This window comes from Lepisosteus platostomus, chromosome 10 (assembly GCF_059453375.1).
Source record: "Lepisosteus platostomus isolate fLepPlt1 chromosome 10, fLepPlt1.hap1, whole genome shotgun sequence".
NCBI classification, from domain to species: domain Eukaryota; kingdom Metazoa; phylum Chordata; class Actinopteri; order Semionotiformes; family Lepisosteidae; genus Lepisosteus; species Lepisosteus platostomus.
The window spans coordinates 40,958,242-41,102,420 of NC_142620.1; the positions used below are offsets into that span (position 1 = coordinate 40,958,242).

A 144,179-nucleotide genomic window follows, 5' to 3' on the forward strand; every position below is an offset into this window, starting at 1 on the left:
GACCACAGAGAGTCAGGACCTCAGTTTTATGTTTTATCTGAAGGATGGCGCCTTTTTACAGTATAGTGTCCCCGTCTCTATACTGGGGCATTAGGAACCACAAAGTCTCCTGCTGGCCCCACTAACACCACTTCCAGCAGTGACCTTAGTTTTTCAACAGGAGATCTCCCATCCAGGTACTGACAAGGCTCACACCTGCTTAGCTTCAGTGGGTTGCCAGTTGTGAATTGCAGGGTGATATGGCTGCTAGCATTAAAATATAAATATAACTATAAATATTCCCTAGGTTAAAAGGGGTTTATCCTTGTTAGTGTAGACATTTTTAGAATTGCTGTCAGAATTATTGGATCCCTTGTTTCTAGAACTTGGTGCAACCTCCTCTGACATGCCTTTCCCTATCGTGTTTAATAAGGTTGGAGAACACACTGGGAGGGATTTTGGACCATTTCTCTATGCAGAAAATTTCCAGATCACTGATGTCCTTATGGACTGCCCTCTTCAATTCAGACTACAGGTTTTCAATCGGGTTTAAGTCTGGAGACTCAGACGTAGATTTTGTTTTCAGTAAACCAGGTCTTTGTTGATTTTGAGCTGTGTTTATGGTCATTGTCATGCTGAAAGGTCCATCTGTGACCAAGTCGCAGCTTTCTGGCAGAGGCCACCAGGTTTTGTCGAGTCTATGATGCCACTGATCTTAACAAGGACCCCAGCGTCAGTGGCAGCAAAGCAGTCCCATAATATCTACGATCCACCACCACATATTTACAGTAGCTAGGAAATTATTTTCTTTGTATGCATCCCCCTCTGACGCCAAATGTCCTGATGGTGTAAGTGGCCAGTGAGTTCAGTTTTGGTCTCATCTTACCATAGCACCCTCTTCTAATCAAATCCCCTTGGCGTCCGGCAAACTCAAGCCGCTTCGATTTATTTCTTCTTGTCAGCAAGGGCTTTATTCTGGCAACCCTTCCAAATAGTCTCTTGGCATGGATGCAGCTTCTAATTGTTGATTTGGAGACTTGGTGACCCCAAGATGCAATCAGACGCTGCAGCTCTCCAACTGTGATCCATTGTTTCTTTTTTGTCTCCCCTTCAAACAGGATGTACATGTGCCCTTTTCCTGGTAAGTTAACCAATTTAAGTGGTTTTGAATTTCTTGATTACAGCCCTAATAGTGCTAAGTGGTATATTTAACCTTTTAACTTTAAACCATTTTTTGTATTTTTGTATTCATTACCTGATTTGTGATTTGTCTCTTTGTCGTCCCCCATGGTGATGGATGACAAAAGGTTTTCTCATACTAGCTGTTGAGATAGTATAGCTGAGTATAATACCTATACTATCTCAACAGCTGCTAATTGACTGCCACTCGACCCCCCCTATTATTCTAGTGTACTGTGCACACCGAGGCCCAGGAGGAACTATATTTCGTTCTCTCTGGTAATAATAATAATTGCTTAGACTTAATAATTGCTTTTCTGGACACTCCACTCAAAGCGCTTTACAGGTAATGGGGACTCCCCTCTACCACCACCAATGTCCAGCATCTACCTGGATGATGCGACGGCAGCCAGAGTGCGCCAGAACGCTCACCACACATCAACTATCAGCGGGGAGGAGAGCAGAGTAATGAAGCCAATTCATAGATGGGGATTATTAGGAGGCCATGATTGGGAAGGGCCAAGGGGAAATTTGGCCAGGATGCCAGGGTTACACCCCTACTCTTTTCGAGAAACGACCTTGGATTTTTAATGACCACAGAGAGTCAGGACCTCGGTTTTACATCTCATCCGAAGGACTGCACCTGTTTACAGTATAGTGTCCCTGTCACTATACTGGGGCATTAGGACCCACACAAACTGCAGGGTGAGCGCCCCCTGCTGGCCCCACTAACACCTCTTCCAGCATTAACCTTAGTTTTTCCCATTTCCCATTGCTTAGCTTCAGTGGGCTGCCAGTTGTGAGTTGCAGGGTGATTTGGCTGCTGGCTGGTGGTGCATTGTATAAGTGTAGAATGACAATAAAGTGAACCTTGAACCTTGAATTTCCATTACCCCCATTTGGAAGACTCCTCTGTGTCCACAGGTGTGAAAGTACCAGACTCAGAAAATCTTTAATACCCTCTTTAAATTCTCTCTGAGAAAATGTAAAGTAACTCTCTTAGCTCCTGTAACTCTATTTTACTGTCTGCTTTGTTGGTAATGTTTGTCTCTCTTGTTGTTATTGTTGAATTGTTTACTGTGTTGTAAAAGTTCCCCTCTAGGATAATAAAGCTATAATTGAATTGAAAACATTCCACAGAGGAGATTACAAGGACATTACTGAAATTTACAAGAAGACCCTGGTACTGCCTATTAGATCAAAGTTAGACAAATATCATACTTATGTGGTTTTAAGGGATACGATGGAAAAGTCAATTGGTAAAATGAAAAAATCGAGCTTGGATTACAATTAATATTTTAATTCACAATGTACCTATTTGTTATGTTCAAGATATTTTTACTGATTTCAGTTTTACACTTTTATTTTCTCGAAGCATTTTTTAAATCTTTCAAATAAGCTATTTTCTGTAGTGCAGCACCACTCATTTTGTAAGGAAAATTACTGCCCACTTGCATGTCGTCTTACGCTTCCCTAAATTCCCCGGTTTCTGACAGCTTCTGAATACTGTGCAATTCTATTTATGATTTTTCTGCTCCTATATTTTCTGACAATGTGACATTTGCTAATTATACCAAGTATATGTTATCAAAACAGGATGATAAATGAGTCAGTTTGAGGTTTATCAACTTATTAGTGGTGTTATTTGGATAATATCTGTTTTGTTTTACTTCAATGTTTATTTCATTATATTTTATTAATAATACCTTGCTTGTTTTAATAATTATACTCCCATAACATTTTACCCAGGGGATCCCAAATCACTTTCTGTAGAAAAGGGCACCCACTTCACCCACCAAGTACTAGTGAGGTATCACTACTTGTGATACACTGCAATCATTGTGCTCCAGCAGCCCCACTACACAGCAGATGAAGTGGAGAAGTGAGAACTGATATAACAAGTTGAATTAAGGCCTAAATTCAAGCAGGCCAGGTTGCGGAGATCCAAAGTCGAATTTAGCCAGGACACTGGGATGACTACCTTTACTCCTACAAAAAGTAATATGAGATCTGTAATGGCCATTTAGTCAGACTTCTGGAACAGAACCATATTTTAACATCTCACCTCAAAAAAGTCATTTACTGCTGCACAGTGCCCCTATGTAACTATGCTGGGCAATTGGTTTGAAGTTTCTGGTCTAGAAGTAAGAGTGCCAACGACTAACCGATTCGTACCAAGCACAGCAGCAACCTAATGTACACCTTTACCAAAAATCTTCTGGAAATCTAAACACTATATTATGAAACACCATTCAGGAGAAAAGTATTGGGTAATAAACAGCGATGTGAAAAAGAAAGTACTCCTCCTTATGATTCTATAGTTGTACATATTAAGACATACAGTACCTTACCTTTATCTAGTTCTCACCAAATCATAGTAAGTGCCCCTTGTGATTCACTTACATGTGGAACCTCCTTTAGCGGTAAGGAAATGTTTCCTGTAAGAGTTTATCAGTCTCACATTGCCTGGGAGGAAATATGGCCCACTCGTTACAAAACTGCTTCAGCTCGGTGATGTTTGAAAGCATTAGTTTCTGATTCTTTTCTTTTTCAGCCATTCAGTCATATGGCGTCGATGTGTTCTGGGTCATTGTCCTGTTGCATGAATAATTTTTGGCTTAGCTGTTGGACAGATGGTCTCATAACTTCCTCTAGAATTGTGAGGCGTCCAGGTCCTGCAGATAGAAAACAGGCCATAATCATCACCCTTCCACCATCATGCTTGATGGTTTGTACGAGGTTCTTGTGATGATGCACAGTATTTGGTTATTGCCAGACATGTCATTTTGCATTACAGCCAAACAACCTCACTTTGTCTTGTCTTCTCAGAGGATATTGTTCAAGAGGCCCTGTGGTTCATTCAGGTACTGTTTTGCAAACCATGTAGCAATGCTCCTTTCAAAGAGAAGGGATTTTCTCCTGGCTACCCTTCCACAAAAGCCATTCTTATCCAGTTTTTTCCTAATGGCTGAATCATGAACTCTAACATTTACCATTTTGATAGATGCCTCTAGATGTAGCTTTGGGGGTCTTTGCTATCTCTAGGAGCAACACATGATCTGATCTTGGTGGGAATTTCCTGGGATGCCCAATCCTAGGTATATTGACAGCCATCTGGAACTTAACTATCTTTCTCACTATGGAATGATAGACTTCATACTGTTTGTAAATGGCTTTATAAGCCTTCCTAGACTGATGAGCAGCAATGATTCTTTCTCTGAGACTGTCTCAGATATCTTTTGACCTAGGCATGATCTAGGTGCTCCAGGCCAAACTGACATAATTTCTGATTTTACATACAGATGGAAAAATTCCATACGATGGAAGCACTTCCTGAAGATCAACTAATCATGTGCAGCCATTAAGCAGTATCTGGTTCTAATCACTTTCTTAACCGATGTGGAAGCAGTAAGCGTGCACTTACTTTTTCACACAAGGCTTCTGAATGTTGGCTGATTGTTTTGTTAAATAAATAATGACAACGTAATTTTTTTTGTGTTACTTATCACATTAGGATAGATTCATCTACTGTTAGCATTTCTACCTCACAGCACTGGAAGAGGTGTTAGTGGGGCCAGAAGGGGGCGCTCACCCTGCAGTCCATGTGGGTCCTCATGCCCGTGTATAGTGATGGGAACACTATACTGTAAACAGGCGGCGTCCTTCGGATGAGACGTAAAACGGAGGTCCTGACTCTCTGTGGTCATTAAAAATCCCAGGGCGTTTCTCGAAAAGGGTAGGGGCATAACCCCGGCATCCCGGCCAAATTTCCCATTGGCCCTTACAAATCATGGCCTCCTAATAATCCCCATCTATGAATTGGCTTCATTACTCTGCTCTCCTCCCCACTGATAGCTGATGTGTGGTGAGCGTTGTGGCGCACTATGGCTGCCGTCGCATCATCCAGGTGGATGCTGCACATTGGTGGTGGTAGAGGGGAGTCCCCATTACTTGTAAAGCGCTTTGAGTGGAGTATCCAGAAAAGCGCTATATAAGTGTAAGCAATTATTAAATATTAATTACTAAGGAACCCGATACCCTGGTTTCTTTCAAGAAATGGCTGGATGAGATCCTTGGATCAATAAACGACCAACTACCAAATGGGTTAGATGGAAAACTTTCTTATTGTCTTGTGTTCAATGCTTCCGTGACTAGGGTAAGTTCTGGGTTACCATAACCCTACATAACTAGGAATTAGCAGTTTTCAGATAATGAACAGGTTTGATATCACTTAATATACCATTTCAGGGAAAGGGAATTAAAAAAAACTGCAGTTAGGTCGGCCAACGCATTGTTTTTTAAATTATTTTAACAACATAAAGCCAGCTTATCTTTATAATATGTAAAAAATTGTTAAAAGCACACATACTATGACTAGACTATTAACCGAATCAATATTAAGTGTGTCATATTATTTTAATGTAGCTACAAAACTTTATGAAGCAATTTACGATGGTGTTCAGTATACAAAAATAATAGCGGTCTATGCAAAACCTCACCCTCTCACACATACACAAAAAGTCTTCAGAGGGGAAATCACAGCCGCACTTCATTAAAACGTAAAATGAATGAAACAAAAATAAAGAGTTGGCCAATCAGGAGAAAAAACAATTCTCTATGCATAGTGTACCAATGATATTCAACAGTTTATACGAGAGCCGCGTCTACAAACCAATGCACAATGAGTTTTGCGTTTGCCCAGTCAAAAAAAACCCGCTGCTCTTTGCTAGTTTAGCCAATCCGGCAGCAGGTGAAATCTGAGCAGGGTGCGCCATTTTAGTGCGTCTCTAGCCATCCGGCAAGATGGCGGGCTTGCTTTGTCTACCTGGATCTGGTTAATTCAATATTCCTGTTTTTTTTTCAGTAGAAACCGGTGAGATTATCTGAGACATCAACTCCAATGAGAGGCGAAGCGCGCCCCTCGTGTCTTCGATCGGCGAGAGATGACCGCAGAGATCAGGAGGTACGAGTGAAACTAAAAATTGGCTTATTTATTATGTGGGCCTTTTTTCTGTGGAAACCCAGTATAGAATGTTTAGTGCGCACTAGCGTTATATGCATTAGCACCGGTGTTGCACTTATCGTGTATTTTGAAGTATATGCTGGGTTCTCCTTGTAAGAACGATTGCAGGGTGTAGTTTCGGATGGAGGGTTTCGTTTCAGACACCAGTAAACTGCATTATCTTCCGTTTTATATTTTTATAACCACTTACGGTTCTCACTAGCGATTGTGCATTTTTGTTCAAGCTGCATGGTGCTCGAAACTGACTTCATTTTATATGGGTACACTATCACTCCTGCACAGTTATATTGTGTAAAGTTTTTAAAATGATTTTGCAGTGATAGGATGCAACAACAATGCATGTGCAGTATGAAGCGAACAGTGATCTCATGAATGTATCCAGTTCAGTTCAAGTCTGTTGTTTACCTCTGTCCTAGATCGTTTCAAATGATTTCTTAGGTTTCGACATCTTCCAGGATCCTGTTGTCCTCAAAGTTATCATCAATAATGTGTCTATTTTGAAGGGCGCTCTGAAAGCGTGGTGATGCTATCAATACAAACAGTGTTTCCCCACTCCGCTTTTGCGCTTTGGGATTTGTGGGATTGCAGTAATGATCGAGCATAGATCTCCTCTAAGAATGGAAGAATAGAGAATATTTTGTGAGACGTTTCCAAGAGGTCTATATTCAGCGTTTTACGTGGGTACATAATGATTAACTAAAAGAAAATGAAGCCGTTTACTGTGGTTTTTGCGATGGTGTCGATTTATGTTTTACTTTTTTTTTAAATAACTTGGAGGCGAGAAAACCGTTAATTTTTGTGGTGTGCATTAAACTTCCGGTGCTCAGAAAAATCCGCAGCTATAACAAAAGTTGCTGTCAAAACTCCATTGCAGCGCTTGTTTGGATTTCCCTCCGAGTAAGAACCTGAGCAAGAAGATAACGCACCACGGGTTATAAATATTCATGCTCTTGTTTATAAATATTGACACCTCTGTCAATTCTTGCGTTTAGAAAGCTATTAGGATTTATGTTGAGAATATTCATTGTGCATTTGTTTTTAGAAATTTGTCATTTTTTTTTCTGACACAAAACGCTTGGCATTTCACAAGCACTGTTAGTTTTTAAAATGACCAATGGTTAGAGTTTAATACATTGCACTTTTAAAGATGTACATAATAGACTACAAAGCTGACACCCTGAATTCAGCTCTTGCGTTAAAAGTTTTTTGTTTGCCTAAATGTCTCTCTGTTGAGCATGACTGAATTATGACATAATCAAGGTGTTTGAAAATCTGAAACATTGTTTCATGACGTTTATGTTTATAGTTCAAATCTAGATATTTTGTGATATAATAACTCTGAATGTAAGTAAAAAAATAAAGCATTATGGACGAATTGAGCTTTCAGCCATGGTCATCCAAACAATACGTTTATTCTGGCAGCCTGACATGTATGTCCACTGCTATAAGACGGGTTGTTTAAACAGACACATTTCCGTACTTGGTGTGATCGTTTTGCAGTTGTGGTTTTGCTGTATTAATGGACATTAAGCAATGGTAAATGTTAAAATGAACTTAAAAGTTGAAAAGTTTTAATTATTTGCTGCCAAGTTCTTCTGTGAGAAATGTCAGTATTTAACCACATGGTTATGTTGTCTCTGAAAAGGAGAATCCATTCTTAAAGACTCCACAGATTTGGAGATCTACAGTGATTTCCCGCTGCTGTGTGGTGTACTTTTTTTGTCACTGTTTCTTCTTAATTTACTGGTCACACTGCTAATTATCCAGGGACTTTGTAGAAAGTATGCATTTCAAGTATCTCTGTATTGTACAGAAACATGAATTTAACATTCATCTTATTATTATCCATTTGTTTGGCTGATGCTTTTGTCCAAAACATCTTTCATTTGCACAGCAGAGTATTTTACGGGAATAATTCAGATGACCTTGGTCAAGGGTACAACACTTGTGTCTGACCTGGGATTCGAACCCAGAGCCCTTCAGTTTCAAGTCCCTTAACCACAGTTCCACAATGCTGCTCTCCATACTTATTCTTCTGTCTGTCGTGTTAGAAAATTATGTTACACATTTACGAGTCCATAAATAAAGTGAACGTGAACAATCTTCACAGTTGTCATCCTAGAACAACATTGTGGATTATAAATGAACGTTGATACAATCCCACTTCATCCCTGAGCATGCAGAACTGTCATGACTCAAGTTTCATTCCTCGATGAGCTTTCTCTGTTGGGTCAAAAAAAACCAAAAGGGCTGTGAACTTGTGGTCATTCTACAGTAGATCAAGCCATGCAGCTTGGAGTTGGACTTCGAACTGTTATCCCGTACCTACAGTCCACATCTTGCAGTCAGATTTTCAAATGTGAAAGAAACTCTCAGAGGATGGAGTTGAAGTAATGAAGCAGAAGTCAAAGTAGCAGGTGGCACTGCTAGCTTGCAGTTCCATCAACGACTCTGGTCTCAACCAACACTGGTACTGGGAGGGTATCTGTAGCCTTGGGAAAAGGTTTTAGAAGTGTCTGGATGTGTTAGGGAACTATGTTGAAAAGTCTTGCCCACCGCTGAATCATGTTTATGGAGGATTATTTAAAAATTCACTCTATTGGCTGTAGATGCCTTATACAAAACCATTGATTGATTCCCTGAGATGGGAATTCTTAGATTTTTGTTTTTCTAATAGGGTTTTGTTAGTTGAAGTTTGATATTGTGATTACTATGGTACAGGGCTCAGTATGTTTGGGGAAAATACAATCTACTTTAAGACAAGAAGTGCCAAGCTAGAAACAGCAAGGAAGCCTACAAAAGTATGAAGAGAATTTGCGTATATTTACTGTGCGTTAAACTGCGGATACAGATTCTTTGTGTTTTATGTTAAAAGAAAATTACAAAACAGCAACTGGTTAACTCTCATTAAAAAAGGGGGCTAGATCTAGATTTTCTCCATTTTGTGATGTTTTTTCTCCATTTTGCAAAAACACAACTTCGATGATCTTTTAGAGACATTTTTAATTTAATTTTAATCCCAATGGAGGCCTCTTGTCACACAAAAAGTAATCATTTAGTTCTGTGGGTGTGTAAGGGATAAATACCGGACAATCAGTTAGTTTTGATTGGTTGCCTTGAATACTTTGTATTTGCTGCATAGTTGATCATGAGTTATGATCAAGTTTCCTATCGATTTGAATAAAAGATAAATAAGAAGCCTGGACTTTTGGCACTCAAACTAAGTTAGAGTACTAGTAAGTGTGATGGTGGTAGAAAACATTAGTGGTGTCTCTGAATAACTTTCGATGGTCTTAACTCTAATTGTGTATGTGTCTAAGATGTCTTAAAACTTTTGCTCAGCAAAATTAATCAGACGAAATGTGGAGAAAGCTGTAATTTTAAATGTGTTTTTTACCAAGAGCAAAGCTTGATGCTGTCAGATGAAAATATTTAAGCAGGATAAACCCACTGTGGTTAAAAGGTTCCAGACCATGGACCCCATTCATCACTTGTTTAAGAGAGCTTTCACACCCAATTCATTTGGGATGGCTGGCTTCAGATTTTGTTTCTTTCAAACTCAGATATTCGAGCTTTTTTTTCCCCAACTGCTTTCATGACAGAAATTTTCAAATAAACTAAAGATGGAATTCTAAAGATTTCAAGTTTGGTTTGCCGGGATTTTTGCAGCTAGCTTTAGCGCAGTGATTTCTTTTCAAGCGAACCCGATTGTCTTAATCTGTGTAAATTAGTATTATTATTTCTGTTGCCTCTGTAAATTTTAGGCCTAGCAGAGTAAAAAATACAAAATGCAGAACTGCTTTTGAATAACAGTAGCAGTCCCTAACAGTCCACTTATCAGTCATACTTTTATTGAAATATTGCCATTTTGTAAAGATGTCTGAGAGGATGTTTGAGGGTGAAGGTGTGGGTCAACGTGCTTGAATTGCTTTTACAGCAGAGGAGCAAGCCAAAGCAATGATGTCATGTGTTAGGATGAAGTTGTGTGGTTGACTACATCCAAGGACTAGATAAAACAAGCATGAAAGTATTGTAATAACCATGTGAAGTGTGTTGGCTTCTGCTTATCTCTTGTAGCTGTGGTCTTTGAGACTCTTATTTTTGTTTCATTGTTTACCACTGTGTGGTTTTGCAAAGAATAACATTAACTGGCCTTCTGGCATCTTAACTGGCATCTTCTTTTTAAAGGGTTATAGCAGTCCCATTTTCTCAGATCATTTATTAAACCTTGGTAACAAAATACATTATTTGACGTTATAGAAGAATGTTACAAATTTGTATTGGATTAAAAGGGATGTGTTCACAAGCCTGCTTCTTTACAATGTAATAAGGCTGCATCATATCACTGGAAGTTTTGTTGCCTCTTTCTGAATTGCAGAACCTGGTGCTGTGCATACTTGTAAATTGGAAGTTTTACAAGTTACTGTGTACATTTTACATTGAAATGCACTCACCAGTGCTGATTCTTTCTAACCCCAAAATATAAAAATAGCATTTAGTTTCCCCTGTGTAGTATTTATATCATTGTTATGGCATTGTAATTGGTTAAAGGTTTAAACAAAATGTATACTCTTATAGAACAATTTCAATAAAGCCTTGGTTTGAGGCAATGGCTGGTTTGAGACCACTGTGATGGGATGATGTTGTTTAAAAGATAACTTTTTCTGGGCATCTGGACAATTGCACATCGGAGTTACTCAATAGAAATCAATTAACTTCAGCAGATCTCGTTTCAGTTTAGTACCATCTTCACGGAATGCTTTTGGAGACAGGTTATGAATTCACAATGAAGTGGAGAGAACTGTATTTTTACCAGATGTTCTCCTCTCTTGCACCTTAAATAACCTGTTCAACAGTTTGCCCCAAGTCATAAAATCATAGTTAAATGGAAGGGAACACAGTATATTACAGTATCTGTTATCTTTTAAAATTAATGTGCATATTTCTTTTTATTTCTTCACCCAGATTATTTTTGAACTACAGATATTTCATATCATTAAAACGTGATTTCAGCTTCATGTGGTTAGCTATTGCAAAAAAGTGTTTTGGTTTTCAATTTGTATAATGGCATTCCCGGCTACCATTAGGAATTTATCCTTTATTCTCTGTAGTGAATCAATTTCTTGCTTTTTCTAAAACTTTTGCTGTTTATGAGGTTGTAAAACCTCCTTACTCAGACATGCTGCTGGATGCATTGCCATGGTCTTTCTGTAGTTGTGGCTACAAGAAAAACGAATAACTCTGCCCATTGCCTAATGGACCTAAGCAGGTTTTGAATCTGTTGTCAGGCTGAAGTTTCTTGGCTTGGTTCTGTTTCAGCTTGGTTGTTTGCCCATGTTGGGCGCACGAGGTGTTACTGTAAAACCTTCCTGATGGGCCAGCTCTATGTAGCATGGCAGACAGCCACATCACCTTGTACAGTGTGCAATACAGACGGGCTCAGACCTTACAGCAAGAATCCAGGGAAACAGCCAGTGCATGGAGTCTGGAGCTTCGGAACATAAGGTTTTTAGGAGATTAATCAAAAGTGACACCATCGGTGGGTATTACTAGCATGAGCATATCAGATGTTAAGTTTCTCTTTTTATCTTGAATGAACATTTATACATGTTCTAGGAAAATTAAAAGTCCGCAGATATGCGTCAGTAGATGTATTGCAAAAGGAGAAACTGAGAAATTGTGAGGTATTCCTGAAATGGTTTTGAAACTGTCCTTGCCCAAGACTGTTCATCTCAAAGTAACTTTGTGATGGTGATAAATACTTAAATGGTATACTTTGGGCTTTGTCTTTGTTGTTTTCTTGCTCCTTTCTTCTTCTAATACAGAGCTTAGTGGAGGCTCTGGTGTCTTGTCTGAACATTGAATGCAGAAGACCAGTTGTTTTCCACCTACTGTATGTGATTCAGACTTGCACCACCATATTGTCTCCAGCTACTGCCCTCTTGAATACCCCCCTCAATAATTGAGGCCATCAACCAACTGATGATAGCCATTCCAAGGCCTCCCTCTCTTCATCCTCTTCCTCTTCCACACTCAAAGGAAAGTCAGTTTTGAGGCAAGACTTGAAAGCATCAGAAGATGTGCTGTAATATGGTCAGGACGAGTATCCCAAAGACAAGGTGTCACTGCTAGGAAAGCTCAGTGCCCTAATGTACCATGTGAAGTCCTTGAACATTGAGGAGTCTAGCCAGTGGAACAAAGTAAACAAACTGGGACATGAGTCGACAGTAACTCTTCAAGCCCGTGGTCAGGAGACAGACCATGCAGTGCCTGGTAGGTCAACTGGAATTTCAATCCTGTAAGAGACTGGTAGCCAGTGCAGGTTGTTCAGCATAGGAGAAATATGTTTAGATATTTTAGACTTGGTCTGTATCCACTCAGCACAGTCCTGGGCATACTGTAGTTTCTTGGATGACCCAGCAAGTGAGGCATTGCAGTATATAGTAAATATTACCAGGACCACGTTATCAAGTTTTGAGGAGATGCAAGCATGAACTAATTTCTCAGCATTGGTAAGAGAAAGAATTAGTTTTAAACTGGAAATGTTTCAGAATGCAAGAAGGATGTGCTCTAGACTTATTTGAAAGATAGGGTAGAGTCAGAAATCACCTTAAAGTTTTTAACAGAATGTGATGGAACATTTTTTGTATCACCCAAAGTCAGTTTTAGACAATTCTATTTTGAGACCTGAAGGGGAGAGCCAATTAAAATCATCTTGGTCTGATGCTTGTTTTTTAGTCTTGTTTAGTTAGCAACACTTTGGAGTCATTCACAACTGTATGTCTCCTAGACATTTGATTAGCATAGAACAAGTAGTTGGAGAATTCAGTGATGCATGCAGGTAGATTGGATTATCGTCAGCATTGGACACCATATTTTTTGTAACCTGGCCTAAAGTCCATATTGAAAAGATAAGGGTCAAAGGACTGAGCCCTGAGGGACTCCAGATCTAACAAGGGCAGGATTGCTTTTTAAAGTTGATATGGTTAACAAATTGTTGTTTGTCAGAAGGAAAGACTTACACCTGTCTAATGCTCCTGTCAATTAATTAAACTGCCATGCTTTACGGTGTCAATGGCCGCGGTAAGATCTAATATTAATAATTACTACTATTAGTAATAGTACTTTAACAACTAACTAACTCTTCTTTTCCTGGTTTGGGATAATCTGGCATTGTTAGTTATCTAGTCACCTTGACAAATTATACCAAATTAGGAGGCTACATAAATACTAGAAGCAATAGATTATTTGAAATCTTAAATGGGAAACGCTGAGCTAGAAGAGGCTGTGAAGAAGACTTGGGTGTAATACTGTATGCCAAAATAATCATTCCTCTAATCAATGTGGGTAAGCAATTAAAAAGGCAAAAAATGTTGGGCTATATAGTTAAATGTGTAGAATTTAAATCAAAGGATGTGATGTTAAAATTGTGAAATGCACTTCTAAGGCATCATTCAGATAATGTACAAATTTGGGCACCACATTCTAAGAAAAGATAATGCTGTTCTGGAATTGGTCCAGAGTGAGGCAACACGATACATTCCTGTGCTTAGGAGAGTCTGACACTGAAGGAAATGAACCACATTATGGTTTTGTAAATGCTGTCCAACCATTTCTCTCCCTTCTGCTGGTCAGGTGACTAAGGATGGCAGGTTATCGTCATTGCATTCTGGAGAATGTTGTTCAGATGAACCACCATCTTGTCTGAACATAACTGCCATTTTACAAAGGTGACCCAATGTCATTTGAAGAGTACAGGATTGTCAAAAATAAATACACTATTTCATGTAGTTAATAAGCCTGTTTAGTGAGACAAAATGTAAACTGTTGCAGCTAAGTTCAAGGCAATGCAAATGTCTTTTGACTGTTTATCTTTTTAGAAGAATGTGTTCCCTATAATTCTTGGGTTTTGTAAAATTTGAAGATCTGCCATCAAGCACTACAAAGATGTTTTTTCGTTATGCTAAAGCATGGTAATTTCAGAATTCTAAGTGTACAATGAGGAATATTTGGCAGTTGTATGACTTCATGACATAAGAAAGCATCCTGGCCTCATCTAGTTTTGGACCGTGCAATTTTTCTATCAGGTTGGCTCATAGAAAAAAAAACAGTGACAGAGTGAACATGGGGGCCATACCCAAAGATTGGAGCAAAACAAAAAAAGGGAACTTGCACTGTTCCTGTTCAGCACCTTCATGGAATTTGTCAGAAGGCCTTAGGTTGGGGAGATATTTGGCAAATGAAATGTAACATCGGCAGTGTAAAGTGATCCATGAAGGGAGCAAGGACATGTACGGCATAACCTATAGATGATTCTGAGCTATAAAACATTACTTATAATAAGGGATGTGTGTTTATGTAGGTCCCTTCTATGTGCGTGGAACAGCAATTAATATAGAGGGCTATAAAAATATATATTTTAAATCGGTGGCTGTTAGCTGTACATCCACGCTGTAGAAGCGTTAGGACATTGTTGCCTGATTTTGTCAAACCACAGTAACAGAATCCAGAATAGTTTCTGATCTCGGAAGCTAAACAGAGATGGGCTTGCTGAGTTCTGGGATGGTGGATCTCTAAGAAGAATGAGGTTGCTGCATAAGTGTTGTTGGTGGACCAGAATTTCTGAACCAATACACCAGTATGGTGACAAGACACTTCTTTCAGTACAGTGATGATTTCTTAAAATAAAAATTTTAAACCAAGATCCTCATTATGTTGTCAATAAAGATCCCATGACAATGTTAACTCCTGTTTCTTAGCTAAATTCCATTTTTGGCTTGCAGCACATAGCCTAACTAAATGAAAGCTAACCCACAGAACTTCTTGAAGTGTAACAATAAACATGAACTCAATTTTCAATTCAGTGTTTCAGTTACTAAGAACAGGCTGCCTTTCTTAAAATGAGTGGTGGGTGTCGGGAGCAAGTTTCTCAGCCATGTTGCTGAAGCTGAGTACCTGTTGGCCTTTAAGAAACAATCAGTATAATTCTTGAATTAATAATTTTACTAGCAACCAAGCAAGAAGGGCCAAATTGCCTCTCATCTCCCTGTTAATGTTTCAGAGGCAGCAGCTGGATTGTACCTTAACGTCAGCTTTACTTCTGTTACTCAAATCTTGGAAGGTTCTAGAAGTACAGAATTTAAATCTGATTCCAACCTTGATTCTTTCTTTTCAGTAAGAGCAAGTTAAATACGTTGGTGAAGAAACTGCATGAATATCTCGCCCATTCATCAGAGGAATCTGAAGAAACCAGTTCACCTCCAGCTCCTGACAGATCACTGGGTAAGAGGACTGAAACAGTAGGGGCAGTGAAGTGAGGGAGATGTGGTAACACTGGGGAGATTAAAGATTGATTACTATTTAAGTATACTGCAATGTATTGATTAGAGTGGTATAGAAATTGGTAAACTAGGATATATGTAAAGTACCCGACAATGTTTTTCACTCTACTGGGACCTTTTCAATCTGGAGTTGAAAGTTTTTAAATCAACTTAATGCTATATCCACACACTGTACGACACCTGCCTATTTGACCTGCAGATCTTTTGACATGCTGTGAACATTGACAGGAGAAGAATAGTCTCTCACTATGAATACATTAATCTCTTTCGTGATCCGAATTCGGTGACACTAAGGTTCAAGCGCATACACTCAATTCCAACGCTGTCCCATTATTTTTTGGAATTACCAATGATGCACCCACATTTTTAAACTGAATATTTTACTGAAAACTCAATTTGAATGATCATATGAGTGATCATTTATATAATTAAATGGACGTAATTTGCTGTTTCCCAAAATGTGAACGATTTAAAAATTAAGGTCAGGATTATGTCCCTGTGGTGTTAGATTAAGCCTTAATATGTTAAGAGTTTTTCAGCTCCATGTTTCTTCTCATAATTATAATTTGTTTTGGGCATGTTGATACCAACCAATAATTCTTATTTTTTTATCCTAAATGTCAGAAATATTTTTTTAAAAATCAAGAAAAAAGGACATTTTTGCCACTATGGGTTATAAATGAAACTGTGCCATATGTGCTCTCTGATGTCTCCAGTATGTCTAATGTATGCATTTCTTTATTTTCACAAGGTAGTGTTTAGTTTCAGAGCTTTTCCACCAAATAATTATTGCTGCTTTAATCTGCAAGTTTTTAAGACTGTGGATTGGGAACAGTGTAAATGACTGGGCAGTTATAAGTGTGCAATTTAGAAATGCAGTCTGTATTTTTATGGTTCAGCATATGTGACCAAGTTGTTTAAATGCTTGCACTTTACAAACAATATTATCAAACTACAGTAATGAAGGCTGAAATCTGTACTCCATAGATCTTTGGTGTAAAACGGGTAATGAAATATTTCAGTAGATATAGTAGCCATGTCCCATCAGCTGCTATCATTTGTTGAGATGAAATGGTCTTTTATGAGATATCAAAGAATGGACTGACTGGAGTGCATGCATTTCTTTGCATTAGTGTCTTAAGATATTGTGTGTGCACATTTTTATCAGGTGCAGGGTAGGACATCTAAGTACATTATGCTGCGATACATACAGTATGTGTTCGTGCTCAGTAAACTTTAAACTCCAGGCCTCCTGCTGCAACTAGAAATGAGTGTAACTAAAGTATGTTTTATGCTTCTTTTTGTAAATACATAAATATAACATTAATACTCGGCTCTTCAAGCAACTTCATGAGCTTAGCACTCAGGTAATAGGACCGTTCAGGTGGTGACTATCTTAATCAAGGTGAAAAATGTATGTCTAGTCGAATGCCTTGTCACAAACTTGTATTTATTTTTTTGTTGTGTACCAGTAGCAATTGTGTAATATTGCTGATTTTGGTTTATCTAGTATGGATGGTCGTTTAAACTAACAATAAGAAACGGCAACGTTCTGCACAAAGTAAGAATTAGTAGGTCTGGGATCAGAAAAAGGCAAATGCTGAGAACAGTAGTTTGGCAATATAAGAACAGTATCAGTTTGTGCATTCACTGGAGTGTTTGAAAATGGTAACTGAAACAGCAGTAGCAATTATAATATTTGAATGATTTTAAAATGCTTACTAAGAAATGTCTATATAATAATTAGAGGTGCCCACAGGCTAAACATTAGTATAACATGCAACAATATATATGCAGACTTGCGTAAGCAAGTAACTAGACAATTTCCAACAGGTGAAATATGTTGATCTGAACGATTTCTGAAAGTAAAGGCTATGACAGGCTATGAGATTTGGTGTTCTAGGTGATGGCCTGGATCATGGAAGTAGCTGAATGCTCTTATAATTTTTCTTCTCTTATAATTTGTGACCTGTGATAATTACAATATGACCTTATTTTGCAAAGCATTCACTCCTTTTTTTAAAATCACACAATGATTTCTACTATGTTTATGTAGGCTTTGATGTGGTGTGACAGCTTGTGATGAAATGCCTGATAACCAATGATAGTGTAGTACAGTATGCCAGTGTTCTATTGTATTAAGTAGCATTTCAGATTAATAGAAAGTTAGCAATTAGAATGTAGATTTTGCATGCTACACCCACCATTTGTTTTCATAATTTACAATACCATGTGTCCATGGTATCCAGTAACATTTTATACACCTGTTTTATGGAGTTGATCTCCATAAAACTGGTGTTTTATGTCTATATCTTATAGATGAACAATGGATATAGACCATTTTATTTAGGTCTATATCAATTGCTCCCTTTTCAAAGATGGTTGGAAATTGAGACCAAAAATGTTTAATTTCCACAGTTTTCTGTTACAGGAGCTGCCAGGTTATTGGATATTGAACTTATTCAGGTGCACTGAACTACTGTTTTTTATCCACAGGTAAAATTAACAAGAGTTTAATTAAATTGCACAGAAAGGACCAAGTCATGGAAGAGGTATGTTATCATGGTTTTCTCATGTTTTATATATAATTTAGATTTTTAAAAAGATCATTTTTATGTAAACTTTCCATCTGAAAGTGAAACAGTGGTTACTTACCAATTCTAATGAAAGCGATCTAAAGAATAGGCGCCAACACCCAGTCCTCAAATATGTCATAACTGTTGACAACCTGTCCAATGTGAAGCCTGCTTTTTATTAACCAAATTACTTTATTATATGTGTAGTTAAGGGTGAGTAGCAGAGTAATGTTGATAGCACCTGGGAAGTTTTCAAGTAGCTTAACTCATGAAGATCTTCAAGTTAAGGTTAGGTGAATCCCACTTTTATGATTTCCTAAGTTCAAATGGTGTGATTAAATGCTGCTGAGATAAAGGTGGTTCAGAACTGGCCAGGGTCTGTGTAGCATCCATGAATGTGTTGGTTTATAGTCCCACACTGCAACCTGAGTTACTTGTCCTGTGCCACCTTAAGTAATCATCTGGAAACCCTCCTGTTGTATTTTTCTATTTTTTTAAAATGAGATGAATGAACCTCAGGTAATGGGGTTTTTGCTAAAATGTCAGGATAACAGAAGTATTTGTTCTTCACAAGTTGCAAGTTAAAATTGTGACAAAAGTGTGATTTCTTACTATTATGCAGTATTGTATGATGTAATTCTTAAAGGTGAAGGTAATGTTCATGAGGCTGTAAGATAGACACTCTGAGGCATCATCTAGAAACCCTCCCACAGTATTTTTTTCTCATTTACAAAAGAAATGAACCATTTAAATAAGAAAATCAATGTGGGCTCATTCTCAACATGCAGCTATTGTACCAGGCCACCACCAGTGAAACCATCAGGCCTCAGCAAAATCAAAGGATTTTACAGCTGACAGGCAGCTAAGCAACTCATGACATAGACTTAGTACAGGAAGCAACCCAGTGGGTTTAGGTGAGGAGAACAACATCTCTGAGCCATACCAGCCAGTTTTCTGAACCCGGGTCTCCACAATTTACAACCTGTACTTCCAGGCTGGTAGTATATAGTAACAACCAGTGCTGACAGATTGTGCTGTTAGTGCAGAAAGGGGGAAGAGTTCAGTGGTCAGTGTTGCGCTGGCTTCTACTGAAACATGTACACAGATTCTGGAGTTGGCAACCAGCCTGGATGGCGATTCCTGGATGGGAGAAACTTAGAAAAGTCTGCTTGCCCCTATTTTTTAGCTATTATGCTGAATATCCGTTGGTATTCAGCAGTGTCGTCAAATGTCCAACTGAGCTATTTCAGTGATCGGGCTAAATTACAATTGGGAGATCATCACAAAACTTGTCACATTGCAGAGGTCTTGGACTGAATTCTGGTTTATGTAGTCCAGCACTTAAGTGGTGATCCATTCATTGTCAAGTAGTTTGGGTCCTGGAGAGCATTGTAGTATCCCTTGTGCAGCAGCTTTTATATTGCTTCACCATTGGTGATGACGGGTCATGACGTCATCAGATTTAGTGGGCGTTGACTCGTGGCATGTTCGTCACTGGTGATCCTCTCTGGGCCCGTCAGTGGATTTATGAGAGATGACCACCAGCTTGTGTCCGAGTCCAGATATGCCTCCCTCTTGGAGCTGCAGACTAAGAGGCGTCAATGTAGGCACTCTATCACGGGGAGGCGTCAAAATGAGTCCAATTTATGGTGGCCTGTTTTGTGTTAGAGTCCCATCTCAACAGCATTCCTAAGAAGCTGAGTCAAAGGATTTAAGCAGTTCCAGGGTCTTATTTTCAGTTCAAGGAAAAAGAAAGATTGTAATCTTTCTGAATGCATAATTCTTAGCATATTCACAACCTTGGAGCTGCAAACAAAATCTTTCTCAGCAATGTTCTTCTGTAATATATACCATGAATGTGTTTTCAATCCTTAAATACATTTGATTTGTTGTAGGTAGATGGTAAGGTAGGACATATATTACAGAATATGTAAACTTGCATGCACTGCATGTTCTATGGTTCTGTGCATTTAAGTACAGTTCTGTGCATAGTAAATTAAAAAGTAATGCACAATCAGTTAGGATATCCATTAAATTACTGTGGAAATACTTGTGCCAATCTAGAAATGCTATGTAGAATTCTTAAATTTGCTGTATGATTCATGCTGTGCCACTTAACATTATTTACAATCAATTCCAGCCATGTTATTTTTTTATTGAGAATTATAATCTGGTCTGTCAACTTGGTATAGAGAGAAATATCTGGTTTAAATTACTCTGAGGTTTTTCCACATACATCCTAAATTGTATTTTAGGATGTGGAGCTTCATCAGTGTGCAAGCTGAAACTAAATAACTAGAAGTTAAATCTTATATTTAAATCTTATATTACTGTATGTTCTAATACACCCCTAGATGTTTGGATGTTTTACATAGCTTGCTGTTCACTCCTGGCACAGAACCTATTAAAGTTGCTGAGGAATAAAAGAAAAGCATCACAAAAAGCTGTCCCTTAGTGACAGTTATGTTTTAAATTTTTATTATTGTGGTACCACAGAATCTCACCCTGCAGGTACAGAAAATGAACCCATAACAGAATGGAATTGACCGGTGTTTTCCTTGCAAAAATCAATTTAAAAATAAATAGAACTCCAAGAAATGTTTATTCTAGTGTGAAGGACACTAGGCAGACTCCTTCAATTAACCAATCCAAGCAAAATAATTGCACATCACTGAAAAGTGTTTACAGTATATGTGACTTAATTTATATTTTGAATAACTTGGTTTTCCATAATTACATATCTATTTTTATTATTTTAAAGTTTGAACATAAAGCTTATTTTTTGTCCAGGGTTTTGCTCTAGTTGCTTTGGAAATTTTGCATGAAACATTTATGGCTCTGGACAGCCCAAACATTTTTCGCCCAGTATTCAAAGGTTGTTTGCAAAAATTGTGGAATGTGCTCTTCTTAAGTCTTCCGATTCTGGTGCTCTTTCTGTTCTTACTCTCCTTGAACTCAGTGCTGCTTTTGACAGTGTTAACCATGACATCTTACTTTCTAGTCTGGAGGCTATGTTTGGAGTTTCCGACATTGCTGTTATAAATGGTTCAAGTCTTACCTTACTGGTTACCGAGACTTTGTCTCTCTTGGGGGGGTTTCAGTTCTAAAGTTGGGCTCTTTAAGTCTGGCGTTCCTCAGGGCTCGATACTGGGCACCCTGCACCTTCCCAGCTGTTCAGTAATTAAGATCACATGTCTAAATTATAATTTCTGTACTGATGATACTTGGATAATGATGATTTTTATTGTGGTTATTTCAGCCTTTAAATCTCAGTTCCTGAAGTTTAGTTTGAGCTTTTGCTTGATGTTTATAATGTGCCTCAAGGCCAGGTTTTCACATGCTGTGCCTTTCTGTTTCTACAGCCTGGCAGCTCCTTGGAGAGAGCCAAGTCTCCGTCATCGTCCCGGTCAAAGAGGTTAGTTCTGCTTTCCATCGATTTCATAAAAGACAGTTCTTATAAGTGTATCCACGGTAAATTTCTATGGTTGTACTTTAGATAGATACTTTACTGATCCCGTGAGGGAAATTGCAGTGCAACAGCAGCTTAACACAGACAACACAGCCACAGTGTAATGAATGATACAATAATAATAATACAATACATACAATACAATCAGTACAGTGAGAAGTGCACTAAGAAGTGTTACTCACAGTCCAGAACACACAAAGAACAAACCAAAACAGAACAGTACACAAAAAAGTCGTATTGCACAATATGACTATAAATATAAATGTATTGCACAGGTCCCTGGCATGTATTGCACAAAAACGGTTGTAAACGGGAAAAGAAAAAGAACAGATGTATCAGTTAACTGTTTAGTCCAAAAACAGGTAACTGTCAATGTTGCCTCTGCCTAGATGCGAGGTGGATGTGTTGTACAGTTTTATGGCAGAAGGCAAGAATGACCTCCTGTAGCGCTCCCTGTCGCACCGCGGATGAATCAGTCTATTGCTGAACGTGCTCTTCATTTCTACAAGCATGTCATAGAGGGGATGGGAGATGTTGTCCTTTAGTTTGGACACCATTCTCCTCTCAGCCACTACCTCCAGGGGGTCCAGGCAAGACCCAATGACAGAGCTTGCCCTCCTGATGAGCTTGTTCAGCCTGTTAGAATCCACTGCTCTAATCCCAGAGCCCCAGCATACCACCGCGTAGAAAATGGCGCTCGCCACCACTGACTGATAGAACATATGTAGCATCTTACTACATACATTGAAGGACCTGAGCCTCCTCAAGAAGTAAAGTCGGCTCTGACCCTTCTTGTTAATGGCCTCGATGTTCTTAGACCTTTCCAGTCTATCGTCGATGTGCACTCCCAGGTACTTATACGAGTCCACCATCTCCACACCACTCCCATGGATGAAGACAGGAGTAGGTTTGACCTTTTTCCTCCTGAAATTTACTACCAGTTCCTTCATCTTTGTTACATTCAATTGCAGGTGGTTCTCCCCACACCACTCCACAAGCCTGCTGACCAGTCCTTTGTAAGAAACCAATACAAAAAATAAAGTGATTAGATGGTGGTTCTGTGCTTTGTGGAAGATATTTTTACAGTGGAAGACTTTTTTTCTTGTTCTCCATATACAAATAAATTTCACTGTGGTGGAATGTACTCCACTGGAACACATGAAAACTTCCACCTACTCACTGTTCATTCCAGATTTCCTCTTGAGACTCCAGATATACCATTTGAAGGCTGCTTTCTCTTTGCCAGGGGTTTTGTGATTTTGGGTGTTGTTTGATGTTTGCAGGTAATAGGCAGGTGAAGGTTTTGGTACAGGTTCTGAATCCAAGAGTGAGTATATTTCTAAACGCTTAAACCTGTCAAAGATGTAATTGTTTGAAGTGCTTTAACTTCTTATCCATCTTGAGCCCACAAATCTGCCTATCCTGGGGAATACCCTTGTTGTGTAACCTTCAGGACTTTCAAGAGAAATAGTTTTTTTTTTATTTGAGCATTTTGTTTATTTAGAACAGGCCCAACTGCCTTATTGTGCTGTATCTGTTGCTGTTCATGGCTTTGGCTCTGACAGAATGATTACAAATGGCAGATATCTGCATGGAAGCATCCATACAATATCCCAAACATGTCTTTCATGAAAGCAAAAGATTGTTTTGCTCATCATGCAGTTTACCAGTGTGCCCATTTTGAATCCACATTTTTGACACTTAAGAGTAGTTCCCACCAGGTGTTCGACAATACCAGTAAATACTATTGATGCTAAAAGATCATATTCTCTCCCAAAACATTGTTAGAGACAATGGCACTTCATTAAGATAGCAAACCTCTTACTGTACAGCATGTTGTACCAGAATGAATTGGAGATTAAAGAATTTGCTCATTTTAAATGGACAACTTTTGATTAACATTTTATCTATATTAATCCCCACATTAAAGATGCCTTCAGGTGTTTAACTTATAGTGACAGAGGAAGTTTTCAGCTTTAGAAGCTGAAGGGGAAAAATGGTCTGCAAGTGATTCTGTAACTTTAAACAAGTTACAGAATCACAATATATACACATATAGAAATCCTTCTAATGGTATGACTCCTTTGGGTGTGCAACAGCCTCTTCCGTCTTGTTTTAAAATTGAGCTGGTTGTGGTCTCAACCAATACACCCCATCCTAGGGGAACCTGTTGAGGTACACCAAAGTCATGGTCTTTAGTGCACCGCTTTTTTTCCCATGACTCTTTGAAATAAGTTGAATTGAGGTGTCTCTTTTCTATCTTTTTTCCTCTCTTTATGCAATGCATCGAGTGTCATTTTAACAGGGAACGTATTTTCTAACTTGAAGGCTTGTTGAGGTTCGGAATGTGTATCTGCAATGAGACAAATTTCACAAAGTGGAAAATGGAAACCATAATCGTGTTGCGTTGCTACCAGTTCTGAACTATAATAATCGGACATGTTATAATGGAGTAGGACATATAAATAAGTGGCTTGACTTCTGTATTGCACTTTGCTTCTTCATATGAAATGTAAATGTAAGTTGTCAGTGTGTTACAGTATGATCTTCCTCAGGTCCTCTTTTGAGTACTGTATTTACATCTTTCATACAGTAATCATTCTGTCAGCATTTTTGAGATATTGCAGGATACGTTTTAAAAAAATCCAGTTCAATATTCCTGCCCCACACTTCCTGGCAGAAAGTTTCACTTTAGATTATTTAACGTGAAAGATAACATTCAATTTCAAAGCTGCTGATGTGGTTTAAATGCCTAGTGTGCACAAGGCCTTTGTTCTGTCCTCTCTAGATGTTAAAATTATTTTCAGAGATTATTTTTCATTCTAGCTATAGTAACCAAATCTGGAATCACCGTAAGTGTAATTCTTAAGCAGTCACCCCATGAAATAGAAATATCCATCGGAAGGTGAAAAAATAATGTAAAAGTGGAATATCACAGGGTCAATCCAGCAGTAGTTTTGTAAAAGTGAAAATTTGTAATTAAATTTGTGAGGACTCATGAGCAGTGAGTACGAGTATATTTAGTACTCACTGGGTTAAAGTCTACAGCTTTCCATTAAATATATTGATGATAGGTACCACTTGTCTTTTACAGGAAGCCTTCAGTGGTAACTAAATACACTGGAATAGATGATACAGATTCTTCAAATGAAAGTGGAAATGAAGATACAGTGCCCAATGACAGTGCTTCAGAGTGTAAACTGGATGTAAATAGATTGCCAAAAGGTAAGATTTATTCATCCTCAAAATTTAGCCTTAATCTGTACAATCCTAAATTTCACTTTGCAAAGAACAAATGAAAGCTTAAATGATTAGCTGTGTTCACTATCATTGGAAATTACATTTGAAAGACATCAGGAATTTTGAGTACTTTAAAGGGAACCTGTTGTTTTCAAAAGAACAGTTATGAACAGAATTCTGAAATTCAATCTGTCAGGATACCACATGCAAAAGGTTGATAGTTTACCAGCAGACCAATACTCCCTCATGTTAATGACTGCACATATGTGCGTTTACACTTGTAACAATGAAATTCTTTAGTCAGCAGACCCAGCAATATTTTGATATTGATAAGAACCCTTAGTTTGCATTCAATAAAAAGTTGGAAAATTCCAATGTCTACAAAATGTATACATTTAATTAGCTCTTAATTAATAATAACCTTAATTATTTACAGTTGATTTACAGTAAGCACTTTGCAATATTAAGATGTACCTAAACTAGTTGCAGTGCATCAAAAGTTCGGAGCTCTGAATTATGGTTAAATTAAATGGCTTTTTGCTCTGCTGTATTGGGAATATTTGAGTTTCCCATGTAAACACCATATTTAAATAACATTAAGCTTCTGTTGGAATACTGGGGGTGTGACATTCCGCAGAAGTTCTTTGAATACAGAGCTGTGTAAAAAGCACCTTACAGATATTGCGTATATCCCAGGGTTTTCAGAGGTGAAAACTAGAGATGGGAGGGGGGGGGGGGCAAATTGCAAAAAAGGCCCCACCAAGAAAGAAACACAGTTTGTAACTATTAAATTACATACAAAACCGTACTCCTTCATGTATGACCATGGTCATGTGGGAAGCTGCTTTGACAAAATATGCTTGTGTGTTATAATCCTCATGCTCAATGGACACAGGGTCACCAGTATAGATATTGATTATTTATTGTGCCTGGTCTATCATAAGCTTTACTCTGGCCAGTCTGGGTCCTACTCTGTCAGGTTCCCAGTCCTGATTGTACAGTATTCCACCATGGTGGACTCTTTGGTAAATATTTTATGGAGGGTACCTTGTCTCTGTTTTTTATTGATGATTAGAATGATCCCATTTTACACACAACTACACCTACATTATGAGCTATATCTACAAAAATTTTAAAGTATTGGCAGCATTAATAACCCTTTTTAGAGTTTCCAGGCATATACTTGTTTTCTGCTCACAAATAAGTTGCTTTAACTGTTGGGAACTTGTCAGGGGATTCTATTTAAAGGTTTGAGAGCCTCAATCAGATCCTCTCTTAGACTTCACATCAAGAGACTGAATATTTCTGCCTCTCTGCATAACCGTACTCCTCAAGCCCTGCGATGAGTCTTGTGGGTCTTCTCCACCCTAGACAATGAGAGTGAGGTGTGGAAAAGGAGGTAGCAGAAGATAATCACAAAATCTCTCTCTCTGAATTCCACTCAGGAACAGTGGTGGTTCAGCCAGAACCTGTGTCAAACGAAGTGAAAGATGATTTCAGAGGCCCCGAGTTTAGAAGCAGATCTGGCAAACCTAGACCAGAACTCTCCAAAAAACGAGGAGGTGAGTAGAGCTATGATAACTGAGTCTTTTTTTAAGGGAATACATACCCGTAAATGCAAGAGGGTATTGGTCTTCATTTTCTTTCTGGGGATTTTCTTTCTTTCTTTCTTTCTTTCTTATTTTTCAGGGATTCATAATCTCTTACAATACTTCTTATTTATGTGGTAAAGTATTGGTATTTATTGTATAATGAGCTCTGTAATAATTCCATTTGAAATACACAAACCAGCCATCCTCTAACTGGCCAATCTGTCCCTAAGGGCTGTATACTGAAACAATTCTAATCATCAGTCCTAATTTAGCCTAATTTGTTGCATGTGGTATGCTTTTGTATTTAATAATATTTTGTGTGTGGTGACATCCTGGCTGAGTTGCTGTCATCCCTGCACAGATGTTCCTGATTGGAGGAGCTTTGGAATTCAGATAGTTGATTAGAGAGATACCTACAGTTGATAGTTACACAGCTATTTGTAACATGCAGATGCATTTTAAAGGCTTTTCAGTAAAAATATTAGCTGTGCAGATGTTTAATGTATCCACTTTGAAGTTCAGTCCAGTGTGAAAATTTCAAGGTGCTTCACATGAATATAACTTCAATCCACAAGCAATGCACTATGCTGAAGGAATTTAAAAAGACAAACTTAGAAGATCATCAGGCTGCCCTTTTCTTTTCTCTCAGCTGTTTATAGTGCAATCATAAGAAATGTGCCTGTCCTAAACACAGATGATTTAAAAACATGCTCCTAAACGCTTTCTGATTCATAAAGCAAACCTTTCCTGGTAAAAGTCACATCTTTTCTGGTGTATCTCAGCCTCCACTTGACCACTATAAATATGATTCAAAGCATCTGGTCCAAAATGCCATCTTTGTTTAAGATGCCCACCTGCATTATTTTTATTTTTAACAGACGAACGTTTACATGGAATTGTCAGCTGCACCGCTTGTGGACAACAAGTCAACCATTTCCAAAAAGATTCCTTTTTTCAACATCCTGTGCTTAAAGTGCTTGTTTGCAAGGTAGGTTTATGAGTAGTTGGAATGATTGTGGCACACCTGCTGTCATCATAATGTGAATACCTAGAGGGCATCTTTCAGTTAAATGGGAACTAAAGGACAGTTTCTCAGACCTGTTATTAAATCTCAGTAACAAAGTCAATTCATTGGGGGTGTAGAACAAATTTACAAATTTATAATTCAGCACAAAGTCGTGAACTTTGTGAAAGTACTGTATGTCACAAACCCCTGGTCTCCCCACGGACAAGAGTTCCCACAAATTGATGTGAAGCAGCCCCATCCTGTTCCCTAGTCACTGTATTGACTGTTATGTTATGCGATGTTAGAGTAGATTAAGTACAGGTAGTGCAGCAGATATTTCACTAAAATAAATTTCCAACATGACCTGCATGCAGAGTTAACAAGTAAGTTCCATTTATTTGCATAACTGTCTTGAGGTCTAGAGCAATATTTCTATTGGGTTGAAAGAGATGTGTTCACAAGCCTGCTTGCTTACAGTGTAATAGGGCCGCTTCACACCATTAGAAGTTTTGTTGCCTTGTTCTGAATCGCAGAAAATGACGCTGTGCACACCTGGAAATTTCATCTATGATTTATGTAAATTAGTGGTTTTGCAAGTAACCGTACATTTTGCTTTGATTGCGATTGAAAATGTACTCATGGATTCTGATTCTGTCTAGCCTAGAAATATAAAAATAGCTTTGTTGTTCCCCTTTAATTTGCACAGTGGTCGAAACCTCATTACTTGCCCTTTAAACTGTTTTGTCACAATTTCTCATGCTTCTTCTTTATAATCGGAATATTGTAATGTGCTGATTGTTGGATGAGAACACATTTTAGATTAGATCTTTTAATTCAGTTTAATTAAACTAAAAACCCAGACCATAAATGAACCAGGATATAAATGATTAAATGTTTTAATATAGGTATCGAGTGTGAAAAGATTTCTGTAGGATTATTGTACATTGGCCTCTAAAAGAATCTTACATTTTTATTTTATAATACTACACAATATAAATTCCATTAATTGTAATTACTAATCAGGTTTACCTTATATTGTGGCAGCTATCACAAATGTATAAAGAATTCCCTAGGTAATTTGTTAACTATTGTAATTAATTTTTGTTTGTGGATTTAACATTAATGCTTCACATTACATTTTAAGTTTTGTCCATGTTAAGCTGTGGGGACAGAAATTCCCCAGATTTATATATCAGAATTTTATGTTGATGCTAAAAATATCTTTTGTATGTTTGTAGGCCTGCTTCAAGTATTACATGAGTGATGACATCAGTAAAGATGCCGATGGGATGGATGAGCAGTGCAGGTAGGATGTTACATATGTAAAATACAGTGCTAAAAGAAGTAGAGCACAAGGAGATTAGCATGCATTCATAAAATCATGTACAGTTGCATGTGGGGAAAATCCCAGCTGAGTGGAGGTTGTGTGAGTAATATTCTTTGAATGTGATCAACAGTTTTTCTGTAATTTTGTAGCAGCTTCACGTCTCAGATGCTTCACACAACACCTTTTCTAGCTCTGAGGCTGTAGAGCATTAAAATTTAACCTGTAAATTCCATTTGGAAACCTTGTATCTTGAGCTTGCCTGCTCAAACTGTGCAGTATGAGGGTGAATTATATGAAATGTGTTTTTTAAACTCTTTCTCAGTCCTGTTACTATAAGTATGAAGAAGACAAATTCTCATTTAAGATTTTAAACTGTATTTTACAGTTTAGTTGAGTTATTGTTACTGCAGTATGTCCAAAATTCAGCAGCCAGAATCCTGACCAGGTCTAGTGCAAGTGATCAAGTTACTCCTATCCTGGAGTCCTTGCACTGGCTTCCTGTCAAATTCCGTGTGGACTTTAAAATCCTCATGCTCACCTATAAGGCTCTGCATGGCTTGGCACCTCAGTACCTGTCTATTATCGCCTTACTCCCCACCTCGCAAACTTCACTCTTCTAATTCTGGTCTCCTAACTGACCCCCAAGCCTGTCTACATTGTATGGGTGACAGGGCCTTCTCCTATTATGCCTCAAACCTCTATACTCTCTGCCCACGGATATCAGAGAGTCACCTTCTCTAAACTCTTTCAAATCCAGACTCAAAACCTTCTTCTTTAGAAGAGTCTTTACTTAACTGGTTCCATTTTTCACCCCTCTGCTTTTCTTATTACCACCATCCATGGTCTCCTCTGTGTATTGTAATTGTGTTTTATCTTATGTATTCTTATTTATTGTTGTTTTCATTCTGTAAAGCGCTTTGAGAAGCCACCTTTAAAGGCATTATATAAAATAAAGTTTATTGTCATTATCTTCTGATGAATGCAAGGTTGTGCTTTTGATTATGAATTTATTTACATGTGAAATTGATCCTTTTTTTTTCAGGTGGTGCGCCGAGGGCGGTAACTTGATTTGCTGTGACTTTTGTCACAATGCCTTTTGCAAAAAATGTATTTTGCGTAATCTGGGAAGAAAGGAACTGTCTAGCATCATGGACATCGAAAGCAAGTGGTACTGTTATGTATGCAGCCCAGAACCTCTACTGGACCTGGTTACCGCTTGTGACAGTGTGCTTGAAAACTTGGAGCACTTATGGAGTCAAAGCAAAAAGAAAGCAAAAGCTGAGAATGACAAATCAAACCGGGATGAGAACTCACGCAAGCATGTGCAGAAAGATAAAGCTGCTTTAAATGGGAAGGAGAATGGTTCAGACAACCTAAGTTCAGGGACTATTACTTTTTCTTACAAAGCATTGAAGGTACCAAAAGAACTCATTAAAAAAACTAAAAAGCTAGTGGAAACCACAACTGGTTTGAATGCTACTTTTGTCAAATTCATACAGCAGGGCTTAGAAGAGCAAGGAACCAACTTGATTAGATTAAGACATTTGAAAGCATTTAAATCAGTATTAACAGATTTAAAGAAAGCCCATTCTGCGCTAGAGGAGGCCTTGGAGCAGGAATTCAAGGGCTTAGAGCTTTTAAACGGAGATGAGACTGTCTGTGAGGTCAATAATGGTAGCTTAAAGCCACAAAAGGAAGATACTGATGGTGAGTTGTTTGTTACTGACAGTACAGATGTTGGCTTTCAAAAAAAAGATGACCCTGAAGTAGAGGACACTGTAGATTTTTCTTCAGTGGATGCTTTGGAAGAAAATGAACATGGAAACACTGAGTGTGCTGTCCAAGATGATGCTGAAATGAGAGAAAGTCCCGCACCCTCCCCTGGAGAAACTGACGAGCTCATGGAAGCAGAAAGTGAACCCAAAGAAAAGAATTCCCGGGAATCTGAAAGGAGCTCTGACTGCGAGGAAGAGTCAGCTCCAGCCTGCGAGTCCTCCCTTGATAAGGAAATCGTCACGGTGCCTTCTTCTGTCCCTGACGAGCTTTTTGAAATGGCAGACTCCTCTGTCGACATTTCTGATATGGCAGAGGAGAATGTACGCAGTCCTTTGGAATCTCGTAAAACTTTGAAATTGTCCAGTATAAATTCGGTTAAGTCCTCAAATTTAGACACACCCGCCGCCATGGTAACTAAAGAGCTTGTGGTGAAGTTGACCCCTGTGCCACTGGATGGGTCACCAAGTTCCTCCTCCCAAAGAAAAGAGGACCAGGAAGATGAAGACTGTGAAGAGGAACCTGCCCATGAAGAAAATGAGGACTCGCTTGCACTTGAGGAGGGGCTAGAGAATAGACATTCTCCTCGAGTCAAGACTACGCCCTTGAGGAGACCCGCTGACAGCAACAGTGTGCAGACGCACACACCTGACAACAGCGAGAGCGACACAGACCATGACAGCCCTGGAACTAAGCTGCAGTCCAAGCGTGGGGAGAAGCCAGATGGGCCATCAACGAAGGGGAACAGAAAAACAGTAGCACGGCCTGCTCAGTCCAGCAAAAACACAGAAGACTCGGATTCTGAGGAAATTCCTGCCATCCTACTGCAGACAGCAGCAATGGCTCCCACCTCCCCTGAAGCAGAAAGTAACGAGGGCTCTCCTAAAAGCGTCAAGAGAAAATGCTTGTTCAGCTTAAGGAAAAGCACTGCGCCCTCTCAGGACAAGAAAGCAGCCAAGCGCAAGTTGAAAGGGTCATCCTCCGAGTCTGACCCTGATGTGAAGGGGGTGGCCAAGAAGGCTACAGCTGCAGCCAAAAAAAGAAGGCAGAAAGGTTCAGACTCCTCAAATTACGACTCTGACCTGGAGAAAGAAATGAAGAGCCTCAGCAAGCTGGAAGCTTCCAAGAAGGGAAGTCGGCGATCTAAAAAACAGAAAGAAAAGGATGATGAAAAGGTATCGACTTCCCTCTCTAGCGCATCGCCAGATGAATCTAAAGAAAAGTCAAAGACTGTCAAAGCAAGAAGCAAGGCACAGAAACCCAAGAAGACTGAAGAGTCCTCCTCCTCCCCGTCCTCTTCCAGTGAAGATGAGAAGGTGCCAGGGGAAGACAGGGGAGAGGGCAGCAGTGATGATCAGAAGATTAAACCCATTGTAGAACAAATCACTGGGCCCAAAGTTGAAGCATTTTGCCAGTCATCAGGTATGTTTTAGACGACGCTTGTGTTGACACCACTGCTTAATTCGTTCTCTGCCCAGCGACGGTGCTGTGAAGGTTAAAGCTCATAACTGATCCATTAAAACCAAAATATCATTAGTTCTGTTAATTCACTTGCTTGTGTAACTCATTGTTTTATGCATATACAGCAGGGTCTCGACAGTGGTGTCTGAGAATTTAACAGCTGAAGGTTGTTAACCGCAACTTTGAAATTAGCTGCACAGCAGATTAGGATCATGAGACGAAACTAGCCAGTGAGCGAGCCTCACCCTGACACTTTCCCAATTACCCATTACATCCACATCTCAACATCGTCCTGTTTTTATATTGTAATGAAGACTCCTGTTTCGTGTTGGCATGGGGAATGACAGGCTGGAGACGACTTTACAGGCTCACTGACCGTTTTATTGCCCGTTTTATTACAGTGGGGCGCGATAATCATGGAGGTGAAGACAGAAAGTGTCAGTTCATGTTTTAGCTGGTTGCTATAGGTTTGTAATTTCTGCTGTTTATTTTAGTTGATTAGTATTATTTTAAATGAACTTTTAGCCAATGCATTAGTTCTTTAATTGACCTATGTAACCCTTCCTTATATGCTTTTTTACCATGCATACTGTATACTGTAGTACATTATGAGATGATATGGGGATGGGCTTTGTTTATATGCGAATCCAGCTATTTGCACCAAACCCTCGAGACCATACTGTATTTGATTTTTATAAGGAACATCTAGCAGAATTAAGGTTAATCTGCACTAGTCATGTGTTTACCGTTTTTTAGGCACTTCTGCCTCCCTGATATGACCCTGTTGTGGTCAGTGATGTTATCTACAATGGCAGCACACGCCTGTGAGTGAGAGGCTCTGCGTATTGTTCAGTTTTTTAAGTCATCAAGTAAATGGAGTGTAAAACACTGCTATATAAAAATATGCTATGTAATGCTAGGTACGCGTTTCTTTTATTCAATACTAAACCAATATGGTGTCCCAATAGCCCGCTATCCCCCAGACATAATAGGATGGTTGTAGAGCTGCGGAGGGGCCCGTTAGTCCCTAGTTTCTGTGAACTGTCATTCAAAATTCTACGGTTGCAGTGCTTGACAAATCGATGGGTTGGACAACCAATTAGGTGTCGAACCACTTTTTAGATCCTGTTTGGAGTGAAGTTTATTTAGAGAATTGTTTCAAAGGTGAATTGCATAAAACTCACTGTGGAAGTGGAGCACTACAAGGTGCTTTCCAGGCTCCGGTGTTCATCGCATAGTGACAGTGACATAGCCTGGAATAATAATGGAATTCACATAGAATTAAATGAATTAAATAGAACGTTCTTTAATTATTGACCATATTCTTTGTCTATATGGTTTTGGCGGTATATTATCATTGAAAGATAAGGAAAAGAGAAGAGAATAATAATAATAATTGCTCACACTTATATAGCGCTTTTCTGGACACTCCATCAAAGCGTTTTACAGGTAATGGGGACTCCCCTCCAGCACCACCAATGTGCAGCATCCACCTGGATGATGTGATGGCAGCCATAGTGCGCCAGAACACTTGCCACACATCAGCTATCAGTGGGGAGAAGAGCAGAGTAATGAAGCCAATTTATTGATGGGGATTATTAGGAGTCCATGATTGGAAAGGGCCAATGGGAAATTTGGCCAGGAAACCGGGGTTTAACCCCTAATCTTTTCGGACGGCGCCTGTTTTACGGTATAGTGTCCCTGTAACTATACTGGGGCATTAGGACCCACATAGAAGAATGAGCGCCCCCTGCTGGCCCCACTAACACCTCTTCCAGCAGAAACTTTAGTTTTTCCAGGAGGTCTCCCATCCAGGTACTGACCAGGCTCACACCTGCTTAGCTTCAGTGGGTTGCCAGTTGTGAGTTGCAGGGTGATATGGCTGCTGGCTGAACTGGTGTAAAGCTTACTTTATTTGTACATTAGGCAGTGGTTCAGGACACAGATTAATAAAACGACTAGTATAGATTAGTATCTGTGGAAAGATGGGTGTGGGCTTAAACCACATGTCAGAAGCAGTGTAGATCTGCCTTTATGGCTCTTTTTAAATGCAAGAGGTCACTAAATATAAATATCGTTTACCTCTTCCCTCAATGTAATTAAACAGAACCATCAAAACAAACTTCATTTTTAGATTTAGGTATGCAAAGTCAAACGTTAGCTGCCATGTACATCCGTTAAAATTGATACTGTTTGTAATGCAGGCTGGGTTCCTGACACAACTTTATTTTATGGTCAGAATTCCCCACACTTTCATATTTTTAAGTCTACTCAAATATTCATGCAAACAAATCCAAGAACTAAAAAAAAATATTCACACATGAGCAGTGAACAAGTTCAGGTGTTAATGTTTTTAAAAATCAATACAGATGTAAAACACTAATACATTTTCACTTACAGTTGATTTGCTAGAAACACATTTGTGACTTGCTGGCCATGCAACATATGTGTATTGTATTCAGTATTGGAAATTTGACTTAGTAAGAACTCTGCTAATTTAATAACTTTTATGTATAAAATTAAATTATACCATGTGGCATGGAAGTGCACTGGTGGGCATTGTTTCCTCAGCGCTGGGAGAGGTGGACTGCAAATATTTCATATAGATAAGGGAACGTGCTGAGCAGTGTTAATCACTAAAGTCATTGTCACACCAAATGAAGCAAGTTATCCACAAGGAGTGCAATATAAAAAAACATTCTCCAACCATGATGAGAAGCATCTAAAAGTAAAAGATACGAGTATGTGTAATTAGTATTCATTTGCAGTTGCTCAATATGTTTAATGCATGCTAATATATGCAAACGATGAAGAAAGATATTACTGAGGGGATGCATGCGGTATTCAAAAGATCTTCCTAAAAAACATAAAGCGCACCTTAACTCTCTTGTTATCAGTGATAGAAAGCAGATGTAATTTAATAAAATCCTTAGCTTTGGAAATGCTGATATGCTTTCAAACCTGCAACCTGCAACCATGTTGTATCTCATGACTGTGGCACTCCTTGAAAAGTTACAAATATCATTTATTAGAGAGCAAGAAAGGTACAGAGCTGAAAGGACTGAGTTCACTGAAAAATACAACAATACAAACAGGGCAAAACAAACAAATGTGTATCAAAGGAAGAAATATTCAGACATGTTAAGCAGTCTCCTCTTTTACAGCACAACAGAATTTTGCTTGCGAAATTTGGGGTACAGTTTTTGGCCACAAATATTTGTACTGGTTTAATGATACATTTTTACACAGCAGACACATTTTTATAAGTGATATATTTCACTGTAAAGGTTTGCAGCTTAAAAAAAAATAATTGTTAAAAATGTTTTAATGATAAAATATTTACAATATTTTGTTATGCTCCGAAAAATGATTGTTCTCCTACACTTTCCCTCACTTCTATGCTTTATAGCTGTACCTTTTATAATCAGTGGTCCCTGTGTTAATTGTAATTTCCTTAAGACACACCTTATCTTAGGGGTACTGGGTGTTTAGACACCCTTTACCTACTCTTTGAGTAGGTGACTATAAAAGCTGAGCTACTCTTTGACAGACAGCCTTCTGAGAACACTTGTCTTGCTACATCAATTAAGAGTTCATCACCTCGTGAATACTGCCTTACGTATGCTTGATAGACATGTCTTACAAAATAGTTTTTACACCTGTTTTTTTATACTTGATTTTTAAACACCTTTTGTGAGTAAGACGGTCCAGCTTTTAAGGCTAGCATGGGCAATAGACTTGCCCAGAATGCAGCAGATTCTCTTGTTCTGTACTTTTAAATTATTAGGCAGCATCAGTTCTAAAAAAGACAGATGACTATAGCTGGGAGACATTGAGTGCAGGTGGTTGTTTGATCTTAGGAACACTTTGAAAGTATTTCGGATTCATTGATGCATTTGATGAACTTTAACAATCAGTAAGGATAGTGGTTAGTAAAATAAATTGGTAGGAAATGCCAGTTGCTTTGTACACTGCGTTTGCAGATGTCAAGAAAGCTTGCTGAATTCCTTGCTAGAGAATTAACCATTGAGTTCCATGTTGGTTTGAATGGAAATATTTTCCTACAATTCTAGCTTAATGCAGAGGTGCTGGTCTAAATTAGCAATAATCAATCTTGGTCGTGGATTGCCACATTCTGGTATGTGTTTCAAGACATTTTTAAATCTGCCGTGGTTGAAAATGGGTTATATTTTTTTAAAAAAATGCTTTTATTAAGTGAGGAGGAGCAAATTTTGGAAGATAATGTGACAGCTGTGTCCTGGTGCAGATTATGGGCCTTGATCACTAAATGGATTCTCACCATAGTTAAACTAAACTGCTTTGATCAGTTCATTTTTACTTATTGATTCATTGCATCGTATAAAAGCTAAACTTATATTCTTACGAATGGTCTATATAAACAGGGCATAAAACATTTGTTGCCAGAGCTTTGGGTCCCCCACAGGTAATTAAGATTGTGTCTCTACATCAGCAGAAAGTTTGGGGATCAGATAGCAGATGATCTTTTACTGCTAGGCCACGGTGCTGTTTGTAAAGAATAATGTTGTAAAGACTAATGTGACCAGCTTTTGTTCTCCCTTTTAGGGGATGAAGCAGAGGTCAAACATGGTCCTGCATCACCTGCCGACGACGACGACGATCCGGAGAATAGGTATGATTCCAAGAAAATGGACATAACGATTATAACACACCCTAGGCGTGGGGGCAAGGCAAAGCATCGGAACTTCAAGCGGGGTGCAAATACCGGGACCTCCTGCTTTGTCAAGACTCGGTCACAAACGACTTCCTGCTGCCTTAGCCAAGCAGCCACCAAACACAGACCTCTATTGCGGCAACGAAAACGTATGAGATAAACCTTTTTACACACCTTGCTTAGGGTGTGTTATAAATGTTATAGAAACGTTCTGTCATTTTGGATTGTTTACTGAGCAAACAAAACAGGACCATAATAGAAAATGCTTTAGTCCTGTGGTTTACTGTACAATTAACATATGCAACTGGTCATCCTTAAACTGAACATTTGGTGCCGGATGGCTGGGCCACACTAGGTACACTTTTAAACGTCTGTAGCTAGAAATGTTCTTCACACGGTTAATTTTTTCAAAATAAAAAAAAATACTGCTGTCACATTTTTGCACCAAACTGTGCTTTAAGGATGGCTGATTGGTACACCTGACAACATTAATGATCACTGGTTTCAGCTTAGAATTTAAGTGTTAAATAAAACCTTACTTGAAGTATTGTCAGTTAAGGGGATGGGTTGTGTAAAGTCTTTCATTCTTCTTTCCTAGTTCAGTATTATAAGTATCTCTGAAACATTCGTTCTGAAATGCTTTTAGATTGCGCTGTTTAGTGCCTGGCTTTTGTTAATGGAAAAATGAAACTTTTCAGTAATATTTTTGTCTTATAAAGAAAGGCATGAACCAATGTGGTAGAATTCTCAAGTCATAATAAATCCCTGATGTTTGGGAATCCTGAACTACACCAAAAAGAATATTCAATGTTCATTTTACCATAGAAAAATGTATTTAGTCGCTTAAAATGTAGTCACATTTGTAAATAGTCTAAAATAATTTATTATTATAATCAAAAATAAATTTTAATATAAAAGTTGGTTCACCACAGCTGGGTATTTCTTTATAAAAGCCTCTTGATTTTAGAAATTATCGGCGAAATGGAAACACATCTATAGCCTACACTGCAAACATCCAGCTGTTGCAGTTTAAATAGGTAATACTGTAATACTGAGGTCTGTTTATTTGTATGTAGAGAGGCCCTATGTCAAAGTATTTCTTAATTTCCTTATATGATGGAAACAAGTTCATGATAAATCTTTTTATAAAATAATTAGTATTAGAATGGAACCTATTTATACCTGAGGAAAAAGAGATTAATGTTTCTTTGGATCAATACCTGACTTGCATTTGTTATATAGAGTGCTGCACAGACTATTTTTTGATTGACAAATGTGAAGTGGTAGAATTCCTATTGGACCATGTGTATAAAAAGGGTGGTATCTGAGGCTTTTGAGTGACTTGATCCTGTTAGACTTGTTTGTCCAGAGGTTTCCTAAGGGGCGCTGGTGAGTTTATACTGAGCTTTCCTGGGTTTGCTATGCAGCTTTGACCCCAGTGGCTGCCTGTGTATTAAGTGATGTTGCCATTTTCTTCTTAATGGCAGCATCAGGTGTCCTTCTGATGGCATAGAATTTCTGCTGGTGCTGAGCTGTGGCCTGCTGGTGCACTTTCCACCATGTTTTCATTTTATCTTGTGCTGAGTGAAGGTTTTTTGTGATGACCCAAACCTATCAAAGGAAAATCTGGACTCACTGACAGGTTCGAGAGCACTGGAATTCCCAGAGTTAGAAAGTAGTCCCAGAGAAGAGGATGGGGGTCCTGCAGCTTGAAAATAGCAGGGTGTCATCCAGGCTAGTTGAGTATTCCCAGTAACACTACAAGAAAAGGCCATGCCCTCAAGTGTAGAGGTATTTGGAAAAAGTAGCCCTTTGTGTTGTGTCTAGTATTGATTTTCTCTGTGGGTGCATAAAAGCAATCAAAGTGTCATTACCATTCAGCCCATCATGGACGTTTGGATCCTAGTAGCTAATTGGTCAGAGGGTCTCATCTGATAATTTTTTAAGAGAAGCCAGTGCATAGTTTTGACAGAATTGCTAGACAACTCATTCGAGATTCCCCAAACCCTTTGTGTAAAAAAAAAAGTGCCTCCCTCAATTTAACATTAATCTCGCATGTCTAAACACTTAAACATGCACATTCATGTATGTACATGCAACATATATGTATTATATGCTGTACTGGAAATTCTACATGGGGAATTTAATAACTTTTATTTATAAAATTAAATGGTACCAGGTGGAATGGAGCTGCAGTGGTTAGCATTGCTACCTCTCAGAGCTGGGGCCCTACCTACCAGTACTGGGCTGCTATCTGTGTGGAATTGGTATGTTCTCCCTGTTAGTGTGGTTTCCTACAGGTGCTATAGTTTCCTCCTCCTGCAGTCCAAAACCATATTGGTAGTTAATTGGCTTCTGGACAGATGGACTGGTGTCCCATCCAGAGTGTATCCTGCTTTTTTCCCGCTGTTTGACAGGATAGGCTGCAGCACCCCCATCCCCTAAATTTTAAAAAAGAGGTTAGAAAAATGATGTACGTATGAAATAATACCAGCTACGGTATTGTACTGACACTGGCTGTGCAAGTTCCTGCTTCCTGAAGATCTATATGAGTATTGGCAGTGATAATATTAAAAAAAGGATGAATTTGTGGCTTCTGGAAAAGAAGTGTTACACACACGAGTGTAGAAATCCAAGGTACGCAAAGGACAGTTAACTCCTGTTAACAGCAGCCCAACTTAAATGTTTCACCCATGGCTATATGTAAGACAGGCTTGCGAGGGTTCATGAAATGAGTCAGATTAACAGGAGAAGAGGTGGAAGATAAAAAAACTACAATACCCAAATGTGCCGTTTCCTCACTGCGAGTTCTCTACATGATGGTACATGAAGATCCAGTAGACATGTTGAGTCTACTGACTCTTGTATCAGCTATGGGCGATAACAGATTTTCAAGAAAATTAAGATGCACATTAGGACAAAATGGTCTGACTAGCCCATTTTGGCAAATCAACAAAAGACTCCACACAACTAGCTGTCCATTGGACCATTTTATGTTTCAAAATTTCCAATACATCCTTTAGGTATATATGCATGTGTGTGATTATATATTTACTTTGTTAATTTGATTTTATATATGCAATGTGGGTTTAGAAGGCTCTTCAGACTGTCTAGCATTGTGAAATGACGAGAGATAATTAATATTCACATTCCCATAATCTTCAGATATATGTCATGTTTTATTTGTGCAGAAATGTGTATATATATATCCTATCTGAAACTAGGGGTGCCTTGATATTCTTCATCAAGAGCTCCAGATACAAAAGGGTTAAAAGTAGGGATCCTGTTTTGGAGTCTGTTGTTAAGTGCATCTTCTTGCATGACTGTCTCAAATAAACTTGTAGGACCAATCAATCATTTTTGATGTAAGCCAGCAGAGAACCTAAATTCACAAGACAAAATCCACCTATCTGGAACTCTCATGCCCAGCTTGACAGCATGCTACCAAAACTATTTTAGGTTGTTAGCTTTGAAGTCGCACTTTATTAAAGTTATTAGGGATTCTCATTCCTAAGACATAACCAGTTTAACTTGATTTCGCATCCATTCTGTGACTTTGAGTTAAACGGAAAGCTGCCTCAGTGGGTCGACTGTAGCCACACAGATTCATGTGCAATCAAAGGAAAATGCCAAAGAGCTGGTGTTGATGCTCTATATATATGTACTTGAAAAAAATAAAACTATGATATTTACCTTGTCTAGTTTGTTATGGTTTCTGCTGCTCGATGATTAAAGAATGGTAGCAGATGCTACAGGATATAGTCCAGCTCTTTTCTTTTTTTTAGTTAGAACAGTGTGAAATATAGTTTTGTTTTCTGCATACTCTAGCACAAAAATAAGCACGCAACAGTAGGAGCCTGCACGTTGTCACCAGTGTGTTCATTCAGATCCCGAACTACAGATCAGTCTACAAGTTGAGACAGATCCTAAATTCTTCATTAAACTAAAACAAAAACCCTGCTACAACTTATTTTGAAGAAGGTACTCTTTGAAGCTCCAGGATGATCCCAAATAATAATAATTGCTTACACTTATATAGCGCTTTTCTGGACACTCCACTCAAAGCACTTTACAGGTAATGGGGTCTCCCCTCCACCACCACCAATGTGCAGCATCCACCTGGATGATGCGATGGCAGCCATAGTGCGCCAGAACGCTCACCACACATCAGCTATTAGTGGGGAGGAGAGCAGAGAGTAATGAAGCCAATTCATAGAGGGGGATTATTAGGAGGCCATGACTGGTAAGGGCCAATGGGAAATTTGGCCAGGACGCCAGGATTATACCCCTGGGATTTTTAATGACCACAGAGAGTCAGGACCTCGGTTTTACATCTCATCCAAAGCATTAGGACCCACGTGGACCACAGGGTGAGCGCCCCCTGCTGGCCCCACTAACACCTCTTCCAGCAGCAACCTTAGTTTTTTCCCAGGAGGTCTCTCATCCAGGTACTGACCAGGCTCACACCTGCTTAGCTTCAGCGGGTTGCCAGTTGTGAGTTGCAGGGTGATATGGCTGCTGGCAATCGTCAGCCTTTAGCGATGTGGAGTAGAGTATCTTACTCCTCGGCTGTAGATGTCGTTCATAAAAATGAAATCAAGGGTATAGTTTTGTCAAAGTAAGGAAGTTGTCATTTCCCCCAGCACACACACACACTTTAAATGTATACAGTGCACAGAAAGAAAACTGGCTTTATAGAAGATACCTCTAGATATGTGTAAGGCTGCGATGATGGACTGCTCATTGGATCTGTGAAATATCCGTTATACATGAAATAACCACTCAGTGAGCATCGTAAAAGCAAAAGTAGCATTATTCATCCTATTAGGAAACATCAATGAGTAGTTTTAAATCCTTTCATTTTGTTTTCTTTCAAAAACAAGAGGACTAAGAATCAGTGGACATCTTGAGGCCGAGACTTGTCCTCTGCAATTGACTGAGGTGTAAAGAATTAAAGCTTCTAAAGAATTAGAAGCTTCTGGCTGTAGCTTAGTCAGTGCTCCCTGTCTGTAGGGGCAACCCAGCATCCACTGCTGAAAATGGTTTCACCTTCACTAACATAATCTCATTTAGAGCCTTTTAGGGTTCAATGTTGCTTATTCTTTTCTATTTGAAAGTCAAATTTTACTCGTAAATTGGCTTCACTAACTTTACTTGGATTTACTACCTTTCGTGTGATCAGTATGAATATTTTTCTAATTTGAAAATGTATCCAACCATGTTAGGTGCTTATAATATTTGAAAAGAGAGTAAAAGGTAGTTTTCCTGCAGGATAAAACCTTGAGTCTCTATAGTGTTGAGAGTTGCAGCTTAATAGTGGTGATTGTTTTCTGAAACAAATCAGTTTGCTACGTAAAAGCAGTAGATATATTAGAATTTACTTTTTTTACCGATACAAATGTATCTGCTTTTATAAAAGCAACATAAAAAGTGGCGTAGAGGTAAGAGGAAAATTAAGACAGTGGTAGATTAATATTTGACCAAAGAATTAACAACCAATTCGCGAAAGTTGAGTGAAAATGACTTTGTCAAATTTTTATCTCAATTATCTTGACGTGTATCTTAGTTTTTATACTACATCAAATGTGTAAGCAAAGTATTAAATACTACTAAATATGACATGATGGTGTTTAAGAGACCTCTTCATGTCAACTACTACATGCACGTGAATGTAGTATGCAATTTTTGTTAAATATTTTTTATTTTTTTTAAGTAGCTGGGAAAAGGGATCAGAAAATCACAAATCTGAAACCACAAGATAAAAAAGGTTTTCTAAAACAAAATAGTAGAAGAATTCATACCAGTGTGGCATATTAATGAATTTGAGAAACACTCAAATGTCTAGGCAATTATGAAATATTTTTTTCAAACAGCTGTAATTAGGAGTTTTATAACTGTGGCAGTAGGTGACTGTTACAGCATTGTATTCACTTAGACTGATAAATTCAGAAGATTGATACGTAAGATTTCTCTTTCATGTCCTGAGGTCTTCCATCACTGAAGAGCTCAGGCCTCAGTCCCCATGACTGCCAGTGCCTAGAAGAAGCTACTGTGTGGTTATATGTTTAGGCCTGAATGCTGAAAGAAATGGCAAATAGGCAGATATTCACCACGGGGTGGCTTTGTGAGGTTTCTTTTATAAAATATAAAAACAAGCTGCTATACTACTCATGAATGTGGAAGATCTTAATTTCAAACCTGCAAAAATCACTTGTATTACAGAAATGTTGTCGGTGACAACAATAGCACAGTTTTCTCTAAACGGAGTTGATATAGGAGGTTGGTGAAAGCCCTGAAAATGTGCAATCACATGTTAAAAAGCAAATTAGTATGATTTAATAGTTTGACAATATTTTTTTTTAATGTGCCTGCTTTTTTTTACCCTTAATTTGTATGCCTGGTATGTATGCTATCATTTTTGTGTGTGATGTGTTAGGTGCATTGCAAGAGCTATACTTAATTTGAAGTATTGCAAAAAGGTCATTGTGATTTTTATGTTTTCTGTAGTTTTTTCTTTATTTTTAACAATACGTCTTACGTCATCCTTTTAGGCATGCCTTTTTATTTATAGGACAATACGTGGCAGCTTGGTTCTTGGGCTTTTCGTTTAAGATTTTTAAACATTAAATGTTTAATCAAAACAGACTTGAAATAGAACTCCTTCTGAGTACATGAGCCCTGCATCTCCATGTGTTGTGTTATATATACATTTGAGGTTTACTTATTTTACTGAACACTCAAGATGAAATGTTTGTATCTGATGTTATGTTCTATTTAATGTTTTGTGTCACTCAAATACCATTATAGACAATTGTGATTTTTAGATATTGGGGGTTAATTGGGAGAAATGCAACCTTTGTACTGAAGCACAGCAGATTCAATTTGAATTTCTCAGCCTAGTCAGGTTTTGTATGGAATTGAAAATGGTCTATGACATCTTTTCAGTTAACACAAAGATTGTTTAAATTGGAGCAGTTTATATATTTTGTATTGTTTAACTGAAGCAGTGTTTGAGACTCTGTATCTTATGTAATATTATACCCTTTTATTTTTTTATTTCATTTAAAAGACATAAACATTTGCACACACGTCTGTCTCTTCAATGCAAATAGTTAAATTCATCATGATATTACCACATTGAGATAAGGTGATATATCTGCTATAAATGAAAATTCTGCACATGGAATTTCTAATTATACTAAAATCTATTGTATGAAATCTTACAACAATGAAGTGTAGGCAGTGTTCTGCATTGTGGTTTTGTAGTTCTCATATGAACAGTTAAGCAGGAAGTTAATTTGTTTCTTTAATGTGTTGATTTTTATATGTAGTGTTTACATGTTTTCTTGGCTGTGGTAGTGTCAGCATGAATTAAAGCAATTTGCATCGAAGAACTTCTGTTCACAGCTGTATTCAGCATTTCTTTTTTTTAATTGTATCTGTGACAATGATAGGCATGCTTTTTAAATGAGTTACGAACAAAAAATGTTTATTCATATCTGTAAGAGCTTAATTGTGAAAAGACACCATTCATTGTAATAAATGAATACTATAAGTAGACTTTTTGTGTCACTTTTGTCTCACTTCTTTCTTAAAGATGCAGACATTTGTAACACTAGTATATAGTATGGTGCGGTGAAATTTCACAAGAAAACCAGTTCAGCTTCAGATCACTATAATCGAAACTGTTTAGACTTCAATAATCTGAAAATATTACATGTGCAGGTTTAAGTATTTAGTATGTGTAGTATAATTTTAATGTTTTGTAGCTTTAACAAGATTTGGGGAATTTAAATCCAACAAAATTGATTTTTCATCAATAATATGGAAACATAAAATTCCACTTTTGTTTGAAGAAGGAAGCTAAAATATTAGTCTTAAACTTTAGCAGCAAAAATGCTCTGAGATAATTCTGTTTGTTTCCCATATCAGACTAGCTGCAGCATCCTTTCATTTTGTTTTTTTCTTGTCATTAGCAACATAGCTGCTGCCTAGTATGTAGTTAGCATGGTTCAGCTCCGACCAGTCTGCTCATTTGTAAGTTGAACTGACTGTTTAAAAGAAAATCTGTCCTTTAAATGGCAAGTTTTGTTCAGAAATTAATAATTTTCCAAAGCTTGTTCCTGAATTTTCACCAAGCCTTATCTCGAAGAATCCCGGGAGCTCTGTTCTTTCGCCTTGGCTAAATTTCGCCCTGGCTTCTCCTTGGTTTCTTGAAATAACTTATCAAATTCCACTTTTGGTCCTATGTTTCCCTTGATCTTCAAGTTTTTGCTTAAGACTTACATTTTCAGTACTGCTTGAGGATTTTGAAGACAAGAATCACATGAACCCTCTATTATCTCCTGGGTGCAGTCTGTGTTGTGGTGAGTTTTATGTTTTTAAAAGAGTAGTGAGATGAATCCACTAAATTACTACAGACACTGCACAAAAAACAACTAGATATTAGGTGAGCATAGGTGTTTTACTGTATGCGTGGCAAATTGTTAAAAACCTATTAAATGTATTTTGTAAATATCTCACATAATGTTGTATAAAACCATAGGTTGAGGCTTGTTGAATAGCAGTGGCCTTAAGTGCCAAGCACCATCATTACCTTTTTCTTTTCATCTCGAGTGTTGGCAATCTCTGTATTGTGACAGTCTCTTAAGCGTGATGGAAGCAAGTAAAGTTCATTGAGCAAAGCCCGTGGACTTTTCATCTATCAGATTTGATTATAGGAGGAATTTAAAATGAAAGCATCTTGTGACATCTTTATATGCCAGTTCTGCTTTACTGTCCCTGCAAACAGACTGGGTGGCCATTTTTGAACTATTTGAAAATTCCATGGGTGGCACAATTTGCGCAGTAGTAAGCATTGCTGCCTCGCTGTGCTGGGGCCCTGGGATCAATTCCAGGCGTTCTATCTGCATGGAGTTTGCATGTACATCTCGTGTTAATGTGGGTTTCCTCCGGGTGCTCCTGTTTCCTCCCACAGTCCGTTGACATACTGGTAGGTTGAATGGCTTCCAGGAAAATTGGCCCTGGTGTGAGTGTGTGTGTCCTGCGATGGAGTCCAGAGTGCTTTGTTCCAGCTGCTTGCCAGTATAAGTTCCCACTTGATCCTGTATTGGATAAAGCAATTAGAAAATGGACAGATGAACATTTAGTGCCATCATAGGATGAATTGTATTTGAAGTTTAAACAGGGATTCCTTTTCACCCATCAGTTGTATTTCCTAGGCCCTGGAGAATATATGAATTCATCAACAGAGATAGTGCCTTTTAAACAAGCCCCTGCATATGACGTGCTGTGCAGATCCAGAATTGGAATTGTTTGACTAACTCAAAGCTGGCAACATTTCTAGCGGAGTTGTGTTTCTGAAGTTGCTAGAAAGGTCAATATAATATGATTAACGGGTGACATGTCGAGATCCACATGTCTCACTTTTTATATCTTGTAGTCCTTAGTGATAGATCAGCTTCAGAAAACACATAGGTTCTTAAACAATGGAAGAGAGAAGCAAAAATACAATGGTAAGTGTTTGCCAGTTCTCTTTTGGTACATATATTCACTTTTTTCTAAAAGCAGTCTTTTTTTAAACAAAGACAGTGATTTCTTTATTCCAGACTCTTATCAAGTTGGTCATAGCTTATTAATAGCTAGGAGGCCAAGCTTTGTATTGTTATGGACTTCTCCTAGTAAGCAAAACATAGTTTTGTGAGTTAATGGTGCTGTTTGGTTTGTGCTGTTTTAAAGATAAGTGGAGATTTATTTGACAAACTGTTGTCCTGTACTGTGAAGAGATAAACCCATTCCTCTGGGGAATTCAATGTAAAAGAAACAGCTTATGCGTTGCTTTAAATTATGTACAGATGTGTTTTGCAATCAGAACACCGAGAACTGCAGCACTTCATCTTATCGGCTTTTTGTTGTCCATGATCCCACTTCGATCTGTTTCTTTGCAACAAGTGAGTAATAGAAGATTATTTGTTTTGTTTCTTTCACTAGCTTGGTCACAGTGCTTCTTTTCAGTGATGTGTAGATCCCTGTCTGTTCCAGTCGACTGTAAATCATGTACTCATGGTGCATGTGAGAATTGGTGTTGGAGTCCCACAAACATTGGTGTACAGTCTGGACGCACGTTTGTTTTTTCTCATTTTTAAAAAAATGTCTTAAGGTTGTTAGTGGCTATGCGTACAGCACTGATATTACAGAAACATGTTGCTTCTCTAAATGCTGGCACATTTAAAGTCAGATTTGGTCCACTGTGCCATAGTGCACTTGACTGAACCAGTTATTTGCATATTTAGTTTTTGACAATCCCTTAATTCACCTGTGGTTATGACATCTGACCCTAGAGCAACAGGCCTGCCCAAAGAACTAAAAGATGTTTCCACCTACCTGGGTTGTTCTGTCCTGATTTCCTATTACTGGCTTTCTGTTGCTTGTCAGTGCGATTCATCCTAGCCACAGTTTGAACTGAGACGTGCTTTAATGACAATGGGTAGCAAGACTGGCCCATGCAGAAGAGCCTGGCTCTGACCTTGACCTGTTTTAGAAAGTGGGTGTAACAACCCTGAGCATTATGGAATAACAATGTATTAAACTCCTGTTGTACATAGTTCTGCTGCAATGTGTGTGACCTACTGGTTATAGTGTGTAGAATGATATTTTTAATACAAAAGAGCTTTTAGACTGCAGGAGGACCAGTTAACAAGGATTTTGGGGCATGACTTCTGAGTAGATTTATTTATAAGAGTAAATAATCCAAAAATGAAACACTTGATACAGGCATGGGTGAATCAGTAGTGAACATAAAATCCACAGTGTAGGAACACCAACTTTGAATTTAATTTTAAGGAGGACTGAAGACATCAGAGGGATTACTGCACTAGTAGATTTTAGTAATGGAGGAATACAGTAATATGGGGAAGCACTTTCCTGTGCACTTCTCAAAGGTTTTTATCCTTTTAATGTTAAAATGTTATGTTTAAAGTTAGGTTCAGCCTTTTTATCTGTTGATGATGGAAGGTACAGTAAATGAAACCTCTCAGAAGGACAAATGAACTATACGGAACAAAACCTGTCATAATTTTGTATCAGATGTGTTGCTAAATGAGGATACAGTACAGTAGAATTAAAAGCCCATCTCTGTGCTTTGAAAACTCTTGCTGCTTTTCTTATGGTATTTTCTAAGAAACCTTGAGTTCCTTTTGTAATTTGTATCATTTGAAAATAAATGGGTAGGTTTGAAACGACAACTGCTGACTAAGAAGCCCCCGTTTGTTTAGATTTATTTCTATGAGCTATGTTTTACTCAGTCAAATGTTTATTAGCTTAATCTATTTTCTGGGTCAAAATGCTTTTGAAATATGGTTTTCTTTACCCCTCGTTATGTAAAATGACCTGCTTTTTAAATGTGCATTAAAATGACAGATTCTGATATGTGGAATTTTATTTCTGTATGTGTATGTGAATCTGTATCTGAGCAATATAGAAATATAGGTTGTATATAATATAGGCTGAAAGGGCTGTCAATGGTGACTTAGGATGCTGATTAACCTTAAACGTTATTTTATTTCTGGGTTATCAAATCAGTATAAGTAGCATTGTTCCCTTTGTTCAGTCTTCATCAGCCATAAAACCTTAAAGAAACAGTTACTGATGTTCATTCATCAGATGATTAGCTCAAATGTCCAGTTTTGTGAAACTATTTATAAGCTGTGCACCTCTCTACATGACTGTAAGTGTAACCAGTACATAATGAAATAAGCTTTCTGTATAACTCTTAATTAGACTGGGTGGCTTCTGGAGAATCTGAACTGGCAGGCTGTTTTTGTTTTTCAAGCACAACATTACAGACTTTTTTCTTTTTCCTCATTCATGAAAGAATCGCAAAGAAAATGCTATTGGCCCAAATTAAAGCCAATTACTCATCGGGAGACGACGGCTCTTCGGATGAGGAGGAATCGGAGAAAGATGGCAAGAAGACAACAGAGACCGTGGAAGAAAAGGAGAATGGTAAGTTGTTGTTTCTGGGACGCAGATATAGCAAAATGGTGTAACACTTACTCCAAGACAAAAATCTCTTTGGGAATTGTGTTATAGCGGTTCAAGTCCCCGCCCCCCCCTCTTTTAGAATATATGCTTTTGAACAACATATGAGAATTGTACTGTTCTCATAGCAGCACAGTGGCCTTTGAATCTATTGTACACAGTACATCCTGAGTTGGCACTGTTGGCAGCCAGTTCATTATGGAATACTGTAGGCCTGTAGGTCATACAGCAGAGACAACTTAGGAACAGCAGACTTATCACAGATATGCCTGATATCAGTTAACAGATATCACTGAACCAGGGATTCTGTAGTGCGTAGCTGTGCTATTCCAAACTGAGGAAAATAGACTAAAGCCCAGGTTCACACCAGCATTCTCTGGAACCGTGATCTACAGCACTTGACAATTTATTCCACATGAATGCTTGTTTTCCACAGGAACATCTTGGAGTTCTAATTTGCCTCTCTTCTGTATTTGTTTTGCTTTAAAGCCTCTTCCAGAATTTGTACTGGAATATGCAATTTGTTAGGTAAATGACACGCCCAGGAAACCTGGAACACTTCAAACTTATCAGCTCTGAAAAAGTTTTGGGATTTGGAGAAAACAATTTTCTGTCTTGGGAAAGACTTTGAAAACAGTGTCAAACTAAAGTGTACAGTTGTTTTGTTTTTGTTTTTGTAGACAATACAAGCTATTGGTCTATACATTAAATAAATAGGCCTTTTAAAACAAACTTGTCCAGAATCACAAAATGCGCATTCTAACCAGACAAATTCCCCCCCAAAATTTTTAGTTAACTATGAAAAGTAAAAATTAAAAAGACTTTCAAATTACAACCAAAACTGTCTCTACTCGGATATCCACAATCACTTAAGTGGGTGAAACAAGTTCCATTTTGCTCCAAAGAAGGAAGACCGATGAAATGAGCTGAATTAAAACATTTTATAATGTGTCAGACATTAGTTTACATGGTGAAGTTCACATCCTCATCAAAAGTGCCTTTCCTGTTACTTACAACATATTGGATATGAATCGGTATTCTTCAAAGTTTGTCAAACTTTGTCACTCAATATAAAAATCTTGAAATTCCCTTGAAGTTTGTTGCAAAGGATTTATTTTTATCTTCCTTGTCTTGGAAATTGTAACATAGGAGTTTCAGAAGTATTACAAAGACAAAAGTCAATCTCCCTGACTGTTACAGGTTGTCTTGGAACATTGCAAGACACTAGCCTACACAAAAGGAACCCTCCCTCCCATTTGCAGTACTGAAGTAGCCTGTGTTTATTTTTAATTCATGTTCTGTTTTGATCTTGTGTTGTGCTCTTAGATTCCAAAGTACAGACAGAAGAAGACGGGAATTTTTATACCAGCATGTCTTTGAGTGTTATTTTATTTTGTCTGCAGAAGACGAGGCTTCTGAGTCAGGCTCGGAGTCGGACTTTGAGATGGCCAAAAAGACACGTTACCGCCATCGTCTGCTCCGGCACAAACTGTCCTTGAGCGAAGGAGAATCTGAGGAGGAGAAGTCCACCAAGGAGAAAAAGGATGTGAAGAGGAAAGCAAGAAGGAAAGGTGAGTGAGTTTGGGGTTCCTTGCAGACTCCTCACATTTCTTTATTCAAATTAGTCAATCCCATTCACATATGATGGGCTTTTCTGTTTGATTTGGGAAGAAGGGACTCTTAAAGAAGTGTTTCTATAAAATAAAAAAAATATAGAAGCATTGGCATCTGTACTGTCAAGAAGTCAGGAAATAGAAGCGAAGTTTGTGAAGATATTTTTTAAGAAGTCTTTCATTTTCATTGTGTATTGTCTTTTCACAAAGCATACCATTTTTCTTTAACCTGATATTTATCATAATTGATATTTTGCCATTCATTTTCAAGTACAAGCTTTTAGAATGTCTGCTTGAAATCCAATTAAATATAGCTCTTTAATTGTTCCAAATTAAAGAACAAATACAGTTGGAAATGTTATTTTGACCTCAGGACCACAATCTTTATCACCAAATATTCACCATTGTATGCAGACAAATTATTGTTGAATGTCTTTAATCTACAAGGATAGTTATTTTGTAAACAAGATGCTGCAGTGACCTCATATTTATATTGAGGGCAAGAATTTGATGCTATCAATTTTAGGTTTCTGAGTTAAAACAGAATTATAAAAGACCAGTCCTACCAACAGAATCTTGTAAAACATTTAGTGAAGCAACTAGTTTATTGGTATGCAAATAGGAACAGCAGGCGGTATTTAGTACTAATTTTCAAAGTATTTATGCAAGCAGTGCAACTACGCTAGCTAATCAAAATCGCTAATGATCTGATTCAATAAAACAAGTTGCTGTTAATTCCTACACTTCTTCAGAGTGGCACGAAAATTCTACTTGTTTCTTCACGACTCACACCTTTCAACTTATACCTCTAATGATGGCTTGTTTGTAACTAGTTTAACAGTTTCGCACAAAACAGAGAAGGAAGACTGCTTGACAGCTGTTTTGACAAAGCACAAGCGCCTCTGTAACACTGCAGAGCACAATTCTTTTTTGACCTTTCCTCCATGTATTGCCTGTTAAAATGCCTGTTCTGGTTTGGAGGCAACTGAGGCCTCTTCAGGTAAACCAGGTATTCTTTAAACCAACAGGGAGCTGTTTGGCAGGAAACTTACATTTCAGTGTCCTTACCATTTGTGTGAAGTCCTGCGTGCATGTGATGTAGATGTCTTGAGTGGCACTGTAGCTATAAGGAAACCAAATCTGGTTATGCTGGCGATTGGCTGTCTTTGTGTATCTGTGTTGTGTAATTGTCCAGTAGTGCACTCATGGTGTGGAAATACAAGCTCTTGACCTTTATCATGTCTTTGGCATCTGGAAAGGTGGCCATGTTTATTTAGCATGGGATCCAACCTCTTTGTTCAGAGACAGCGTTTCCAAGCATCTGTTCTTTGTGGGTGAGAAGTATATTGTCAGGAGCCTTCCTGGATTAGTTCTTTCTAAACTATGACTTTTGTATTTTTCTAATTTTGCTCGTCAGTCAGATGGGGTTAATACAGAGCTATTGCATTGCAAGTGATGTTCACCTGTCTGAATCTTTAAATTTTAGATTTAATTGATTTATATTTTATATTTTTTAATTTATATTATAAATTTAATTAATTTAAAGAATCCATTATTTGCCTTATGGACTTCACTATGGATCATTGCATTTTTACACAAGTCTATTGCTTATGTGAGGTTTATGCTCAGAGTACTCACAGATTTCCAAATGTGATGATAAACCATTTCTGTTAAAGTCCATGTTTATACACGCATTTATGTATCTAGTGGGACACATTATTTAGTAATATTTCTATTATCCGATAGAAATCTGCTTCTTTTCATGTTGAGAACTTATCATCTACTCTTTACTTCTTTGTCTGGACTTGGGTTCAGGAAATAATCTCACACAAGTTGTAAAATACAGTACAATAAAAGCTGAACCGATTGTCTCCCTCTTGATTGTTGTGTACACTAATCTACACTACCATCTGTAGTATATGTAAAATGTTATTACAGTTATGATTGACATTTTCTAGTGGTAGTGCATACCAGCCTGAAAAGTGAACTAGTCAGGAGAATGTTTTATATATACCTTGGCAGCCTCCCAAACATAATCCCTCAAAAGGCATAAATAACTCAGGTGAGTACTATGATTTATGGAAATGGAGTATTTGCATTTGCAGATAGACAGGTGCACTTTGAAAGGCCTTGTTTTGTTCCTTCTATTTTGCCAAACTTTTTTAGTCATTGTTAATGTAACTTGCATGTTCGGAATCTCAGCATTGACAGTTTGTTATGATTTTGTGCAGTCCTTCCACGGGTTGAAGGACAAACACACCATGATCCATTCTTTCTTTTGGACTTGTAATAGTGCATTCATTTGCTGAATTGTTGTTTTTGCGGTAAGCAGTAACCTATTTGGTTGATTCTGTCCTTTGATAGTGAGCAGTGACGATTCTGCCGACTCTGATTTTGAAGAGTCTGGAGTGAGTGAGGATATCAGTGACTCTGAAGGAGATGATCATCGCCCTAGAACCAGGTAAGATTGCTTTAGAATTTGTAGTGTAGAGGGATTAATAATTCAGAAGGTGTTGCATGCAGTTTTACCATTCTGTCAGAAAAGCTTTGGTATATCCAGAGACTATGCTTATAACTGAAGTTTTCCTTACTTCCAGTGAACTTGAACTTTATTGCCATATGTAACCGGTACATGTACTGGTACAATGGAATTCTTACTTAGAGAAAGTCTCTTGATTGTTAAAACAAGTGTAAAAACACAAAGTGCAGACAGCGCATCAAGACAATATACAAACAGTAGACAATGTACAAGCAAACAAGTAAACAGTAAACAGTTTGAATGTACTTCTGTATTTACTTTATATACTTGTAATACTTTCTGTATTTACTGTAATGTACTTCTGTATGTCTTTGGAAATGAGAGTTGTTAATGCTACTGATGCATTACAAAGTCAAAGGATTTCTTTTTTTTTTGGTAAACCTGATAAACTTTGGTAAACTTGCTTCTGGTATCTATTTGTGACATTTTTAAGCATGATTTAAATGCAGAAATCCTCAAAGTACTGTTAGAAGATATAAGACTAACTTCATGATCTGAAATCTCATTTTATATATTTTTTCTGCCTCTAGATGTCAGTAGTGTCTAATATTTTGCAGTTAACATTTATAAGTTTCATTGTATTACCAGCAAAGATATAATGAACAAAATGTACTATTTTCAGATAAGGCAAGGCAGGTGGGTTAAATTTATTTTTATTCAATTTAAAATGAGAATTGTAATTACCATTTCAGTTGTCTCTGATGTGGTATTATGTTCAAGATAATTCATGAAGCGTATCCACTGCTACTCTTCTGTGACATGTTTTATAGAAATTAAAATCTAGCCAAAAATACCTCATATATTGTGTTAAATTAAACATTGAACAAATGGAATCAGTTAATTTAATGGTTATTTCAGTTAATTTTGAGCTCCTGAATGAAGGTAGAAGCCTTTTGAAAAACCTTTATTTAAAATTAGTATCTGATTATTCTGCTTGATGATGATAATTTTAGATTGTTGCCTTCGGTCATTCTTATAGCTTCAAAAGCTGACATAGTTTCAGTAGTTGACACATTTTCATATTGTCTGTAAATGAAAATGAGAATTGAGAAGTAGTTTGAAGAGCCCCTTTGTTGATCTTGTTACCGAGATGAATTTGACAGTAAAAGGGATCTTGTTGCTTAGGTGCATACAGGATTGAGATTGTGTTTTTTGTCCCAGAAAGTGGGAATTTTTTGAGGTGCAAAATATGTGAGGCCAACAAACAAAGATGTGCTCAAATAAGCATATGTGCAGAAGTCTTTCTCAGTTTTTGCTTCACAAACATGTCATCTTGTACCACCCCAGATCTTCAAAGAAAGCCGGGTCTGAAGAGAATCAACGAAGCTACCAGCAGAAGAAAAAGCGACGACGCATTAAAGTGCAGGAGGATTCTTCTAGCGAAGAAAAGGTGCTAGCAGGACTCAAAGCAGCACATTTTGAATTCAGTTTGGAATTTAGAGCTTTCAAAACTACTGTGCCGATGTGTGTGAAAATGTTAAAGGGCGGTTTTACCTTGAGATCCTGTTTCCCAGTATTACCCAGCCAAGTCTAATAAATTCTCCTTTGTCCTTGTTAACTTTTTCATGATGTAAATTTCTGGTCATAATATCACTTTCTGCTTTTTTTCTCTCCTTTTACAGCAACACGTCCTGTTACACTTAAAATATTCACAAGAGAGGAGGCTGCTAAACTCTTGTTATTGCAAACAGAAATGACTCTCTTATACTTAGCACCCCCAAGTCTTTGTACAGAGCCACACCTTATGGACATTTTAGATTTGAAAAAAAAGAGGTTTGTGTAGGTGAAGAGATTTGTGTGGTGAATGTCAAGTTAACCCTGTAGTGGGTTCACAGTTTATGCCCCCCTTGTGGGCTGGTGCCCCACAGTGTTGTAGTTTTTCGAAAAGCGTGTGGCGGTGTGGCAGCAGGCTGACAAGGACTTTTCTGTTCAGAGTGGCTCCGAAGAAGAGGAAGATGGTGATGGTGACGACGACGACGATGAAGAGGACGAGGGCAAGGAAGACGACTCCAAGTCCGCGGCGAAGGGCCGCAAGAAAATCCGAAAGATTATCAAAGATGACAACCTGAGGTCCGAGACGCAGAACGCCCTGAAAGAGGAGGAGGAGAGGCGGAAAAGAATTGCAGAGCGAGAGCAGCTGAGGGAGAAGCTGAGAGAGGTGAGCTGGGAAGCCAGTTGTGTCTTCTGCTGGTGGAGATCTGCTACAGAGCAATAAAGAATGAAAGCTATTGCCTATACTGTTAAATATTATATTTTCATTTGGACCTTTTCCCTTTTATATACATTCTTTTTGCTAGATTACATATGTGGAAATCCCTAATAAATCTACGCAATTTAAATCTTTTTAAAGAAATAGTTATTTGCATGCTGAGGGACCTGAGTTCATACGCATCTTAAAGCCTTTTAAAACCTGACCTAGTAACAGAAGTTGCATTATTGGAATGTTTAAAAACCACCATTTTAGAAGCCTTTGTTGTTGAAATCTCCTGTATTGCGTGGTGTTAGACATAGTTTGTGTGTGTGCAAGGTTTTATTTCAGAACAGATTCTCGTATGCGATAATTGACCAGACCTCGTAAACATGCTCTTTGCAAAACAATAAAAAAAAAGAATGGGCTCTCCGTGTACTGAAGTGCACACAATGTTTTGTGTTTGTTAATGTTATTAATATGTTCCAGATGTGTGTTCGTCCAGTATCCTGTTGCTGAAAACTGCTGTGCTTAATGCTTGTCAGGTCATTGTTGTTGAAGAAGCCTCCCAAGTTACCTGCCCTATAACAACCAAGCTGGTGCTGGATGAAGATGAGGAAACTAAGGAGCCCTTGGTGCAAGTCCACAGGAATCTGGTCACCAAGCTAAAGCCTCACCAGGTTGATGGTAAGCTAGGGTTTGTTTTGGAACGCGTTCAGTGCCTTCATTGCGTTTGTCCAATAACAAATTTTAACCACAGAGAAGTGTGTTATAATCGCAGGGTACAATTAATCTTTTGCCGAGATGGTTGTGGTGCTTGAACCATTGTTTTGCATTATTTTCCCCCTTAATTCAATTAATGAACCAACTTCTCACTTCTCCACCGGATCTGCTGAGTAGTGGGGCTGCTGGCGCATAATGGCTGCCATGTGTCTCTCAGTTGGGTGCCATACTTCAGAGGTGGGAGACACGTGCTGCACAAATATAAAGAATGTTTGATACAGCATTAAGGTTTTGCACCCAAAACCCAACAGACCATAGCTAGCCTTCACACGGACCATGAAATCTGGTCTATTTTGTGTATTTGTACTGTACTCTAAAATGTGGTGACGTTATATGTGGTTACAGGTTCCAGATGTGATTGTTTCAGTTTGGGGAAAAAATGCTCGCTGTACACTAGATAGGATTTGGTGACTTGATTTTTGACAGCAGTGAATAGCACTTGCTCGTCGACTTCACTGATTGGTCTTCCAGTTTTCGTAATGTACGGATCTCAACTTTTAGCACAGTTGTACGCTTGAAAACTAAACTAAAGTGTTTTACAAAAAGCAAGTTTTACACAACCTGTACGTGTTCCGTTGGCTCAAACATGCTGCACGCTTGACATGGGCACCCATTGAAGCTGAAAAAGGGTTGCTCATAGTGCATTCATAAAATGAATATGGAAAAAATAAAAAAAGACTGAATTCTCTTGAAAAAGAGAGTTCCCATTGCACTGCATTAGGACTTGCAGGTTGCCAGTGTTTCTGCTTCCATTGGAGAAACTGTAAGAAATATTTCAACAAAACCTAAACAAGTTCACTTACCATTAAACTCCAGCAAAACTTGACTCTGTGAATGACTCAGTCTTGCAATGTTTTCCCTAGTTTTTTCAAGCTTTGTAGTCCAACTATTTCTGCTTAGAAATCTTTTGATCTACTGTTGCATGATTAATGGTAACCGAAACCAGACCATAACAACCTTCTCAGTCAACTGCAGTCACCTTCTTTTGTTAATTTCAGGACATCTCTTCCTATATTCTGCTTTTTTTATAACAGTGTGCTTGTTTTGTTACATCACCAGGAAATGTTCATTAAAGCTTGACAACTGAAATTCAAGATTTTCAAAAGATTATGATTGGAAATGTACAATTATTCTGAATTTGGCAGGGTCCTACTGTTCCAGCTTAGTGTATGAATTAGCTCTGGGTTCATTGGATAATGAAGATTTGTCATTTTCCTATTAAAGTTTTAAAGCATTTCAGGTAATTTGAGGTTAATTATATTCTCCCTGAAAGACGATTTAAACATTTATATGTATATTTTACAGGAGTACAGTTTATGTGGGACTGTTGCTGTGAATCTGTAAAGAAAGCAAAAAATTCCTCAGGATCAGGCTGCATCCTTGCTCATTGCATGGGTCTTGGAAAGACATTGCAAGTAAGTGTATAAAAATGGACTGCTACGTTATTCAGAAAACCCAGAGGAAATAGTTTGTTCTATTGTTAATAACTTGATTATGTATCGTTATTGAAACACATTTATGTATACACGTTTCTGTATAAAATGTAGCAGTTTATATTATATTTTAACCTTATCCTACTAACTAATGGAGATTTGAGATGATCCAAATTGAGGATTTCCTATATCCTGCTCTCGATCTTCAGAAAAATGGGTTTGTATCCTTGTGTCCTCATGCCTTAGGATTATAATGGATGTATTCATGTAACACACATTCAGGATTTTATTTTTCCATGTGACGTTTCATGTTGAACACCATCTCTGATGCACTTTCCAAAATCTCCAAGCAGAAGGGAAACAGCTTTAAGCAGACAGTTGTATTGGCTGTTGTAATGTTTCTCTTGAAAGATGCATTCTGTAAAACATAGGGGAGCTAGGGCAGCATGTTGAAGCAGTAATTAGCAGTTTGAGAAAAAATATTTTCTCGAGGGCACAACATCTCTCTTGTCAAGGGTTTGAACGAGTCTTTTGAAACCGCTATGTTCCACTGTAGCTATGGGGACCACGTCCTTCGCTATGTAGTATGTAATGGCATGTCCCTCTGCGTGAATCTTTTGCCTATTGAGTGGCATTAGAAAATGGTTGTGTTAGAGACCGCTGTTTGGGGGGAATCACTTCGGCCTTGAGCATGCTTGTCAGTCTGTCTTTTTTTTTTGGCCATGCACTCTTCGTATTCCACAACATGGTTGTGTTTCAAAGCGATGAAACAAGTTGCTCGTCTTAAGTTTGGGCACAGAAACCTGTTTTTCAACAGAGTTTACATCTAACTTCTCTTTGTTCGGTATCCTGTTTGCTGAAGCCAAAATATGACCAAACGATCGACACTGCATCTTTTTTAGATACCAGCTCGTCTTCATTTGTACTTGAGTCATCCCTGCCTGACTGGGGTTCAGCATAAACGCTCATGTTGTCTCACGCCTGGCATGCTTCTTTGTGTTTTGAATGAAGAAAGAAGGTTGGACAAGGCAGAAGCATGTGACTGGATATGACAATTGGGTGTTGTAGTTTTATAAGGGGACCGCTCATGAAAGCACACATTGGGGAAAGCTTTTACCGAACATACGGACATAAGCAAAATAAGGTCGCTGAGAGATTGTTAATGTCGCTATCGATACATTTTCTATATATCGCCCAGCCCCATAATGCACTATAACAGTTTACAAATCTGTAAAACTGTAAAAAATCTGGAGAACACTTTACAGTGATTGAATACTCTAATTTAAAGTTGTGCACTGTTCTGGAAGCACCTGTTTGCAACTGTAAATGTGGGTTTTGCTGTGTAAGCATGCTGTCCCTGGTCTTGGGGGAGTGTCAGTGTGAGAGGATAGTTAGGTGGCCTTTGTGTGTGCTGTGTTCCAGGTGGTGACATACCTGCACACCATGCTGCTCTGTGAAAAGCTGGACTTCAGCACCGCCCTGGTGGTGTGTCCCCTCAACACTGTCCTCAACTGGCTGAACGAATTTGCTAAATGGCAGGAGGGCTTGAAGGATGAAGAAAGTTTAGAGGTATTGCAAAAACAAAAACAACTAGAAAAAAGTCAATGTTCTTATCCTGGGTGTCTAACAAGTGGAGGTTCTTCTCATTCTGGTGGCTTTTGTAAACTTGTAACAGGGTCTTACGAAATCCTATAACATTGTAACTTAACTAAAATAAGTATAATAGTCTTTTTAAGAGCTTAAAAATCTATTTCTACAATCTCAATATAGGCCTTCATGAATGCTGGCAGGATTTGACCCATTTCACATTTACAGGATATAGTCCATTACAGTTCCTAAAACAGGGTTCTGTATGAAGTATTTTAACTTATTTTAAGTGATTTATATTGATATTTAAAATAATGTAAATTTTATTACCTATGTCTGCTATCATTGTTTACAAGAACCTCCAAGACACAAATCCGACACTGCTAGAATTTAATTCCTTTATTTCCTTGTATAATTGGACATAATTCCTTTTTTGTGTAATAAACAGGTGACACAGAAGTGATCGTAAAAGTAAGGAAACGCAAAAGAGGTTTTTAATGGCAAGAATTCATAGTGATTCAAAACCTTTTCCTTTTTATTGCTGGTTATGTGAAAATCAGTTTCTGATGTCAGAACCATAATGTTTTTGTTAGCTTTGCATCATATAAAAAATCTGTAACATGTTGCAGAGGTTTCATAGGAAGGCTACAATTGAGTGGAGGCCTTTTGGCACACCTAGCTCTTTAAGAAGTTAGTAGTTATTTGAGCCAAAGATCACATCCATCTATTTCTTGAATGAAACCAGGATATCAGTTTTGACAATGTGGCTGGGTACCTTGTTTCACAATCCCTTATATTTTCTTACAGAATAGTTTTTTTTATCATCACTACATACTCTAAACCTGTAAATTCACACTTTCAGGTTCTGAAATGAGAAGAGGAAGGTGACAAAAGTACACTAGTGTCACAGAAAAAACAGAAAGAAGCCCAAAACGATGACAATTGCATTAGATGTTGGCCTGCTATTGTCAACTTTTGCTTGAAATATCTTGTTCTGAGCCGTGTGGTTTAGAAAATGAAGCTCCAGTTTTCTGCCATCTTGATTCTTTCCATGGCTTCTTTTTTAAAAACTCAAATTTAAGACCGATCTCCATAGCGGTGACATTCTAGAGCTCCCGTTTTGGCCACCATGATGGATCTGCGTTGTGAAAGCTGTGTTGTGTTGCAGGTGAATGAGCTGGCTACAGTGAAGAGGCCGCAGGAGAGGGCTTACATGCTGCAGCGCTGGCAGGAGGATGGCGGGGTCATGATAATGGGCTATGAAATGTATCGCAACCTCACGCAGGGCAGGAACATTAAAAGCAAGAAGCTCAAAGAAAGTTTCCACAAGACTCTGGTTGACCCAGGTACATTTCACAGAGTACCCCTGAAGTTTGGGATTCCTCTGAGACAAGGGCTCGTAGAGGCATTATAAAGCAATGCAGTTTTTCTTGGTATTTAAATCGCACATGAAAGGACTGCGACAATCGTGATTGACTTTTCTTCAAACCAGTATATTAAAATGGTATAGCTAATTTTCTCTTTACCTTATTTTTTTATTAGAACTATTTAAGTTGCTCATTTGAACAAGTACAGATTGCACTGTTTTTGTTTTCATAGAAAAAACGTCGAAATTCTGTGTGAGTTTTAAAAGCTGCTTAATTGCTAGAATTTGTAATTGAATTAAATCTTTTGCATGCCTCATTTAAATTATTATTATTTTTATGCTATCTGTGCTATCTTTTTTGTACAGAGTAAAAAGTTCAGTTGTACTTCTTTGTTAGCTGCTTTGAGAAATTTGTAAAATAAGAGACTGAAAACTAAGATGGTTTTATTTTGACCAAAGTAAATAACTTATTTACCTGAACTCTTGAGGTCCTTAGTTCTATCTTCACAAGCAAAAATATGTATTTGAATCTTTTTTAAATCAAATTGCCATGGTTAATCAGCTTTCACAAATGAAGTATCAAAGCTGTTTGAAATTGATCAGAACAATTTGTTCAATTTGTTTGTTTAATTTGTTCAATGAATGTACCCTAGCCATAAGTAATCTCCAGGATCATTTTCAGTGGCAGAAGATGTAGAATAATATTAGTGTACAGCTGACATTAGCACAGTTTCTCTCTTAAGTCTTATTTATACCAGTTGGGTTTCTGAATTTTTAAGAAGAATCCCATACATCTTTCTTGTCTCACTTGCGTTAAATTAGCTGAAAGTGGAGATTTTATTAACTGGATTTTTTACTTCTTTTTTCTCTCTTTTAGGTCCAGACTTTGTAATTTGTGATGAGGGACATATCTTAAAAAATGAGTCCTCTGCAATATCAAAGGCCATGAATTCCATTAAAACGAGGCGGCGAGTTGTTTTGACAGGAACTCCACTGCAGAACAATCTGATTGAGTGTATGTACAGATGAAAATTACCTTGTTTTCTTTTCCAAAATAGCCACACAGACAGAAGTAAAATGATAAAAATCACATTAAACTAACCCGTCAAATTCAAGAGTAAAACTAAATTAGCTATTGTGAATAAATAAGCGTTGAAGAGGGTTTTGAAAGTATTTGGGATTCAGAGTTTGAAATGGATTTGGGTAGAGAGCTCCACAGACATTGTGCTGCACAGCAGAAGACTCTTTTGCCCATTGTTTGAAATTTGGTCTTCAGTGGCATAAGATGGCATGAATCAGATAACATAGGTTAAGCTTTGCACTGTAGTTGTACAGTAAGAACTAGAGCATTCAGTATCATACTGTATATGCAAATAGAACATTGTTATAGTCCATTCTAAATTTCACAAGGAGCAAGTGCAATTTAAGGAGGACAGGAGTTACATACTGATGCACAGTATTTTTAAGTAACATGACGTGCAGAATTCATCTCTGGTGCCTGTTTTTTTTATCTTGATCACCTATTGAATAAGGTGCTAAATTAGTCTTTTTCAATTTGTTTACTTGGTGTTACTAACTGGCCTCGAAAGTAAGGAAAAAGAGTTGACATTCTTGGGTTCAGCCTAGTTACAATTATAAAGACAAAATCTTGTTGTTGTTGTTTTTTTAATACACAGAACATGTATTTACTAATTTCCTCATCTTTCAGACCACTGCATGGTAAACTTCATCAAAGAGAACCTTCTAGGATCAGTGAAGGAGTTCAGGAACCGATTCATCAACCCCATCCAGAATGGCCAGTGTGCCGACTCCACGCTCAGTGACGTCAGGGTGATGAAGAAGCGAGCCCACATCCTGTATGAAATGCTGGCCGGTTGTGTTCAGGTGAGCGTGTGGGCCCTGTTTGCGGATTGTCAGACCTCTCGGTTCCTTTTATAGATGGGAGGATTTCAAGTCTTTTGTTTTCCGTCAGCAAGCCCATAATGCAGACAGCAGATATTAGCCGCTGGTTGAAGTACTTGACGCAGCCCTCATGAGAGCGCTGTGAACATACAGGCACCTGGCCAGCTCCAGAAGTCACTGTTGCATAGCAGGCCAAGGAAACCGTGGCCGGCTCTTGAGGCTGCCAACTCTGACGGTTCTTGGCCAGTTACAGGCTGCCCCACGAGGAGTCATAGCTGGCAGAGAGCATAGCACAGATTAGAATCAGCAGTCTCTGCACAGAAAGGCTTGACCTGTGCTCAGAGCAGAGGCCTAAACCATTTACAGCTTTAATTTGTGCTTTGCTATGCCTTCCTTTGGTTTCCCAGTTTTTTTTTCCCTTTCTGGGGTTAGTTTTAAAAGACTTAGAAATCTGGAGATGTCTGCCTCAAGTGCGTTGCCCCTGACATATGCTTGTCACATCATGACTGTAGTTCTCAAGCATCACATTCTCCGAGATGGTACGTTGTTACATTGTTAGTGCCAGAGTGAAAAGAAGGCCTGTGAGCAGATAGCCTACCTTGCACCAGTTAAAAAGCCATATTGGTATTATTTTCACGTTTAGAAATTGTTAAAAATTCTATTGCAGAACGTGGGAAAACTGCACTAAATACGAGAACAGGAAACCAGATACAGGCCTCATGAAATTGGAAATTGTTTGATGAACATGATCTGTAGTTCTTTTTTAGTGCATGTTGCAGGGAATCACATAAAGTGTGCTCTAGACCTATGATAAAGTATATATATATCCATGCCACATGGATATATTTTATCAGATCTTTGAACTCCCTGAAGGAGTTGCCCAAGAATACATTTTATTTTGCTAGAGTTGTTAGTGAGGATTGAATAATGGTTTTGTTTTATCTTTCATAAGCCAGGAAAATGGAAAATGAGTGCTGATCTGCACTCTGAAGCTCGCTTAATTCTGTCCTGTCAACCTATTTGCTTTTTCATTATTTAAGCTGTAATACATTATCTCAGAATATACATAGAATACAATTAGTGAGCATTCTTTTAATCTGTGTGTCATTCAGTGTCCTGTTTTTACCAATATATTAAATATTACTATATTAAATATGAATATATAAAATTTTACAAATATATTATATTTTACAGTTTTACACTATTTGACTTTGCCTGTATTGTGTTTTTCCACAGTAAGCATTTAAAAGAAGAGGGAATCCTGTTTTTGGTAAAACGACATTTTCAATAAAGATGACATTTTCATTTACAGAGACGGGACTACACAGCTTTGACAAAATTCTTGCCTCCGAAGCACGAGTACGTTCTGGCAGTGAGAATGACTCCAATTCAGTGCAAGTTGTATCGGTACTACCTGGAGCATTTCACAGGTAAGGACAGCATCAGCAGTGCTTGAAGGAGGAAAAAAAAGGTCGTTAGCACCTTTCCCCAGTTGTTTCCATCAGAAACTTTAGTTAGTAAAATATTGGTTGGAAGGAAGCTTATTTGTTAGCTTATTTTGCCTGGTAAAAATAATGCAATTGAGTTGTTGTAGAAATTTGCCCACTTCGCCATTGATTTTTTCTTTTGAATTGTAGGAAAAATTATCCCTGTACTCAGTAACGGCTCAGAATTGGTCAAAATAATCGCTCAGGAATTAAGCATTTTTCTGTTTCTCGTATTATCTGAACTCAAGGTACTCAGGTACAGCACTAAAAACACACCCATACTAACATGTTAAGCATTACAGTTTAGAGTCAAATGTGTTTTGAATAGAACATGATTAAAACTGTAAGTGGGTAGTTATCAGAGAATTTATTTAGTTCCTTGAACCAATAAGGAAGTGCCAATACACAAAAATGAGAAAGTCTGATGTACTGGTACAAATGCAGCACTGACAACCAGTATCTGGCTGTACGTGCCTCTGCATTTCTAAATCGAAGTAATCTCATTTTCAGAGGTTAAAAGCCATTTTCCACATTCCATTTTTTGGCACATCCACTACCAGCTATCGTAGCTTTTCCCAACAGGAAGAAACACTAAATTATTGATTTCTTTAATGTTTTCAATTCACAACACATAAAACATAGATGCCCTGTGATGTACTGATATGCCTATGACATGGTTTGTTTTTTCCATTGTTCAGATAATGTATTGTAATTATTGTCCTTTTAAAACAATTTTTTACTTATATTCTGTCACTGAAAAATCCAGATACATGCAGTGTTGTGTGTTTCTGCTTTATTAACAGTCATTCCGAGTAGTGATTTTTGTTTGGCTAAATCTCATTTTGAACTTAAGCCCTTTTAATTTGTAGTAATTTACATTTTTTGGGAGAAAATGTGCCTTACGAAAGGGCTGAGTGGTTAGTTTAAACAGGTGCCAGAAGACTTATCTGGTTTTAGGAAGTTAGAGTGCCAGTTTTGACATTTTTAAGTAGAGCTGTAGTCTATGATTGTAAGGAAATAAGATTTCTGTTGTAACAGTGAGTGGCATTTGGCAAAGTTCTGTAGGTTAACTGAACAAGTTCCCATGTCCTTTAAAATCAAATGCTTTAGGGATTGTTAACGTTAGTCATTTAAGCTGTCCAAGAAGTTTTCACTTCAGGAGACTAGAAAATTGCCCATGATTGCATCATGACTTATTCTTCAAAACCTGTGTAGCTCTAACTTGGCAACAGGCTCGGTATTCTGCACCTGTAGCTGTAAAGAAATTTCAAATGATTGTAATCGAAGGAACTTTTTTGACTTTCATAGTGTGAATATTTATATGCAGATACTTGTGGTTTTCAGACTACTTTTGCTGAAATTCCTCCAGTGTACGAGGTGCTTACTAAAAACAGTCTAGATCTGCATCACTTGAGGACAGGAACCAAAGAGCACTAGTGATCAAATAAATACTACTTATTTCTAAATGCAGTTTTCTACTGTGCTTTCCAAAAACGTTTTCCCATTGACTGTCAAGATAGAATGGTAGGCAAATTTTTAGCATCTTTTGAAAATGCTGGGTTGTCAGTAACTTCCCAATCTCAATGTTGTGCCCACACAAAGAATGGTAGGATGGTTTGATTTGAGATAATTGAATTAATTTTGAGTTTCAAAAAGTAATTGTAGTTCAATGCACTTTTCATCCAATTTCCTCAGAAGTATTTTCAATAGTTTGAGCAATATAAAGAAATAATTATTTTTTATTATTCTATTTCGGAGACTATCTGAATAAGACAATAAAGGATTTGTGTACTTGTAGTAAGAAATAAGTGAAACAATTGGATTTGATGTTTCACTAATCTTACAGAACACAAGGTGCGCATGCTTAGTTAAAAAATGTTCAATTTGTTTACATTGTTACAATGTTTACTTTGGCCTGTATCATAGATAATGCTTCTTGTACTTTTACAAGTAATGATAAGACCTTGAAAGCTTTTACTGAGGAGTGGAAGTTTTACCAGTATGTAGGTACAGCAGACCTGAGTTTAGCAGCACTTCAAGGTGACCATATTTTTAGTCTATTAACAATTAGGATTTGTTTTTTAAATTGACCACCTCTACACCTTGTCTACATCTCATCCAGTCTGTGTCCATTCCATATATGGGTGTGGATTGTGCTTTCCTCCATGCTGTGCCTTAGGCAGTTTTTCTTGGGCTCAATCATTTGATTGCTACTGCATCCTTCAGTTGTTCTTCATACTAAACCATTGGTGGTACCACTTACACAGCTAAACCACTCGGCCACCAGCACTGTAAGGCATCACAAGCTGGTACCACTGTACATGTCTACAGTTCTTACCCACCGGCACTGCAGGCTTCACTCACTGTGTTGTGACCTAGATAGCTTCCATACTTTTTACACTTGTACACCCATTGCATTCAAATTAAATAGGCTTATTACCGTACCTTTGCATTTTTTTATTTAAAAGTTAATATGGTTTAAACCTCTAGCTACCGTCAGTCTTTTATAGAAAACGAGGTATTCTTGCAGGTCTGCTTCAAAATGCTACAGATACTAGTACTTCTACCTCTACTTTTAATAGTAAGGTTAAGAACAAGGTTTTAAAATAATACATTAACATGTCCCAGGCCTTTTTGATCTGGTCACATCTTGAGAAGTATATGCAACAATGTACATTATTTCAAAATAATAAGGTACTATTACTTTATTACATTTCTGTGTCATGTCAAGTGTAGCAGAGTACAGATGCTGCCCGACTTACATACTGTATGTGTAATAGAACCACAGAAACTTAAGTCGAAAATTACAGTTGGAAAAAGCCTTTGTATCCATTTGTACTTAAAATGTTTATCATTGGACTAATATGATAATTGAAAATTATACCTTTCAGATCACTAGATTGTTTTTTAGCCATGATTCAAGGGTTACACTGCAAACACATGGCAGACATGACTTCAGACAGTGCACAGGTAGTGAAAATACTCACACTAGGCAGTGAGGAACAAGACACAGGAAGCTGACTGCAAAATGCATGACGGCTGCCTCGTTCCTCCACACAATAAATAGTTCTTATGCTGTGCACTATTTTGAATGTTCTTTGTGTAAGTCTGAGAGAGTCTGTACTCTGTTTCTAGAGGTAAATGAGAATCTGTTCTGGAAAGAGTTATTGCTCTTGGATTTAGGACTTCACACTTCCTTTACTCAAAAAATGAAAAGCTTGGTGTGAGCTGTGGCTGCTAAAAAGGGTGTACTAAAGTGAATCTCTGGACAGGTGTGGGCAGCAGTTTAGAGGGAGGAAGAGGCAGAGCTGGGACCAAACTGTTCCAGGATTTCCAGGTGCTAAGCAGAATCTGGACGCATCCATGGTGTCTTCAGCTGGACTACATCAGTAAAGAAAACAAGGTAAATTGTACCTTGTCTTTCAAGGCATCCATCCATTTTCTAATTGCTTTATCCAGTATAGGGTTATGGGTGAGCTGTAGCCTATCCCGGGAAGCAATGGACTCAAGTTAGGATACAGCCTGGAGCATCCCATCACAGGGCGCACACAGACACACACTCACACCAATTTCACAGGAGCCAGCTAACCCACCAGCTGTCTTTGAAATGTGGGAGGAAACTGGAGCACCCATAAGAATACCTCACCAACATACTAATTCCACAGATAGCACCCCGGGTCCAGAATTGAACCTGAGGCTTCAGTGCTAAAAAGCAGCAACCACTGCATCACCATGCTGCAACAATCAAGCCACTGTTAACAGATTCTGAAAATAAATGTTAAAACATGCTGAAAACACATTTTTGAAAACAAAATATAGACAGACAATCATGAAACTTCTTTGAAGAAAGCAAAGGTATGGAAATTGTTAATCAAACGTGCTGCTTTAGTACAACAGGGAAGAAAAGAACATAATTCAAATTCCTGACTGCTTTGACACTTTGAACATTATACAAAATTGTGTTCATACTGTAGTGTTCACGTGCACTTTTAAGAACTCCACTTCACATGAATTCTCAGATCACCTTGTAGGAGGAGTGCTTTTTAAATGTATGATAATGTGTATAATATGATAAACCTGAATTACATTACTTTTGTGTTATTACCTACTAACATGACATAATTTTGCCCCAAAATATTGTTAGGAATTGAAGTTCTGAAAACAGAGAAATACCATAAAATGACTGAGCAGGTTGATTAGTAATTAAAATAAATAATCATAACCCCCGAATTGTAAAGATATTCCAGGAATATTCCGGAGTGATTGGTTTAATTAGAGGCACCTGAGTCTCTTCAGGCATACTGGGTTAAACAAATATTAATATTGACAATGAAACAAGACAACATGCAACATAAACAACATACAGGTTATGCCATGTACAAACTTACAAACAAGGTGCCTTGAAGGTCTGTTTCTTGATTAACCAAGACAGCTGCCAAGTCTTCAAAACCAATGTAATGCCTATGACAACCAACAGAAGAGATAAAGCTTGCTTCTAAATTAAACAGAATATAACCTGTATTTAAATCCCTCTCTATATAAATTGGGATACTATTAACTTAACAAGAATCTCCCTATTCTAAAAAACCATTCACTAACCTAGAGAGTCTGTTTTTAGCAAAGGGATTCTCTGTACAGGAAAACTGAGTTTTTTTATAACAGAATGGCAACTTTTCTTAAGGTTTAAAAGTTTAACTTGAATCTGGTCTTAAAGGCTGATCAGAGAAAGGAGCTTCCACATTCTGTCTTCCTTCCATTTCTCCTCTCTCACTTGCCTCTCCCCTTAAGTCTTTTTCTCTCCCTCCCCTGTCTGCCTAACCTTTTATGCTATGTTTCTGGACTGTCGATGACACTTAATCATTTACCCAGAACTTAATTAACCAAGGTAAAACAGAAGATCCTTTGATCAGTGTCTCACAGACCTAATACAACTCAATAAACACCCCAGTTCCTTTCTTGATTTGAAGCTAAATGTTGGCACTAGTCAGGCATTAATTAATTTCTCTAGATTTTTAAGACACTTTTATAGACATTTCCAATAACAATATATTTTTTTACATATTTACATCTGTTGTTGTGATCATTATACTACAATCTGAGCAAGATATACATGTTAGTCTGAAAATATTTTATTGTTTTGTCATTTCATTGCTTTAGGGATACTTTGACGAAGATAGCATGGAAGAGTTCATTGCGTCAGATACAGAAGAGTCTTCAATGAGTCTGAGCTCTGAAGAGGAGAAGAGTAAAAGGTATTCTTGCGTTCCAAGGAACATTGTGCAAGGAGTAGTAGTGATAGAGAAGAGGGGTTTGTTAACATCTGGTCTAAGTTGTTTAAAATAGCTCATTGGAAACCACAAAATGTGTGTTTTGTGTGTTATGTCAGAAAATAAACCCCTTTGGCCTTTAAGGCCTTATTCATTAAGGAGGTAAACTCTTTCACATAAGAACCCTTTGCCTGTACTGGGTCCCATTAGGTTGTGATATGCACATTATACACAGCCACACATCAATTTAGTGAGTACATGAGGAACCACTTAGTTTTTCCCAAAAGAAAGTGTCTTTCCTCAGCTTGTAGGGAATTTTACTAAGATCTTGCTCGACATTGATTTAAGAGAAGTTTGAAAAGACCATAGTGAGAAAATAAAGAGGCCATTTCTTAACACCGTGAAAACCAGGATAAGCTCTGGCTCAATGAAGAGAAGTTGCTCAAATATGGAATTTATTTATACACCCTAAAAAGCCTCATTCCAAGAAGCACCTCCTCTTATCAGACCTACATAGGTTGTTTATTTATTATGCAATTCAATTTCCACACATTGCAAATCTGTAAAAAAAAGTTAAAATGTCTTGAGGTTATAAGGGTCAGAGTATTTCTGAATTGTTTTCATCTGACCTAATTTAAGGCTAAAAAAGATACCCGGACTTTGTTAAAACCAGCAAGGAATTAGTAATTGTGCATCTAAATCTGCCAGTCATGTTTAAGTTTGTACCACGCAGAGGTGTCCGTTCCCCCCCACTTAAGAGATTCACTAAAACATACACTTTGACTAGGGGAGCCTACACCTTTGCATACAGTTGTATTGCAGGAATATAGAGCTGCCATGAGCACTCTGGAATTTTTGTATTTTCAGTAGACAGTTGTTGTGAATGAACACACAAGTCCCACGGCCTCCTCTACTTTTTAGTCTTCCTAATGTTCTAAATTTGGAGTGTTTTGCCCCAAACCTGTGGATGTTCTTTATTCTGATCTTCTCAGTAAGAAGAAGAAGGGCAGAGGGAAGAAGTGTAGCAGCGCGGAGGGGTCCGACAGTGGAAGTGATCTGGAAGTGATCAAGGAGTGGAACTCACGGTCTCGTGGGGGAGGCGGTGACAACCCAGAGGGAGGAAGGAACAGACCCGAGCCTGTTGAAGAAGGTGAGATCACTCTTTCTTGGATAGCTGTGCTTTTAAAACAGCCAGAACCCTGTGCCTTGGGGCTGCCATCAGTGTAAAAGCAAAGCAGTATTTACACCAGCTTACCCATAAATTCTGATTGTTTGAATTGGGTTTGACACTGACATGGCGGTATGAGTGTGCTCGTTGAACGATTTATATTAGAGCTTTATTGGGAGTATTTATGAACGACTAATTTGGATATCTCAGTGTGGCCGATCAATGGAAAAATTAGGGCTCACCTAAAAGCAGCTCACTGCTAGTTTTGGTAAAAAACGTGTTTACACAGTAGGAGAACAAAAGGTTCATTTACCACCCTCGAGGCAGGGTTGACCGTCTGGCTCTATAATCCCCATGATTTGGATTTTAAATGTGCCCTTAAACTGAAGGAAATTAACTTGTAAATTAAGTTTTAAGCCATTGCCAAATTGATATCGTTACCACACACGGCATATACTAATGCAGTAAAAACAAATGTGCATCATATTGAATTGATCATTTGTATCTGTATTATTGTAATGGGATAATGTAATGTAATTAGGGCATAATGTTTTTTTTAAGTGCATAGCTTCCTTTGAAAGTACAATTAATGATTTTTTAGTGATCTCTGCATCCTAAGCCAAACACATTCTCTCTGAATTCATTCTACAAATCAGAAGACATCTGTTCTCTTATTTTTTCAAACAGCATACAAAGGTCATGGATAATTTATGTTGAGATAGTATTTGCCGGCCAAACGCCTTTACCACACATGGTAAAAGTAATCAAAACCTAAACATGTACATTAGAAACCATACTGGAAGAATGAAATGCAAGGCAAACTTGTTTGAGGATAAGTAATCAATTACATCTATTAGCTGTATTTCAGTTAGAAATAAAGTAGAGAAATCGAAAGTTGTGCTTGTTTAATGTACTTAATGTGGTTTCAGTTATCAAATTGAATCAGCTCATAAGTTTAAAGAACCATAGTATGATTTCACCCATTATAGGTTTTGTGAGTTAGATTAATACAATCCACTTACAATATCCTGAACTTCTGAATTGTGTGACATGAGTTCAGAAATTGGATGCTCCTTGATTAAATGTGGCTTTTGCTAAATTAATTGACAAAACCAACTGCATCTCTTCTGGCCTCCGTATAGCCAGGTTTTTTTAAAGACATGAGAGTCAGACTTGAGGCCATTAGATTTCTTCTAGCAATCCCCAAACAGCCTACATGAACATAAGAATATTCCAACTCTGAGGACATGTTCAGCAAAGTACACCTTTGAGAGTTTCTAGAAGGAGTATTGAACTAAAATGTCCTATACCACACAAATGTCTTCTAAATAAAAATATTACTTATAGAGGTTTTTGTGACTTAAAGGATTTTATTGTGACATGATATGCATTAAAACTAAAGGCATAATAAAGAGCATACAAAGAGTGTATATAAGTCAGATTTTTAAATCTTTTTAAAACTTTCCAGTTCAATCACTATATACATAGGAGTGTCTGAAATCTTTTTTATGGACTTTAAGAGCTGAATTTAGTTATACAACTGTTTTTCACTCCTCTTTTTCTTCCTTTTTGATTGATGTAGTTAGTAAACCTACCTCAAGTTCAGGCCCAGGAAGTCCCTCCCCAGACTGGCACAAAGATTTTGTCACGGAGGCAGATGCTGAAATATTGGAGCACTCCGGAAAGATGGTCCTGCTTTTTGAAATTCTCCGAATGGCTGAGGAAGTGGGTGATAAAGTGTAAGGCTTCATTGTTTTCATACCTCCTTTGTATGGTCTGCTTTGGGAACTAATTTGGTTTGTGCTTCAAATAGAAGATTCTCATTCTTAGAAGGAGCAGGGTAGTGTTCTCAAGTACCTTAATGCTAATGTTTTTAGTCCCAACTATATAATCGATCTCATTATTTGCTAATTGGATCAATTTGTGGCCTAAAGCTGTAATGGGTTAAATTGACCTAAATCCTACATAGACTAGTTTAGGTTAAGTGTTAAGGAAAAGTATACAGAAAGGGAAGAAGGTCACAGAATATATATGGACAACCATCATGGTATAAAACATGTCTGGGGACTTTCATTTTGACGCACAAAATCTATTTTTTTTTAAGGTTTTTTCACAGCGGGCTTTATGACTGTTTTGTAGTCATAATGAGCTGTTGCAATGAAGGTCGAACTTGCAGCACAAGTTGTGGCTGCACATGGAGATTATAATATGAAACACTCATCTGTATTTTATTTGCCAAAATGGTTTGTTTTAGGTCTGTTTATATCTGAAAAATGTTCTCATATGTAAACAGTGTTCAGCCACATTATAACCATTTCTAGTTTGGTTGATTTGAGTTCTGCTGTATTATCCAAACAGTGCTATTTCACTCCACAGTGTGGGTAAGCAATTTTTTCAGAGGAATAGCTTTGGGAGCACATTTTGCAAACTTCTCTGTTTTAGGAATCTGAACATATCTGAGCAGCCCCAGAGTTCCAAATCTAAGAATTGACCAGAAACGTCAACCCAGTGGAGTCTCATCAATGAGAGAAAGAGGTTGAGGTCACAATCAGATTAAGAACTTGTGCACTTAAGTCTCCAAAGAGAATTGGGACTGTCTGGAACACTTTACGCAGCCAAATTTGTGAAGTTGCATTTTTGGGGATCTTTCAGGAAACATTTGGCAAAATAGAATTGTAATGCAAAGTCTTACTGAGATGAGTAGAAAAAAAATAAATAAATACTGCACTCTGGCATTTGCTTCTATACATTGGTTTCCTTTTCAGATAAGTGACAAAGTTTCGGTATCTGACCTGAGAGTCAATAAGTCATCTTTCACCTCTTTATCTGCCGCTTTTGATTGGCTCCATGGGCCCGTCAGTTCTCTCATTATGTGCTGCAGGGGTGTATGTAACGGACATAACGTTGTGGGCTTCACTTGTCAAATATAGTGAAATATAGGCCTTTCTGATCCATTTGGTAGCAGGAATGTGGCTCACCTGGCTTGGTTTCTGTTTTTAATTCTTAATTGATGTAATTAAGCTTTTTATGGGGGAGCACTTGCTGTGGCTGTTTTTAAACCGAGATGAATATCTTTTTTTATTAGCTTGTGCACTATACACTGTGTTTTCTAGGCTGATAATAACATTGTCTGTGATTTAACACTAGTACAGGGTGAGGTATTTTTTTTACAAAATGTTTTTTTTTAAATTGGGGTTATGTTCTAAATATATTTACAGTTGTCTTGTGTATTGTTTTTTTTCTGTAAAACAGGTACATGCTGTAAGTACAGTATGTGCATCTATGGGGCTGGCCTCCCATCCATGGTGTTATCCTACTTTGTACTCTTTTTTTTTATCCCCTGGTGTGAACACTGTGCTGCTTGAACCCTCACTGGCAATAAGTGCTTTCTGATGATGAATTTATTTTATTTCATAAACCTGTGTCATCCCTTTGCTAACTAAATGCCAAGTGGCTTCAAGACAATTGTTTTTTTAACTTTTTTGTGCTCATTTATGGTTTCAGGCTTGTCTTCAGCCAGTCACTAATCTCATTAGATTTGATTGAAGATTTTCTGGAGCTGGCTGACAGGGCAAAAGAGGAGGGGAAGCCTGATCTATATAAAGGTATGCCACCTTAAAATATGTACCCGTTCATTTTATAAGCTCTTTGATGGTCTTGTAAAGTGATGCTGCTGTATTTTGTGCTTAAGGGTCAGTTTCATCTAAGGTTGTACCTTCCCAAGGGCCAACACACTGTTTGTTAAAACAACAGCCTTGGTCAGGACCAAAATGGAGCCATTTCTAATACAGGCTGACCTTTTGAGGCAGGAATGGTAAAGAAGAACAGGAGAGTTCTATTGATCTATGATTTGTGTGGTACAGTTTTCTCTTAACTAAACTGATAGCCATTATGTATGGATGTCACCCCATCGCTTTAACCTTGGAATTCGAGCACACTGACTGTGAAGTTTCTCTTAGGCCTGTCCTGTGCCCCATTCTGTTTTGTAGTTTTGTATCAACTTGCTTGGCATCAATTAACAGATTGCTATTTTTGCAGATCTCTAGTTAACATTAGTGTTCAATTAAAAATATTCTTTTAATTCTTCCTTGGCTTTATTAGCTCCATGACATATGTTGTATATGCTTTTAATTATGCGGTTTAATGATGTTTTGGTGTTTCTTAATCCAGCTGCTTCAGCCTTTTCTCCAAGGGTAGGCCTCATTTATAATAATATTCACTGAAATGGATGAGCTTTTACTAGAGTTCTGTCCTTTATCGTGCTGTTTTTTGAAGGCGCACCTGTGTTTCCCTTGGCTGGGATCATTGCTACTGTTTTGAGGTGAACATAAGTCTTAATTACCTTTGATCCTTGGCTGGAGCTTCCCAGAAAAGGCTTGAACTCAATATAGGCAGCTGCCAGCAGTGTTGCCACCCACTAACCGCTCTCCTTCCTGGTCACATAACCCCCATCCATGTTAACCAGCAGGAGGGAGTGTATATTATGCTCCCCTGCAACTATGTGCAGATGCCCTTATTCATATCCTTAATCCTGCTAGAGTCCTAGCCTTTAGTCTGGACAGATCCCAATCCAGATGGAAGGAAGACAGGAGAGGAAATAGTGTCTACTCTTACTGGTTAGTGGATATCTTAAAAGAGGTAGATATATTCTCTAGGCATCTAACCAGAGGGGTCACAATGTCCTGGCCTGGGACTTCAGTAATCCAGTTTAGATATCCTGAGATATCAGTAATGGCTGTTGTCATGTGAAAGGAAATTGGGACTTCAAGCAACACATTTTTTTCATTTTGGTTTTTTGGAGATGCATCCATATGAAAATGAAATAACACTAATCCAAACTATCTTTAAATCATTGTCGATTAAAGCGTTGACTCATCGTGTGTGTTATTTAGTGTCACTTTTTTATAAATCATCGATAATAAATGCACATGGACTCAATATGAATGAATGTGTAGAGGGTAGAGTTCACTGTAATATAAGATGCAGTTGGGTATTTTAATTCTTTACACAGTCTGCCAATTGCAGACTGTCTCACACATTCTTAGAGCTGCTTTTCCAATTTTTCCCAGCTTTGCCTAACGTGAGCTCATCTCCTCTGGTCTCCTTCTAACTTGACAATACATCACTCAGTTCATAGGCTCTTATACACACCAGTGCAAAAGTGAAAATAAATCGCCTCAGGGAATAGGCTTTATAAACAAACTTTGACTTCAGCCAGAGTGTCTTTGTATATTATATACATGTATAATTTTTTTCCACCCTGAGCATCTGGTGTGTGGTGGTGTTCTTTCACATCCTAATTAAACTGCAGCAGCTGTTTTTGCTTTCATTTCCAAAATGATTAGACCTTGACTTTTTTTTTTAATTCCCCTAAAAATGTTTGCTTAAGGGTTTGCAATTTAATGAAAAGATCACAGTCCAGTAATTAGAAACATGCCGAAACACAGAATGCGAACACAGTCCAGGGTTAGCTGAGTGATAGGAAGGGCTGAGTGCCTTCTGGACAAGTATCTGAGCGTACATACACTTCTCTTCAGGCCCACAAGAAAGACTTTTTAACTGGAGAACTGATTGCAAGACCGTTCCCTATGCCACAGTGACCTGTAACCGTTAGGGCTCATCACGATTGTCAATATTGTTACATTTTCATTTGTCCTCCATAAGAAGCAGACAAAGTGAGTTTACCAATATTTTTAAGCAGGTTGTTATCGACTGATAGACAATCTTTAACAGGTGGTTGGTACAGATACAGAAATATGTTGCTTGTTTAGTGTTATCTATAAGTACAGTATGCAGTTCGCATTTCTCTACACATATTTCTGAATAGAATTGAAAAGTAATGTGCAGAGAGTGAATTTGTGTGCATGTCTTTGTTTTGAATATGGGGAAAAATTAGCCTCTGAAAGAATTTTTATAACCTATGGAATATGATGTGTATGGTAAAAAACTTTTTCAATTCTTGTTAGTTATCTGCACCCCAACGGCACCAAATAAGATGGTACACAAGGATCTCACAACTGTTTTCTGATAGTCAACCCTTTGTACGGAGTACGCTATATTCCAACTGTTAATGACTCGAAAAAAGTGCATAAAGAGGACTTGTGACACTTATTTGAAGAACCAGAATGCTTGGGAAGCAAATCGTAAAAAATAACAATGGCACCTGTTGTCAGGGAATACTGAGCAGAACACTTACAATTTATTAAGTACTTTGTTGCCTGGCACAGGTAGATGACAAAAAAAAACCAGGCAGAAAATGTTAAAGACATAAACACAAACATGTACAAAAGTGTGAATCTTAGAGTTGAGCTGTTACACATACCAGAAAAAATAAAACCCGGCTTGTGGGAATGTGTGTCTTGTGAAATAAAGGCTCAGCTCAGGACTAAATCACTTCCTAATCAACCTCATCACTAAACCAGTAAGAGATTGAGTTTAGCCTGGTGATTACAGCACATAAAAAATGACATTATTATAAGTTTAGCTGAAAAGCTACTTTACATCTGTAGCCCCTGGGTAGGAAAAACTATATATATATAAAGAATACATATAAAACCACACAAAACCATACCTTATGATAAATATATTTTAAAGATAGTTAAGTACATGGTAAATTTATAAATATATTAAAGGTTGCAAGAGTTACATTAGAAGTCAACCACTTGTCAAGATCATTGGCATTGTTAGTCATTAAAAGAGACATCCAAAGGTTAATGATTAATATTATTAATCTTATTATTATATTAAAATGGATTTGCTTTAAGTCATGATTTCACTTTAGTTTTGCTCTTTCCAAATACTGTGGCTCTATACTGCACCAGTCCCTGCTAGTTTTGGCACTTCTGTTTCTGATATTGTTAGAACAGAGTGATTTAAAATGTGTCAAAGAAGGGGGCTAAGATTGTTTCTGAAAACCTGACAGGCATCTGCAGAATACATGAAATTATCATGTTTATAGATTGTACTTGTTCATTGGGTTGCAGTGGAGGTAATATGCTGGTTTCTCATCCAGTAGTTTCAGTGTTTTATTGTACAGTGTATACAGGACACATATCATAGTATTTTGTGCTTGTGACTAACTTGTTATACAATACAAAAAAGGTGATATGATCATTGAATGCATATATAATTAAGCAGTATTTTCAGTTCATAAGATAATGATATCTAACTATTTGCAATCTTTTCACAAATTTCTTGAATGTATGATTTAAATCAGTAACAATCCCAGGATATTTAAAATGAGACACAACTTACAGTACATTCACTGTTTACAATAATATCAAGTTCATGTAACTTTTTTTTCTAGAAAGAAGTACATACAGACTATTTTGCTTACAATTAACATAAGGCATGAATTTGAAAGATCTCACTTCTGATATCTGATTTATGAACTACTTGTTGTTTGGATTTTGCATGGAGATAAAGAACTGTGTCATCAGTGTACAGCATATCAATTGCAGGATATAAAAGTAGGAGATCATTAATATATAGATTAAACAGAAGTGGCACTAAAATAGATCTTTGAAGTACCCCAATATGACACACAACACGAAAATTAATATTGGCAATCTTAGTATGCCACTTTCTACCAGTAAAAAGACTCATAAAAGGCAACAGTCCCTACACAAAAACAGAAGTTCCTTTGGAAGTGTACAGCTCTGATGTAAATGATGTTTAAACTTCTCTCTTCCTCTGTTCCTCTTTTCTTTGTTCTGTGTAATTTTCGTATTGCTCTATTGATCCTGCCTTGAGTCCAGTTTTCCTCTGTACCATACCTCCAAAGGCTTAATGGCCTTCCTGTTAAATATTAGTAGAAGTGCTTTACCACTTGGGTTTCTGGCTATTGTGGATGTCTCAGGTTACAAGACAAGATAAGAGACAGTTCACAAAGCTCAAAGAATTGTCTTTCCATAATGAGCAGGGCACTGTGAGAAGTGAAATATACACAATTTGATATCTACAAGAAGTATGTCAATGTTAGAACGACAAGGTCAAATGCATTTCCTGTACAATGTAAGGATTTAGAAAACAAACCCAGTGCATCAAATAAAATTAATGTAAAGCAACCTTCTTGAAGTCACCAGGGTTTTGTTGATGGGAAAAATATTAATCACATTATTTTTGTTTAATGATGGCAGGTGAAGGAAAATGGTTCAGAAATATTGATTATTACCGTCTTGATGGCTCCACTAGCGCAATGACAAGGAAGAAGTGGGCTGAGGATTTCAATGATATAAGCAATGCCAGGTAATCTTTTTAATTTATCCTATACAATGCAATGATGCCTTCTAAAAAGCCTCTTTATGCCAATCAAGGCGTTGTTTTAGGTACAGTTTTCTACACCTTCTTGGTAAACAAAATGGGTGCTTTTTAAGGGCCTGTATTCAGAACCACATGTAACATCCACATACTATAGCTTAGCTGTGTGTGCTTCTGACTCCAAAAGTATATGCGATAGAGTTAAAACTGTATATTTCCAATTTGTTCATAATTCTCAAATGATGATCTCATAGCACATGTGAACAGTGGCTACTGTCAGGGTGACAGGATCTGTTTACAAAACTCTGGATGAAATATTGATTAGGCAACATTAATTCCAAAAACTGTGCTTATAATATCTTATCCATACTTGCAATCTTTTCTCCTAGTGCAAAGAGGCTGCTCAGATTGTTAAAACAACTGGACGAATCAATATGATTTCTGTATTAATTACTGATAAGCTTTATTAAAATATGTCAAATAAATATTTGTTTATTGTATTTTATTGATTTTATTGTTTGAACCTGTGACATCAAGCAGTTGTGCATTTTATGGAACCTTGTATAACAGCAGGTATAAAATGTTAATATAGAAAGGCAATAAAAATATAAAAAAATATTTAATTCTGTAATGTAAATATTAAAGATATGTAAATGTATGTGTTTTAACATTAAAGCTGTAAACTGTGTCCATGATGTTGGTTTATTGCAGAAATGGTTAATACTGTATTCACATACAGTATAGTTAATGTTCCTTGTTAGTATCTCATTCCAGAAACCATTTGCTCTGCTAGCTAAGAGACTCTGCTAACAGATCAGTGTTTAAATTGTTACTGTTGAAAACCTAAAACTTGAACCTAAGTTCCTTGCTGTCTCTAACTGTGAGATTTGTGTTGCCTTTATTAGAGTGAAGCCCCTTTCAGCCCTTTATTCCTGTCTTAGATCTATGCTTTTGCAGGGTGACTCCATGTTTCTTTCTTTCCTAAGATCTGCTCTTCAGGCCTGTACCTGGAAAAACACCCATTTTATTAACAAATCCATACCTCCCTTTCAGCTTCCTTGTTCAGATCTTAGTGCAGGGCTTTGTATGTTTAAAGAATATGCTTAGTATCTAGTGCACCTCATAAATGCCCTTTATCAGTGCTCTCGCTATTAGTAAAAACGTATTTTACTAGTTTGCATTGAAAGATTCTCTGCAGACAACTGCCTTATCACAAACCTCAACAAGGGCAAACTGGATGGTTTTTTTTTCTAATGGTTTTCTCTATTCACTATGCAGTGGCAATCATAGACCAAATGTTACAGCAATGCCATACTTTGCCTACCTCTACTGCTTGTACATAACACAGCAGTCACCCCAGTCTTCATTGATTTGTAACCACACTCTACATATCTCCGAATTAGCTGTTATCTATCTACAGTATCTATTATCTATCTCAGATTTATTGTGTATATATAATTCACCAACTCGGTTAAGATTTTTGAGCTGACAAGTTTATTTTTTTATTTGAGCACTGAAAAATCCATGCACAGAAATGAATAATGATAAAAACAAAACACATTGTGCACAGTAAGCATACATTGGGCCAAAGAGCTGCTTTAGAAGGATGGGTTTAAATCACCTGGCACTTCTTCAACCAGTCTGTTTTTGCTGTTAACTGGCCTGAGATGCTTTAGTGTCCTGAATCTACAATTCTCAATCTTTGTTGTTTGCTTCACAGTTGCACACCTTAAAAGCATGAACTACAGGTTATTTTGCTTGAACAGTGATTGCCTTAATGTGAGACATGTACTTGGACATTACTATGACCCCTGGGATATTTTTATTTGGTTTGTCTATTGAAATCACGTCCTTACTAAGGACTCCCTTAAGAAACTTCAGAAAGTCAAAAGTTTTAAAAGTTTAATTGACAACCCTACTTGATTTTTAAATTGTGTGTAAAGTTTTGTTTTAATCTGCAGAGTTTGTTTTTCAGTGCGAAGTCTCTGAAATATGCTTCAGCAGCAGCATGTGTAAGCTGAGGTTTTTCATTTCCACTTGTCCTTCTATACAGTTCTTTCTTTCTTTTTCTTTTAGGGGGCGCTTGTTCCTCATCTCCACTAGAGCTGGATCTCTTGGGATCAATTTGGTTGCTGCAAACCGAGTAATTATATTTGATGCCTCTTGGAACCCATCATACGACATTCAGAGTATCTTCAGAGTGTACCGCTTCGGCCAAACAAAAACTGTGTTTGTGTACAGATTTTTGGCTCAGGTAATTCTCATATCTTAATGTGATATATAGCCACTGGACATAAACTTTATCCTGAAAGATACTAACATTTCTTATTGAGGAGCTTTTACTGATGAATATCTTTAGATACCACTTTGATTGAAATGTTATGAAACAAAAATATGGTCAAATATTGCAAATATTTAAATTTCTTGTAAAAATATTGTAAACATTTTCTCCTAAATATCTTAAGTAAATGTAGACTTACCCAGATAAGGTAAGAAAATATTTGATGTTATGAGCTCAACTATTTTAAGTTTAAATAATGCTCTTATTCCCTGTGAATTTTCTTTTAACACGAGATGTTGCTCTCTAGCTGTTTATATCTTGTGATGTTAAAATGGAAGAACAGGGTATATAGCACAAGTACTAATAATTTCTCAGACACCTAATAGGTTCTAAAGAAAACATGTATTAACAATAACAAGTAGGATTAAACATCCTGTGATGTTTTTATCACATTTGTTTTCAAAAACTACATCTCACAGGTACATACTAAAACAGTCACAGTTACTATAATAGCCTTGTAATATACCATATCCCATATCTATAAATAACTTTAAAGTTTGGGCTGTTATTATCTGCTCCCATAGGTGTTATTTGTGTTGTAAATGCCCTTGTAGTAAACTGTGAGTTATGGTGTCTACTAAACCGCTATATATCTGAGAACTGTGTAGTATTGTATGGTTAAAAACCATTCATCGGTTCTTTGTCATTAATTTAAAAAAGTTGGAGAAACTAAGATATGGTCGAGATTTAAAAACTTTTTTGAGCAGAAATGAGTAACTGTTACTTGTTAGCAGTTTTAGTGATTTAATGATAAATATGTGCATTATTCCACTTTTAAGATCTCTGCAATGAATTAATTTTCTGCTCTCGAAAAAGGTTTCCTGCATTTGTGGAATATGGAATGTTATTCTAGCAGATACAGTGGATTTTTTAAAGAAACAAATGGGGGAGTTCCTTGGATCCGTTATTCAGTAAAAAACAGACTAAACGTGATGAATGGCCTCCTCTCAATTGTAATTGTTACAACTCATGTTTAACTGACTTATGTTTTTAAAAATATTTTTTCTTAGTTTGACTATAGTATTGCAGCCTGGTCCCATTTAAAGTTTCATCTAATAATGAATCATTTGTGCACTATAATGTAACTTAAAGCAGTGTTTTGAATAGCATAAATACACCTGCTTGCTCTAATCCTTGAAAATGATTTGTCTTATCCTGCTTGTGTGAGCAAATGCTATAAAAATGTTTACTTTTTCAGAAGCTATATATAATATGTGCAGGAAATGATTATTTTTGTTTATGCTTTTTGGCTAGTTTCCCGGCATGAAGAAGGTGACCGCAAATCTATTGATTTTGCCAGCACAGACTTAAATCACATAAGAAATGATTCTTCCACCTTTTTTCTGTAGGGAACCATGGAGGAGAAAATTTATGACAGACAGGTTGCCAAGCAGTCTCTTTCGTTCCGCGTAGTGGACCAACAGCAGATTGAGCGTCACTTCACGATGAACGAGCTCACTGAACTGTACACTTTTGAGCCAGACCAGCTGGATGACCCCAATTCGGAGAAGAAGAGCAAGAGAGCCACTCCTATGCTGCCAAAGGTAAGTCCTATCCCAGACTGCTCCTGGCATAGACAGCTGAGGAACCGTGTAGCACCACGCTGAAATTACTTTTATTTCGGCATGGGGAAGAATGGCAGTGTAACACACATGAAACATTCTTAATGATACTGAGTAAGCGTCTTTGCCCCATGTTGGAGTGTTTCTTTTCTGCCCCAAAGGGCTTCTTCCAGGATGACCATCTCCACAGAAAACATGTGGTCAACCCCAGTGTGATGAGCATGATTTTTGATGTTTCCTTTATGTCATTGCCTTCTCAGTCACCAGATCTGATCTCAATCAAGCAACGTTTTCCACCTCTATAGCCAAGTGTGATTGACTTTTGTATGGGGAACATGGTGTCACATTGACAGAATTCCAGACACATACAGACTCTGTGACACTTTGCATACAGGCCGTACTGTGGCCCAAATCTTTATTAAGTGACTTCATTTGTTGTTTCCATTTTTTGTCCACTAACTGTATGTGTCCTCTAAAAGGTACACTTAACAGGCTACCCAGTTCTTCTCTCTGTGCAAACCTGCTGTGCAAACAGTAGAATCAGCATGTCACGCTGATCCCTTGAAGCAGTGCTCTCTGATAGCACTGTAATTACATGTGCACCCCTACAGTAAAAGGGATCACAAACCACCTATAAAGAACTGCTGGATGCACCAAAAGCCATTAGATAACCAGCAATTTCTGGCCTTCAGGGCTCAGTCTCCACTGATCTTCCCAGAGACTAATTGCTTTTACACTGATTAACATTATCCTTTTAAACTCTGAGACAATTAATCTTCAATAAGATTGTCTTCGTCTGAATATGGAATCTTTCAGGTGAAGAACCCAAACACGATCGCTTTGGAAATAAAAGCTATATAAAATAAGGATGGGTAGCTACTCATAAGAATACTGTGTTCGCGTGTGGGAAACTAATGTCAAGTGAGTCGTAAAAATTGAAAACCAAGAGGAGGCAGTGTTTATTGTCATTTAGCCTGTTTTCTGTTTTCTTTTTCTTTTAAGATTGACAGCTGTAGTTCAGTGCAGTCCAGCTTTTTTAACAGAGTGTCAAGCAAATGTGAACCACAATGGGAAACATTTTACACTTACGTTTTTTATTGTGATTTTAAACACCTTTACTGATCTTTTTGCCTTTCTGTGGCATAGGTTCTGGGTGAAAGTGACAGATGGTTTGTTTGGGGAATCCTGGGAGCTGTGTTGTATACCCTTGTAATGTCACAATTAAACTTGGTGGCATTGCAGTACTCGACACAGCAGTCTCTAACAGTACTTCACGCTAACCATACCTGCAGTATATTTTTGTTGGACATGGTTAATGCACCTCTGGTTTGATGAACCATGTTGACTTCATTGTTTATTGGCTGCTTCCTGTCTCATGCTCAAATGTGCCTGATTTGAATTTTATTCCAAAAGTGTCTTATCCAGAAGTTATGGGATTCAGCATTGGCACAGCAGCTACATTCCTCCTCTTATTTTAGAAGCACGACTCACTGAGTGCAGGTGTGCAGTTGTTAGAGCCATCCCCTGTGGTTTACAAGCAGACAGACGCCTTAGATAGAAGGTCCAACAGCAACAGTAAATTCATTTTTGGGAGTAAATTCATTGTTTACTTTTGTTTACCAAATAGTATGCTTATTAGATCACTAATGTACCATGGCTGAAGCAGAAAGCACTGTTTTTCCCTTTGAAAACTTTTTAGCCGTGCATGAGTCCAGTGCAGCCACTTTCAAGTTGTCAGCTTTCATTCAGCACAGTAGGAGTGTGTCCTTGATGCTGCTGTCTGTCTAGAGCTCCAGCTGCTGGAGAAAAACCAGCGGCAGGCTCTTCTGTTTTGTCAAGGTCTGGAGTGTCTCTAGCAGCTGGGAGCGACATCCAATCGACAGCAGTTTCAAGGACACACCCCTACTTTTAGGGGAAGCAAACATCTTGAAGTTGATTGCCCTGGATTTATATAATTTTAAAAACCTGTCAGGATGTTAAAAACTGTACCCATTCCAATCTGTTACACAGTCCAGCATCTGTATTTATAACCTTTGTAGGTCTTCTTAGTTAAAAACATGAGCCAAAATAAAAATGTTTAAAATGCTTATCAAAGGCACAACTTTAGAGCAACACACTGCCTAAATTTAAGTGTAACTTGAAGTGTAAATAAGAACTGGTATTTGCACCTGAGAGCCTCTTGACAAAGCTGCCATAATAGCAGAAGACCATTAGCAGGCCCATAAGCAGTGTGCTTTGATAGTAAGTCCTACTTTTGATTTATGTTCTTCAGCTAAGGTATCTTGGATACTGTGTAGGTGGTAAATCCCATACTAGGTCAAGAACAGTTACGTTTCATGACTTAATTTTCAAAGAAACATTGGCAAGTTTCAACACAAAAATGTAAGAAAGGTTACGAATGAGAGCAGGACATTTGACCCATCTTGCCAGCTCCATACCAGCCATTTCTTAAAACAAGCCAGTAGTGGCTAGCAGCATGGTTGGGTAGCTTGTTTGATACCACAATCCCTTTGGTCAAGAAGTGTCATCTCTTTTCAGTTTTAAATGCACTTTCCCATACTTTTTGCTTGTGCTCACTGGTTCATGTTCATTTTGAAAAGCCCTTTTGGAGCTCACAATTTACATGTACACTAAAGCCTGATTTCCAGTAACAGCCAACTAATGTTACAGCCATGGTAACTCCAAATGGAAGACTTCCAATTTTTTCCCTTCATGCCTAGGAAGGCCATTAGAACACAGCAGCTGGGTTTTTTGTTGAAAGCAGGAAATTAAACCGGAGACTCATCTGCGTGTAGGGAATGGGAACAATGAGAGATCCCAATACTATGGAGAAATCAAGACCTAAAAGTACCATATTCCTGAAATGTGGTGTGAATACACTTGTTTTCACAATATTTACTGTGTGCACTGCCTACAGATTGCTGAGGTCAGACAAATATGGTTAATGAAGTGGTAAATATCTGACCATAGTAGAATCAACCAAGCATGAATTCTCTCTAGTTCAAAATGATTAACATTTGTCAACCTTTCAGCCAACAAAAACCGTCACTGGGAATTGTGATTTTTTTATTAAACAACACCTCTCTTAACTTTGAGTGTGGATTATTTTTCTTTTTTTGTAGCTATCTGTCAACCTCACTGGTATTGCTGTTTTTCTCCTGTTTGAGAGACAGCAATGTCATCCTCAGAAAATATATTTCTAAACAAATGTAGCCGAGTTACTGTCTTAATTCTGGTGTCTTATGAGGTAGACTTTTTTTTATTCTATAATGCTTCTTTTAGTACATTCCTTCCAGTTCTACATCTTACTGGGACATAAGGCCATCATTTGTGAAATTCAGTCCAGTAAATTTCCACTTGGGGAAAAAAAGGAATTAATAAAAATAATGTAATAAAATTTAAAATGCATATAATTTGCCCTCCTTCATAAGGTCTTGCAATACAGATGCTGAAGCAATTCTGCTAACATCAAGAGACCCATTTCAAACAAATACAGTAGACAAACAGGACTAGTATCTGAATTATGTATTTCTGTGAAAAGTTATCAGCAGGAGGGGGAGTAATACAGGGGTTTTCCTTTATCACTGACTTAAAAAGCTCATGCCCTTTTATGGATACCATGAACACATCAACAAGCAGACTTGTTTCAAAGACAGGTCCTTGAGGTCAGTCGGACTACTCGATAGTGTGTTTGGAGTAAGGGGATAGAGACAACATATCTACATGAATATCCATGTAAGGCTCTATCTGTCCTGAAACAGAAGGTATTTAATGGCATGAACTAGAGTGCAGCAGTGCAAACCCTAGTAAGTTTTTATGTGCATCAGAGGGGTGTGATTCAGTAATGTCACCACACTTTGAATTGTAATTAAAAGAAATTAAAATACAATAAATAATACTGGTACCAGTACTCAATTGTACAGTAGTATTTTAATGCAACTCAGTGTATTTTCAACGAGAGCCCTGTAAAGCAAAAAGAATGGACGTGCATTGAGCATTAAATACTAGCAAGTAAAGACTTGTATTTAGACAAAGCTTTCCAAAATGGTGCTCCAGTACACATTTCTGAAGCCTGATTCCAGCTGGTGATGTTCAAAGATGAAAACATTTTTACTGAAATTAATTATGCCAGGAAGTTGGTGGTAGTTGCTGGGTAAGGTAGAAATACATTTCAGTTGTAAATCAATCTGTTGACACATGGGTAGAGAAGAAAATATAAAGACTTATGTATTTTCTGCGTCATCACTGAGCCTCTTAGATAGGTAGTCACACTACATAAATGACATTGTGTTTGCAAAATTTCTCTAAGAAGAATTCTGATCCAGGAATCTTATGGGCAATGCTAATTCAGAGGAAATGAGGACTTTAGTGATAGTACTGTGGAGGAGTAGTGAGTGGCTTTGAACACCTGTCCAGAGACTTGTGGCTTCAAATCCTTTGAATTTGTACCCCTGCTGTTGTACCCTGGAGCAAGGTACTTCTTAAAGTCACTGATGTAAATGAGAATTTCTTCTTAGTTAATTTAAGTTGTTAAATGAAGGTTTAAATTAAAATATATTACAGTACCTTTGAATAATGGCAGTTAGAAGTTTAAATGCTTGACATATTTCTATCAATGTAGACAGCAAATTAAAACTTTAACAGATAAAGTGCCTGAGGAAAAAGATGTTAACACAAGAGACTTGGAGAGTTATAAAGCTGGAGAAGTTAAAACAGTTCTAATTTAGCCAAGCAAACTGTTATGAACTGGAACATTGGCCATCCTACGAATTAGCCATTCTGAGACAGAAATTGGTCTTCAGTAGATAAAAGAAAGGGGTTACCAGATTTCCTAGCTGCTTAAAAAACAGAAGATTTTTATTGGTAACAATTAGCAGATCAGAAAATGTTAGTGCAGATCTAAATAACACCTGTATCTCAATTTTTCTGTTTATATTAATGCTAAATTGAAAAGATGCATATCAAAGGTCACTTATTGTGAGGTTTTTTTATGTGTACTTCCCGTAAACAGTATTCACAGGAAATCCTTCTCTAAATTTGCCTTGGGTATTATATTTGCAATGTTTCAAATTCTCCCACTTGCATTGCTCACTCGTAATGCACATAAAGCAGTTCACTCCTGTCACTTCTAAATTATCCCTTTATGTTATGGTCAATGCAGAAGCCGCCTACACCTCCCCTAACAGTACCCAGTCTTCCTCAAAAGCTCCCCATGAAGTTCCACTACAGGAACCAGGAATGTCGATGTTAGAAAGTCTTTTGGTCTAATTCATGGCTAATGTTTTGAAGGAGCTGTAGAAAAGATACATTTTAGGTAAAACAGAATTTAAGATTATCTTCGTAAACCTAGCTAAAAAGGGTTGAAACTTATTAAAGAAACTTTTTTTTTGTACTCCTAACGACATCCACTGTACACACAGGAGCCTCACAGCATGGTATGGGATCATTTCTGAGGTCTGCTGGAGACCGTTTATGAACTTAAAATGAAGTCTAGGTACAGGAGAATTTGCCGGAGGGTGGGAAGTGGCTTGTGTTTTGTGCCTGTGCGAATGCGATGCATTCTGGTAGGGGAGGAGTGCCTTGCGCTGCCCAGCAGGCAATTGGTGGGAAAGAGGTAATTTGCTACCGTTTTGTTTTCTGCCGGCTGTGACTAATTTTAAGAAGGAAGAGACTCCTATATTGATAATTAGATACAGGAATCGGCTCCTAATAAGCTCCCCAGATGTTTCTTGCATGCGGTCTTTAAAAAGGCATAAAAAATCATTAAAACAAGAGACACAGGGGTGCAGTTCAAGTCAGATCACTCCTCTAACTTAAGATCCATATTCCAGGAGCTTTATAGGCCAAAGCCATTAAGGAAATAGACTGATCAGTGCTTTAAAAATACATTGTACTCTAGGGGGCTGCATAATTAAATTGACCTCTGCTGACACAATATGAAATTTCTTAAATTTGAAAATTAGTTCAAAATTGAAATACTCATTCACCTATTTGTTCAGCCAAAGCGTAAAAAAGGCAATGGTGGTAATATATATATATAGGTTGTAAAAATGCAGCATGAGTAAGAATGTGTTGAGTGAGCTTTATTTTACCCCCCAGCATTTACTTTTAAAAGACCACTCACCAGGATGAGTCTTGGGGCAGGGAATGTACATACTGATAGGAAAATTGTAAATGTAACACACATTCATAAGAAAAAACACAGAAACTGGGATTTATAGACTAAACAGCCTCACCTCAGTTAAATACAAAGTTTACAGAAAGTGAGAAAAGGCTTAAGAAGCAAAAAAGAACAGCTACTAATTGAAAATGTTTTTAAGAAGTTTGGCATCATGGATTTAGAAATAAGTAGATGATGTGTAACTACATTATGCAGGATCCAAGAACCTTTACAACATCAGGTTGAAGGAGCAGTAAATGAGTTATTGAGACTGCTCTTCAATTCTTCAGACATCCAGACAATACAGGAGATTATTTACAAAAAATCCATACAAGTCTTACATGATGTTGCTAGAAGTGTAGGATGTAAGAATGAATCTTAAAATTGGTTAGGCCTCACTTGGGATATTGTGCTCAGTTTGGTCAAAGCCCTACAAGTATAACATTTCTGCTTTTAACTGCAAAGGGGGACAACCAGACCAATTCCTGGTCTGAATGGAGTTTCATTCTTGAACAGACTAGCAAACTTGACTTGTTTTGGCCAGGAACAAAAGCTATTATGTAAAAAATATGTTTTATGTATTCAAAATCCCAAACTGCATGCAGTAGATCAAGTCAATTTAAGATAAACAGTATAAAATACAAGGATCCTGGGCCATAATTGGAAATTAAGTTCAGGAGTGGAAAAGGAAAATATAGACATAAGTATTTTCTTTCTCTTGCACAGTCCCTCCTGTGGGTACTATATTATATACAGAAGAGAATTGCTTTTAAAAGAGTTTGTAAAATGCCAAAATATTATTTAAGTATAAGTGGGATTTTTTTTCTCTGAGTGTGCATTGCCCTACAGGAGATTCAGTATTTAATACAGTACTTTTTAATTTTGATCTTGCCAGCTAATCCTAGCTGAAACTCACTGAACCTGTAACTAAATCACATGCAAAGCAACCTTTAATCTTGGTCTTTTTTTGAATCACTGTAATTGAGCAACACCTTTTTAAATTATTTTTAAGAAGCAGTGCCAAGTTGTTTGTAATCAGTACTGAGAAAAAGACAATCTTCTTGATTGTGTGATAAGGTATTCTAAAATATTAAATATTTTTTTGCAGAGGGGATTTCTTTCCCCTTTTCTCATGTCTGCTTCCACTGTGACTTATAACCAAACTATTTCCTCCAACTTGCATTTTTTCTTATTAATATGAAAACCACAAGTGTGTGATGTACAAAATGCTTAGGGGGTAGCAGCCCTTTTCTGTCTTTAGTTGTCCCATTTAAAAAAAGCACATGTAGGTCCTTCATGTGCTCAGGAATGTACTTACAGCAGTGTCTGTGTTTAGCCGAACTTACAAACCCACCCATGGAACTTCAGGCTGATGGAGACCCAAGCCACACATAATGTAGTGTAATACAGTATAATGTCTCATTGAATGTTTAAGTGGTTGAATGTTTTCATAATTTCAGCAAGATGGGCTCAATAGCCTTCTTGAATTGTGTAACCTAATGTAATATATCTCAAAACTATTTCTTCTTTTGATTATATAATTCAGATCTGAATAACCCTGGAAGGATTTGCTACTGTTTTTTCTTGACATATCATTGAGACTGTTGTCCTGTAAATGATGTATTTTGAGAAGAATGCTTTTTATCAAGGGTTATACCTTTGTTAGAATAAGGGAGCTTGTGCTCTCTGCAGAGCCATATTAATATTTTACCAATGGGAAGCAAAAAGTAAGAAGCTTTTTTCAAACTGGTGTGGTGTGCACATGTTGATTTTCTTTGTGTTGTTTTCATAAGAAGAACCAGCTTTCCTAAAGAACAGGCAAGAGAAAGCTCGGAGAGAAATGGACAGAGCTAAGGGAGAAAGATGGACCAAGGATTCTTTTCACCCAAGTTAAAAATTGATTATAATTATAGTAATATAGTAATCCCTTGTTATACACCAGTTAACTTACATGGTTTTGATTGTGCAGAATTGTCTACCTTTTTGCGACCCCAAAATTCTTTCTCGGTCAGCTTCCTTTGCTACTAGACGCTATTTCCATTAATATGATTCCTCAGTGTATGATAGGATCACTTTATTAGCCGTATACAATTTCTTGCATTAGGAATTTGTTTTGTTCGCATACCCCAGCTTGCTCTCCATGAGACACACAGACAGGGAGAGAAGATTGGGGTCAGAGCGCAGGGTCAGCCATTGTACAGTGCCCCTGGAGCCCAAACGGAGTAGGATTCCTCTACTGGCCGTGGAAAGCAACACATGACTCTGGACCATAAATGATCTAGACCTGTGATGAGCTTAGAAGGAAATATTAAAAGTGCTCGATAAGTTGCGTGAAGGACTAAGTAATAGGGCTGTTGGTTGGTTGGTTTTGTGGTGCAAATGAATGTACAATAAAGAAAAGTGAGTAAGCTACAGTATCAGCCATATACAAGCCATGCGACCCAATCTAATTTGGCGTCAACAATAAAGGTAAGAATTATGCCATCTATTTATTATAGATGAAAAAAAGTTGGATGGATTTTAATAGGTTTAATCATGACTTCAGTTCCCCTAACCCTATCTTTCCCATAAGGTCTTACCAACCTCAAATTTACCTACTCCAGGAATTATCAAGAACGTAACTGTCGCAGTTGGAGAGGGTATACAGTTATATACTGTATAGTGTCTCACAGCAGTTTCATGACTTGATCCTTTATTAAAATGTTCTACAAGTAAAAAAAAACTTTCATTTTGCAGATGTTGTCAATTAATAAAAGGCTTAGAAACAAGAATGCAGGATGATGAATGGAAACTAAAATTCAGTTACTGTAAATTCTAATTTGAAAATAGTGTTATTTGCTGAAAAGGTAAATCCACATTTCGATGCTTTCTTGAGAAATAATTGATCCTCTATTGTGCAACCATAAAACATACATATTCAGCTACTGAACGACATTTGCTATACATTAGCACGGTTAAACAATGTGGTTTTACACGTACAGTGTATGACAGTCAATAGGAGAAGGTTTAAACCGTATTTTTCTATCAAATATTGAAGGCTAATTCATGCTCAGTACAACTCCAACATGATGTTATTAAATCATTTAACCATTTCAAAGTTTTCTGCTCATATTTTTTGGTGCAGGAATTCCCCTGTTTTAGTGTGTTCTGCAGAGTTATGTAGCTTTGGGCAATATTTTGTTTTTACGTGATTAGCACAGACATGCATATTCCAAATAAAGGAATACTTTTTATTAGCTCTTTACCTGTTCTTATTTTTTTATTTAAGGGGAGATACCACATAGCTAGATTTAATTTTAAAATGGCATTCCATTACAGTTTCAACTCATTTTTATGACCCCATCTGCTATAGGATCTCTATAATTGTCCCTCATTTTCAGGAGATTACAAAACTCAAATTATTTTTACTTTAATTATTCTTGAAATCTTATTAGTCACCATAGTTCAACTGATTTATCATTCAGATCTAGTTGTAAATTACACAGGACTTTGATTGTAGCCTACTACAGCAATCCAGAAAAGTAAATAAATTGTTGAAAGAGGCTTGTTTTGTAATGGGCAGTGTAAGAGGACAATTATGGTAGCAAGGACCACGTTTTCTAACATATCCAAATTTTATCCAAAATTTTCAATATTGTAAGAATGTTAGAACTTAAGAACATTAAAAGAATTGCAAATAAGGAGGATTATTTAGCCCATATTATTTTTTAGTTGCTTTTAGACTGTTGATATAAGGAACTTATTGAGCTTTTTGTGAAAGACAAGATCCTTTTTTGTACCTGCTGTTCTCAATTTTAAATGCAGTTTATCCTCTGGTTCATGGCCTCTTGTTTGACATTGGCATGGCCTTTGAAGATTTTGACTTCTTGAATCCAGTAGTGTTATGGTTTATACACTGATTGTATATGCACATTTTGTAACAGAAGACCATGTGGATAAAGATATGTTATGGATGTAATCTGTGTATTCTGCTTATCAAAGGTGTACATTGTAAGCTTTAAGGAAACCCAGAAGTTCATTAGAGCCTTGAATTTCCCAAAATTAATTAAAGTTTTAATTTAATTCAAAACGACTACACACTAAGAAAATACTCAACAATGTGCTTAGCTCAAATATACCTACAGATTGCTTTCCTGCAAAGTACAATCGAGTAACTGTGTCTCTGTGTAACTGTGTGTCTCATTGACTTTTCTACAGTACAGGGAAACAGAATTACATCTTAACGTATAAATGAATGTCACATTATCCTGGGTATACAGTGAAAATTTTCTGTCAAGACACTTTGAAGTCATTATTTGTTATACAGTCTATACAACCTGCTCTACACGTTCAAATCAAAACACAGAAGCAAGTGCATAATGTGAACACAAACTAGAACATTCATAATTTAATTGAGTAAGTATTTAAACCCTTTGCTGTTGCAACCCAAAATTTAGGTGCACAAATCTTCCTAATCAAGCTACACTATTAGTTGAGCAACCTCTGTGTGTCTGCAGTGATATTGCTTCTCAAGATTTCAGAATACTCTGAAACTTCTTTTTTGAGATTGCTTAATCAGTAATTGAATTTAATACAAAGACACAACTGTTACTTAGACCTTTCCCAAGTCAGGCACAATGTCGTTGAAAGCACAGATCACAAGAAGGGTCCAAAAAGATTATGAAGTCTTTGAGTGTTCTGGTGAGTACAGTCTGCTTAACCATCAAGAAATGGAAGGTGCATTGTAGTACCCTAAGACTAACTAGACCAGGCTGTCCCTCCAAACTGAGTAGCCAGACAAGGAGGAAACTAGCCAAGGATTCAACACTATACCTATAGGCAAGCATGGTGGTGGCAACACTGAGCTATGGGGAATCTTCCCTTTCGCAGATACTGGAAAGTAAGGATTGAAAGAAAAATAGACAGTGTGGCAACATACTAGTGGAAATCCTGTTTCTGTCTGCAAACAGACTTAAAAATTGGGAACAAATTCACCTTTCAGCAGGACAGTTACCTGGAGTGATTAAATCACTGGGGTGATTTAAGAATAGGAAAGTGAATGTCCTTGAGTTGACCAGTCAAAACTCTGACTTGAATTCTATTGTGAATCTGTGAACTCGAAAACTTCTGTCCGTAAGTGATTCCCAAGCAACTTGAGAGAGCTGGAGCAAATCTGCCAAGAACGATGGGCAAAATTGCACCAAGCCAGTGTACAAGGTTGGCAGAGACTAAAAAACTCTTGCGGCTGTAATTGAGTTTACGAATGTGAATGCTTGCACAATCAATGTGTTTTTTTCTCTTTAGTTTGTGCTGACATTTGCTGTAACTTATCCTTCGAATTCTTCAGTTTGAGCATTCAAGTTTTGAATAAAATAAGATTTAAAAACCCATCAGTTTTGTAATTTCACAAAATAGAACACCATAGTAAGGGTATCAATTTTGCAATGGATTATATTGGTATTTACCACTGTTTCACCTTTTGTAGTTATTCTAGTTGTGCCACTTTATTGAATAGCATTACATAATCCATTCTGTGCCTTTCTAGTATAAGTGGCCTGACTTTGTAGATTTCCAAACTGTAGTCATTTGTAAGATTCCCCAAAATGTCTTTCATCATTGTGTTGATATTGTCTTCTTTTTATTGTTCTTTTTTAATTTATATTTTTATAGTAGTGCTTGTTCACCCAAAAGAGTTAAGAAATTGTTTTTTTTTTTCAGTACAGATAAACATGCTTTCTGCCAATTTATCTTTCATGTATTAAGAGACTTAAGTAGATCTGACTGCCTGATAGCGCACAGGCTAATTTGAAAGGCATTTATTTCTAGCATCGGAAAAGGGAGCTTCATTATAACACTCATTTCTCTTGAAGATTTAACGTGCCCACCCACCAGTCCCTTCCGTGTCATCCAACAGGAAAATTCTTTGCTTTTCTCAGTCCAAAAGGGATTTTTTTTCCCCTCACAAGATCAAGTGAACTTAGTTGACCGCTGCACATTCAGCGATTGGAACCTGCATTCAGAGACGTTCATCTTTATTAGTTTTTCTAAAAAAAGAACAAGAAAAAGAATTGAGTTGTGTGGGGCAGTTATAAAGAATAGGGTTTTTTAGTGAAGTCAAGTTTGTGTAGCCTCATAAGCACTCACTTTGTATTACAGTTATTAGTCATGGCCTAGTTCTGCACTAGACTGACTGGACCACCTACAGAGCTTTGGCAGATAGATTAATTAGAAATGTACATATCTCACTGTGACTGCAATGCTGTCACTTGACCTTAAGACCTTATATTACATTTACAGCTTAGTATCAGACACCCTTCAAAAGAGCTCAGATGGGCTCAAGTTCAGGCTCAAGCTGTTAGTTTTGAAAAAGGCCTTGTGAAAGAATTTGACCATTTGTTTGAAATATGTTTTCAAGGAAGCATAAACAACAGTTTAATCATCTTTGTTGCTAATACCATTTTCTTGTAAAAATTCAATGTTTTAAATTTATTTTAGCACGTTTCTTTTTTGGCATGAATGATTACCCAAGGACAGTATATAGTTTTCAGCAATTACAAGGTGGATAGCACTTCTGATTGCATGTTTTTATTTTTCTGCTGTGTAATATAATCTTTGCAAATTCAAAGATAAACATTGTAGAATATACCCATGAAATTATTTCCGCTGCAGTGAAATAATTCAGAAAGGATGGGTATGGTGTGATAAATGATTTCGAAATTCTTCTTTAATTCTATTTCTTTGTCATTCATTTAAATTGGTACTGGTCAGAGTATTTTTGTTTTACACATGGCAAATGCAGTAGAAAAATATGATCCATCCTGGTAATATACCTTGAGCATTTTTTGGAAACTTGAATAAGTTTGATTTTTTTTGTAGTTCTCAAATCATTGTTACTCTTCAGTTAGAAATAATTTTAGAGATGAACACTCTTCATGTTCATTTTTATCAATAAAGAGATTTGGCTTAAGATGATACTGTTTCTTAAATCTAGAGTCTTATTTAATGCCAAAGTAAAACTTAAGACAAAGGAAAGCAAACAGACTTTGTTGAATGTAATTTAAGCCACGTTTGGGTGACCATGCTGGCTGAGAATATTATATTCAGGTATTGTTTTCAATAACAGTGTTGTCATGGAAACCAAAGTCATATGAAAATTTAAGAACCTCTTCAAAACCTGCACGCTTCAAACTGTATAGTGCCAGGAGCTTTTATACAACATTTTCAGGAGCAATCCATCTGCTTTATAACTGCATTTTGTAAACAGATCATAGTAAGAAGAAATAACTTCTTGTTGAGTTCTGTTTTTTGTTTTTTCTTTGTTCAATATTAAAGTTTCAAAACAGTTTTTTTTTTTCATTTTGGATGGTGCTCAATAAATAAACGTCTTCAAACAAAAGTTTTCAACATGTAATACAATACAGTAAATGACCAGATGTATTTTTTAGTCTGCTAGTATAATGAAACTTACTCGTTTGAAGCGGTCCACGGGGTTATTTTACTCTGTGTGTAGGACCCAGCATGCACTGCTGTTCCTTGAATGTAATATTGTTAAGCATAGAAGCAGGAGTTCGGGCCTAAACTATTATCAGACTACTACAAATACAAATAATTGTTACCGAGTCACCCAGTCTGTCTACTGTACAGACTTACATGTTTGAACCAGTCTAACCATAGCTTATGTTTCATTGACTGTAAAGCATTAACCACAAAATAATTCATAAAACTAAAAGAATCATAGACATGAATTGTGCTGATTTTGTTTGTGCTAATAACCTTTGAACTTCAGGTTAAATGTCTACAGGTGAAAGTCAGGGAAAATAAGTTGAAGGATTGTTCCTGAAGGATTTTGAAACCGGATCACGGATTTGTAGCTGGAGACTGATGTCCGTTGAAAGCAGAATGCACATCAGTCTCCCAAAAAGATAATTGTGCACAGTTGAAGTTGAAATATGTGAATAATGCAAGCCTAAATTTTACTGTTTTAGATGAAAACTACAGTATGCATGTTTTCACCTGCATACAATGTATGTAAACAAAACATGTATAGATCATTAATAATTCTCAGAGTGGTAAACCTACGTGTCTACAGATATTCAACAAAAGCTTCACGGACAGACCCATTTCCTGGTCATTTAATATAATTACTTTATTACGTAGTGCTTACACTGTTCAGCTATCTTTTTGTGGCTTGCCTCTATCTTTTCATATTTCAAACTGAAATGAATGGTTATCCAATCCACACAGGACATTAATTAAAAAGCAAAGTTGCTTCTACATGTACATCAGGTGGTTAACAACTTAGTAAATGTCAGATAAGTTTAATGCTCAATGATGCATACCATGCTGAATTCTGTCAACTGCTTACTTTTTGTGCTTAAAAACTTGTAACATTGTAAACATCAAGCCCATCATTAGAACTTCACAAAATGATTATTAAATTGCTATGGTTATAAGGTAACGTTGGTTGGAATCCGTACTCATGCCTTTGGATAATGTACCTAGAATACTCTTCGCATGTGCTGAACCTTAATATACTACTGAATAGTAGTCATCTTCCTTGGATTTCTCTACCTTTACTAGCTTTCAACAAATTCATAAAGAGAAGATAGATATTTGATAATAGTTTAATCTAATAATTTAGCAGTTAAAGTTTATATGTATTTATTTAAAATTAATATACTCCCTTATATTGATTTATTTTCATGGTACGGATTTCACGTCCATTGAAGTGTTTTAGTTTTATCTTTTAGGTTTTTTTGGGTTTGTTTGCAGGAGCTTAACCTTACAGCTCCCAAACATTTGTTTGTGTGGCTGTGCCCAATTTTGATTTACATATATTTTTAGATATAAAAACAGCCTTTTACTAATTATTTCCTGAGAGTTATAAATAAAATATATAGTTCCAAAATTATGAATATAATTTCAAAATTATAGAATAACCAGCTGTGTGGTAGTTATTGTTGGAATGTACAGTAATCTGGGGCAAAATATTTCCTATCATATCTAGATATAAGTTAGTTCATTTTAAAATTACATAGACCCTGTGCAGTACTATAGAATGTTTCAAAATACCGACACTTTCACAGATTTACTCAAGCTGTAAATGGAACCTATTTACATACAGTATATTAAAATATTCCAGATTTTGGAAGTCCTTTAAAGGGGCATTTTTAGCTCTGTAAAGGAAACTAGTGTAACTATACCATTGAACCTCAGACTCCTCTTGCTCAATGATGACTTCCAGATTTCAGGCAATTTTCAGGTATAATTAGCCATCCAGGTGGATGCTGCACATTGGTGGTGGAGGGGAGTCCCCATTACCTGTAAAGCGCTTTGAGTGGAGTGTCCAGAAATGCGCTACAGTATATAAGCAATTAATTAATTCCTCATACTGGTAGGCTTTCTGAGGAGCTGTATGGGGACCAAGATCTCTTTTCTCCCCTTATTTGTTTTTAACTCTTTTCTTCAGTTTTTTTCATCTTTCATTTAATTTGGTCAGTTTTTGTATTTTACGTAACTTTCAATAACCGTTTTTAAAGTAAACTTTAAACAGGCCAAATTGCACCTTAGAAGTAAATTTGCACAATATATTATAATAAATGCTTTAATACAGGTGTTAAAGTTATTATGTTGGCATTGCTTGACTCTTGATTTTTCTCTTACAATACTGCAGTACATTGCTACTTAAAATTTCTGTTAGTATGAAGCAGTGTTTTTAATGAAGTATTAGGTTTATTCACACTCAGGTAATTCAAGGGAAAGTCAGTCAACTGAATTATAAGGTCACTGCTATTGAATCTGTCATGTTTATGTGTCATACAGTCGTGATATGGCAGGTTCCTGACCTATGTTTGGTTCAAAATTTAGTCTAATGGGGCAGCAAGAACCTTTCAGGATTTTGCTGGCATGAAGATGTCAGACTAGGGTGACAGTTGTAAGCTTTCTCTTTTTCTTAAAAAACAACGGGGACTTTTTTTTAGAAAGCAAAGAGAGCTTTTGTTACGTAGTGATAATCTAATGCAGTGGTTCTCAAACTGTGATACTCGTACTGGCAGTGGTACGCGGAATGCCGCCAGGTGGTACGCCAAATGTCCCTGGAACTGTGTTGTGTGCGCTGATAAATCGGGAAGGGTTTTCATATTTTGGATTTTAATACATGTCGAATACGCAGCCTACGTACTACAGTACAGTGCACGCTAATACTTCAGTGGACACAAGAGATGCTCTGTAATTCTATACCACTCTATAGGAATGTGTGCTACGGACGCAAGTGACCAATTGTATTTTAAAAAAAGCTACTGTATCTCCAGCAAATGGGGAGGAAGGAGAATGTGCGTGATTTTGAAACAATGCCAACGTTGTAAACACAGGAATGCATAGAAATACATGTTACGAACGCTGGTAATCTTGTGAGCACAGGAAAGCTTGATAGATAACAGAAAAATATTTAAGGACTGTTCTAAGTTAATTTGAGAGAAATACACAGAGCGTCTGTGTGTTTCGCTCCCATGCGCATGAAATAAAAACGGAAAAGCGGAAAAATGCAAGCTTCCCCCCCCCGAAAGACACAGTCATTCATAGAATTATTGAAATGAAGGATTATATCAAAAGTACACTGATAGAGCGCGTTAAGATGAGCAGATGTTTTTCACTGCAATTAGATGAGTCTGTAGTCGATTTGGCCAATTTGCTCGTTTACGTTAGATACCAGTTTGAGGGTACGTCCCATGAGGACTTTCTGTTCTGTAAACCTCTACCAACAGGAACTACAGGAGAGCACATATCTCAGCTTCTGAATGAATTTATCGAAGAGAATGGCATCGACTGGATAAAATGTGTCGGAGTTTGTACAGACGGTGCTAGAGCAATGACAAGCCGACAGCGGTGTAGTTGCACGAATTAGAGAGGTTGCTCCAGAAATTAATGGACGCATTGCAACATCCACTGCGAGACCTTTGCCGTCAAGAAAATGCCTGATGATTTAAAATCTGTTAGACTCTGTTGTGAATTGTATCAGGGCTCGAAAAATTAATTCACATCTCCTTTGCTCGACTAAACAGGCTCACCCCTCTCACTGAAATGCTTTTTTATTAGTTGTTGTTACTGTTTTTTTTCTGTAAAACACTTTGAGAAGCCACCTTTAAAGGCGCTATATGAAATAAAGATTATTATTATAATATTTATTATATGTATGTGTGAGTGTGTGTGCACGCGCGCTCATGTTGGTCATAGAGAATTTCTGGGGTTCCTATGAGATGATGACTTGTAGATGGTTGGATTAGGGGTGGTACTTGGTCCAAAAAGTTTGAGAACCACTGATCTAATGCAAGGCTTCTTTTATTCTTTTAATGAATAAGGGGTCGTACCTACAGTCTGTGAACTAGCCTCTGTATGGTACGCAGGCCTTATAGTCTAGAGAACGCTGGATGGAATAGACTCTTGCAAACAGGATTTCCCAAAACAACCATGTCGTAGATTGGGAGTTATCAGTGTTATTGGAGTTCAGTTTGCCTGTGTTTTCTGAGCTGACTGTGTACCTGTGAGCTTACTGTGCTTTCAAAAGTACCTAGATTAATCCTCCATTTCTATTAACAGGTGTAATTTGTTGGTACTATAAAGTTCACAATATGCAGAGCATATTAAATACAGCACTTTGACGGTGGACATGCTTATTTAACATTCCTGTGCTGATATTAGAACTGTCTAAAGTGAGAAAAAAAATACAACTTGTCACGCAAACAGAAAAGTTTAAAACGTGAGGATGTACAGTAATAGGATGCTATAGAAGGTTTAAGGACAAATTTAGATTTAGAAAGGAAGGTAAAACAAATGAGATGGGGAAAAAAGATTAACAAATTTAATCATTTTTATGGCCTTATGAAAACATTTATTTCTTACAAGCAAGTTAAATATGAGAAAGCAGGTAGACAAATTCTTTAGCTTCTTAAGTGTTCTTTAGCTTAATAAACTGTACTGCTTTCCAAATGCTGTCTACTGGAGGAGATTTGTGAGAATTTGAGAGCACACACAAAGAATATTGTCAATCAAAAACATGTTTTGTTTCTTTCCAGGATCCATTCCTCGCAGAACTGCTCCATAGCTTTAAGGAGCAGATTGTCGGCTACCATGAACATGACTCCCTGCTGGACCACAAAGAGGAGGAGGCCCTGAGTGAGGAGGACCGTAAGGCCGCCTGGGCAGAGTACGAAGCTGAAAAGAAGGTCAGTGCAATACACTTTGCAGAAACCCCTCTGATCACCTCCACACCCCTTGCATTTATTCTCCAGTGTGGAAAAGTATTGTATTTTCTGTCCGTGACAGGTTGGACTAATATGTGTTGGTGCCTGGCCATAGTTTTACAAAAAAATTGACACTAAAAACCTTTTATTTTAAAAAAAAGTTCTTCAATTTCGTCTCTCAAACAGCAGCCTTCTAGAGTCTAGTCAGGCTGTCTCAGTTGGCAACCAGTTTATGTAGAAAGGACCGCACTTGCCACCTGTCTCAGCCACTGTGGCCTCTCAGTCCAGCATTAGCCAACAGCCTCCGGCAGTATCTTTCAGAGTTTTCATTGGTTCAGAAAACTGGATCCAGGCACACTTAGTCTAATGGTATAGTCAGAAAATGTTGCCCCTAAGTTGAGGGTTAAGTGGCCAACATGTTTTGTATAATAGCAGTTTGTGGTGTAGAAAACATGAAAAAGAAAACCATGCTGGTCAGGCAGCCTACTTGGATAAATCTGTTATCATATAGTAATTGAATTGTCACTGGAATGGTACCCATCAAGTTTGAAGCAAACAGTTTTTGCTCAGGAGTAGTTCGCAGTATGGGTTGTGCAATGGCAACAAATTCTAAGTCACACAGCCTCCCTATTTTATGCAAGAACCTTGTTTTATTTTAATGAAATTTAATGAAATTCCAGTTTTGATCAAATGATCAAGTAATAGGTTTATTCCATTCTGAAAAAAAGAAGAAAGAGAACACAACGTTTCGGCCGTGGAGCCTTCTTCAGGTGTAAACCTATTACTTGTTCCTTTGCAACCTACGCATGCTGACGCAGCTACCCACCTACCCACTTGATCAAATGATGCCTACCAAGTTACATAGCCAATCACTCCATGTTGTAAGTCAGTGGTACAGTGATGTCCAAGTCAGAGGCAGTGCTAGTTATGACAGTAAAATGGCTGTCATATAGCCATTTGGGTTTAGGTAGATGATCTATTTAACCATATTAAGATATTAATACAAGAAGGATACCTACTCAGTTTGAGCAAGTAGTTGTTGAAGAGAACTGCGACATATCAGGACATGACTTACCAAGTGATTGATTAGCTCATGCCTGCCAAGCTTTTCAGTGTAGCAGCTTGTTTCAAACTACTTTGATATGGATCGTGCCCTATTATACTTTCATTCCTGTTGCCTTGTGGTCAACATTTGTTGACAAATACAGTATGGTGGTCAAACTATGTCACCTGTTCATCAGTTCTTAGCAAGTCCAAATCTTCCCCTAGGCCTCTACCATCATGTCCCTCAAAGGATAGCAATTTTATAGACATTTTAAAAATGTAAAACAATAACCCACTCCTCCAGCAACTTTCATAAATAAATTCACATTGTTATTCCTTTGGTTAAATTTTAAATAGCGTGTGATATTGAAATGGAAAGAATGATCACTTTTATCATATATAAAACAGAAAAACATATATTTGTAACCCATACCAAACATGCATGCACAATAGCAGTGAGATAGCACACCCTTCACAAATTAGAAAAATATATCATATTTACTGCTACCAAAACATTAGAGATAATGAACTGTTTGCCACTGATTTTCCGTGAATGTAGAATTATTCACAGTTGCACAAATGTAGACCTTAAGCTCATGTCCTCCAAAAATCAAAGGAGATGGCAACCTTTGGATTATTAATTTTATTTTAAACTAGGCTCCAAGTGCAGATGTTGCTGGTTAGGATCAAGCCGACATGGATGCCAGAGGCACTGCGATCAGGTTCAGTCTTGTTAGGACTCAGAACAGTAGGCACTTGCAGTTTATCCATAGGGTTGCAGGAACATGGAACAAGCTGCCCAGCTACAGGCTAAATGGCCTCCTTATTTGTAACTATTTTAAAACATTTTGTCATTATCAGAAATACTGATACTGAAATATTGATAGTCATCTATTACTTGGCAAAGCATAATTAATACAGTGTGAAACAGAATGAAAAACAAAATTGCTTGAAGAACGGCAGTGTCACATAAGAACAATGGAATCTCAGTGATATATTATCAATTACAAAGTATACTATATACTGGATACTGTACATGAGAATAGATAGTCTTCTGGTACACAGCTAATAGCGTTATCATGTAATCATGCAGAAATCGTGAAGTATGCTACTGAAGTAAATTGTAAGGGTTTTAGATTGTAACGATGCCATTAATTCTGTAACCTAACACAAACTTCAAGTAATACAGTAATTGTTCTAGAGCTAAATCCTGAGCTAAAAAAATAATATTAAACTAATATTTTTTTTTAAGTTTGTGAATTCGTATAATCTCTTTGTTAAAAGGCTTCTTAAAAAGTCTGTTCTTCATGGATTGGGGTGTTAAAAGTGTGCTCATGAAACTCTTATGAAATCACTTCCCAGTGGAATATTAATAGTGATAAAATGTGATCTTTCTGTCAGCAGTATGAAAACACGCCCTGTTTTATTCGGCAGTCGGTATCCACTCTGGTTAAGTTTCACTGTCACGGTGATATGTTGTGTAACCTTGTGAACCTTACTAAAATTCATGCTATTATCTTAAGATTACCGTGAGAGTGCGCTTGCAGTCCATGTCTTTCAGAACATTTCATCAGCTAGTTAATAAGAGTTTATTTTGAAAGGAAAAACCCACTCAGCGGGACCTCTGCGGTTCTTGAGTGGCAGGGTAATCCTAGAATTCATTCTATACAGTACTTTTTTTTAATGATTATTATTCCTGCTATTCTTGTGCTTTCCTCTCGTGACATTAAGCTCAGCTTTGTCATGTCTATTATTAGTTTTATAGAGAACACAATTATATTTCAAAACCTTTGAATACTTTTCATCTCCTGCCATTTAAATTTGTTTTCACCCCATGCAAGGCACTTTTATTTGAGGTATTCAGGAATAATCCAGAGGAAAACAATTAACATGACCTTAATTCGACAGTATTTACAAAAAAAAGCTTCTTTGAGATCAGACTTTGGCTGAAACAGGTGCAAATACCTTTTTTGAGGCATGCATAATGAATTGCTTGTGTGTCTTTCTGTCACTTTTCGTGTACTGGACTGTGCTGTCCTGTCTATTCGTGTTATTATTTCACTGTGTAATGTTTATTCATCCAAAGAGAAATTTTCAAAAAATTGTTTTTCAGACAAAGTGAAAGTGAGAAATACATACCCAGAAGTTACTGGGACTGTATGAAAGTTTAAACCATTCAGTTGAGTTAGTCTGTATTCTGTACAAAGGTTCAGGGTTCTAGTGTGTAGGTCACCGCATAGATTCAGCTTTATATACTTGCTGTCTTTTCAAACAGAGAAATAGGATCGTGTCTTATGCCATTAACTTGTAATTTCATTAGTCTATTCAACACTCGCTGAACTGACCTGATAGGAACGCCCTGCTTCCACATGTAACAGCAAGTAACCCGTATCTATCCAGCTTGCTCCAGTGCAAATGTTAGATCCATAGGTTTTGCACATTATTCACATGAAACAGAAGCTTTTATTCTGTTTTCCATTTCTTCCATTCAGCTCATTTACAGTACATTTTATTGCTTTAATAACTTATTTTCTTTCTGCTGTAAAGGCTAAATCAAGTTTGAGATCTTTCCTAAAGTGATATGTAACCAAACCAAAAGCTTGATTTTTATCTCAGTCTCAGCCCCCTCAATAGTACACACATGCAGTGTCTGAGTTGCCAAGTCATTTCTGCCTTTTGGTATAATTCTTTAAAATATAATAGATTTATATAGTGTAATGCAGTATGTCTGTTTGTTTGGTCATCCTTATTGCATCGAAAAACGTTTTGAATACACAATTGTTTTAAAAAATTTGTTAGTGAAACAATTATGCTTCTATACAGTGTTTATGTTTCATTTGCAATTGTTAGATTTTATGATTTGCTTATATATAAAGATTTAGACGATTGTCATTATTATATATAGATAGAGAACAAGGCTTTGGAAAATGATATTTACATTCACAACAGTTAATTAACTATCCAAATTCAGTCCAGTTCAGTGGGGGATATACAGTTATAGTAATTCTACATACAGTATAACAATAAGCAAACTACTACAAGGATCAGCAATTATACATAGATGAATCCTGGGACCTGTGGGTGCAGTCTGAACAGGTTTGTCTTGAAGAGGTGTTGGAAATGTGTAGCTTGAGAACTGGCTGAGGAACAGTCAAGGAGGGAGGAGATAACTAGTATTTTGTTAGTTAGCGACCTGCGGGAGATGATAAAAGGTGAGAGGAGAGGTTTGAAGGTAAGGCCAAGGATTTAAATCTGAGGTGAGCTGAGAAAATATAGAGTGAGTCAGTAAGTTACATCAGTGTAACATCTTGCAGATTTAAAAAAAAATTAAGCTTCTTCTAACTTGTCATTTTGGATCGTTTTTGTCATGACCGCAGTTGAAAATTTTAATTGCTCGCAAATTGTTTTTGCTAGTATTGGTGTTTTATTCTGGATTTTCTGTCGTTTTCGCTCAGGGGGAAAGTGCCTCATCACTTCCAGGCAAGAAAGGGTCAAACGGCCTTTTATATTGTTTTAAACATACAACTTTCTTTTCTAGGGTCTCTCCATGCGCGTCAACGTGCCATCTGGGTTTCATTATTCACATCTTAACACGGGCGCTCCAAATGCATATTTCCCCTTCAATGTAGCTGCACTGACCTCAATGACTAACCAACAGCTGGAGGTACGTAATGAGATCCAAATGGACTCTGCATTCTTTGTGAGCTAATTGCGACATGTATTCGTGTGTAGAGAATGGCTTGTGCTGTGTATTTTACGGATTTTATATCTCAAAAAAGAATGTTGTTCCCAAAAGCAATGACTTGTTTTGATAGGCACACTGCCGACGTTTTAAGGGACTGAAATTTTTGAATGGAAATAAATGTACCCTTTTTTCTGTGTGTCGTTATAGTCTGGGTGCCTAACGTTGTCTGTTTTTGTTTTAGTGCTACAGTGCATCGAATGATTGGAATAAGTGTTAAAGTACAAACCTCATTGCTTTGCTCAGCTCTGTGCTCTATAACATGTTAATGCTGTTTATTCCCGGCATATTTATTGTACTGTGATGCCTTTTTATCTGGTTTGTCAAAAAGGACCTTATAAACCAGGGACGTGAGAAGGTTGTGGAGGCTAGCAATGCAGTCAAAGCTATCCCAAGAGAGAGCCTGGAAGATATCATAGGAATTGTGGTGAGTAGATTGAAACACAGTTTACATGTTTCCCATTGTTCATAGCAGATATTACTGTCCCACTTGAAAGGGAACCTTCTCCCATGAAGGTTTAAATTTCTAGACGGTGACAGATATGTCACTTCTTCATGTAACTCAGCTACAAATAGATATTTTGTCATCGAAATCATTAGGCCCTCTTACTTTTTCCTGTTAGTAGATCAAGACCTCATTAAAATACCTCCTGAAACATCTTAGGTTATTATATTCCAAACTTGATCCAAACTCAGGTGTTTTTTCAGGCAGTTGGTCACATTAATGAGCTTAATTTCTTTCTTTTTCAGGATTTTGACTATGTGTATTTTATCTTTTTAGTCTCCATATCCTGAACTGTTCCATTGCTGTGATCTTATTTGACGCTTTAAAGTATTACTGAGAATTATATTGATAAACTGTGGATATTATTATATCCTTATTGGTATAGATATTTTGTGCCTTGTGTTTGCTTTACCTATTAATGGAGCTATTTTTTACTAATTAATGTAACATTATGAGGTTGTGCAGTTTCCAAAAAGGTGGTTGTCTCAGGATGACATTGAACCCCTGGCCCCACTACCACAAATATCTTGGAGGGTTGTTCCAAGAGTTAAAATGAGGGGCATGGCATCTAGATGTCTCAACCCTTTAGGAGGTAACAAAGAAACTTGAAATACCTCTCCACAGTATAGCACAAATGTAGTTTCACGTTAGGTTTTCCATAAAAGTATTGGAAAAGATTAAAATTAAACAAAAAAATAAAGGCTTACAGTACAGCCAATAATATATGTTAGTAACTCTCCTTGTTATTGCTGTCAGCCATACTGTAGTGTTCTATAACATCGGGCCCAGCATCAATATTTTGAATTTTCAGTTGTAATACCTTTAATCAAATCAGTGGAATGGTGATTAAATGGAAGGAAAAAGAAAAAAAATGTTAGTCTGTGAGTACATTCTGTACATTCTCAGTGAAGAGCTGGACAGTAGGTTAGAATACGATTACTGTAGTATTGTTAATGGGTCTATAGCTGGATTACATTTAGAGTTGTCATTCTTAAAATTCCATTGTTGTGTGGAATGAAGAGTCAAACATAAGTAATCATCATAGCATTTATAATACATAAAAGTGTAACCTCCTTAAGGAAGACTGTACTCTTCAGAAAGTGGATGTATTCCAGGAGCAGTGTAATGCTCTTTTTCTATTTCACATTGGTGCAGAAACAAGTCTTCATATGTGAACAGATTTGCTGGCTGAGTTTCATTATCCAATAGTATATATTCAATTAAAATGGAACACAAAATATCCTGTGACAGAATTAGATGCTAAGATCAGCATTGTGGATTGGAGAGTATCTTACTTAAAAATTCAAATATTATTTTTATTGGAATGTCATTGGAATAAAAGAAATACAATTCCTCAAAAATCTATATTAACATTCTGCTGTTTGGAAATGCAATGGAAAGCAGATCTAGGCAGAGACCTGAAGGTTTCTTGTTCTCCTGGGGTATAAAAGGAGGTGATACACAAAAGACAGTGGGTGGAAACATGCATCATTTTGGTTAAGGTCACAGAGCTCTCTGAAGACAAATGAGAAGGCAATGGCTCTATAAACAGGGGAATGTCTATAACAGAACACTCAAGAACCTGAATCTGCCTCTCTCCACTTCAGGATCCGTTATTTTTAATTTAAATTGAAGTCTACTGGTATAAAGGAAAGGCTGTTGGATAGAAGATGCAATTTATTTGGCCTCCACGGGCTGTGAGGCAAGAGATTCAGGTCTTCTGTAATCTAAAGTCAGCACATGGTCTCCAACACAAACTGGTGTCTTCGATATTTCAAGTGTCACCAATTACTATTTTGAATTGCCATTCATTTCCTTTGTGAAATGTGACTGGAGGACTATTATGTTTTGGGGTTGTTGTGTAAACTCCAATATGACCTGGACATTTTGGCCAGACACCGGGTTCTCTGAAAGCTCATGCTTGGGTGAAAATGAATGCAGTAACATGACACTGATCCAAAATATGCTTCCAAACAAAACAAAGAAATGGTCAACTGCACACAAATGTTCTTGACTGGCCATCTCAATCTCTAAACTCAAACCAGTTGCACATTTGTGGTTCAGTCTCAAGAAGGCTCTGAAGGAAACTAAAGGGTCTAAAGAGACTGAGAGCAATGCTACCTGATGACCACAAACCCCCTCATAAGTGCCATAACATGATGTCACAGTACAGGACACGTTTTTCGTCAGTGTAATCCCTGTCAGAGGAGGATTTACAAAATAACTACATGGATGTGAATAAATGTTACACTTGTGTTTTCTGGACATAAATTAATTCTGACAAATATGACATTTTACTCTGTATAATAATATAAATTATTACAATATACTGCTTTTTCCAGAAAGGACCCTACCTAATCCATAAACCTTTCTTTTGACATAATACTTCTGGTCCCATTCCATAGGGTTGTGAATAAATCTGGACGGTTCTGTTTAATAATATGCGACCGAGAGAAGAAGATAATAGGCAGGTTTCTCTGCAAGTCTGATTTTGTACCCTATTTTAATTTAGCCTACGCAGTCGTATACTAAAACCTTAATGATTAATTCTTCCAGCACTAAGTAATTGACTTTGTGTGTAGAAAGAAAAGAGAAAATGGAAAAAATGAAAACAGAAGAGACAATCATGAGTGTTGTCTTTAGTATTCTAAAAATGTGCTCATTTCCTCATCCAAATGGTTAGAAAACCTAAAATACATTAACAATGGTATTTCACATTTCTTGATGGCTTTAAGATCTCATACAAGATTGAGATCTTCAAGAATATATACAATTTAACCAATTTAAGGGCAAATATGCTGCAAACACAATTTATTATACAGGAAAAAAAATGTTCAAGATAGCTTCCATAAAAATATTTTGTCTGAATAGTTTTAAGTTTCATTTCACATTTTTTGCTTCATTTTTTAAAAGGTCACACACAAGTAAATTGAAATACAGCACAAATTCTTAACTTCCTGTAGCATCATTCTAATTCACTGTTGTTCTTTTATTAAACTACTGCTTAATCGATTGCTACTCATGTCAGCTGGAGGTAAGCATGTCCAGTTGAACAGATGAGCTAAAACTACGTGAATGTAGTATTGCTTTCCTAGTTTTTTTCAATTCAACATTTTTAATTTTAACATGAAGTAGTATGTCAGGTGTAAAAAAACAGGAAATGGATAAGGTGGCATTAAAACCATCAACACAGAATCATGAAAATTCGTGATTTGCATAGTATTGCAAATGGAAAATGAATAGAATAAAAATAGACTTGCGACTTAATTTGGGGATTTAGTGATTGCCCAAACCTAGGTTACTGGCTACTGGTTACTAGTAATTTGTAAATGGAAAATGGTAGACTGGAGTATGGGAATTTGCGTGGGGTCATGAAGCTGGTGTTGTGTTGTGGCATTGACCAGTGTGTGTGAATTCTCTTCCAGTGGCAAGAGAACCCCAACCTGAATGAAGCGCAGGTTCAGTCCATGGCTCTGGGCAGACAGGCGAGTCTCGAGCTGGAGCTGAAGCGCAGGGAGGCTGTGTACAGAGATGTCCTGAGCAAGCAGCAAACAGTAAGGTCATTCTATGGTTTTTACAGGAGAGGCTGAGAAACATTTGCATCTTGGATCTACACTCCCTTTTCATGTCTTTGAAATTTGATGCTTTTAAAAAGCAAATGGCTTTTCATTGTTGAGGTTTACCTGTTTCCAACTTTTACACTAGTTTGCATCCAGCACTGTTTTAAGTCTCTAACAATGCTGAAGACTCACGCAAGCTCCACTGCAATTAAAATACACTGTTCTGTGCAGAGAGCAGTGTCTTTTAGTATTTTAAAAAAGCTATGATAGATAAGAAAGATTTGAAGTACTGAATATACCTTAAAGGTGGTTTTGTAGTAACATCCCTTGCTATGTAGTGTACTGTCAGCTCTCCACAGTTGGAGCATCATTTACTTCATGCAGGTCTCAAAGTCATTTCTTTTGCTTCTCTTACAAGATCCTGTTACAGAAATTTGCTGACTATGTAAATCTTTACACCTTTGTCTTTTGTAAGCACCACTTTAACTTGCAAGAAAGTCTGTTCTAAATCTAAAAATATGGAGACTTTTTAAGAGTAGTTCATCTTTCTGGAGTGTGTGATCAAATAAGAAATACATTTCTTGATTTACTGCTTTCCATCACTCCCCGAAGGGCCTGATATCTTAAACCAAATATTCAGATAATTTATATTGATGCTTTGTGACATAAGAAAGATGCTGAATGAGCGACAGTGCCCTGAATAGAATTTTAATTTTTAACTCATTTGGTGACATTCACTTTTGGAAGATGTTTTTTTAATGTCTTGAGCACTGAATTTTATCTTATTTTAAGCAAGTCTGTACTTCCTGTTAGCACTTCTTTGCTTCAGCAATGTATAATTGACTTTCTGATATCCAGATTTCACTGTTATCGGGCAGGGAGGCACTTAACACAGTTTGACATTTCTGCTGAAGTTTTCCAGCAAGATCTAGAGAAAATATGGGATTGGTTAGAACTCCTATCAATCACCTTATTTATTAAAGTCACAAAATACTGTTACTGGAGGAATTAAGTAGGTGACAACCCCACTAAGTGAAACATAGTGCATTGTCTTCACATACTACTTCAACTTACATGTTCCAGAACAAACCGATTAATTGTATCACTTTTAATGAGCAATTTTGCATTGCAGTTACTTACTCGTTCTATCTCGTATTGTGATAATTAAAATACTGCTTAATCAATTGCTATTAATTTCTGTCCAGTTTGACAGATTCCTTTTGCATGTAATAGCAGTATATATTCAGTCATCACATGAAATAGTACGCCAGTTGTAAAAAGCAATAGAAAATGAGTAATGTAGCATAAAAGCCATCAAAACAGAAAACGGAATAGATGTTTTCGGAGTAGACTGGAGTATGGGAATTTGCGTGGGGTCATCCTGCAATTTCCCTCACGGGATCAATAAAGTATCTATCTATCTAAGCTGGTGTTGTGCTGTGGCATTTGTCAATGTGTCTAAATTCCCTTGCAGTGGCAGGAGAAGCCCAACCTGTATAAAACGCAGGTTCAGGCTATGTTTCTATCCCTGCCATTTATTGAAACACAACCACCCTGGTCACTGGTCACACCAAGGCTGGCCAGTGTTTTGTTTCTGTGACAATCAAATTGAAACAGAGATGAATAATAAAGCCTCCTTTTTTTTTTTGACAGCTGATCATGTATGTCCAGAAGGTGCTGACCAACCGAAAAGTCCACGAGCAGCAAATGGCTCTGGCAAATCGGGCCAACCTGATGAACCAAATGGCCATGCAGAAGGGGGTCATGGGCGCCCATGGCTTCAACCAGCTGGATCTGCTGAGCTTGTACCAGCAGCTCAGTGGTGGCCTACAGCCTCCAGGTCTGCAGAGGGTTCCATCTCCCACAACTCAGATGAGGAGCAAAAACCCAGGTCCTTCTCAAGGGAATTAGAAAAGGCAGGCACTTGCAGTTTGGGAAGTGCAACAGAACAAGTGATTTTGAAGTCCGTACTCCTTAACAGACTCCAACCGCTGAATTATACAGCACCACTCCATCTAGAAGAAAGGCTGCCCTGAGATGTATGCAAAGCTTGAAGACAATTTGAAGGGATTTTGCAATTGTTTTGAAATTGTATATATAGCCTTAATGTTATTCTAGATATCATATTCTCTTTTAAATATTTTAAATAGATTTTTCCCCCCCAAAAAAATGCTTTTGAAGTTTATATTGTTTTATCGCCTGTAATCTCCCGGACTATGGTTTTAACTCCAAACAAGCTCACACACACTAAAAGGAAAATATTGGAGAAAGTATAGGACTTCCTCATATTCTGATCCAGAATGGTTTCTTGGGACCACAGTACTGCTCGCTACACATTTAATTTAAAAACAATCAGGTGGAATAAATAAATCTAATGAAATAAATTCCGCCTGCAGTTTTCTTGACGTGGTAATACAGTATGTTTATCTAGGCAGTGGTCCTTTTTTTTTACCTTTCTAAAAATTCCCTGCATTTCCGGCTGGATGTGACCTGAACTTTTATTTTGTGTGCACGTACAGTACAGTTGCAGATGGTATGAACACCCTTTATTTTAAATTAATTTATGACCTGCTGCCTTGAAGAGAGGTGTTCCTTCCCTTCTAAAATACTTTTGCCAATCTTTAATTAGTGTTTCATGGTGAATGATATGGTAAGTGTCTCCAGGAGACAATTGTATCAACACCAAAAAGGAAAAAAAATGTTACAGCCTTATAATTAGTTCTTATACATAAATACAGAATTATTAATAAATGTGTTGAATATTGGACTTTTTTGTATAATGCTTAGAGGTGATTATTCTAGATGTTGCTAAATCAAAATAAATGACTGCCTGTGTTGTGTTTCAACTGCTTGCTGTATTCTATGAACTTTTGTAATCTCTTTGAGTTTTTGTTGTAAAGTGTTAATTAGCATAGTACTGTGGTACTGTTCCTGGTTTTGTCCCACTTGTGTAGTTGTTTTGGCACATCTAACTTCAAATGCTGAATTTGCGCAGCTGTGATGACAGTTTGATTAATTGAAAACAATGTAATTCGTACTGGAGACCAGAGCTCCTCTAATTGCACAAGGTGTATTTTAGAAAATGTACAGGGACTCTTTTTCTCTCCCGAGAATGTTTTCATGCTAGAAATACACCTAACTGTGTTTTGCCATTAACCTGCTATTTACTAGATACATATTTAATATCAAGATTAATAAAGTGACCAAAAGGTGTTTTTCTTGTATTTATAACTGTGTTTATTGCACTTGTCAGAGTTCAACATTACTGTTGCCGCAAGGTGGAATTATTAGAAATACTTTTCTTTGTCTCATGAGTTTTGATTTCCTTTGCCCAGGGTTACCCTTTTAACCTTGCTTTGGCGGCAATAACTTGTTAAGCATGCTCAGTTTGAATGGAGACAGAAACGCCTTGAAATAAAAATTCTCAAACTAAAAAGGAAGCCAAGAGCGTTATTAAGTATGCCTGAATAGTCCATCCATCCAGGATCAGAGAAACCGCTTGTCTGTTGAGGTTCTTGGCAAACCTTTTGCCAGAGTGTTTCCTCTGGGAAAACACAGGGCACAGGGCGATACTACACCCTGGATGGGATTTCAGTCCTTCAGAGGGAAGACACACGGACAGCTTGTAGACACCAGTTGACCTAGTGGAAGGAAACAGGTGTACCGCGTGATTATGGAGAGAATATGCAAACTCCACACAAAAGGTACCTCAGTTCAGAAATGACACCAGGACCTGGAAGCTCTGAGATGACAGTTCTAACTCTTTAAGTTCTAACAATGTTCCATCCTTGTGTGAATATTGTTTTTTTTAAAGAAAGCATACAAAAAGGCACCAATATCATCCCAATCCATTCCTGTTGCTTCTGACATCAGTAAATGTACAATACCTGATCTACCCAAGGGTAGGGCCTGCCAGAGTTTAATATTATGCAGTATACACAGATAAACCAGATTTTAAGAACTGTTTATGCACCAAAGTTTTTTTTTCAAGGGGGCAATATAAAACTAAGGTTGAAGTTAATAGTTCTATTAGGAACTTCTATGAGGAATAGTAAAAGGATACTGCAAAACCACTAATAAAATCAAATGGAATATAATTTTGTGAGTTAACATGGCAATACTTAAACAGGGATGCACAGTGGTTTGCTAGTCAGACCCATGGGCTCACAATTTCTGAGTCTTCTGCTCTGTCCCCGTCTGTGTTGTGTGCTGTGTGTGTTCTCATCACATGGCTTTCTGCTCCATGATCTGGCTTCCTTCCAGTTCCCAAAGTACTGCAAGTGAGCTTTGACTGGGTGTGTTTCGCCCAGGGCTCATGAGGATGGAGGGTGCTTTTGGCTCCCCTTATCCCTCCAGTATGATCAGCTCTACTTCTGGGACTACACAGGTACAGCAAAACTGGCTTATAAATTTCAAGAGTAGCAGTACAAGAAAAATGCCTTTTTCATCACAAAAAGCATTATTAAATCCAGCTGCTGGGTGAATGCATTGATTTGTGACATTGATGTTCACTGAAATGAGTGAAAGTCTGCAAAAAGATCAAATGGAGGAGGAAGAAAATGCACAGATTATTCAAAACAATCTGGCTCATGTTAGCATTGCTTAAACTCAGATAAGTTTATCCAGTTTTCACAAATTGTACTAAGGTTTGTTGGGGTGCTGGAAATTGCCAATTCCTGTCTTGTATGTCTTGTGTAGGAATGGCAATAACATAAAAATGTAGGGTGTAGGAGACTGGAACAAGCTACCCCACTATTCTTATCGAAACTGATACCATGGCTTCTTTCAAGAACAGCTGAATGAGATCTTCAGTTCATTTAGCTATTAGTAACCAATGAGCTGTATGGGAAAAATGGCCACCTCTCATTTAAAAGCTTTCTTATGTAACAGTACGTGTAACTGCAACTGATTTTTTTTTTTTAGTTTTCTTAGTCTTTTTACCTTAGAAATCCTGATTTAGGTGGATTTTTTTTTCCAAAGCAGAATGAACCTGACTCTTTCCCAGTGCTACATTTCAATGTATGTTTTTTAATTTAAATTCACACAAACCAATATGCACTGCTTCCTTGTTACCGTTTAGGATGTTGCTAACGGAGGGTTTTGGTTTTAGACCAGCGTTTGAAAGGCTTACAGCACAACAGTGTTTAGCTAGATGAGGCATAAAGGCCTGCACAGTTTGGAAGCAGATTGCAATTCATCTTGTATGCCACAGTGCAAGCAGAAATATGTTAATAGTGTGTGACAGTGCTCAGAGAAATACATTGTAAATCAGTGCAAGTAGAAATGTATTCAGAGAGCATGTTGAACTACAAGTAGAAATATATCCATAGTAAATGTCACAGTCCAGGAAATTGAGAAGAAAACAGTTACCATCATCAGTGTACCATATCTAACCCATTTACCATATGTGGTTTTTGTCCATCATGGTCAGTTGTACACAGATGAAAACTATTAATAATTAGATGCAAATAATGAGGGGTTGCAAACCACTCGACCCATGGAGCTAGTTTGGTTGCCTGTACCTTAATGTTCTAAGAATTCATCAGTCGCACGCTGTTTACTCCCACAATTCTCTGTGTTACATCATTTCCAGTGGTGTCCCTGGGTCTTCATTTACACTAATGTATTGAGTGCAAGTATTGTGTATTGAGATATTCCATTTTAATTTAGAGGGACTTGGGCCTTGGCTTACATTTTCCACTGTTGGTTTCTGTCCTCCCAGTCCCCCAAAATAAGAACTGACATGAAAAGCAACAGAGTAACACAATATCTTAATTAAAATGAATTCATAATTACAAATTTAACCAACATTGATTTATCCACTGATACATTAGTGTCAGTTTAATTGCTTTATTGACAGGTGTTCCCCACCTTTATTTCTGAATTCTGTTCCATTATTTCTTGGATTAAAACCATCTGAACCATTATCAGCTCAGGAAAGGATCCGTGGTAACAAAGATTGGGTTTCAGGACTTTGTCTCACTCACGTTTCTGTTTCCACATGTCTGGAAACACCTGGGCTCCTGCAGAAATAAGAAACATGATTCCAGGGGTACTTATACAGTACATTGTAATTTATACCTGTGCCTGGATATCATTAATTATCATGTACAGTATTAAGAGCTGATAAGATAGTTGAAAACAATTCCATCTGTTTTTGTAAGCAGTGAACCTAGTGCTGGAGGTCTATTTCTAAGACCAAGAACTGAGTGAAGAAAATCGTTGACTAATAATGTAATCCTTACACACATCATATTAATTAAATGCTGTGATTGTTTATAAACCATCAACTCTGAGGATACTCTAGGAGCCAAGAGCAGGAAGCGGGGAGCGGGTGTGACATAGGTTAGCAATGATCATTATCCTTAGGTAATTTTCAGAAAGACTTGTAGATGGAAGGCTGTATTTAAGAAATGGAACAAAAAAAAACTTACATATGAAAGTACATTTTGGCTTATGTCTCTTAAAACACGGGAACATAACCAGAAGTAAATCCACAAAAAGCAGGGCTTAATGTTATTAAAAATTGTTGATAGTGATCACCATTTTGTTTAGATAGGTAGCATACAGTACGTTGGCAATAATACAGTACAATACAATAATAAAGCCTGAAAGGGTCATATTTTGACTGCAATATTTCCAAAAATGTTCTCTTTATGTCTTGCACAATAGAGTGGTTTCACCAGAGGAGCGATTATGTTATTCAAACTGCGGTGAGAATCTGTTCAGCTCATTCACCTGACACTATTGCTACCAGTGTATCAAAGTGTGCCAGTGTCAACACTAAGGTCTGAGTTAGAGGGGTACTAGTGTTGAAGAATTTTTTATCTCTTTGGCAGTATTCCATTCATCCTATCACTGATTCTCAGGCTTTTTAAAGTGATTATTTGATGAAACAGACTATTTTTACATGTTTACAATTTTATAAAAATATTACAGAAAAAGTGAATAGCTCAGATAAAAGGAATCAATGTATATGTATGCCACTTCATGAAAAGTCACTTTGATACTGCAATGTTCTTTGCGAAATCCAATTACCAGAATATACAATTCAGTAACTATGACTATATCATGGCAAAATTCAGAGAATTTCCTCTCTTCCTTAATTTTTCCTAACATCATGCTGTGAAGTGCTGCCTGTAGGAGATTTGCACTTTTCAGGAAATGAGGTTTAATTTGAAAAGTTTTTCAATTTTGGTTTTCCATTGTGTGGAAATTTCTTCAGCAGGGAGAGCAATTGATATGGAGCCTGGTCATTCTCAAAGACCTTTGGGATTGGGAACTTGGTATCATTTAATTTACATTTCTTCTAGCACATCCTAATGATGATCGCAATTTCATACTGCAGCACGCCAGCAGTCAAATTCTAATCCAGAGCACAGATGCTCAGACCCCATTCTTGATACCGCCATGATGGTAGCCTTGATTACTTTAATTTTGTACCTTACATGAGTCACAGTTACCATTTTCCCCCAGATCTTTAGAGGATGAAAAAGTAAAGAGACCTGTAAATCCTGTGGGATCTGTCTCTTGATGACCAAATTCTCCATATTTCTTTTCCAGAGAACTTCAGAGCATTCCCAATATGCACTCCAGCAAAACAATTGACTTTCATTGCCTGTCAACCCAGGGTCGTCCCTGTGGGTAATTAGAGGAGCCACACTTGCTTGTAGTTCCCTCCATACCTTCAGAACTTCATCACAGACAAAAACATTTTTTCTTTTTAATACACTTCATACTTTTTAATCTTTCTCATCTTCCTTTGTGTTCCTATGTTTATATTCAGGAATACTCAGGTGGGTTTTTTGCCATACAGGTAGTTTAAAATGAAATAGCTCCTTGCATTGTCTTTTAAAAGCCATTCCCAATCGCCTTTTCCCCCCACCAGTACCGTTTAGTGTGAACTGTAAACAGACATTTTGTTCATGTCTACTGCGTCCTCACACAATAACCTATATGAAAAACTGAAAATGGGTTCCTTACAAATCTTTAAGTAATCAGGAGTGTGCAATGGCCAGATGAATTCCTTGTGGAACCGTTTCATTTTTCACACCATTTGCTTCTATCTCAACACCCCTTTCCCTCAATCTTCCATCTGCAGTTTTTTTTTCAGAATTGTTTTCATTTCTCCGGCTGCCAGTATGTTTTTTTTTCCTTTTTTCTCTTTTGCTTTTCCATTTCCTTCCCAGGGGAGCTTGCATTTGCAGCTTACAAAAATGTGCCAAGAAGAAACATTACAGCTATTGCAGATGTTGAAATGTTAATCCCATCCCATCACAGTTCTGAGATTACCATCTGTAGGCCAAATCCACAGTCTTACTATTGCCAGTGATGGCCATGGCTCCCAGTGATTCTGGCATACATATGGTTTCTGAATATACTTTTTAGGCTTTGGAAGGCAAACTTAAAATGTTATAATGTTCATTTTGGAAACCTTCCAAAATTACATAAAGAGGTCAAAATGGGAAACAAGTTAAGAGGTGTTGCATCTTTGCAAGACAAGAAGCTGAGCAATTTAGATTTCTAACAAAGCATTGGATAACGGCAAATGAGGCTCATCAGTTCTCCTAAATCCAAACGTACTGTTTGAATGTTTTAAATCTAAAGGGCTTTCAATGGGGGAGGCACGATGTTGCACTGGTTAGTATTGCAGCTCTGTTTCAATTCCAGATCTTGGGTGTCAATTGCATGGAGTTTCTACGTTTATGTGGGTTTTCTTTGGGTGTTCTGGTTTCCTCCCACAGTCCAAACATACTGGTACAGTAGATTAATTGTCTTCTGGGAAAACCGGCCCTGGTGTGTGAGTACGTGCTTGTGTGTGCCCTGCGACAGAATGACGTCCCATCCAGGTTGTATCTTGCCTTGCGCCCACTGCTTGCCAGGATAGACTCTGGTTCCCCAGAGGCCCAGAACTGGCTGAAGGGGTTGGAAAATGGATGGATGGGTTTTCGATGGATTGTTGCAAATAAAGAATATAAAGTACCACAAGACTGGCCAGAGAGTTGACAAAGCAAATGGGGAAATATCTCTGAAATCCCATCTCCCATATACAAACAGGGCTGCTTTTTTGTACTCTGTATTTTTTAAGCAGACATTTTTTTTCTAAAAAAAACATTCACCTCAGGCCTAGAAGCGTCTCTTTTAATATTGGCACAATAGCGTGATTTATTTCTCTACAAGTTACAGAAAAGCTGTCTCATACTGTAGATGATTCAAGATCATGTTTGAGTTTCCAGGTCTCCTGAGAGATAGATCAGAATGAAAGCAATTTTGCATTGTTTTGGATTTCAAACACAAGTGGAAAAACTGGGAGTTTCTGTAAGCCTGAGAATTTTAGTGTTTGCTCTTTATATATCTTGTAGTTTGTTTTTAATGTTATTGATTTACACTGTACTCAATTTGTCCAACTTTGTCATTTAGCCATCTTAATCTTGCAAAGCCCAATACCCCTTCAAGAAATATAGTTAAGTTTTCAATGATTTCTGCTCGTTGTATTATTAGGTAGTCATAACTTAAATGGCAAAATTTAGAACAGGCCATTAAGAGCCCCTTGTACGCTAGTAATAAAGACGTGATATAACAATTCCCATCATAAGGCTTTGTAAGTAAAGTAGCTACAGGAAAAACCTTACTGAAAAGGCCAAACTGTCATGATGTGCTCATTAGGAATATGAGATTTATCACAAATTATCAACTTAAATGTTCATACATATATTTAGTATAGAGCTTATCAGAAAAAATACATTTTGGCCAATTGTAGACTTTTCCTGAGTTTATTGAGCACAGGTGTTGTTAACAGAAGTCAAGTGCTCAGCGCATATAAGAGTGTGGCATGCCGCATGAGGTATCTGTTTGAGACTAGGTATTTCTCAGTGATAGTCATATGGATCGACACCATGTTTTCATGATGAGTACTTTCTTGTTGGTTTTATTATGAAGAGACGTGAAAGAGAAAATATGTTGATGTTGGTGAGATAAAATGTCGGTAAAAGACATTTTCAGTCACAGAGTTCCAGATTTCAGGACAATTTTATTGTCGTTCATTCATTTTTATTACTATTTTTAGATCTAATCCTTTCAGTAGAATACATTTTGTTGAATTTTCAAGTTCATTACAAAATAAATTTCTTTTCAATAAATAAATATATAGAAAATAAATATAATGTACATCTCATAAATAGTTTTATCCAAAACATACACCACCTTTGCTCACAATTTAATAATGTTCCCCACACCTGGAACATTACAAGTCATTCTCAGTTCAAAAGCCAACATAACATACTTATTGACTGCTCTCAGCAGGGAAAACAATAGCTTTTTGTGTCTGAAAAAGCTGAAACAGCCTGAAGCTTAATTGCAGCAGCTTTTCTTTTAAGTGTATTTTGTTAATTGTCAGAAAGATGGGTGCTTGTCTTCCAATGATTTGTACTGGAGGTTTTCCAGTTCTAGCAAGAAAGACTCCCTTTTGGGAAAACTGATCTGGGAAATACCCAAGTTGGGTTTGGGGAACTCCTTTTTCTTGTCCTCTGTCATTTTTATTAGTTTATTCAAACGCGTTACTTCAATTGCCAGACACCAGGTGTATTCCATCTGTGTTATCAATGATGGCATCTAGCCATCATTTGCTAACATACTGTAGGTTTCTGTAGTCTATTGCATAGGCCCCATCTATGTCTTTATCAGGACCCTCCTGCCAATTGTACATATTAAACACATTACTTGATGGCAGGTTTCTGTTTGTCAGAGGCTCTTGTATTTAACTAATGGACTCCTGCCCAAGTATAGTGGATTAGACTTTGTGACTAGCAGGTGGGTTGACATTTTGACTTAATCTGGCCCATGGTTCTTGCAGTTTCTTAAATATTCAATTGATTCTGATAAGCATTTGTTAGAAAGTAAACACCATTTATGGGAATAGAATTCTGTACTGGAAGTGTTTGACTAGCCACTGCTGTCTTTCAGACTTGGTAGAGGCTTCCTACAGTGTGTCAGCAGTACACTGTTATACTGTATTTCAGTTTTATGAAATCTACTAGACGGGCTGCACTGACAATAATCTATGTGTCATCAGAATGGCTACACATCTAGCAGTTACAATGTGCCTGTTAGAGGCTTAGTAATTTACCACAAGACCAACCTGGATGGACCATTCATATAGGGGTTTAAAGACCATTTTTCTATCAGACCCTAGATTACCACTTTAAGTCTACCTCAAAAGCCACTTAAAACTCTTTGTTTGATACAAGGAAAACCACACCATAGGGGCTAGATTGAGAACAGCAGACTCGGCAGTCAGCTATGATATCTCCCAGCTGTACAGTACCAAGAGGTGCTTATCTTTTCATCCTTTCTGGCGTTATATTTGCAAGTGTTTTATTCTTCCACAGATCTTTCCTTGGCTATGTTTGTAAGGCACTTATAAATGAGGGACTAAAAGCAGTCTTTACAAACTAAGTTTGTAAAATTGCTACACAGAGATAAAGAAAGCAGAATTTAGATGGATTTCAGCCTTGAGAAGTTAGTCACCTGATCTAGGATCAAGTCATCTGACACTGTACCATTTAAATGTCTAACTGGAACAATCTGATGTGGTATTAAAGTATCTTGGTTTTTCATATTTTTGAGATGTTCTTCAGGAAAAAAGTATAACACCTGGGAGAGATCACCTTAAGACTGAGCAAGATTCAAATATTCACATGAAGTTACATGAGCTGCCAAGTTGCTCTAAAACAAATGCAGACATTTGTTTGACAACTATTGGCATTAATATTAATAGTTTCTTAACTATGAAGTGCAGTTTGTAACAGGAAATTGAAATGAATAAATCCAGGAACACACATTTATATTCATAACCTTTGTAGTGCATACTAATGATTATGCATTTTGATAACGGAGAAACAAATACAAAACACACAACTAGATGAGGGACAGAGATCTTCAAACCTTCCCCTTCCACGGTTTTCTCAAAACATGCCCCTTCCACACCGTGTGAGGAATCCTGTCACCTATATTGAAACAGGTCCCTGTAAGCCAAGGGTATCTTCTCAATCTCCACTGGCCTTGGCAGAAAATGAGTTAGCTTCTGATGTCTCTTAGTCCTGTTTCCTTCTCTTGGTGAGCCATCTTTGTTTAAGGCAACGTAATAATACCTCCCTGTGTCTGAGTGCTTGTAGAGTGTTGAAGCATATGTGTTGTACCAATTCTCTTCAAACTGCTCCCTGAACACGCATTCTGCTGTCAACTTCTTCTGCAAGAGATAGACAGGATCAAGGTTAGAAAATTATTTTAGAAAAGTCCCTAACCTAGGCAGGGAGCAAGAGGTGTTAAACAATAAAGACCCTTCTTGCTTTCCTGCAATGCTACTACATATGTACAGTAGGAAATGTTATATACAGTACAGCGTCTACCATAAGTATTTGGACAGTGAAGTCAAAATTGCTATTCTTGCTGTATACTCAAGAATTTCAGATTTGTGATGAACAGATGAATATGAGTCAAAAGTACAGAATATTCTATGTGCTTAAATATTTTAAAACAATACCATTTATTGTGGCACCAAGACGTTTCAGATCTCATTCCTCATCTAAGGAATGCACTGTCTGTGCTCTGTCTACACCTGGCTCTCACATCATCCAGTCTCTTTCTAACTTGTCACCTTTCTATACATAGTAATTTTTCCAATTCTTAATTTTACTTTATTTGTAGTTGAACATTGAATCTTTTCTTATTGTGAAAAGAAATAAAAAACTGTCCATATAAACACAGTTTTCTTGCCTTAATACTGTCTTTCTATCTTGTCTACATACAGAACATTTACTTAAGTGCACAATTAAATGCAGTATCATTTTTATGCCTTGTCCTTATTAGTAGAAACATGGGTTAGATTTTGCACTAAGAAAGGAAGACTGCAGCAAAGCCTTTTGCAGTTTTTTTTTAATGTCAGGAACTGTCTTAAAATCCTTTTACATTTCTATACCCAAACCGACCTGCACTCAGTCAGTCAGGATTCCTGCAAGTACAGGTAGTATTGTTTTGCTTAATGTTAATTCCAAAGAGACCCTCTACTGTCTGACCTCTTGTTTTTAGTTAACATTCTAAATGATCTTCAGGTTTTTAATCAGTGTTATGGTGTGAACATGTAACTATCCATCACCTATGCCAGCATTATATTGTTAGTAAAAATGTATTTCCTTGACTGTTCATTCTTGAAGGAGTTTAGCAGCAGTGCAAGCAAAGTAATCTGTGAAACCAAACTACTCTGTAGTACCTTAATGCCTTAGAAACAGCCTCTACATCACATGACTTGAGCTCTATTGGCTATTCTGAATATTATACCTAATACTGGCATGTAAATGGTTAAGGTGAATTGACGCTGTAATTTTCAAAGTTTTGTACTTGAAAGCAACGTATTTTTTTATTTTTGTGAACACCAAAACTTGAAATAAAACTAGCAAAAAAATAGGAAAATAGGCAATTAGGGTCAGATCCTTTCCATTTAGAGTAATGCTGGAGGGAAAATCTGCAAACCTGTTATAAGCATTATGATTCTTCTGCTATAGTGCATACATCATCAACTACAATCTTACATCCAGGGATTTTGAGCTGTGATTGTCACTGCGTGGGCGCCAACTTGGCAAATTGGAACAGTCTGATGACTGCAATTAGCTTTATATTCCTTCAGTGAAGCCCAGACCAGCTATGTTGAAAGCCATTGCTGATAATATGCAGATTGGATTCCTCAGATTGTTGCTGGTTAGTAATTGCTTCTGCATCACCGACTGTCTCTGAGGTTTCTATCAGTTGGTGGAACTGCTGGAATCTAGTGATGGTGGATTAAGGGATGCTGCATTCTTCATGTTCTGACCTTTATGCCAGCATCATTCCCTGACTATGACACCTCTTGCTATCACAGGGCTTGGGCCTTTGCTACAGAGTGTCTAAAACTGAAATGATGTTCCATCATCTTTGCTCAGGCCACCTGACAAGAACACATTTTCTGTCCAGCAATGCAATGTTCAAAGTAATTACTTGTTTGACAATGAGCAGCACAAAGGGGACAATCCTAGCACACTAAAAACATCAGAAAAAATGACAGAAAATACTGAGCAAGCTCAAGATAGAAAAAATAAACTCTTAGACCTTTACAATGTTTCTCATAACAATTTAGAGTTAATCCTATAACAGAGCATCAGATTAACTACTGGTCCTTTGTCTGAACTTTGATTATCTGGTATGTAGTGTGGTTACAAATTATTATTTGAACAGCGATTTTTGATGCGTTTTAAACCACATTTATTAATCCCTTTTCTTTTTTAGTATTTTGACAAAAACATATGATCGCTTTTAATTAGGTGCAAGCTGCCTTCAGTTGTGAAAAAGACAGTCAGTCACATCTTACTGAATGGATTGAAGCTGACCAAGTCTAGACACCATCAATGAAGGAAAGAAGAGTGTGAGAGCAACCATGTGTTTGACCTGGTCAGACATATTGGAGTCACAGTAAATTTCACCATTATGCAACAAGGTATACATAATTATTTGAACTCTAACTTTACTGTATAACAGAGCCATTTGTGTGCAGTGGTCCTGTGTCAAATACCACACCATGGTCAGCACAACTTTCAGCTATGATTTCAGTATAAAACTGGCTTCAAAGTCCTGCCAGTTTTCCAAAACTATTTTCCAAAAATAATCAGTTCATTTTCTTTTCCATACCACTCTTGTCTTCTACTTGATTTACACCGTTATTATTTTAAAGCCACTTTCAGACAATGGAGAGCATGTTTTGTTTCTCAGAATTAAAAACCTTAGAAAGTAAACCTTGCATAAGCATCATTCTCCATAATGTTAAGTGCACATCCCTTTCTTAACTACTTGCAGAGTAAAACTTGCTTTTTACATGTCTGGGAAATAAACTTATCTGGGGGGTTTGAGAGATGTGTGTTCTAGTTTTACACCATTTGATAGCGACAGTGCTGGTGATGAAATGAGTCTGTATCTTAACCAAATCAAGAATCCTGTACAAAGGTATAAAAATGAGCATTTATTTCTGTGATATTGCATGCTGTTCCTTTCTGAACTCCCCCTGCCATTCATCTTGGGGAGTACATACTTTTTTCTGCTTTCTATTCCTTATCCAGGCAAGTTAATTCCAAACATTAAAATATTAAATCTTCTGTTCCTCTGTATGCATCTTGTTGAGTTCATTAGAATTTGACCAAACTAGTGAACTATTTTCTATGCTATACCCACCCAGTTTTTAATCATTGTGTCTTTAAATCTTAGTCCAGAGCAACACCCCCTGTACAGGAACAATGAGGAAGCACAGGCAGGTTCCTTTAACCCACTCAGTCATCAAGCCTTTCATCTAATGACCCACCTCGGGATCGACTGTGATTGACAAGAGCTTCAGCACCCTTTATAGGAGCAACATCTCCTCACTGACATCACTACAGGCAGCCTGAGGTCACAGGAACAAAGAAAGATCTGGAAAATTTTTCCTAACCATATCGCTGGTAGAACTGAGCCAACTGTGTCTCACTGCCAAAGGAATCCCCATCACATTCTGGTAGTGACATATCCCAGACTTTAACTCTGGATGTCAAGATCATGAGAGTCTCAAATCAGGCTCTCAAATCAGGCATCTTCACCAGTCCAGTTGAGCCTTGATTTTAGGTGTACTGTATGTGTAATGGAACGAAAAATGAATTTTTGCTTCATTTGTGTTTAACTAGAACGTTTTATTTATCATTGGCTTTCTTGCCCTTTCAACTTAAATTCGAATGCCCTTTCACTGCATTGCCAAAAGACCCAATCGTATGAACATATTTCTTCTTGCTTTGCACTATCCCCCAACTTTTTCATATAAAGTATGGGCTCTCCTTAAAACAGGAAAGGTATGTTGTATTCCCTTTTGTGGTGTGACTTATCAATTTACATAATGAAAAAGAACAAACAGTGTGGCAAAGAGGTAACGTCTCACTATTATTTCTTGAGTGACAATTTCTTGGAGGTGAAATTGAAATTATGTTTGACTGTCTGGTGGGTTTCACAAGAACATCACAATAGAAGGGAAAATGTAATCACAACTGGCTTTTAATAGATACCTGAAATAACCCCACACTATATTACTCTTCCTTTTTTGCATTATCATTTAGATTATGTTCTTTACGATGACACAGTAAAAGGTGACTCAAAACAACAGCCACCATGAAAAAAATGACCTTCAAAATGTTTTCTGTAACTCTGAACTCATGTTTTATGGGACAATATGTACTATTAATGCTGGCTTCGGCAGGTGAGATGTCAAGATTTAAAATATAAATGCCATGGGAAATGGTAAAAGCTTCTACCATTGTAGTATTTTATGGCCACTAAAACCACAGATATCTTATCTGGCTGGTTTATGTAATGATGTTGTCTCACTAAAATCACAAATTCAAATTTCTTTTAGTGTTATAGTAGTCAGTTCATATTTTTATATATTCCACACTACTGTATCTTCATGGACGGATTCGTTATACACATTATTTCAGAGTAATAAAAAAAAGATGTCTGCCACAGACACAGAGCAAGTAATAGTCCCATATTATAACCCCTAAAAGCTGATTCAAGGGGGTGGCTGCAAGAACTATTTCAAAACTAAACACTGTGGAAAAACTTACTGTGAAACCAAATAGATGAGGTGATGCAGTAAGTGTTTGGTGGATTCTTTAGATCTGAGATCCAAAACTTGTGATAATTTTTATACTGCTGTAAAAACAGAGATGAGCAGAAGGCTAAAGACTTCAGCAGAAATATGACGCTCAGGTTTGCTGGGGCCTTTCTTGTTTTCACTTTCTTCTGACACATTGAGCAGAGCACCTCACACTGCCACTTAACAACTGATGCTGAAAAGAACCTGAACTGGTGCCAACTTGTCAGACATGAACACAATAATTTCACACTTAAAAAAACTAATTACAGGCTGCTTTTGTGTGATTTATGGCAGTGCTGGTGGTTTCTTTAGAACATGATTGCTCTTTTCCTCATGTTAAAGAGAATATTGATTGCTCTTCAAGTTTAAGAAAGCAACGTTCGTGTTTATTTAATGGATGTTTCTTATTTTTTTGCAATCAATATGAGGTATTGGTTTGATTATTACAAATTCATTCCTGCTTATGTAATTCTTTCCCCCAAAACAGCCGCTGAACTGACAAAGACCTGCGATGTGTTTGCTTTATGAAAATACGGCAAGACGAAAAGCATGCCTCCTGTAAATGCTGTATGTACTGCATTATTTCTGTTTTTAGCAAAGACACGAAAGTGAACTTTGAAAATAAATCCGTTATGGAAATAAAATAAATTATGGACACTATGGGAAAAAATAACTCATGGGTGTGTTTTCATGGAAAACAGTGTTCTTGGTACAGTTCTAAATGTTTCAGGAATGCACATCTCAGGGATCAACTGACACTGAGAAACCCCAATGATGTTACTGCTGTGGTTTGCATTGTCTGAGTGCCATTCAAACACTCTCCCTCACACTCCCACTAATCAGTTTACATATCTATAAATCATTAAGAATTTGGATTAGAGAACAGAGACTGTACAAATGCAACATTGGATATAACAAGTAAATAAGAAGAACTTTAAAGACATTTAATTTCACATTTATTTTTGCAGTAAAATGTAGGAATCCACCTCAGTTCCTGTTCCAAATCTGTCTTTCATGGAATGCTTTGGGGTCAGGAAGAGTAGTAAGGAGAGCTCTCTGCTGTGTTCTTGTACATCACTCAGACCAAAAAAGCTGCAATAAGTGTTATGGATCCTTGTTGTCACCTAGTGGAAGCCATTAAAAATCTAAGAATGGCCCATTGTATCACAAAATCAGAAAAGCTAAAGCACCTGTTATGTTTTACTGGTGAGTTATTGTGGGGCATATCAGAGGAACAAGACACACCACACCATTGCTCACTACGTGGTGTGTGTTCGCACAGTGAGAGGTGACTTGTGAGAAAGCCACTATTAATGGAAAAACCTCTGTAATGAGGCACACCTGGTTTGATTCAGTAATTAGCACTGAGGGAGTGAATTTCCATAATGGAAGCAAGCTTGACAGGATAGGCTCTGGGTGGATTTAGTCACTTCTTTGGACTTACAGTATTAAGAGGCTTATAAGAACAACAGACCTGAGACTATGGTAAGAATTCTTCTCATTAATGGACTGAGCCAGTTTACAGGTCTGTATGGGTCAGAAAGAAAAAACAGTTTAGGTTTGTACTAAGTTGCATCACATGAGCTGGACAGGTGACATTTGTTTGGGTACTTTTTGGCAGGCTGAAATAAGCTTAAGTGCACTCCAAAGGAACAGGATGGGCTATCTGAATCAGGGTTTACAGATGATAGGCTAGGCATTGCCTGTCACTTTTGCAGTGCAATCTTTTCTCCAAGGGAAGAGACAGAAGTCTAAATGACATAGGTTGAAACCTAACTGTTCCCTGTGTCTTAATACTGTATCTGTGGGCAGACAGATGGTCTGAGTGTGTGATTAGAGTGAAAACAAACTAGCTGCTACTGTGTCAGGGAGCAGTGTTTCTTGCCAAACAGGATCAGCTGAAAAACGTAGTGTTTGGGGTGGGGGGAATCTGAGGGTTGCTAATGCTGGTGATGAATTTGGAAGTTGTTGAAGTGACATTTGTGAAGTAGTTGTGGGGTGAGTAAAGCCAGGGTAAATGCTCAAGAGTCTGTGACAATTTCAGTAGATGTTGCTAATAGGTGGCATGGATGTAATTAAGTTAAATTTTCTAGTTTCAACTGATTAAGAAGCTGGGTGTAACTGGGGTTTGTTTAACATACACCAGTGCTTTTGTATGTTGAAGTAAAAAAACAGCAAGGAAGGTGACTGTGTAGACTTCACTGAGAGATGAACGCGTGAAACAGGGTTTCTGAGGAGGGTTCAAAAGGTGAAAGACCACTTAAAATGTGAGAGAACTAAGGTAACACACGTTGTGATTATGGTGGTATATGTTCTGGCATTGTCACATTTGGAAAGCAGCTTACGAAATAAGAGATCGTAATTAACTGTAGAAAGAAAAATAGACATCACTTAAAAGGCAGAATCAACATGGGCCAAGCACAATGTATGATACTATTTTATTGAGAGTGTCACTCCTGTATTCAGTGTGATATAAAGTATGGCATCACTGAAGCTGTAAATTTTCAGTTTGAAGTGAGTCAGTCACACTCCTTTTCCAATCTGGAATTTAAACCATAACATGAAAATTCCTAAACTGCAATGAATTGTTGTCAGACATTACCTATGCAGTTCTCCGCAGAACCCCTCCTACATACGGTTCATGCAATGTATCAAACTTACCGACCCATAGAGCTCGCCCCTCTCATTCATTCCAAGGTAAAGTCCAGCATCAACACCACGGATACTGACCAAACCAACAGCCAGGCTAATGAATTCCAGGATCCCTAAGAGAAAACAGAACTATATTCATACTCGGATCATGATGCTCCATAAAATACAGTAGGTTTACTACTGTAGTTCATGAATTGGTAACTAAACATGTCCAAAATGATTTGCTATTTTTTGTCATTTTTAAATAGTAAATTCATGACAAATCTTTGCAAGTGCAAAGGGTTATAAACTTTTGACCGAATAAGAACAAGTCAAAATGTGAAAAGTATAGAATTATCTCATGAACGCATGATGAAATTATACAATGCATTAGTAAGACCTAATTTCACAGAATTCTGTGTGCAGATCGGATTGACACATTTCACTAAGGGCATTGTACATTAGAATCATTTAAATTATAGCAACTGAACTGCTTTGGTATCAAAAAAGAAAGATTATTGGGACACTTCATACAACTTCAAAATTCTGAAAGGTACTGACAAAGTCGAACTAGAGATCTGCTTCAGGACCAACAGTGTAACTATTATCCAAGGACATCAGTAAGAACTACTGTAGGTGTGAATGCATTCCAGACTCCAATCAAGAAGCAACTTTGCTGAAGCTGTTTCTCTAGTATCCTTTATACAACAGCTAGATAAGATTCCTAGATAAAAAAATGGCAAAAAACGAAGCATTATAGGTCAAATGGCCTCTTTTCATACAGTATGTAACCCTTCTTATGTAACAAAGATCTCTGCTGCCAAGACTACACTACATAACCCTTCATGTGAATGCTGAGATGCATAAACACTAACTGCAAATCAGTAATCCATCCATCCTTTTAACCACTCCAGGGTTGTGGAGCCAGAGCCTATCCCAGCAAGCAAATGGAGCAAGGCAGGATACATCCTGGATGGGATGCCAGTTCATTGCAGGGTACACACAGACACAAAAACAAATGCTTACACTAGGGCCAAACTTCCCAGAAGCCAATTAACTTACCAGTACGTCTTTGAACTATGGGAGTAAACTGGAGCACCTGGTGAAAAACCACACAAACATGGGGAGAATATACAAACTCCATACAGATAGTACCCAAGGTCTGGAATTGAACCCAGGGCCCCAGTACTGCAATGCAGCAACGATAACCATTGTGCACCTGTGCTGCCCGAATTTGGAATCCTTGGTTGATACTGTAATAGATAAATGGGAAACATTTCCAAAGAACTTAAATTTCTAAGAAGGGGTGTTATTCCATGACAAATTAGGACATGGAACCTTTAACACACCACTTTAGCTGAGTTTCATGAAACATGTTACACTTTTTAATTTCTTTTTGACTTTTGAGGTAAGTTTTACGTTAGAATTCAGAATTTAAGGTTTTAAGCAAAACTCACTCACAATCAAACATCACGATTCATCAAGGGACCATATTTAGAATTTCTTTTTAATTACTCAATGCAATTAATAAGTTAAAACCCTGTAATGTCGTTAAAGGTGTATGACCTTTTTTCTTGACCTGTGAATTCAAAATTCTCAAAATCCCATATTTTTAGGAATCTGAAAAAGACTGCATTGACACTAAAAATATAGGAAGGTGCTATAGGCCAAAATCTTACAGCATCCTTATGAAACCTTTACTATGCAATGAAATAAGAATGCCTGGAAAACGGCAAAGTTCAGTACCATGGGAGACATTAGTTTCCCTCATAAATATTGGGAATGTCCAACTGTGAGTACAGAAGCTAAATCTGATGTTGTGTCATCAAACAGATAGTGGACTGGGAAACAAAGGTATGAGGGCCAATGTCTACCTCCTTGTATTTTTAAATAGAAATGACCAATTTTGCTTTATTCTATGCCCAACTAATATGGAATTGCCAAATGTTTAAAACTTACAGCTGCAACTGTTGTAAATCATGAGTAAAATAAGAATTGGCAAACATGCTCCTCATCTGCATATTGCAGTCTTCACGGTGCCTTGCAGAGGTATAAGTGTTGAATGGAGAAGTGCCAAAACGCTCGCTGACATCACTGAACGCCTGCAGAGCCACAGGAATTGCTATTTTGTCAAAAGCTGAGATCCTGGCTGGGGACTCCTGCTTAAAGTCAGCTATTGATTCTGTGATTGAAGGCCTTTGCTGATTGAGCCTCTTGAGTTGCTCAAGCTAATATTTTTTTAGGTATATCTTTAATACTAGTTACCTAGTTTATGTCCTTGTCTTACAGTTCCATCACAGCAGAATGAAAAACTGACACAGTAAGACAAGAAGACTAAGAAACAATAGATGGGGGATCAGGAGAGAACGAGTTGATACATTAACACCTACTTTGTTGTGATGTTTTGTTGGAAGCTCAGTGGAAATGCAATACACAACTATAGCTAGCAAAATTAGGTCTATAAAGCAATGGCCTAATAATTTAATGGGTTATATTTAAAAATATTATGAAAAATAAATAGTAAAAAGGATGTAAAGGGGACCAAGACCAAAATGAACAAGAAAAATATATACATCTCTGAGCTAAGCTTAAAAAAGCATCCAAAAGACTACTATATATGTATAAATAAATAAAATGGAGTACCTTGGAGTACCTTGTAAAGAAATAGCATATGCACTGATTATTTTACATATATACCTGTATTCAATAATGAAGGAAGTTAAAAGCAAGGCTCGGGTTTCAGAACATTGTGACATTATATTGAGTAAACTAATTGTTTGATCAGTTTTTTCACTGTGATGATTTAGGTTGCACTAGGTAGTAGCCATATCATTATTACACAATTTTTATGATTTATTATAACATTATTATTATTATTTTAATGATATTGTGATATCCACTTGGAAACTGCATGTCTTGCATGTTAATTATCTAATTTAAACATTGTTTAACTGTGTGTCCCTGTTCATGAATGCCAACACTGACAAAAAAGACTTTGCAAAACAGTGTTTTTCTTAATTCAATGTCAATTTGAAAGTGATGGTGAAACATCACTACCACTGTGCTACTCTGATGGCAACACAATTTCTAAACTGGCTTAGTGCTTACTCCTGTACGGTCTTGTAATTTAAATAATGGCACACTTAAATGAATAAAATCCACAGCAACTGTATTGCAATTGTGTTGTCTTTGTCCTATTTCTAAAACAAAGGAGTGAAAAAATGACTGGCAATCTTGTCTATGATTGGGATCATAAATGGGATTTTTTATGTCATCAGTAAGAAGTGTTCATTTCTACTAAAACGAAATCTAAGCCATGTCTATTTCAAAAGACTCCTAAGACATAACACTAACCAATTCACCTAAAACAGTCTTCCTTAACTTCCAAACACTGATATAGACAAGGAGTAATCTGAAGTATGGAGTTTTCCATCTTAAACTTATAGACATGTACAGTACAAACACACATACACTGCCTAACCAGATGCAGGGAAGAATTTGTCTTCTATTGATAAGTTGTTTTCATCTATAAATGAAGCTAAGTCTACAAAGTAATGTACAAGAAACTTCATAATCTTAAATACTTATCTACTTTCTTTACTAGAAAATGAAAACTAGCAGTCCTTTTTACAAATGCCAAAAGAGGCCCGCTTTTTTCATTCAGAAGATTAAGACATACAGAAGAGATATGAAGATAACTTTGAGCTATCACTGTTCATTTTTACATTTTAATTCACGTCTTTCCTAGTTTTATTTTATCTGTACAGTTTTACAGATAATACATTACATAAAAGGCATAAAAAGGACTATAGCTCCAAAGTAGAGAAGTATTGTGTCAAAGGGTACACACTGAAACAATTTTGAAATAAATATTAAATTAAACTTTAGCAATGACATCATTCTGTTGTTTTTAAAAACATGTTTGACAAGAAAGTACAAAATTCACTTGAGGTATGGGTCACGTGGTGTGTTTAATTCAAAAATCGGAATTCAAGTCTGAAATACAATGCCGAGTGAGATTTACTGATAGGAGTTTTTCTCAAGATGCTTTACAGCAGTGAAAATACCAAGTCAAAGAGATAAGTCTTGAGCTGGGATTTTAAAATAGATACAGATGCAGACTCCCTGATGTAGTTTGGGAGGCAGTTCCATTAGCACGGAACATGATAACAGCAGACTTACCACCCACTGTGTTAACTGTTTCACACTCTGGGAACAGCCAAAAGTTCTAAAGTTAGAAGTCCTAATTCAAGGTGTAGGAGGGGGTAGAAGCTGTCAGGAACTTGGAAAGATAAGATGAACTAGAACTGTGCTAGCAAAAAAAGTGCTAGACTCAGTACATAGTAATTTTTTTTTTTAAGAATCTGAGTTCTGTTCTGTGACCCAAATATTAGATTGTACCTGCCAATGACATTTGAGACAACTATGATTTTTAGACTTAAAATCTAGGCAAAAGATCAAGCACAATATAACTCTCAATGCAACATATAAAAACACAAAAATGAAACAAGGTTTGATGAATGAGCTGATTTTCAAACATTTCTCTGTCTTCTTTATTTTATACAGTAGATACACGCCTATATAATTGTCGGTTCAAACTCTAGAACCAAGGGTTCTCTTGGGTAGATATAATATTTAAACAATTATATATATTTATACTTCATGAAAAAAAATAGCACTAACACTATTCTATCCTAAATACAGTTACTTCTGCTTTATATGAATTAAGAAAGCAAATTGGAAATGCCTAGATCTTAATTTCTTCATGTAGGTTTTAGTCTGTATAGGACGTTTAACTGATAGTCTATGTAGCTGTGTGTCAGGAGAATAATAGTGAAAGATTAAAAAGCTGTCAGTGGATAAGATAAGCCAGGGCCAATAAGCAATCCTAGAACCATCATAGAACTGAGCCCTGAGGTACACCCGAGATATGAAGTTAGTTTAGTTTCATAATATGAAGTTTACAGTGAATGCACAATGTTCAGAAAATATGTGGGACTTAAATGTAGAAAGTGCACAGACCAAAAGCTACTATATAATCAAACAACATCCTAACAATTAACAATGTCAAAGGGTACTGAAAGTTGATACATTTCCAAACTATCCAGTTGTCACTGACAATATGGTAATATTGATTTACTGGTACTACTGTTAATACAGATATAAGGCTTATTGGTAATCAACCTTTTCAAGTTAAGTAATAGAAGGTGGCTAAGATTTAAGAAACTGACAAGCATTGCAGACTCCTGAGTTGAACTGTAAAATTGAAGTAATGTTAAACAAGTTTGGTGTTTACAATGTATCTCCGTTTAAAAGCCAATTATCAGCCACTGTCTCGTCACCCGATTGACTATTAACCATAATTAAAAAATACTTAGATAATTTCATTTGTTGCTTGTAGTTGCAATTAGTAAACTACACTATTAACACTATAGATTGAAAATAATATTTTGAGACATCTTGTTCAGCAACAGGTGAAAATAAACACACTATTTTGCATATACAGTAGTTTTCAAACCTGCAAGACTGAAATGTTAGTTAAACAAGCTCAGGGATCAGTGATTGGAAACAGCTGAAAACTCTACCTTGGGGATGATGAGTTGTGTTAAGTGAAAAGTTGTTCACCATGTTTTGTAATGAGTAGATGTTCAGTGATTTCTGGGCATGACAATTGAGCAGAGATAAGTTTAAAGGACATACAAAATAACACTGAAAAGAATATGGTCTAGCTGAAGAATGTGATTTATTTGCAGCAGAATCAACAGATGGAACACTGACACTGTCGCCTGTGCTACGATTTGTTATCTGAGTAACTATACTATAAAGATGGAGACACAAAAGCATAGCACTTAGTTCTGCTGTCTCACAACTGAAGAAGAGCACCTTCCGTGTTTCTGTGTTTGAAGGTTCTGTACACATGGACGTTTGCTCCGATTTAATTCTTCAGTCTTAAGGTGAGCTATATACAGTAGCTACAGTAGATATGAACAGGTGTCTCCAAATGGGCACCCCAATTTGTGTATATCCTTTCCTATTCCTAGGTTGGAGGCCCAGGGTGGAGTCTTGCCTTGCATCTTGTACCTAGTGGGTAAGTCCCCAGCTCATCACATCCTTCTAAGAATCCTTCTACTGAAAACAGATGAAACGTGCAACACTTTCAGAACGTTATACTTCAAAAGATACTATCATTGTTATATTATACATCACTATACTAACATTTATACTATCATCATATTAGCACTGGGCCATTTCTTCTTTGGTAATTTACCTATACAGATAAGTATATTCTTTCTAGGCCATTGCATTTTCCATCGCATTACTCCATATTCAGCACACCATAGAGTTCATAACTCTTTCAAGCACTATGAAGTAAGCATGATGGTAGCCACTACAGAAAAGATGTCTTTTGTCAAGTCTGATATAAAAGGTTTAAAAACAATTTTAGAAATGACAAAATTCCAACTAACAAAAAGAATGGACTTAAATTTAGTAGCAAGTAGTAACCAAATAGTAATTAGCACAGTTTGAAAACAAGTGACAAGTAACAGGATAAAAACAGGACCATGGACAGGTCTTTATCCAAATGCCACTACATTCTCCATTTATTTTTTACATTTATTTTTAATTTCACATTAATATACAGTACATACAGTGATGTAACCTTAGAGTTATATGCTAAATATATGTCAGTGCAAAGATAAGATACAGAAATATCCTTTGTGCAATGCACCAAAACTAATTTTTATAAACCACATAAATGGGATGTTCTCACGAGAAATGAAACACTGAAGTATGGCTTAAAAAACTAATTTTATTAGAATGGCCAGTCTACTGTCTCTGTTTGTCACTCATTTCTGTGTGCAGCAAGACTAGAAAATGCATAGCAATTAAAATTTAAACAGTGCAATTCCAGCTGACCAGCTGCAACACTGAAGGCACAACTGCCTTTGTCCTGCATGGGATAAGACTGTTTTTTAAGACTCTACTCAATTCCAGTACTCAGCCACTGTTTAAGGAGCATCTGCAAAAGAGCCTAATGCACCATGATTGTTTGATGCTTTACTGAGACTAATATCTTGAGACACTACACTGGAATTAACACATGGACTTGATTCATGATCTCAGAAAGGTTAAATCTCAAACCTAATTGGGTTCAAACTCTAGTTAGTCAATACAGTCCTCTTGTATAATAATTAATGGGATTAGCAGTTTGTCAGTATAATCTTTTATGCAAAAATATAATCCTTTACATTTATGTCAAAAGACTTTTGGAAGACATACAGGTTTGCTAAACTCTTTCATTATGTGGCATTAGAATGTAAAAGTCAAACAAAAAGTGTAATGAAAGCATTTGAAAGCCCACAGAAGAACAATATATTGAGTTAGTGAACACATAAATATAAGCGTATTATTGGCATGAGGAATGCATCGTAAACCGCAAATCATAAAATATTCTGTCAGGTTTTGTATGTTTCTAATCAGTGTTGCCCGAAACACTTCAGTTGATTGACAAAGGGTAGTATTGTTTTTAATATTCCTTTTCACCCTTTAGATAGACATGATTTATAAACTACAGAGAAATGACTTAGGTGTATTTTCCGTGAAAAGACGGCACATTTCAGTCTGAATAAATTGGCAAATGTAATGCTAAATCGCGTGTTTTATATTTTTTAGTAAGGCACCCTGCCCTTACTAAATGAAGCACACATTTCTGTTGGGATTTCGTGATGATAAAAATCAAACTCTACTAACGCGCTTGTTTTGGCTTAAAGACCAAGCATTAAACTTCCTTGAATTCCACAGTGCTTTTAATTTAGATATTTCACTTTTTTTTTTCAGAAAAGCTGCACCTGCAGAATTACCACGAACATGAAAAGCAAAAATGCACATTTCTGCGTCCTGACCTCATTTGTTTATAATTCTAATTCTAACTGTTCCTTGGGATGATTTATATTAATAGTATAATTAGTAGTGTGTGTGTGTGTGTAACTGTGGCGGCTGGATCCTTTGAACCAGTTCATAAAGAAAAACAGACCCCTTGCTGATCGCTTGCTTCCAGTGGAGCAAAGACACCCGGGTTCCCCGAAGATCAAGCAACTCGGAATTGTTCAGGCAAGAATGGCTAGTAATAATAACAGCGGTAATGAAGCAGACGTGCCAGGGTAAATACCCCTTTGAAAACTGAAATAACAGTTACCCGCGACAATGTGCTTACCTTATTCCACGTCATCTAAATTAGTAGTTAATTAACTGGATTCACTGCTGTCATTTAGGGCATTTCTAAAGTAGGTTCTCACCCACAAAGAATTTCCAAACATTTAAAGCTTTTTTCTCCAACATTTTTCAGGTGTACTTTTATTTTACATACAGTAGGCTTATCGCATGTCTTTAAAATCTGTTTTAATGCAAAAAAACTGCGCCGATTTCTTTCTGCACGAAGATCTAGTAACGTTTTTAAAAGCAAGTCCTAAACTCAACTAATAAAAAGTAAATTCTTTTGTCTTTTAAAAATACAAATTTACAGTTAATTACATTTTAAGATGAAGTTCTTAGCATATATAGTGTATATACTGAAATGTATTTGGTCTCAAAGAATCACAAGCTCCAAAGTGAGACACATTTATTCTGTCTTGCTTACCAAATCTGCTGTGGTCCTGTCTGGTCCCATGTACGGTGGCATTGGGAAATATCTCCAAATGGAAACCAGTCCTACAGTAGAGCTGCCTTCTCCGCAAAATACCTTTCAGGTGTCCAAAATCCGTAAGAGAGCCTCTTTGTAACCTCCCTTCAATCTGTCCCAATCTCTCATTCAAACCCACAGGCGACTCCGGCAGGGGAATATTCCCGAAGGCTGGAAACCCTTGTAAATCCAAATCGAGCGCCCCGAGAAAACCGCCGACTTCTGCCATCGCTCGCCGTGGGAAGAGTTGCAAGTCCAATTAAAACTTTAATCGACTCAGATATTAAAGTTTGCTCTGAAAGGTGTAATACAAACCCATATAGATGCTTTACAAATCGTAACACTTCACGCAAGGCTTCTGGCTTCCTACAATGAACAGGTTGTCAATAATATTGTTTTCATTTATCATCCCTTGCTATTCATCACTGTGGAAATGTCTGTTTATCAGATGGAAAGAGCCTTTTATATACATACTCCCCAAGCATTCACATATTGGATATTCAAATACAAGCCACGCCTGGCTGGCATCCCTACTTTACGCAGATCTATTTGCTTACTGAAGAAAAGTGTAGCTTCACTCCCTCTTTCGCTGTTATTATTTCTATGATTATAGTCAAATTCCATAAGAAATCTGGACATTGCACCTAGCCAATGGTGTGTAACAGCTCTTGGCAAACATGAGATACCGACTGATGAAACCGTACTAACATTGTGAATGCAATGCACCTTTTAACCAAGTTTCAACTTTTTTTAGGATGCATACAGTATAAAAAATTGAACTCGTTTGAAAAAAGGCAAAAATAACAGCTCTCAAACGCTCATCTCGCTTGCATACTGTACAGGAAGAACCTGGTTGTAAATGTTCAGTTGCTATTGCTGGGATGCCTATGATACAGTACAGTATGTCAAGGACTTGAATATAACTCAAAACTATCCGCAGAACCCCCCTAGACCATCTGTCCAGCCTTTTTTTTTCCTGGGAAGAAATGAGAAGCAGCAGTTTCTTCGCCAGTTCTGTGTCAAATCAAAAATGAGCTAGTCCTCAGTCCTGCAGATAGGAATTATTTGCTGTTAGTACACAATACGAGCCACTGGAGAAGTTGCGGAGTTTGAAGTTTAAATAAAAGCTTTCTCCTCCTCCTGGTTGGAAACAGGTGCTTCCTTGGTTTTTCCCTCGGTGGTTGTTCTATACTTTTAAAGCAGCTGTTAGGTCCCTGGAATGGGGCTAAAATATCTACAAGAAAGAGCTGATGATGAATTAAAAATGACCAGCACTAAAGAAAATCAAGAAATCGTTGTTTATGGTAAAGTCATGAAGTCTTAAAAACAGCCAATGCGATATACAGTAGTAATTTTTCAATACCAACAACAACAACAACAACAACAACAACAACAATAATAATAATATTAATAATAAACATAATAGGAACACAACAGTAATGTTGCAGTTTGCGTAGATGATTATGTTGATAACATTGCTTTATTATGCTATCAGTTTCTACCTTTTTAACTTTTGCTAATAAATATGATAAACAGGCAATGAATGAACATACTGTAAGCCGCGTAAATGATATGTGGTTGTTTGGAGAAAATATCAATTGTCCGTTAGGTGACGCCATTGTCCCCCTTTCCAGAACACTGGTGTGTGAATATTTAGGTTTCGGCGAAGCTTTTGTTGAAGGTAAATGTAACACGTTTCTTGCTTCTGTTTTGCAATACATAGGCGAAACATTTTTGGTTACAGGGTAAGCGACATACAATACTGTAAGTTCTGAACTTGCAGTATTACAACGTGATGGCCCGACCTAGACTATGATTAGTTGTTGCTTGGAACTAACCAAGCACGAGTTAATGACAAGTCACAAAAAGTGTGATTTGACATTGTCCTAGACTACTAGGAATTACAACTATATATAATCGACCTACACTCAACCAGGTAATGACTGATTAATTTATTGTACATTGCTTCTCTTGTTATTAATGAAAATAATGTTGACAATGCAAATTTGTCGGGTAACAGGTAAAAAACATAAAAACAACATCTGCGATTTGCTATTGCTGCACAGAAGAATGTTCCAAAAAGTTGCTCAATCAAAAAACTAATATCTTCAATAATAAATAGTTTCAGATTATGGGAATATCCCTAATGTTTCAGTTCTCAATATGTAACATGTCACATCATGTGCATAAAGCAAGTAAAAATGGATTACTGTTTGTTGTTTCTTTTCTAACAGTAGAAAGGTATGATTTAATTAGTCAATTATTATAGCAATACATCATGGACAAACGAATGTGGTAGGATAAAAGGAAAGAAGAATGTTTTCTTACATCTTCTGCATGTTTTAACAATTAGATCTGTTATTGTGTTTCTCTGTCAAATCTTCAGAAACTCCCTCCTGGTTTCTAAGTATACAGCACGTCTAACCTTTTTAAATGTATCATATCCCTTTTTCTCTTGCAAAGGACAATGAGTAATTATTGTAAGATTATTGCTGCTTTGATGAGCATCAACATGAATTATACTAGACCTCAGAAGACTGCCAGCAGTATAAATAATTATTTTTTGACCTGACTACTGGGGGAAGCCAAATTTTCTCATATGCAAACTGATACGAGACAAAGGCCAAGAAATCCTGAAAAGGCCTTAAGTATTGAATAGAAAACTGGTGTAACTACACACATTGCAGGATGCATTCTTGGGAAAAGAAAATTAATATATTATCACTATCGTCAAATTAAGATAATATATTATCTTCACTCTATTTTCTGGGTTAATTTCCCTTAGCAATTAATACAGCCATCTTCTAGTGTTACAGACTTACATGATGATAACTCAATGTGTGTTTTTTTGCTTAGTAAAGATACAGTATGCAAGGGGGTGACATTATTTCACAGTGGTAAGTGCCTTCTGATTTCAATTTCCGGGCTGGTATCTGCATTGAGTTTTATGCTCTCCACATGTTTGCTTGGATTTTTACTGGGTGCTTTGGTTTCCTCCCACTGTACTTTTTGCGCAAATAAATTTCATTACACCTCTAAAGGATATACAGGTTAGTTACATGCAATGCATGCTGTTTCATACAATTAATTCCAAGTCTGTAAACATTAGTTTCTATTGGCAATTAGATGTGTGAAAACACTCTTCTCTAATTTCCAAAGTCCTTCACCAGTCTTTACTGGAGACATATTGGTAGGTTAATTGGCTTCTGGGAAAACTGGTCCTGGGGTAAGTGTGTGCATGTGTGTGTGTGTTCCCTGCAATAGACTGGCATCCCATTCAAGGTGTACCCACCCTGTGCCCATGATGAGAGGATGAATGGATAGATAATCAAGAATTTCATCATTCTCTGTATTTTTAAGTTTCTCACAGCTTCCAGTTTATGAGATAGACTCATTTCTGCATTATTAGGTGAGGTAATTTAAGCTTGTGAATGTATACTGTAGTTCTTTCTGCCCAACTAGGGTCTTTACATTATACTTTATATAATTATACATTATATAATGCATTATATAAATACATTAGGTCCACAAAACATAATTTTGTTTTGCCTGTAAGATCCTACTTGAACCCTTTACTAACACTTTTTAATATAGTAACATATTCAAAATATAAGCTTTTAGTATAAATCAACTATTGGTAAAATTGTGAAATCACTATATAGTGCTCCAAATTTGTTTTCACAAACAGTCAAGCAAAGAAATTGATTTAATACTTTACAGTTACTGTTCAGATAGTTTGATAGTTTCAATTCGGAACTATCATGCTGGATTTCGTGAAAGATGGATGATTTTATTTTTTTAAATTCTGTGAAACTGAGGTTAGTGCATATCCAAGCTGTAAAAATGTGGCTTCACTTTAGAAATGATGTCAGTGGTCTGTTTAGTCAGCAAACTCTGTTATTCTTTATTAAATGAAAAAGAAAGGTTTAACCATCCTGCTATCACTTTGCAAAGAAGATTAAACCAAATTCAGACTCAAAGTATGTACATTTCCATGAAATCAGATAAGACATTTTTCAAATTAAATATCATATAAATTGACTGTTGCAGCTGTATTGTCTTTTGTATGGCTGTTTCTCATCCCATTATCCTTCAGAAATAGTTTTTTTTGTGAAAGTATTTAATTTATTTGCAGCAGTACATTAACTATAGGTAAGGTCTGCCACTTCAAGTTTATGAACTTTTTTTGGGTTTTCAAAACTTTGACAACTCAGGGAACAACTCTCTTGTCACCTGTGTCATTCCACTGCTTTGCTACTGTATTTCCACACAAAGGTGGAGTAAGTGACACAACACTGTACCCATCATAACGCGACCTTCCAAAGTTATGAACCCCTTTTGAACAGACTTCATATCATGACGTTACTAGAAAAAAGCTAGCAATTTATGTTGTAAAAAAACTACAGTATGAACGATAATACTCATCACCAGTGATGACTTGAGAATTGAGGATCGGGTTACTGCCACAGGCTTGTAACTTTATATTTCATGACTGACAAATGAAAGTAACAAATGGAAGACTTACTGTTTCTCATGTTTCGGTGCCAACACCAACATCCACACCTGTGATGTAAGAAAAAAAGGGAAAGTAATCAATATTAAGTAGCTAAGACATTCATTGTCCATATGTTATCTTATCCAATTTGCATTACACAGGGCTTATACAGTATGCTCCAATCAACCTACAAACACATAAACAAAGGAGCAATTACCAGATGAACTCTGGGTATGTTATCTTCTCTTCCACATAAAAAATATACAGTAGCTCCATTGGCAATTTATGAGAGGAGACAGCCTCCCTACTATACACACCTTTGTGCATATAAAAATGGCATTTTTCCATCCATCCATTTTCTAACCATTTTTTTCCTAGCCCAGCAAGCAACAGGTGCAAGACAGGGTACACCCTGGATGGGGTGAAAATCCATTGCAGAAGCTAAAAGCATTTTTTTAAGAATATACAGTGTATGCTGATGAAGGACAATCATTGAAAAAAAGGTAAAACACAACAAAAATGACAAAAAATAAAACCTGTTACACTCGACACCATGCCTTCGCTCTGTCTCGATCACCATGGATACAGTTTATGCAGAGCACCTGGCTGTTGTAAGAACTCTCATGGCAGCAGGTCCTCTGAGGGTATGTGAATCCTGCACAGTCTCTCCTCAGCGAACCGGCACTGAAACGTTCACTGTTTCACTCTTGAGCCGCCTTCCAGCATTCCAGCGGAGCCCTTCATTTTCCTCGTTTCCCGTTTATTTTGGGCTCTGTCTGGGGGCTCAGGCTGTAGTTCTGCTGTCCAGGACTTCACCAGGCAGCTGAATGTAGATCAGAGGTCTGGACCCTTATTTGGACCCAGGCCTCAGCAGGCTCCCCCCTCGGCCCGGTCTGTGTATATCTCCCTGTTCTACCCCGATGGCACACGCCAGCCTCGTCTCCGGAGAAGACCTCCTCCGATGAGCACACAGCCCTTTCAGCCCCAGAGACTGATGTGTCTCATGGATGACCACCCCAACTGGGAGTATTCTGCCTGGCTTTAGTGCCAGAATCCTGAGCATTGTACCACACCCTGGAATGATGCATAGCTCATAGCTTTGGTGGCTCTTCCCCATCCTGCACCAGCTTTCTCTGCACATCCTCTCCATCCTTTCCTCAGTCTGTCAGTCTGTATCCAGGCAGCTGGTTGGCCCTGCTTGCTAGCAGCCATACCACCCTGCAACTCACAACTCACAAGTGGCAGCCCACTGAAGCTAAGCAGGTGTGAGCCTTGTCAGTACCTGGATGGGAGGCCTCCTGGGAAAAACTAAGGTTGCTGCTGGAAGCGGTGTTAGTGGGGCCAGCAGGGGGCAGACACTATACTGTAAACAGGCGCCGGGGACACTATACTGTAAACAGGCCCCGGGAACACTATACTGTAAACAGGCGCCGTCCTTTGGATGAGACATAAAACCGAGGTCCTGGCTCTCTGTGGTCATTAAAAATCCTAGGGCGTTTCTCGAAAAGGCTAGGGGTGTAACCCCGGCATCCTGGCCAAATTTCCCATTGGGCCTTACCAATCATGGCCTCCTAATAATCCCCATCTATGAATTGGCTTCATTACTCTGCTCTCCTCCCCACTGATAGCTGGTGTGTGGTGAGCATTCTGGCGCACTATGGCTTCCGTTGCATCATCCAGGTGGATGCTGCACATTGGTGGTGGTGGAGGGGAGTCCCCATTACCTGTAAAAGAGCTTTGAGTGGAGTTTCCAGAAAAGCACTATATAAGTGTAAGCAATTACTATTATTATCCCAGGCAACACCAGCAGGCTATAAGCCACCCCGCATGACCCTATCTCTGGGAGCCAGGCTGCTGGATTCTACATCTTACCCGATGAGTCCAATTCCTCATCCCGCCCTTGCTTCGTGGACTTGAGCGGACAGTTTCAGCCCAGGCTGGCTTGTGCCTGAGGTACAGTGAGCTGGCCACGCTCCTTGGATTGTGGTGCCTTTGCTCTTGGGTTTGTAACATCTTTAGCGTCCGCCCTCATTCTCTGAGAGGGCCAGTGCTGGTTGTAACACTATTAAAGAGGAGAGGAAACTAGATGAATCAAAGCCAGGTCTAGAAAAGTTAATGCTAGGATCATAAATGAAGAAAATTATGAACACAATTAAAAATGAAATATAAAAAAATATTCTGGGTATTGGAAATTTAGTTCCAGAGAGGAAAATAAAATCATTCCTTTCCTATATTTTAATTAATATCTTTAAAGA

The 144,179-nt window shown here is 37.3% G+C and overlaps 2 protein-coding genes and 1 long non-coding RNA gene across 3 annotated transcripts; 2 read left to right on the top strand and 1 right to left on the bottom strand.

Moving 5' to 3' along the window:
* Positions 1–5,922: 5,922 nt before the first annotated feature.
* Positions 5,923–112,858, top strand: atrx (ATRX chromatin remodeler). The gene is made up of 35 exons (XM_088649005.1): positions 5,923–6,121; positions 15,357–15,463; positions 18,019–18,074; positions 21,461–21,513; positions 24,662–24,792; positions 26,253–26,369; positions 27,278–27,387; positions 28,644–28,711; positions 29,775–31,927; positions 36,551–36,617; positions 48,532–48,662; positions 50,102–50,269; positions 52,676–52,772; positions 54,138–54,240; positions 54,784–55,008; positions 55,584–55,725; positions 57,127–57,236; positions 58,677–58,823; positions 60,010–60,187; positions 61,085–61,222; positions 61,916–62,091; positions 63,422–63,539; positions 66,869–66,999; positions 68,754–68,848; positions 69,856–70,013; positions 71,614–71,770; positions 73,536–73,636; positions 78,170–78,278; positions 80,367–80,544; positions 81,981–82,175; positions 100,404–100,553; positions 105,154–105,279; positions 105,689–105,784; positions 109,288–109,416; positions 111,076–112,858. The coding sequence occupies exons 1-35, from the start codon at positions 6,102–6,104 to the stop codon at positions 111,331–111,333; spliced, it is 6,498 nt and encodes a 2,165-aa protein (XP_088505131.1). The 5' UTR covers positions 5,923–6,101; the 3' UTR covers positions 111,334–112,858.
* Positions 38,482–44,219, top strand: LOC148653720 (uncharacterized). The gene is made up of 2 exons (XR_015941737.1): positions 38,482–38,967; positions 39,240–44,219. It is a non-coding gene; the product is annotated as an uncharacterized LOC148653720 (long non-coding RNA).
* Positions 112,859–119,432: 6,574 nt separating the features above from the next.
* fgf16 (fibroblast growth factor 16) lies at positions 119,433–138,517 on the bottom strand. Its single transcript, XM_088649006.1, has 3 exons — positions 137,388–138,517; positions 128,780–128,883; positions 119,433–121,669 (listed from the first exon to the last, which is right to left on the bottom strand). The coding sequence occupies exons 1-3, from the start codon at positions 137,656–137,658 to the stop codon at positions 121,424–121,426; spliced, it is 621 nt and encodes a 206-aa protein (XP_088505132.1). The 5' UTR covers positions 137,659–138,517; the 3' UTR covers positions 119,433–121,423.
* Positions 138,518–144,179: the final 5,662 nt, after the last annotated feature.

What these genes read in the sequence shown, in the direction of transcription:
- atrx (XM_088649005.1), top strand. Translation starts at nt 6,102, where the DNA reads ATGACCGCAGAGATCAGGAG. An exon ending in TCATCGTCCCGGTCAAAGAG is followed by an intron (nt 21,514 to 24,661) that starts GTTAGTTCTGCT and finishes TGTCTTTTACAG; the next exon opens with GAAGCCTTCAGTGGTAACTA. An exon ending in ACTCTCCAAAAAACGAGGAG is followed by an intron (nt 26,370 to 27,277) that starts GTGAGTAGAGCT and finishes TATTTTTAACAG; the next exon opens with ACGAACGTTTACATGGAATT.
- fgf16 (XM_088649006.1), bottom strand. Translation starts at nt 137,658, where the DNA reads ATGGCAGAAGTCGGCGGTTTTCTCGGGGCGCTCGATTTGGATTTACAA. An exon ending in ACAGGACCACAGCAGATTTG is followed by an intron (nt 128,884 to 137,387) that starts GTAAGCAAGACA and finishes GTTTTCTCTTAG; the next exon opens with GGATCCTGGAATTCATTAGC. An exon ending in GGGGCGAGCTCTATGGGTCG is followed by an intron (nt 121,670 to 128,779) that starts GTAAGTTTGATA and finishes TATCTCTTGCAG; the next exon opens with AAGAAGTTGACAGCAGAATG.